At 35.3% G+C, this 144,179-nt stretch overlaps 2 protein-coding genes, 1 non-coding gene and 1 pseudogene across 4 annotated transcripts in view; 2 read left to right on the top strand and 2 right to left on the bottom strand.

Moving 5' to 3' along the window:
• LOC148942652 (bromodomain adjacent to zinc finger domain protein 2B-like) overlaps positions 1-7,995 on the bottom strand; it is a 180,474-nt gene extending 172,479 nt beyond the window's left edge. Inside the window, exon 1 of the mRNA XM_089102192.1 lies at positions 7,685-7,995. The gene's annotated coding sequence lies outside the window, so the exon portion shown is untranslated. The remainder of the gene's footprint in view (positions 1-7,684) is intronic.
• A 21,610-nt stretch (positions 7,996-29,605) lies between these two features.
• On the top strand, positions 29,606-123,934 carry LOC148942649 (protein Hook homolog 3-like). 2 transcript variants are annotated; one of them, XM_089102568.1, is made up of 14 exons: positions 29,606-29,710; positions 47,420-47,505; positions 51,982-52,054; positions 54,390-54,573; positions 74,739-75,004; positions 79,433-79,592; positions 86,238-86,515; positions 89,529-89,693; positions 94,027-94,181; positions 96,775-96,909; positions 114,307-114,488; positions 116,132-116,337; positions 119,118-119,317; positions 123,650-123,932. In XM_089102568.1, the coding sequence occupies exons 1-14, from the start codon at positions 29,681-29,683 to the stop codon at positions 123,672-123,674; spliced, it is 2,145 nt and encodes a 714-aa protein (XP_088958694.1). In that variant the 5' UTR covers positions 29,606-29,680; the 3' UTR covers positions 123,675-123,932. The 2 variants fall into 2 exon arrangements, with proteins under 2 accessions (XP_088958694.1, XP_088958693.1); XM_089102567.1 differs by lacking the exon at positions 29,606-29,710 and adding an exon at positions 34,843-34,901 and having other exon boundaries at positions 123,650-123,934.
• On the bottom strand, positions 58,098-58,440 carry LOC148942651 (DNA-directed RNA polymerase II subunit RPB9 pseudogene; annotated as a pseudogene).
• TRNAN-GUU (transfer RNA asparagine (anticodon GUU)) lies at positions 112,369-112,442 on the top strand. Its single transcript has one exon. It is a non-coding gene; the product is annotated as a tRNA-Asn (tRNA).
• Positions 123,935-144,179: the final 20,245 nt, after the last annotated feature.

Genomic DNA, 144,179 nt, shown 5'->3' with positions numbered 1-144,179 from the left:
GACTTGACCCTACTAGGACTTTGTGCGCCAAAGCAATTTTAAATCTATCAAAGAAACTGTATTTTAACCTAATATTTGGATAACCATAATAGATTTTCTATTTGTTTTTCCCACGGAAAAATACTTCCCATTAGTTATAAACCCACATTAATATTTTAGGACACAGGAAATAACTTAAAATGTCTACCCCTGGGCACTGGTGGGCTGTGTCGACACCGGAGTTTTTGTTATCAGAACTTTGGACTATTTTAACAAAATGTCAATCTCAAAATTTTTATCTGATGCATTGAGGGCGTGAGGGAGGGAAAGGGGCTAGATGCCCTTCAATCTCTTTTGACTCTTAAAAAGTGAACAAGAACTTTCTATTTCCAATCAAACGAGCCCTCTCTACAGTTTATACGAGCATCCTTCCATAAGAAATAATATGAAGGATTCGGAGAATCCTTAAATTACAACCCTTACCCTGAGGGCTTTGGGGGAGTTGTAATCCTCAAAGACCTAATTTCCAGAACTTACAACTACGTTTAATAAAATGGCTCTCTTAAAATTTTGAATGGATGTGTTTGGGGAAAAGGTGGGCGTAAGAAGGGGGTTAGTTGCCCTGAAATCACTTTCGACTATTACAAAGCGCAGTAGCCTTCGGAATTTCCAATCGAATGAGCCTTTTTTGAAGTTTCTATGACACCACTTTCTATAAAAACCTTATTAGCCCACAGGGCATAATTTAAAACACTTGATCTCAGGGTAGTGGGGGTGTGTCCTCCTCAAAAACATATTTTCTATGTGGAAATCAACTACGCTGAACAAAATGGCTATCTAAAAATTTTGACTGGATGTGTTTGGAGAAATGATGGGTGTGGGGGGGGCTAGGTGCCCACCAATCAGTTTTGACTATTAAAAAGGGCACTAGCCCTTTGAATTTCCAATTGAAGGTGCCTTTTTTTAAGTTTCTACGACAACTCTTTCTATAAAAACCCTATATGCCCGCAGGGCATAGCTTAAACTCTAGCCGAGGGTTGTGGGGGAGTGTCCTCCTCAAAAACATAGTTTCTATCTGGAAATCAGCTACACTGAACAAAATTCCTATCTCAAAACTTTGATGGGATGAGTTTGAGGAAATTATGGGCGTAGGGGGGGGGGGGGCTAGTTGCCCTCCAATCACTTTCGACTATTAAAAAGGTCACCTATCCCTTTTTTCGAATGAACCTTTTTTGAAGTTTCTACGACAACGCCTTCTATAAAAACCTTATATGCCCCCCGGGCATATCATAAAACCCTTGCCCTGAAGGCTCTGGGGGAGTGTCCTCCTCAAAAAAATATTTTCTATCTGGAAAGCAGCAACACTGAACAAAATGGCTATCTCACCAGTTTGACTGGATGTGTTTGGGGAAATGATGGGCGTAGGGGGGGGGGCTAGGTGGCCTCCAATCACTTTTGACGATTAAAAAGGGCACAATCCCTTAAATTTACAATCGAATGAGGCTGTTTTGAAAGTTCTACGACAATGCCTTTTATAAAAACCTTACATGCTCCCAGGGCATAACATAAAACCTTTGCCCTGGGGGTTTTGGGGGAGTGTCCTCCTCAAAATATATTTTCAATCTGGAAATCAACTATGCTGAAAACAATAGCTATCTCAAAATTTTGACTGGATGTGTTTGGGGGAATGATGGGCGTAGGGAGGGGGGGCTAGTTGCCAGCCAATCACTTTTGACTATTAAATAGGGCACTCTCCTTTTGAATTTCCAATCGAATGAACCTTTTTTGAAGTTTCTACAACAACGCCTTCTATAAAACCTTATATGCCCCCACGACATATATTAAAACCCCTTACCCTGAAGGTTGTGGGGGAGTGTCCTCCTCAAGAACATATTTTCTATCTGGAAATCAATTACGCTGAACAAAATGGCTATCTCAGAATTTTGATTAGATGTGTTTGGGGAAATGATGGGCGTGGGAGGGGTTAGTTGTACTCCAATCATTTTCGACTATTAAAAAGGGCAAGAGCCCTTTAATTTCCAATCGAATGAGCCTGTTTTGAAGTTTCTACGACAATGTCTTCTATAAAAAACCTTATATGCCCCCAGGGCATAACTTAAAACCCTTGCCCTGAGGGTTGTGGGGGAGTGTCCTCAAAAATATATTTTCTATCTGGAAATCAACTACGCTGAACAAAATGGCTATCTGAAAATTTTGATCGGAAGTGTTTGGGGAAATGATGGGCGGGGGGGGGGGAGGGTTCTAGTTACACTCGCAACACCTTCTGTAAAAACCTTATATGTCCCCAGGGCAAAACTTAAAACGAAGATAATTTCTTAAACCACATTGGCCTGACATCACATAAAGAAAGAAAAACGAGCAAAAATGGGGTTTTGGAACGAGCAGAAATGATGGGCGTGGGGGGGCGGGGGGTTACTTACTCTCCAATCACTTTTGACTATTAAAAAGGTTACTAGCTCTTTAATTTCCAATCGAATGAGTCTGTTTTGAATTTTATATAACAATTCTTTCTATAACAACATTACATGCCCCCATGGCATAACTTAAAACCCTTGCCCTGAGGGTTGTGGGGGGGTACCCTCCTCAAAAATGTATTTTCTATCTGGAAATCAACTACGCTGAACAAAATGGCTATCTCAAAATTTTGATTGGATGTGTTTGGGGGAATGATGGGCGTGGGGGGGGGCTAGTTGCCCTCCAATAATTTTCGACTATTAAAAAGGGCACTAGAACTCTCGATTTCCAATTGAATGAGCCCCCTTTGACGTTTCTACGACGACCCCTTCCATATGACTTGCCTCTGGGAAAAAAAATATATAATAAATAATAATAAAACCCTGGAGCTGTATGGCCTTTACTATAGACAACGCTACAGTGTTGTCTCTGATTTTTGTTGTTTATATTAATAATAATAATAATAAGTTTATTTTTGCCCTCTTTCGATACATTAAAAATGCACTAGAGGAGTACAAACAAAGAGAGAGAAAAAGAAAAGAAACACAAATATTTAACGAAAAACTCAAAAATATATACCCACTCGAATTTATGCCCACTCAAAAATATACACAGGTGCCAGGCCCGAACTCATCGGATTTTTACGGATTTCCCTATATTTTTCATAAGATTCACCTTTTTTTTGGGGGGGGGGGAGGGGAGGGTTTCTGATAAGAGCCCTTCCCAGACGATTTTATGTATACATGCCCATGAATGTTCTTTATTCTATTACTTTAGAGTATAGAATATTTCTATTATAGTATATTTCTATTCTATAGAGTGTAGAATATTTTCTATTACTTACAAACTAATACATAAATTTTGCTGAAAGATTTTTGTTGTTGTTGCAAAAAAAAAATTTTTGGAAGAACAGACTATGACCATCCAGACCAAGACTTAATTTTCCCACTCATGGTAAAAACCTAATGGTTTTCTTCTTCTTCTTCAAGCAGAGCCAGGGTTATGGCTAATTCGTGCTCACCTAACAATGTATTAATAGCTTAAACTTCTTAATTATATTTTGTTTTTGTTTTTTTTTTGGGGGGGGGAGCAACACACAGATAGATAGATAATGTATTTAAAAGCCAAAGGGCATGCACATGAATATTCAAACAATTAAGTAAAAATAACAAGCTTCAACTTAACTGTTAAAAAAAGGAAAAAAAATTCATACGAGCAACTAAATGATTCATCTCGTTATTTTTTAACTACACACTTTTCCTTAAATTCAAAACTTCCCCAAGGTAGCTGCAAACTGCCTCTATCACGGGTTCTGCCCTCGACTCAAGAATACCAGGGAGAGATATGTGGTTTTTCGTTTTCAAGGATGTATTTATTCATAAATAGATAATTTTTCATCAAATTATTCAATTCTAATTAAATTTAGAATTTCCAATTAAATTCTAATTTCTAATTAAATTCTAGAAATAGAATTTCTAAATTCTAGTTCAATTTAGAAATGACGGGCCAAATCATGCTCTCTTGTATATCTTGTATGTTCGAGAGTATATCTGACACTTTCGGATGAAAAAAGCAACAATGAGCAAAGTAAAACATGACGAAAGAGTTCGGTGTTTGTTACTTTGTTTTTTCTGTGATTCAGGAATTTCCCCTTGAAAATGCTCAATGTTTTTTTTTTGTTTTTTTTTTAAGGCAACGAAAAAGCAATGGTACCAATTCTCAGAAATGTAGGGGGGCACCTATTTTTCAATATCTACGGGAGGGGCAATTTTTTGGTTTATCAAAGAAAACACCAAGAAAGGGAATATGTCAATGACAATACAAAAACTATTTTTGAAATCTAGGGGGTTCAAAAAAACTATGGGGCAAATGCCCACCCCAACTGGCACCAGTGTCAAACAGCTATATTCACCTATTGACTAAAAATAGCCTATTTGTTAAAATACGACTAAGCTGAGAATAATTTTGAGCCTGTTTTTATGTTTTGTCAAATTGGATACTATGTTCAATCATTTTTTTGACTTCTCTAGCGTTGAAGTTGACATATTTTACTTTTTGTCCACAAGATGCTCAATAATTCACACGATGAATGTTAATTATTAATAAATATTAATAATTACACTATAAAGATTAATGAATCCAATAAATTTTCTAGAATTCATCGGTCGATCCGTGCGATACGGGGATAGAGCCATGATCAAAAATGGTAAATTCGAGTAATTTATTCATATTTGTATGTTTCGTAAAGACAATTTGCCTATATTTTCTCAAACCCATCATTTCTTACAAAAGTGAGCCTCCATAAGGAGGGAGACTATATGCAGAGGGTCGGAACCTATTTTAGGTTCCAAATAAAAGAAATTCCAGTATTAGCTACAATAGATCAGCAGTTGAAGATATGACAAAACAAAATTCTGATTCGTCGTCTAGTAACCTAATTAGAATTACAGCCGATGAAATTATATGCACTAAAAACTGTTTTGAGATAAAATTATCACTGACTCGAAGGTTATTGTCATATTCGAATTTTGGCTAGTTTCGAACCGCAGCCAAAAAAAGCTTGTTGAATCATGATATACAGTATAGTTCAAGAGCGGATCCAGGATTTTTGTTTGGGGGGGGGGGGGATTTACTAATTTTCGACTCGGTTTTCGACTAATTTTCGACTCGGTCAAAAATTTCGGGGGGGGGGTTCAAACCGAGTAGCCCCCCCCCTGGATACGGCCTTAGTATAGTTGTGTTTTTTCTTTCCCTTGTTTTTAGCTCATTATAGTCTTTTACCGTTCTGAACTAAGAAAAGACAACGTTGAAACTCTTTAACATTAATACGTGGTTGTATGACCCCGAAAAAAAACAACAGAAAGGCTATTCTTTGCTTTCCTCCTTAATTTATATTTTTGCATTTGCCCTTTATGATACAAAGATAGGGGACATGTTCCATAAAATGTCCCATGACCTTCTCTTGGATCCCCCCCCCCAAAAAAAAAATTCAAATTGCGTCCCTATCAGTGGGGGCAATATAAATCAAGGTAAGGTCATAGCCATCTTCTTGCTTTCATCAAAATGCTGACGTTTTTCAAGGTCAAGGAACAATTTCAGGTCATTACATGCAACTTATTTCCCTCTGCACTTTTTTTTAATTAACCGAGTGGTTTCAATTTTATCCTCAGGGGAGGGGGTAAACCCTAAAAGGGGGAAGAAACTGGGGAAGAGAGCAAAGAGATTAGGAAGGGTGATCATAACAAGAGTAGGCTAATCTGTAGGTTCTTTAATTTGTTGAGTTGCCAGAAAGCGAAAATTTTTATGTAATGTTTTGTCTTTCTGGAGAGGGCAATTAGAACCTAGACCCTCTCTAGTGAAACCTTCGTGTAATTTTTATGAGATTTTTTTCTAATTTCAAAGGTAGGTTAGATAAACTTCATTATGGAAGTTATTTCTATGAAACTATTGGCGTTTAAGACTAGGGGCTACATTGGCTTAGACTATATTTTGGCGCATTGAAGATATGCTATTCTACAAGTGCTTCAGAGCTCAAGTTTTAAAATGATTAATTAAATAAATAAAGATATCATATTTCATTGTGGTTTTTGCATACGCAGGAAATTATTTTAACGAGGGGGGGGGGTCAAACCATCTGGCGATACATAGTTAATTATGGGTGAAAACATAAAAAATGACATGTTTCAGGGGAAGCGAGCCCAAAGCCCCCTTTTGCAAATGTGATAGTATGTCAGTTATTGAAAATGCAATCCAAATAGAAATATTTCACATAGCCTAATACTAGCAATAATCAAATAGGTACAGTTATCAACATGACGAGACTTATTCTTTTGTTTTTCACGATATTGAGAGGGATTTAATAGCGAAGAGTTTGCAATTTAATAGCGTAGACCTAGGTACCATGGAATGGTGCCAAGTTTCCACTTTTGCGAGGTGGGTTGAGCCTCACCATAAAAAATCTGAATTTTTTCACAATTTTTGCGTGTTTGCATCCCAATCTAAATCCGTACCCAGGATTTTTTTTTCGGATGGGATTTTAATAAAAAAAAAATCGTGAGGGGGGGGGGGGGTTACACAAAAAAAACTAAAAAAACGCATCCAAAATTTTTTATATCCATTTTTGTTACGTTTTTACGAGTCAAATAAAAATTTCGAGGGGGGGTGTCAAAACCCCCTAAACCCTCTCTGGGTACGGCCTTACTAATGCATAAGCTAATGTGTGATGCCATATAACAACAGACATTAACAAAATTGCCCAGTTTAGCCTAAATACCCCTTATATCACCCCTAGTTGTTGAAAAATACTTCTATTTTGGTATTTATCAAAAATAATTTTTTGGTATTTTCATAGAAAAAAGGCAAAACCCTCCAGAATTTAGAAAAATACCCCCCCTCCCCCCCAAAAAAAATCATGAATTGGTGCCACTAAGACTATGCCTATGAGAAAAAGTGTCAAACTAAAAAAAAACATCCGAATTTAACTGAAAAGAGTAAAATCAAGAATAATAGAGAACTTTCCTCATAAATAGACTGTTTCAAATACTTTCAGGCGCGTACACTGGAATTTTTACCGGCAAGGAGGCAAATACACTACCCATATTTCCTTCGTATATTAAGGCTAAAAAATTAAAGATCATACAGCATATAAACAAGCATTAGCCTAGGAACAATAGGCTCATGTATAAGCTTAGGCTAGGTCATTTCAAAGAGTAGGCTAGACGACAATACGGACTTAAAAATTGGCTAGGTTATTAGACGGTTTGCTGCCAAATACATTAATTTTCGACAAGACTTATCATTCTTGATTTGTTTCTCATTAAAGTTTCATAAGCTAATGACATTTCGTCAAATAGCCAAGGTCCATAACTAATTCCAATGAAAACTGATTGACTTTTTCTATTTCTTTAGCCTAGACTAGTATTGGTCAGTAGGAAGATTTGACCCCCCCCCCCCACACACACACACACACAAAGCAATGTTTAAATTTTTACGCCTATTTCTCTGTGCAAAAAAATAATTCAAATAGGCTAATATATTCTTGCAAATAAGTCTACGACCCACTTAGCCTAGCCTAATTGCGAAAATAACGAGAAATAAAAATATTTTCTCTCTCTCGTTAGGCTAGCAGACTTTAATCCTTATGCTTCCCTTATTCAATAGGCCTACCCAATAAAATAAATATCAAAATCTAATCTATTTATCAAATACTTATACAAATAAAAAGCCTCACCTTATAAATATTTAATATCCTTTATTTGCAAATAAATCCATAAATACTCAAGGTAGCACTGCCCAAATTTCGGGTTGTAAAACCCAAAACAAGACACAACGTGACAGAACAAAGGAGCCTTCTCACCAAAAGTAATAATGCAAAATAATTAAAATCCAAAAATCGTCACTTAATCATTGAAAATCACCACAAATAATTATATCAATCAATTCCTTATTAAATAGGGAATTAAATAAGATATAATTCACTATATTTTAATCACTGAATGTAGGCTAAATAGTGAAAATAGTAGGCAGTTTAGGATGAGTGGAATCAGAGGACACCATCACCTGGCGTCTGTGTTGTCGTTTCCATGAGAAACCGTTTGAAAAGCTTCTGATGACGTCACGATTCTGAATAGCATTTATCCAAACTAGATTTGATCCTAATTTTTAGTATTAATTATCTAATTAATGTGTTTTTGTAATCATTTTGATCCTTGAAAAGTATAGAATCGAAATAAATAAGTGGTTTGGAGCGTTTACGAAGTTTTCGGGTTGAATAGGAGGGAGTTAGTTTTTTAGAAGGGAGTCCCTTTTCCCTATGAGAGTTGGATATTAGTATCAGGATGAATAACACGTGACATATTTGTATTCATTTCAATCGTCATCATGAGACGAAATTAAATAAATATGTCACAATGCTTAAAAATCACAAGTTAAAATAGGAAATTAAAAGCGAAATATCTGCAAATACTGTAAAGTTAAGTCCAAACTAGATTTTATCCTAAAGTTTACAGTGCTTTTCTAATTGAATATTTTCGTAAATATTTTGATCTTTAAAACACAAATAATCGAAATAACTTAGGCCTACGTGATTTGAAGTATTTATATGTTTTTTTCACTGAATTGGTGGAAGCTAGCAAGGCCGTACCCCGGTTTTTTTTTGGAGGGGGTTTTACTCAAAGATTTTTTAGGGTGGGGGGGGAGTACACAAAAAAACATCAAAAACGCATACAGAATATGTTTATATCCATTTTTGTTACGTTTCTACGAGTCAAAAAAACAATTCGGAAGGGGTTCAAACCCCCCTCCCCCCCCCCCTCTGGGTACGGCCTTGGAAGCTATAGTTTATAAGTGTTCTCACTTTGTCAATCAAAATAAATAAAAAAAATCCCACAAAATTGTTATAGATTAATCGTTTTTATTACAGTTATTTAAATTAATTAGTTTATCGTTAATTTTATTAAATTAAACAATTATTGTGATTGACATACAATTTAGTCAACACTCAAACAATCGGCCATTAAAACGTGAACAATAATTTGTAAATTATTCATTTTAATATTTCATTTCAAATTTTAATATTTAAAATTTCATATGCTAATTCATTTTAAAATTTCGGGACGGATCGAGAAGGGAGTTTAATTGGATCTGTAATTATACAGATCCAAAATCTGGCATATTAAGCCATGCTAGTCCCTATGCTATGGGCATCATTGAGTATAGACCTGCAGTTTTCCATCTTTTTGTTTGATTAATATATTTTTAATCACTCTAAACGGTCAAGTCTTTTATTTTTTAAAGGGATTTAAGCCGTGTTGTCCTTATATTAAATTAAATCTACGGCTCTTCATTAATATTTTCATTTTTAAAGACACTGTACTTGATTAGTTTCTTTAACGTCTCTTAACAACAGAAATTATTTTTCTTTGAAAACTTAATGTGCGATAATGTTATTATAAGAAGCCAATTAACTTCTTATCCCCATCTTTAGCAAAAGTAAGAAACCAAAGAATGTGGTTGCTGGCGGGGGGGGGGCAAAAGGAGAGACCTCAATACTCTTTATGCATACCATCCCACAGTACGCACATAAGGAGATCCAATCATACTGATACGCACATGCCACCAAGGGGGGAAGCTTGGGGCCTAGGTGAGAGGCAGCTAAGCTACCGTTTCAAGGAGTGGTCTGCTTTAGCTTGGTGGACAGAAATTGGAACTAGAAAAAATTTTGGCTAATTTTTTTGGGACTGGGAACTAGGAGCTTTCAGGGGGACAGGGGCAAGTTGCCCCAGGCACCGTGGCGGGGGGGAGCTTGAGTGGGGGAGCCACGGTTGGTGATTCTGAGGCTTTCTTATTTATGTTTGAGCCGATAAGGGGGCGTAATTAATTTTGCCCCGGGTGCGATCAACCCTAGCAGTGACCCTGCTGATAACCTAAAATTGGTAACTTCCGTTTAGTCTCGGAAACGTGTTAAAAAGGGGGTCAACCTCAAACAAATTGCTATACAAATGATTCTTTCACTAGCCGACTAAAAAATATGTACCGATTCCGAATCCAAAAAATCCATGGCTTGAGCTTTTGTAAAAATTGAGTTTTATTAGACAAGAAATGATGTTTGAGTAAATAGCAGAAAATGCGACCAGGTACGTCATTTTTACACTTGTTTTGGATGATGAACATGAAACTCAGTATTTGAAGTCAAGAGAATTGTTTGGGACAAAAGCTCTGAGGGCTGAGCGAGGCTGAGGAAGAGGTAGGGTCAGCATGGGTATGTTAAACTTGGTCCATGGCAAAAAAAAATTGCAGTCTCGTGCCGGTCCACGCATATCCAGTATGCCTAGAACCTCTAATTTTGTGAAAATTAGTAAGAATGAGGGGGAGGAGGGGAAACTGAAAGTTATATTTGGTCATACAAAATAAAAACAAACATTAACTTAAAGAAGTTCATTTGGAAGATGAAGATGGCTTTAAATGATTGTTTGCCTGTTATTCCAAGCAAATTAATGGTCCTGTGTCAATTCTAAATTCTGGGTCAGCTTTTCTAAGACCATAGGTGGGTTTGCCTTGTTTGCCTCTCATTCCAGGCAATCTAATAGTCCTATGTCAATTTTAAATTCTTAGTCAACCTACCTGAGACTCTAGTCAGGCGTACCTTTCCGAAAACTAACACACAAGTACTTGTCCAATAAGAGAGTCATACTTACTCCCACCATTTACCCGTGCCATTTAAACATTTTTGCCTCTCAATTACTCGGACTACCATTCTTGGCTTTTTTCTACAATTAGCCATGTCTTGATGCCTACAGCAAAATACTTGATTTTCAATTCAAAATGAACGGACGATTACTAGTTTCCAAATAATTGATCAATATGGTCAGATATAACGTAAAACAGACATCAATTAAATAAGGCAAACTAATAAAAAACAAACTAACGCAGAGATTTAGTGGGTCGTGGTATAGCTATTACCACGTATGGTAATACCCCGTATTACCACGCATTACCACGTATAGCTATTCGAAAATTTAGTCTTTTTGTTCGCTACCGTAGTCTTCAAGGTTTCCGACAACAACTGTTTGACAGTTGCAACCACAGTTTATAGAATTAGCAGTATGATCATACCCTATCTAACCCATTATAAAAACCCGGACCAAGGTGCGAGTGCTCCAGAGAATGTTTTTGCAGATATAAACATAAGCGGCATTAGCTCTTTTCACGGGTAGACAAGTCAGATTTCTCTTGGACACGAAACAAGTGGAAACCCGCTATTACGAATAATGCACTTTGTAACCATTTCTCATTGATTGACGGAAACAGACTAACCCGCTAATGTAGAAATAAGTGGGAGGAGCTTTTTGTTCGTACCGAGAATGAAGACCAGAAATGATCTGCGATAAACTTACTGGATAATTCTATAAACTGTGGTTGCAACAGCTTGTTCCTTTACAATTGTCAAAAGCTTAGTTAGATTTTAAGCCATGCTTTTTGCAAGAACATCGCAGCGTCGAACACTCGCTCTTGCAATGACGGTGAAACACTCAGAGAAAGAAAGGCGGCACCAATGATGTATCTCTGAAGACACAGGTCGTAATTCTCCTTGCCCCACTATTTAGCCAAACTGTAAAGGATTCAATCGACATTCAACAATTTTCCACGCTTGTACTTGGAAGTACGCTCGAAAAAAATAATGCGTGCAAACATTGATTAATGGTGGAAGCATTTTTGCCTCAACGTACTTCCCAATACTTCAAACTTTTACGAGGAATTTACAGCAACGGACCTGGTCAAGACTTACTTCATTTTCTGCAGTTTTAAACAAAATGCTTCGTGCGTGTGGGACAGTGAAAGGACTAGAAATTCTGTGTCTTCTCCTATTAAGACAGGGTTGGCGTTCTGCTGAGCCGACCGCAGTCATCACAACAAGCAGGTCGGCATTGGCTGGTGACTGGTATTATAAATCCCCCATCATTAATGGTAGCCAGGCACAAGGCTGATGATTGGCTGCTTGTTTTCTGATTTGCGAAGAAAGTCAAATTTTTTTACTAAACAAAACATCTACGGCTGAATGCTGATCGTTGAACAGCCTTTAGACCTTCTCCCATGTGTCATGTCTTTGATTAATGATCCAACTAAATACAAGTCAAACGCCATGAAAGCGTATACATATCTTAGCGGCAGATTGACAACGTATTTGCTGCAGAAATCTTAATGCGTACTGTATTTCTTCCAAGCCAAACGATATAGAAGTGCCTTGCCATCTAACATATCCTGAAGTTCATCTGAACTTTTAAGTACCCCATCTGTCTTTGGTTGCGGACCTTCAACTTTGTAACAGATCGCACTGGCAAGCAGTGGTTTGTCTGCCAATTGAAGTAGACCATTCAAGTCAAATATCGAAGGGGGAAGGGGTCAGAGTTTGTACTGGAAAAAACGTCTGGAGTCCTTTATCTGAACTCTTTACAACACTGATTTTGAATCATTAACTCAGGATCTTGTGTAGGAAGTTCTGCTTCTGAGTTCAAGTCAACATTGCACATATGTGCCGTAGTAAGGTGTTCAGGGTCCAATCAACAAGGAAGTGAGCCCTGATAGCGCGATAATAAGCTTTTTCACCAAAACTTACTAAACGGCATTCGGTGCGTATATCAGCTCCAAGATTTCCTGCAAACCAGACGCTTGCACCAGATGTCTAACGGCAGCAAAGCAGCTCATTCTATTATGAAATTGTCCCAAGAGTAAGACCATGCATTTTAAAGGACTTCCTATGGATTCAGCTTCTATGAAACTCAATTCTTTCTAGTAAGGAGGTTGATCGAATGTCAGAACCAGTACGGTGCCATCTTTCTTATGCTGGGCAATCACAAAATGAAAGACAGCATAAATACAGATCGGATAATTCCGGCTAAGATGAACCATCAGTATAAAGATCGTCGAAATCTTTCCAGGGTAAAAAAAGCCTTGATTGTTCCTGATATAGGATGGACGACTTACTGCTCGAATTTCTGTAGTTAAGAATAGGTACATCCCCTGCCTTCAGTATCTGTTTTGTTCTCACCGTTTTACGTCGTTTGAGCACTTTTAACGACTGAAGACGTGGCGTAACGGCAGCTAAGAGTACGATGACTTGGATCGAGCTGTGTCCATCGATCTTTCTTTACTTTGTAATCTGCATTGTCAGTAACGCGATGCACACAGAACTTGCATTGAAACCCCTTGTATTTCGATGTTTTCAAAGACCGAAGTATTTTCCTCAAATAAACTTTTCTCGTAGCAGGATGAACAGAAACCCGTAGCGCTGAGAGTATCAACTAGGTTGAGACTTCCCTGCTGATTTTGAACCTTCACAGTGAGTCCTACTTGAAGAAGAGGTTTAATAGCCCTAGGTCGAGTGGCTTGCAGGATGCTTTCGCCGATGGTGACTATTTCAGTTTTGTATACTTGCCCACAAACAAGTTCTACTGGAAGAACTTCAGAGTTTGTGGCAGGTAATTCAAATTTTCTTCCGAACGTTAACTATTCGTCATTATTCGCTTCAGAGATTAGTTAAAAAAAGTTTTCCACAAAATAAGTTTTTCAAAGAAAAGTAAAGAACTCCATTAAACCAAAAATTAGCAAAAATAAAATCGAATAATCTACCAAGCGTGAAACTACCACAAATCAGCATCGATAAATAAATGAAACCCAAAACGAACAGAAATTACAACAAAAACCGAGTCAAACTCAAAACGAGAAGAAATTAACATGAGTAGGGCTCAAAACCCCTACGCCTTCCCAAGGCCAAAACATAATTTGCACTCTAATTTTCGTTTTTTAAGACTTTATAGTTTATCCTGCTATTTGTATGCTGGAAAAAAATGTTGAGCAATCTTTAACAACATACACCCTTTTAAAAAGCTGGGCACAAATAGTAGTGTTTAATTTAGTTTCATAACTCCTCTAGCTGACCTGAAATAGAGAACTTGATACCATTCGCAAAAAAAAATCTGTTTAGTTTCTTTGATAGCTTGGGTACACTTACTCTATTTTAATTTGGTTAAATCTTAAGAGCAGAGTAGCCCCGAAAGTTTGAACATAATACCCTCAGTCGTTTTGGGGATACTGCTGAGATGCCTTATTGGGAATTAGCATTAACACAGTGTATTTTGATTTAATCTTAAGGCAACATTTAGTTTTTAAACATAATGGGAAAATGGGAGAGCGGGCGTGGGAGAGGGACTAGTTGCCCTCCAATCACTTTCAATAATTAAAAATGGCATTAGCCGTTTCTGTTTTCAATCGAATGAGCCTTGTTCGAAGTTCCTACGACAACTCCCTCGAAACGAAGTGCCCTGATCTAAAAAAAAAAATAATAATACATTGAACCCACATCGATCTTTACTATAAAAATGTCAAGCCTTCCAATCACTTTTAACTATTAAAAAAGGCACTAGCCCTTTCAATTTCCAATCGAATGGGCCCTTTTTGAGTTTCTACGACAGCGCTTTCTATAAACACCTTATATGCCCCCAGGGCATAAATTACAACCCTTGCCCTGAAAGCTGTGAGGGGGTGGTCATCCTCAAAGACCTAATTTCCAGAACTTTCAACTACGATAAACAATCGTCTCAAAATTTTGATTGGATGTGTTTGGGGAAAAGGTGGGCGTTAGAGGGGCATTAGTTGCTTTTCAATCACTTTCAACTATTAAAAATGGCACTAGCCCTTTCAATATCTAATCGAATAAGCCGTTTTGAAGTTTCTACGACAACTCTTTCAATAAAAACCTTATGCCCCCCAGGGCACAACTTACAACCCTTGCCCTGAGGGCTGGGGGATTGTCATCCTCAAAGACCTAATTTCTAGAACTTTCAACTACGTTGAAGAAAATTGCTATCTAAAAATTTTGATTGGATGTGTTTGGGGAAATGGTGGGCGTGAAAGGGGGTTTAGTTGCCCTCCAATCACTTCTGACTATTAAAAAGGGCACTAGCCATTTCAATTTTCAATCAAATGAGCGCTTTTTGAAGTTTCTACGACAATGCTTTGTATAAAAACCTTATATGCCCCAGGGCATAACTTACAACCCTTGCCCTTAGGGTTGTAAGGGGGTTGTCATCCTCAAAGATATAATTTCCAGGCCTTTCAACTACGTTGAACAAAATGGTTATCTCAAAATTTTGATTGGATGTGTTTGGACAAATGGTGGGCGTGAAAGGTGGGTTACTTGCCCTCCAATCACTTTCGACTATGGCACTAGCCGTTTCAATTTGCAATCGAATGATTCAATTTTGAATTTTCTACGATAACGCTTTCTATACAAAAAACCTTATATGCCCCCAGGGCATAACTTAAAACCCTTGCCCTGAGGACTGTGGGGGGAGTGTCATCCTCGAAAACATAATTTCCAGACTTTTTAACTACGTCGATCAAAATGGCTATGTCAAAATTTTTATTGAATCTGTTTGAATAAATGGTGGGTTTAAGATTGAGAGAGGTGATAGCTATCCTCCAACCAATTGTAACAGTTGAAAAGAGCACAAACTCTTCTAATCTCAAATCAAATGAGCCCTTTTTGGAGTTGGTTAAATATCGCTATCTATAAAAACCTTCTATATTACCGGGGCATAGCTTACAACCCATGCCCTGAGGGCTATGAGGGGTTATCCTCCTCAAAGACCTAATTTCTAAAACTCTTAACTGCGTTGAACAAAATGGCTATCTAAAAATTTTGATTGGATGTGTTTGAGGCAAAGATGGGCGTGAGAGGGGGGTTAGTTGCCCTCAAAACACTTTCGACTATTAAAAAGGGCACTAGCCCTTTGAATTTCCAATCAAATGAGCCCTTTTTCACGTTTTTACGACAAAGCATTCAATATAAACCTTATGTGCCTCCAGGGCATAACGTACAACCCTTACCCTGAGGGCTATGGGGGAGTGTCATCCTCAATGATATAATTTCCAGGCATTTCAACCACTTTGAACAAAATGGCAATCTCAAAATTTTGATTTGATGTGTTTGGATAAATGGTGGGGGTGGAAGGGGGGTTAGTTGCCCTCCAATCATTTTCGACTATCGAAAAGTCCACTAGCCATTTCAATTTCCAATTAAATGAGCCCTTTTTGAAGTTTCTACGACAACGCTTTCTATAATAACCTTATATTCTCCCAGGGCATAACTTACAACCCTCGCCCTGAGGGATGTGGGGGGGGGGGGGGGGGTTGTCATCCTCAAAGACCAAGTTTCCCGAATTTTCAACTACGTTGAACAAAATGGCTATCTCAAAATGTTGATTGGATTTGTTTGGGGAAACGGTGGGAGTGAGAGGGGGTTGCTGCCCAATCACTTTCGACTATTAAAAAGGGCACTAGCTCTTTGAATTCCAATCGAATGAGTCTTTTTTGAAGTTTCTACGACAACGCTTTCTATAAAAAATCTTATATGACCCCAGGGCATAACTTACAACCCTTGCCCTGAGGGCTGTGGGGGAATATCCTCCTCAAAAACATAATTTTTATTGTTTCTCGTTTTCTTGATCAGTCAGCCGACTTGAACTCCTCCTCTGGGACTCATTTTACATCGCTAAGAACCGCAACAGATGGTTAATACACGGCATTTGGGCAAGCACTTCGGCATGACTGTTGAAAACAATCCCCCACAAAATCTGTTACACTAGTTCGTTTTCAATTTTTAATTGATTCGTTTATGCTTCTCCCTTCTACTTCAGTTACAATCACTGTCTCGTCCACCTCAAATACTTCTTTGATACAGATAAAAAAATAATTATTCTAAACTAGAATTGTTCGCCCGGAAATGGAAAAACTTGACCTTCAATTGACGTGACATCTTATGCTACCTCAGGACAATCGCAGTTTTGGGTAAAATCGAATTCATATCTCAAATCTACCTCGATATCTGGCGAAACCTCTGCCAGTATCAGTTAGAGAGCAGAATTTTCATCGGAGATGTAAAAATCCTTCAGAACTCGGGGTCGATGATTATTTTTGAGATAGTCAGACTTTTATGTACCTCAAATTTGTGTTAGTGTGTACCTCACCTTTTCGAATCTCAATAAAAGCTGCTGTAATGTTCTGATGTATGTATGGATGTTAAACGAAACCTCTATTCCACTTCCTGAACTAGGAATTGTCTTTTCAAGTCGGCATTTATTACATTAAGAAATTCGCCCTCAACCTCAACCTAAAAAACTAAATTTTTGATAGAGCTAGAACGGTAGACTTTTATTTTACAGAATCAGGGCATTTTTTAGCCGAGTAACGAAAGAACCAATTGTAGAGCAATTTGTTTGAGGTCAAAAAACATTTTTACTTGACTAGTGATAGTTTGCACTGAAAAGTGACTAACAAATCGAAAGTCTCAAGGTTCTCTAGAAATTGGGTAGGTCGACACCTACAGTTAATCAGACTTTCCTCAATCACTGACCTTAACAGTCAAGGTATTAGACGGCTAAAAAGTTCAACACTTCAGTGAACCCCATATCTTTGGAACTTTGAAGCTATCTAGTGCCTGTATGGGGCTCGGACGTGATGGATGCCTTCGAAAGCAATCCTCCCTTACCTTTGGACCCAGGTAACTTGTCCCAACAGTCAAATCTGAATTTGAATATTTTTGTGTAGCTTTTGGAGAAAGGACGGGGGCTTCATTCTCATGTGCCCATTCTTATGCCCCAATGGCCCAGCGTTTCACCATATTAGGTTAGCGCTAATAAGAGAAAAACAAAGAAACACGTCTAACTTTCTTATTGAAACTTTGTGGTGGAAAGTGATGTTAGAGGGACCAAGTGTGGTGGGTGCCTCCAATCACACAGATGGGAAATCATTTAACGACCCTCGTTCAAACAAGGTCCTAATCGCATTTCTGTTAAAAAAAATCGGCGGGGCAGTGTTAAAGGGGTTTTAGCCCACTTTTGTTTTCTAATCATGGAAACTGGAAGCCCTTGTATGATCCCAATTTGAACAAAGTGTAAGATGCCTATCTTTCTGATAAGAAGTCAATAGTGACATATAGATAGATAGATAGAAATATCTTCAACCAAAACACAACAAAACAACTAATTAACACAATTACACATCCCCACAAAGGCTCCATGGCTCGTAAAAGAGGCGTATCACGAAACAAGACTTACAAGTATTAAACTATTAATATTTAAGTACATAAAATACAAAAACATCTACTCAAAATATAGAAAAAAAAAGGAAAAAAAGAAAAAAAAAGAAAGAATAAACAGAGAAGAAGAGACAGAGGGAAAGAAAGTTCATTCAAATATGATAAAAACCCCAACTGAAATTAGGTTTGAAAAAGTCCTGGGTACAGTCCTGGGGATTAAATATCAATTTCTACCTCCACCCTCCTCTCGTTTCTCCCTTAGAATTAATTCTGTATTTATCTGAAGGCTCAATGACAGTTGGAATGTTTTTGTATTAAAATGCACCCTATGAGGCATCTCCCTCCCTCCTTAACTACAAAACAATCATAGAACCCCACTGTAGAGGCTTAAAGTCCTTATATGCAAATGTTTGGAATTGTAAAACATCTGAGAATTTACCGAGGACAGTGAAATTTGTTTAGACCTTAAAAATATTTTTGCTAGTTTGGGAGGGAAGAAGATGCTTCAAAGGATGCCTTTTAATGCCAAAACATCCAAACTCTCGTTGAGCCTAAAGATAAACACAGAATTAGTTCTAAGAAAGAGACAGGGGGAGGGTGAAGGTAGAAATTGATTTACAATCCCCAGGGCCGTATTCAGAACTTTCTTTTGGGGGGCACTTTTTTCGGGGAGGGGACAAACAAACTTCCAAAAAAACGTATCAATAATGTGAAATTGATATTTCATCCCTCTTGATTTCAGTGAATATTTCTGGTCTACGCTGTTACTATGAAAGTAAAGAGTCGCATTAAGCCCCAAAATGATCAGAATTTATTCCGTATAATAGGGGGCTGCCCCTTCGTCATCTCTATCTCTGCCTCATGGCTGTGGAGACTTCGGAGGATGCTTACTCGATCAGAAATTTTCTTGTCCTTTTTTATAAGTCAAAAGTGATTGGAAACCAGCCAGCTAGGGGGAGGGGGTATTTTCCGGGAAAAGGGTATTTTCCACGGGAATTAATATTCTGGGGTGATTTTACGGCTGAGGGGATATTTTCCGGGGGTATTGTCCGGCAGGGGATAAAGGCCTAGACCTCCTAAAATGTATTAGAACCGAAAAAATTTCGACCAATTAGAACATATATACAATCCTTTGCTCCTGAACAGGAGTATGGGTTAAAACTGATATAACATACTTGCATTTACTAATAAAGGATTACAAGTTATATCTCTAAGGAAACAAGATGATATCTTTGCAAAAATTTGATTTTCTTACCGTGGGCCAATTTTCTAATGTTACTGCTAAGAAAGAAGCAAAGGGTAAGCTTAAATTTATTTAGGAATGACAAAACTGGTAAATATAGGAGCCACACGTGAGTTTGTTCATCTGGCTTTGTCCTAAACACACAAAAAAATAGCAAATTTTAATATATAAGGAATGGCTTTTAAAAGATGGCAGCAATTTACTTGCTGACATCCGAAACAAGTAATTTTAGATTTGTTAGAAGTCTGACTTCATTGTTCACTAAAACTTATGTTTTTGAAGATTGACTTCAATAAGGAAAGTGTATCAATTTATTTTCAAAATCTATTCATTGCTCATCCATAAGTTCCATTTAATTTCTATTCATTAAATATCTAGATGCAAATTTTTGCTCACTTTAAGTATCGAACCTCTTCTTTATTCCTCATGGAAATTTTTTTGCAAGTTCCATTTCCGTTTATTTAGTGATTAGTATATCATTTAAATTCATTAATAGCGATAGTTAATACAAACAACAAAATAATATTACTTATTGTAGAAATGCAGATATAGTAGGCGTGGAGGGAGAGGTCATGGTAGAAATAAATTCACTAGGAATTGTAACAGCAACCGTCGTAGGAGTAAACATGTAAAAAATTGTCGGTGTATGAACAGTTTTTCTGGAATTAGTCAGTGCTGGAGTAGATTAGTGGTGGCAGATATTGTCATAGTATGAATAGTGGTAGTAGATGTGGTTGGAAGTGGTGGTAATAATAGCTGGATTGGGAGTAGTCGTTTGTTATTAATAAGAAAGTAAAATTGTGAGTAAAAGCAGGCGTGCTTGACGCAGTTGTTTGCATTAGTAGTAAGTTTGTCGCAAAAACCTCATGGTGGGAGCAGTCGTGGTATAAGTTGCTGTTGTAACAGTATTGAAGCTGACTGATCAATGCAAGCTAAAAAGCTTTATTTGTAATCTGACTGCTTTATGCAAAGCTAAATATCCTAAAATTTTAAATGGTAACTTGGTTATTTAATTCAAAATTTAACATTTTTAGTTAGTGGTTTAGTGATTTGAAGCTGTTAATCGACAAAGACACAGTACGTCTACACATACAAAGTAAGGGGAAGGAGAAGGCATAAAACTTCCATGGTCTACATTGGGCCCTTCAATTATACAAACTAAAAAAAAACTTTTATGCTTCTGATTTTAAAAAGGTTTACCACGACCATCTCTGATCTAGAATGTATCTCTAAGACCAAACATCAGATCGCGGAAGAGACACCAAGTAGGAGAGCGGAGAAATTGGTGGAACCTAGCCAAACGAGATCTTGAACCTATTGGGGGGGGGACTCAGAAAGCTCAGACACAAATGAAACACCCAGTGGCTCCCACTTGCTGAGCAGCTGGCAGAAGACCGTACTATACGAGTCAAACAAGTCTCGAGGATCCTCGATGCCATGCAAGGTGTAAACGCCTGATTCCCGCCACAAGTACAAGTAAGTTAGTACCGTATCTAGCTCAAGGCCCTTCAGCTAGGAGGTGCAATGGGGGGATGGGAGTCAGCCATCCTGTGCTTTCGCACACCCTTCCTATTTCAGTATATACATCAAGAGAATCAGCTTATTTTACTGCTTCCAAAAATATAAGAATTATCAAGTTCAGTGTTACCCATCAACATCTAGGAGCCTGAGAAAATTTGTCTGATTTTCAAAAGCGGGGAAACACCCCATAAAAGTCAAGGAATTTTAATGAAAATCACACCATCCGATTAGCGTGTCAGAAAGCCCTCCTTTAGAAGTTTTGAGGTCCTATATACAAAAATACGTAATTCTGCATTTTTTTGGCAGAAGAAAGATCACGGATGCGTGTTTTTTTTTGTTTTTTTTTTCCAAGGGTGATCGTATCAAAATAATAATCCTTTAAGATCGATATATGTCGTTTTTGAACGAAAATAAAAAGTTTTAGTGCCCTTTTTAAGTGAACAAACAGATGTGAGGGAAACTATTCCCCCCTCCCACGCCCCTTTTTCCCCAAAATTATCCGATCAAAATTTTAAGATAGTTATTTTGTTCAGCATAGTTGGAAGATCTAATAACTATATCTTTGGGGGTAAAATGCCCCCCCCCACGATCCGTGGGGGGAGGCCTGTAACTTATGAATTTGCCCATTGCTTACATATAGTATTTTTTGTTGGGAAGTATACATACATTTCTTTTTTTGTGGGGGGGAGGGCATTTTGTTCATGGGCTGGGTCTCCATAGGAAAAATATTCCGTGGGGGTGATTTTCGGGGGGATGGGTGTGAAATTTCCGGGGGAAATTTCATACTGGGGGGGGGGATTTGGCAGAATTCCTGTATAAAATTAATTTCATTAGTCTTACTTTCTCTTTGCCAACTCAATTTTGCATGTGGACATGTACTAGGAGAGTTGTCCGGGGGCTATTTTCAGCCTGTTTGGATTTCCGGAGTGACCGAGACAACAATTAAAAACTAAAGTCTTTTTCGAATGAAAGTATACTAAGGAGAATTTGTCAGGCTGAATCGTCCGCAAGAACTTTTATGGGGGGGGGATTTTCAGCAAGGATGGAGCTTCCCGGATGGAATTTTAAGGAGGGGGGGGGGGTATTTTACGTAGGAGGAACCTCTAAGGAGGATTTCCCGTAAGGAGGGGGGAGGGTTCATTGAAGATGGGCCAGATTCACCAGCATTATTCGAAAACGACCGAAAATTAAATAAAAAAAAACAAGAAAATTAAATAAAAAAAACAAGTCTCCTTACTGAAAGTAAGGAGTATTAAAAATCAAAACATACAGAAATTATTCCGTATATGAAGAGGTTGCCTCCCTCCTCTACACCTTGCAGTTTACGCTAAAGTTTGACTGTTTGTCCAAATTTTTTAAGAGCGGCTCCTGAAACACAAGGAACATTCTTTAGAGCAGGGAGCTTTTTTCAAAGTGCTAAAAGCTTTAGCATAAAGAGCAAAGTATTGAGGAGGGGGACAACCTCTTTATATACGGAATAATTTCTGTTCGTTTTGAGTTTTAATGTTGCTCTTTACATTCAGTTAAAAAAAATTGTTTTTTTTATTTAATTGCAAGTAATGATGATTTTGGTTATCGAAGATTTTTCAAATGATTTTGAAATGACACTATAGGTTTTTTTTCTAATACACTTAACCTACTGCTTTTCTTTCCTTTCAAGGCTTAACTTAGCATACAAATCTTATATGTTTTTGGTCTACTCAGTCGGCAAGTTAAGGTTTTTTTGAGCTTGCAGATTTCCATGTGTTTAGAACTTCACATTCTTCTAGTAACTTTCGTCAAACTAGTATTTGACGGCCATATCACATTTGCCTTAAGTCGATCAAGATTTGCATCATACCATTATTAAACCTGTTGATTTCATTCGTAAAAATAATTTGTAAATACGACTTATTTCTTTCATGAAATAGCAGAAAGTGAATGCGGACGCACTGTTACAAAAAATGGAACTTTGAAGAACCTTATGGCCCACAAAAGAGAAAAAAAGCTTCAAACATGTGTGAGATTCCAATCTTGTACATGTGAACGATTACGACAGTAAGAGCTGCCGCGTTTTTGTGGTCATTTACTTGGACCATGGGACTTCTGTGGCTTTTTGAAAATTCTACTGAATTCAAAACGCCATCTATGAAGTTTCTAATGAAAGCTTCCGACATTTAATGGATCATAGCAAGGAGATTGTGGGAAACCTGACTTAGAAAGGCAATAGAAAGGAGATTGTGGAAAACCTGACTTAGAAAGGAGATAGAAAGGAGATTGTGGGAAACCTGACTTAGAAAGGCAATAGAAAGGAGATTGTGGAAAACCTGACTTAGAAAGGCAATAGAAAGGAGATAGAAAGGAGATTGTGGAAAACCTGACTTAGAAAGGCAATAGAAAGGAGATTGTGGAAAACCTGACTTAGAAAGGCAATAGAAAGGAGATAGAAAGGAGATTGTGGAAAACCTGGCTTAGAAAGGCAATGGAAAGGAGATAGAAAGGATATTGTGGAAAAACTGTTTTTAACAATCAAAATATCAAGAGGTGCTGGTCTTCTTTTAATTATACAAAAATAGTTGCCGTATAACTAATTTTCAAATCCTAATTTTTTTTTCAAGTTAAATTAACTACGGATGTTATCTATGGGCCTCAGGTCGAACAGGACATAAAAATCTTTTCATTCGGTTAGAGCATCAAAAGGTTACACACAATTCAAGATTCTGCATTCTGAGCTCAGTTTTTGATAAACATTCCATGAAGGAATCTCATGGAAGACGGATATAAATCTCTACATGACTCTTCTTGGTTTAAAATCCCTACATGAGCCAAAAGCTTCCACTGAATACAAACATGTTGTAAGAATTAATAATTTGGTTGTTTTAGTGTTTTTCTTTCAATTTTTATTTATCCTAGGGCTACGTCTGGAACCTTCAGGGGAGAAGGGAGGTTGAAACCTCTGCAGTATACTTCTCTGACATGTTGAATCCTATGATGTTATTTTCATTAAGCTTGCTTGACTTTATTAGGGCATTCCCCCCTCCCTTTTTTGAAAATCACGTTAATTTTTCTCAGGGTCATAGCTTTTAATGAGCAACATTAACCTTAATGAATTTTATATATTTGGAATCATTATGAAAAGCCAATTCTTTTAATACTTAATTCTCGTTGAAATTCCTTTTTTTTTTAGAGTTTCGGTGCTTATTGGGCTGATTCGCTCCTTACCACGTTACCAGTTCGTTACCACGAACTGTTTGATAGCTTCTTTTTTTTAAGGTCATACCCAGGGTTATCATAAAAACGAGGCAAAACATTACAGATGGGCTCGGATTCTTCATGTTTTTAAAGTTTTAAAACAATTTGGACAGGATCATTTGTGTTCCTCCTTAATTTTAATATCGCTGTATGCTTTCATTTGAAAAATCCTCGGTTTTTAATTTAGTTTCTTTTTTTAAATGTCATATCCAGGGTTGTCATAAACATAAGGGATAACATTGCAGATTTACTCAAATTCTTAATGCTTTTGGATTGTTAGTAACTTTTATGTTTTTTATCTATGTATTTTTTTCTTACTTTATTTAATTTATTCCGTCAGGGTGCATTTGTCGGTACATACAATAGAAGATAACTAATTTTTTTTTTTTTTTAACTGAAAAAATACTATCGTTAATAAACAATTCTTAGCTTGTAGCCATAGAGTAATATCCAACTATAATTACTGCAAATTCAAGTTTCAATTCAAGCAAATTCTTTGCTGTCTGTTTTTAGCAAAAGTTTTGAAAAGACCATGCTTTCCCATCTACTAGATTTTCTAGAGGCTAAAAGATTTTTTCATGATTTTCAGTTTGGCTTCCGAGCTAAACATTCTACAGAGCATGTGTGTGTGTAACTCTTTTAAATTTTCTCCACACCGCGCTTGACTCTGGTTTGATTCCTGCAGCTATATTCCTAGATGTCCGTAAGGATTTGACTCTTTAACTCATGAGATTCTGCTGTATAAGCTATCACACAATGGTGTAAGAGGACAGGCTCATGCTTGGTTTGATTCCTATTTGTCAGGTAAAACTATCTCTGTAGACTCCCTCTCCTGCTTTTCGTCTGAAGTTGAGTTTGGTGTTCCTCAAGGCTCTGTTCTTGGACCGTTTCTGTTTTATGTTAATGACCTTATAGTTGCGGCTAAGAATCAAAAACCTACAGTGTTCTGTCGCCTATGTCATCCTGAATCTTTCTATGCTAAAAAAATCCATCGTCTCAGGATGTGGACACTCTCGTTGCTTATTCTGATGACAGTACCATTGTTACTGTAGTAGGAAATGAGTCTAAGATGTTTACCAAATTAGTTGACCTTTTTGAGGGAGTCATTCTTTGGTCTGATGTAAATTGCCTTGCCATAAAGGTTCCTCATTAAAGTTTTTTGATTTTTTACCATGTTTCTATAACTTACCCCGAGTTAGTCGGTATCCGGCTTTCAAGGTGCTTTCTCAGTAGACCTCAGGAACGATATTTCTGATTTCTTGGTATTCTTCTGGATGAAAGCCTCTGATTCAAGTATCATATTAGACTAATTAATATGAAGATCTCAAGGAGTCTTGAAACTTTGAGGATGTTTAAACACATTTTTCCTTCATCAGTTTTAAAAATTCTGTTCCATTGCTTAGTTGAGTCCTACGTCTCTTATTGCCCTACAATATGGATCTCAACTTTCTCTTCTTTTTTGAAAGCACTTTCTAAGTTATATGATAAGGCAAGAAGGCTTATACAGGAAACAAATTGTTCTACATCCAACCCAACTAGCCCATTACTTGATTTGCAGTCTCTCTACATTCTTTCGTGCGCGTCTTTCACTTTTTATCAAATTTATGGTGGTGTTCCCACAGTCCTTCAAACTACTCCTTATTTCGTCACTGATAGGTCTTTGCATCATCTTCGCAATTCAAGGGATATTAATATTTTATTTACTCCATCGGCGAGGTCTGACTTTAATCCATTAACTGCTTGTCACATCGTTTACTCTAGCCTGGGTTGGAAACGTTTGTTGTGAGGGGTATTGGGTTTGTCTAAAAAAAATTTTTGGCTTGGTCTCAATTATATTTTTGAAATTTGGCTTAATTTATTGGATTGTCCTACATCTTTTGTTTTTTTTGGGGGGGGGGGGGGTAGGGGTGGGGACTTATAAAAACCGCTTTTTGTTTGGGTTTTTACTTCTTTTTTTTAGTATTTATGCTATTTCTGTTTTTCCCCTCTTTTTTAATTATTGTTTTTTTCTCTTCTTTGTTTTGTTTTGTGTGTGCATGTTGAGTCTTTGAAAGGTTGAAATGCATTATGTTGAAAATACTTTTTTTTCTTTTTTTTTAGTATTTATGCTATTTCTGTTTTCCCCCTTTTTTTTTCAGGCCATAGAACCTTACGGGGGCTTCTATATTGAAAGGTTTTTGTCGTAAATTTATTGGTTGAATAAATTGATTGATTGATTGATCATAGGGTAGTCCACGCGGAATAAATTGATTGCTTGGTAGTCCCCTGTTTAGTTTTTGATTTTTTTTCTCTCTCTTCTTTTTTTATGTGGATCATTGTATTTTTTTTTTCTTGTGTTGAGTCTCTTAAAGGTGTGAATGTATGATGCTGAAAATATTTTTGTTTTTTATGTATTGGCTTCATTTTTGTTTCTCCCCTGTTCTTTTTTTCCTGGCCACAGAGCCTTACGGGGGAGTTTATTTTGAAGTGTATTTTGTAAAGTTTATTGATTGAATAAATTGATTGATTGATTGACTGAAATACAAAAAGATTTACGACCATCAGAGTCAATGCGTTAGTGTTGACTTAGTAAAAAGCGATGAGTATCCCACGCATTGTCATTACTTAACCTGCTTACTTCACATAAAATGCATGGGCATAAAAATCTGAAAGAGTCCTTTGATCAAAAATTCCCAATTCTAGTGCCATTTTAAAGATTAAAACAAATTGGAGTGCAAGAAGGGGTTCTCATGATCTGTTTTAAACCAAGAACCCCCTTAACACCCCATTGCATTGGATCAAAACTTCTAGATAGCCATTTTATTCCAAGCGCTCTAAAGGTCCAAAATTATAACTTCGAGGGGGGGGGGTAAGAACCACACAACTCGAGGGGTAAGAACAAAAGATTATACTGCTTTTGCTACTACTACTGACAACTCATTGCAACACCAAGCCACCTGAGGCCAACAAAACTGCGTGTACTCCTCTTCCATCCCAATCTATTCAAAGTTTCACTCTATACCCACTCTCATGAATTTCCTATCTGCTTTAAGTGATTTCTCAAGACATCTTGCCTCCCCCCATTAGGGATGACCTGCTTATTATTTACTCCCAGATGGATGACCAAAAATCAAAATCTTTGGCAATCTGTCTTACTTCATCCATAGAACGTGGCCTAGCCATCAAGACTTTTTTTTTCATTATAGCCCTATAAAGTAGGATTGAACCAAACTTTTTGCACAACAAGAGGTTTGGTCACAGCTTCGGTCAAACGGGCATCAGGGTTGAGAACCATACTTGACAAATTCATTACTTTAGCTTCCAATATTCTAATCTTGGTTTGAAGACTCATTTGAAGACTTGGTTTGAAGATTCATACAAGGATTTCCAATATATACTATAAGAGTGCAAAAGGGTATCCCCCGGAAACGTGGCTAAAAAATAAGCTAAGTCCTAATTTAGTGCAAGAGGATGATTCTGTAAGATTACACATAATGAAAACAAATTAAGAATAATGAAAACTTACATAATGATAACTTACATATAATGAAAACAAATTAAGTCTTGAACCGCTTCAAAAACAAGTTGACTTCAAGTACCAGATTAACTCGGCACAACAATCAACATAGTGCTTAGTTTTTAGGTGAAAATATTGAAATTAAAGTCGAAGAATTTAATAGCATTGTTGAAAGCTGGATTTATTGCACACAAATTTTAGTTAAAGCTGCGAAATTTGGCAGTATTCCTACGGACTGAATAAGAAAACTACGGACTACGAAAAGATAAGAAAATCCTGATTCTTTGCCAGATGTAGCTAATTCACAGACTTTGATGCAAGGGCTATGGACGGACTCACGGCAAAAGTGAGGGGCACAAAAATTTAAGTAGGAGCTGCGAAATATGGCAGTATTCCTATGGACTGAATCGATGAAAAACTAAGATAAATCCTGATTCTTTGCCAGATGTAGCTAATTCACAGACTTTGATGCAAGGGTTATGGACTGACTCAGGGCAAAAGTGAGGTGCACAAAAATTTAAGTTAAAGCTGCAAAATATGGCAGTATTCAATGGACTGAATCGATGAAAAAATAAGATAAATCCTGATTTTTTGCCAGATGTAGCTAATTTGTAGACTTTCACGCAAGGGCTATGGACTGACTCAGGACAAAAATGAGTTGAGTCGAACAACTTGTGGCCTTGAGGAAAAGAACTTCAGAATTTTAAATGTTTGATAAAGACTAACTCGTTGCAAAAAAAGTCAAGTTCAACCTTATGATTTCTCAGCATTGGGTGATAAGACTTTTTTTTGAAAAATAGATATTACAAGCCCAAATGGGTCGAATTAGCACTTTAGAGTCAATCAAAACACACACACACACATAAAGCAAATATAAAAAGGCTAGTGCACAGACAAAAAAAAAAAAAAATCAAAATGCTAAAGAGGCTGTGAAAAATTTAACAGCAAATCCATATCGCTGGATTAAAGGGAACCAGTCTAATAAAAACGGACTAATTTGGTACAAAAACGTGCAAAAATTGTGCAAAACTAGAAACTCCAGTTTGGAGAATTTTTCAGCCTTGTTGTACAATGACTACGTGGAAAAATCAGATAAGTCCAAGTCTGCAAATATCTCAGCATTTTGAGGGACGTACTTAGTACATAAATAAATACGCTTTTAGTACAAAAAAAGTCAAATTCTGAATCGGCGTAACAACGATCCAAATAAAGAATCGGTTTAAGAAAGGGCTAAGTATTGGATTGAAATTCTGTGGTGGCTCTCTTGCGCCCGGGGCAAAATCTTGATTAGTGCTCCCTCTCCCTAGTCTCCCACAAAATTGTCCAACCAAAATATAACAAATTTTCATTTTCAATTTACTAATTAACTAATAATTTATTTTTTTAACTATTTTTTAAATTTACTATTTAAGTTATTTAATTATTATTAGTTATTGTTATTTAATTCATTGTTATCAGTTATCTTAATTTTATAACTGTGCCCTTTACTTTATTTTAATAAAAAGAAAATTAAAAAAAATATGAAATGACTATAACCCTTAGATTATTTATTTAAAATTTCGGCGCCCGGGACAATTGCCCCCTTTGTCACTCGCTTAAACCTTATTATATACTTAAGCGAATTTGTATCGCAATATGATATTTTACTTTACCTCTCAATAAAAAAAAAATACATAAAAATATTTCTACAAGTAACACACATTAAAATTACGCCGATTAAAGTACCCAATACATATTGTTTTTTATTTATGTTCCTTTCTTTGTTTTGCTTCCACATTCACTATTGTTTGCTTCCTAAACACTCGAGGGAAGGTTCATTGGATTCAAACTACATTCTTTAGGAAACCAACTAAACAAAAACCTGATTAAAATTCTTTCAGTGTCCTATGTCCCTTTGTTGTATCGCTTTACACAATATAGGCATAATTTTCACAAGAATATATTTCAAACTTTTTGCCTGAATTAGTAGTATGAAAGGAGATCGCGAGCTATCTTTCAAAGGAGTATCTTTCAAATTTGAAATTCAAGATGTCGGTGTTCCAAGTGATTGTAGAAGAAAGAATTTAAAAGATAGAGGCCTTCACCAGAAAAAATAGCATAACTGTGTTTAATAATCAAATAAATCTGACCAAATCCACGAATGGGAGATGAAGAAAGCTTGTTAAAATGGGTAAGATTTAAGTGCCTATGATTTAAGTACTCCCCAATAAAAGTGTTTTTGAAATCAGAAACATGGAAAGATAGCTACATATGCCTAAGATTCTATCTTCATATGCAGGCTAGCCAATTGGCTTGGCAAAATCATAGATATGATATAGAGTAAAGGTATAGTATAGAGCAGAAACTCTACATTAATGGATTAATACCTTGAACATTAGCCTATCATTAGGCCTACCCTCTACATTAGCCAGCTAGACTTAGCCTACCTCTTAGGTCAATATCTATGAAATCATATTATTGAGTTAGGAATAAAGTGAATACACCATTCAATGCCTTTTTGGTCAATATCTATGAAATCATATTTTTTAGTTAGGAATAAAGTGAATACACCATTTGATGCCTTTTTTTATGTTGATTACAAATATAATAGCCTAAGCATTTCTATCAGAAATGAATTTCAGCCCCCCCTATATAGGCTACCTAACCCAACCTAAACTAACCCGGAAATGGCCTATATAGGGGGGGGCTGAAACTCATTTCCGATAGAAATGCTTATTATATTTGTAATCAGCATAAAAAAAGGCATTGAATGGTGTATTCACTTTTGTCCTAACTCAATAATATGATTTCCTAGATATTGACCAAGGGGGGGGCTGAAATTCATTTCCAATAAAAATGCTTATTATATTAGTAATCAGCATAAAAAAAGGCATCAAATAGTGTATTCACTTTATTCCTAACTCAATAATATGATTTTGTAGATATTGACCCCCCTATATAGGCTATAGGCTACCTAACCCAACCTAACCTAACCCTGAATTGGCCTATATAGGAGGGGGGGGGCTGAAACTCATTTCCGATAGAAATGCTTATTATATTTGTAATCAGCATAAAAAAAGGCATCAAATAGTGTATTCACTTTTGTCCTAACTCAATAATACGATTTTGTAGATATTGACCACCTCTTATTTACATCAGAAATAAAATTTAACCACAGCCCCCCCCCCCCCATTGTGCAAATATATAATCTGAATTGGTGTATATAGGGGTGGGGTAAAATTCATTCCCAACAAAAATGATTATTATATTTGGAAAGAGCATAAAAAAGGCATTGAGTGGTATGTTTACTTTATTTGTAAGTCAGTAATATGAATAACAAAAAATTTACCAGTATTTGAAGTACCTACCTCCAGCCCCTCTTTCTCTAGAAGGTCCTCACCAATGATGACCTTTTAAGATCCGTATAGTATATAAGTGAAACCGTGCATAATAGATCTACTTCTTAAATGAAATCCAACAAAATTATTTTCAGGTTCACAATTTTGCTCGTTCCTATTTTGTAAGGTTTTAAAGATATACAAATACATTTCCTAAATTTTGAAAAAAAACATTGATATTGAATCCAAAGCTTTGAATCCAAGCTTGCTGATGAAGCCAAGACAAACCCAAAGAAGTTTTGGTGGTACATCTCTAGCCAAGACCACAATAGATGATGTATCAAAAAACTGATAACAGAGCAAGGTGAAGAAACTACAGACACTAACAAGCTTGCTGACTTACTGAACCTACAATTTGTCTCTGTTTTCACCACTGAACCAGATGGCCCTTTACCTTCCCCACCAAAATATGATGTAAAAGCACCATGGTATTGTCTATAGGTGTCCTTAAATGTCTACTGAAACTAGATGCTAACAAGTCGCCAGGGCCCAATAATATACATCCCAGACTATTAAAGAAACTGCAGAAATGATAGCAGAGCCCCTCACAAGAATCTTCCAGATGTCACTTATCTCTTGAGAGCTACCAGGAGACTGGAAAGTAGACAACATAACGCCGGTATTCAAAAAAGGTGAGTGTTCCAAATCTGAGAATTATCAACCTATTAGCCTAACTTCAGCTGTTGTTAAGATACTTGAACACATAGTCAATGATTCAATTCTCAAACATTTAACCACAAACAAGATCTTGTTGCCCAAGCAGCATGGATTCCAGTCAGGAAAATCAATTGAACTGAACCTATTGGAATCATATGAAGAAATTACAAATCTGATTGACCAAGGACCTTTAGTCAACCTACTGCTGCTAGACTTTGCCAGGGCTTTCAACAAGATACCACATATTTGATTGTGCTCCAAATTATCTGCCTCCAGCATCAATTCAGCTTTGATAGACTGGCTAGTGAAATCTTCACCAACCACAAGCAGAAAGTCAGTTTGGTTCAGATGGGTGGCCAGCCAATCTGCTCCCATGAGGCCATGGTAATGAGTGGGGTACCACAGGGAACTGTACTAGGTCCAACCCTTTTCTTGATGTACATCAAGGACTTTTTTAATCATGTAGATAATAGTATGCATTTGTTTGCTGATGATGCCAAACTGTTTGGCATTGCAAATCCACAGACCATCCAGCATGACATAAACAGGCTACAGGATTGGACTCAAGACTGGCTCCTTCAGTTCAATACAATCAAATGCTGTATTTTGCACCTTGGACCTAACAACCCAATGGCTACCTACTCAATTTACAATCCCATCACAAAAACAAGGGAGTATTTAGAGAATAGAGAAGAAGAAGGGAACCTTGGTGTCATCATTGATGACAAGTTGAAGTTCCACAGCCACGTTCAGCATGTTGTTTCCCGTGCAAATTCCAGCCTGGGCCTATTAAAACGGACCATCAGCAGCCAGGAAGCAACAATATTCATAAAATTATATAAAGCTCTTGTCAGACTCCATCTTGATTTTGGCATGTGCCTTGCAGGTCCTTCTTATTGGCAGGATGTAAGGCTCATTGAAAATGTTCAGAGGCAAGCAACAAAGTGCATAAAAAGCCTAAAATCAACTTCATATGAGGACTGTCTCAAGCAACTTAAGCTACCTACCCTTGTCTACAGACATATGCATAGCAATATGATGCTGACTTACAAACTTCGAGAAGAAAACTCTGCCATCTTTAGCAGCAGTCATAGCACCAGCCATCATTACACAGGAGGACATTTCAAGAAGCTACCAAAGTTAAGCTCCTGATCAAGAACCTGTCAAATGTACTTCTCAAGAAGAGTCATAAACCTTTGGAATCAATTGAAGGAATCAATTGTCAGCGCTCCCTCTATCCAGTCATTCAATTGCCACCTTGACACGGGTTGGAAGAAGAGGCAGTGGAGGTTCAATTGGGAGTCATCAACTCAAGAGCACTACAGGTCTGGAGGACCTTAAAGCTCTCAAATGGATTAAGGTGATTGCTCAAAATTCTACTCAAATAACAGGAATTGCATTTTCAGAACTAAAGCCAGATAAAAAAAACTGATAACTGAAAATTAAGGTAAAATGTTGTTTTGTAAAAATTTCAATAGGTAATAGGCCTGTCATGTAGGCAAATTTCACAACCCTCTAGAGAGAGAAGAAGTGGAGGTAGATACTTCAAAATACCTTCCTGGGACATACTTTAGCCTGTAGACACACCCCTGAAAGTTTCATTTTCCTAACCTAACCCCTCTCCAAGATAACCAAAAGTAGCTAAAGTAGAATTTTACCAAATTCTGGGCAAGCCACTTTTTCCTATATTTAAAAGGTGTTAGGTTAGGAAAAAAGAAAATTTCACTGATGAATCCAGGGCCAGAAACATACCCTGGGAAAGTATTACCAAACTACTAGGCTATGTTAACCCCCTTCTGATATCTAAGGCTTAGAAATTTGCCTGTGCCTACTTGACAGGTATATACCTATTAGATTTTGACTAAACTACATTATACCTTAATTTCCATTTGTTTTCTCTGGTGTTAGTTTTGAAAATGCAGTTCCTGTTATTTGAGTAGAATTTTAAGCCATATCAATAGTTTGTTTCTAAATTTAGGAGACATAGCCTATTTGTAGATCTCTAAAATCATAAATTGGGATTAATAAAAGTTGTGAAGCTGAAAATAATTTTTGTTAGTTTACTTTAGCTACTTTTGGCTATCTTGGAAAGGGGTTAGGTAAATGAAACTTTCAGGGATAGGTCTATGGGCTAAAGTATGTCCAGGGGAGGTATTTTGAAGTACCTCTCTCCTCTCCTTCTCTCTCTAGATGGTCTCAAAATCTGTCTACATGACAGGTACCTACCTCCACTCCTTCTCCCTCTAAAGGGCCCTGACCTTTGATGATTTTTAAAAATCTCTGTGTTATAAAATTGAAACCTTGCAAAATAGATCTTCTGCTTAAATGAAGTACAGCATATTTTTTTTTAGCTTCACAACTTTGCTCAATCGCAACTTGTAAGGTTTTAAAGATATGCAAATACATTTCCTAAATTTTGAAAAAAACATTGATATGGCTTAAGATTTTACTCAAATAACAGGAATTGCATTTTCAGAATTAAAGCCAGAGAAAAAGAAACTGGTAACTGACAATTAAGATAAAATGGTGTTTTGTCAAAATTTCAGCTGGCTCAAAATTTAATTTCCCCCATAAGTAATTATTGAATTATAAAAGAGCATAAAAAAAGGCATCAAGTGACATATTCACTTTTGTCCTAGCAAAATTTTGTTATAAACTGCAAATTTACACATAATTCAATAAACATTTCAGGGGTAAATTACATTGTGAGTCCTTACAGGGCTCAAAACAGTCCATAGTAACCAAAAATTTAAAAATATATGTCTAAAAAATTGGCTAGTAAGAAAAAATGCCATTTTTAGTTGATTCAGGAATGGTAACTATTATTTTCCTTATTCTTAATAGCAAAATGTTATTTTAAAAACAAATTTGCAGGAATTTTTGAAAAAAGAACTAGAAAGAGTGGCAGTTCTAAACCCCAGCAGGAGAGCAGCCACCCCACCCCCACAGTTCTTCCAACATCTGACATTAAATTCCTTCTAATTTATATTTTTACAATTGTTGCAGTTGTAATTTTTATATTACCTTGCCCCCTCTCCAGTTTATGAGACATAAAACCATTATTGCTTAGCTTATTTATAGAAAAACCTGCAGTTTGTATAAAATGAGAAACTACATTGCTGAGTTGAATCACATTTATAGATGACAGGCTCACCATTCTGTATAATTTCTCAAAATAGATGGCATTCTGTAAATAAATTGTTGTTGTGCAAAGGAATCTAAGAGAATTTTATATCAAATTTGGTTTTTAATACATAATAGTCTTTAGTGAGAGAAACAATGAGTAGCAAAGCAGTCTCTTCAATCGCAAAATTAGTTCAGTACTCAGTAAGTTAAATCACACTTTTATTATTAACATTTTGAAGAATCCAGCTTTATGTTTTAACATGAATTAATTTGTGCATGTTAAGCTTAGTCTATATTTAATTTGATTTTTTAAAAGGTGTGAGCAACTAGCCCAATGTTATATTTTGGAAATCTACTCAGCCTAGGATTTGACTATTATAATTTCTGCTCATATAAGCATAGGCTATCCTGTAATTATTAGGCTACTGTGTTATGTAAAAAATGGACAATGGTGGCTCTAGGCCTGGGCAGGGGGCACATGCCCCCTCCTGCCCAGAAGGGAAATAATAATTGCCACTCCAGAATCAAGAACAAATGGCAATTTTTTCTCACTAGATAGTTTTTTTTCAGATTTTTTTAAACTTATGGTCACTATGGACTGTTATACCTTTTAGGCCCCATTTAGGGTCCTAAATAGAAGTGCTCCCAGAAACAATTATTGAATTATGATAGAGCATGAGAAAAGGCATCAAGTGAGGTAATGAATCAGTTAATTTGAGCTAGTTTTGCAGATATATGTTGCATAAACTCAAAACAATAAATTTTTTTTAAGTTTCAACCTCTCCCTTTACCTTTACATTCATAGTTTTTTTTTTAAATTAATAATAACAAAATAGTAGTGCTATTTAATTTTTGCCCAACACTGCTCCTTAATATAGTGATTGCTACTTTGACCAGGGGTGCAACTTGGGTTTTGAGTTTTGAAAGGGATATAAAAAATGTGTTGACAAAATCATCCAGTGTGCCAATGAATGCAGACACATAAGCTAAATTAAATAAAAAACATAAGCTAAGTCCCCCCTTCCCCTGCCCCCCTTAACTGTGCCTCTGACATGACAATTGCATCCCAGTCCCTTCCCTTATGGGGGCCATGCATAGTCCCAAACAATACATACAACTTGGCTGATTTAACAGGGTTACTTTTCAACTTGGCATTATGTGCCAAATGTTGATGAGACTAAGCACAAAAAAAAATTCACCAAACAGCCAAGGTCTATATTTGGAAAGTTTTGAATGGGGAATCAAAACAGTAGGTAAATTTAGAGATGTTTATATTAATTATGAACATACCATTTAATTATATTATATTCAACTATTAAATTAAATTTAATTAAAATGAATATATCATTCAATGCACCTTGCAGCTTTCTTTCCAAATATACTAATTGCTATTTGGTTCCCCTTTCAACGTTTTTTTCAAATATAATCACAATGTCATTGCAACCAAGTCCCAGCCCAGGTATACTCCTAAGCTATAAACAAAAGGCAGCTAATTTTGTGGGTTTGGATTACTCTTATGCTTATTTTTTCATTAAATATTGGTTGATAATGCCAAATAAATGTCAATTTGACAACAACAAAAAAGCAGACTTTTGTATATAGTCTAAAGCTATATCTGATTCTGTTATGGGGGGGGGGGGTGTCTAATAATTGTGGTGGTACCAATTATCATATTTGGAAAGAGCATTAAGTAGGGAATCAAACAGTTTTTTTTTGTATGTATTTACCCATATAGACCTTTGTTGCTTGAAAGCAATACATAATTTGGTAAATTTTCTGTAAGGTATCTTTAATTTTTTTTCCATTCTGATTATTTTCAACTTTCTTTATTCTCATTTAGTTTTGTTACTTGAAAGCATTGTGTTATTTGTCTTATCTTTCATCAATTTTGCAGAACAAAAGCAACATAATAATAGACATTTTTTTTTTGACCCACTAACATTATTACAAAGTGGGCTAACAAAAGAGAAGAAAACACACACAAAAGAAACACTTACAAAACAATATTAGATATAAAAAATGAAAATGAAAATAATTGCAGAAGAGGATGAAAAGGACCTAACTGCAGGCAAGCCTGTTCTTTTTGCTTGGCATCCAACTTATCATACAATGTCAAGATATCAGTTTTAATTGAGTCATTAAAATATACATGTTTAAAAAATAATAATTTTCTGCTCAAATCTATGTTTATGGTTTAGCCATTTGGGCTTTAATAGACAGAAACAACTGATTTTATATGAAGAGTTCTATATTTACACTATCCATGAGTTCTATATTTACACTATATTTACACTTATATATGAAGAGTTCTATAGGTAGGCTACACTATCCATGCTAAAATGTGATTTTTGCCAATTTTCAAGATGGTGAACTGTAAAGCCTTAGCTAAAGGTTTTAAATCATGAATCCATTGGTAACCTTAAAATTAGCACTCCTTGGACTTTTGTCCCTTTTTGGGCAAAAATTGATGCTTTGTGGAACACAATACCAGAAAACACCACTTTTATGTAGAATGATCTATTTTGTTATTTAAAAAGGCCACTAGGGGTTGGAGTTTACATCCCTCTTCCAGTATTATATGATCACAGGTTCAATCACCATGGGAAAAAAAGTAAGAGAAACATTCAGAGATACCCATGCAAAAATGCGATTTTCCTTGTTGTTCAAGGTGGGGAACTCTAATTATCCATTGAAGAGCTTTTGATAATGATGATTTCAATGGTGTATTTTTTACTCTGTTTAACAGGTTTTTTTCTAGGGGTTTCTGGCTGTTTTTTGAAATTTAGAAATGTTTGTCTCAATTCTGTTAAATTTGAACAATATTTATTGTTTCTGAATCAAATGTGCTTTTATGGTTTTGCTTACTATGGGCTGTGGTTTACTCTTTAGTAGGTTGAAGCTGCGACCTTGGTAGTGCTTAGTTCTGAATGGGGATCTTGGCACAAGATTACCTAAAATAGAACTAACCATGCACAGCTATGCATGTTCCTCCTCCAACCCAATCTATTCAAAAGCTCAAAATATATTATCTATTCAAAATAGAACTAAGAGAACGTAAAACCTGATTACTCTGTTTTCCTTGTTTCTCTCCATTGCTTCTTTTTTTTAAATGTTTCCCCTTATTTTTGACAGTAACCTTTTCATCATTGGATGGGGATTTAATAAGCAAATTTTAATAAGAATTAAACTGTGAAGTGTAATAGGCTTAGAACCAATTATCTGCAATAACTGAACTGAAAGTTTATTGCATTGACCTACCTGAATTTGTTCATGCTTTTCTATATTTTTTACATGATAAAATTTTGAAGATTATAGAAAAAAACTTTGGTTCATCCACTTTAGAAATGCTGGCCAATAGAAAACTTACATTGTATTGATATAATATAATATAATAATATATATTGAAAACCCGTCGTATACAATAAATGTACAATGACAGAGTATACAAAAATATGAAAAGAGGAAACCAAATGATAATAATAACAACAAAAGCAACAACTTCTTATATAGTATACAAAATAGTACAAAAAGAGGAAACTGAAAGATAGCATACTAAAAGATTACAACATAAACAAAAACTTCTTCTAAAATAGAAACAAGGAAAAAAACTTTTGAAAGGAGAAAAAAAAGAAAAAAAAAAAAAAAAAAGGAAATAAATAAAATGGGAACCAAAAGGGAAAATTAAACAACCAAAATTGCCCACTCGTGCTTTGGAATTGCTGGTTTTGTTTTTTGCTAGATAATAAGGGTCTCAACAGCTAGATTTGGGTCTGCTAGGTTATAGCGCCAAATCAGAAAACTATTTTTTGTCCAAGGTTGCAATTTTAGTAGGTACTTTGCAAAACGGAAAAATACAGAGCTGATTTTATACTTTTCACGGTTTGCCAATAAATTCCAGAAAGGGGTCACATATAATATATGTGGCAGAGCGGTAGCGTTGTAAATACTTGCCAGTAGTGGACAGTTAGATCTCAGAGTGGATTTAACAATCAAAGCATAGGAGCTGGATATTCGCCGTTCAAGATGTGAGATCAGGAGAGAACAGGTATGCTGTAATGAGGAACCTATTGGAAGCCCCAGATATACTATTTTATCAACTGGTTTTACTGAGCAATCACCTAGTGTGATATTAGTAGGAGGGTCATTCTTCCAATTATAAAGCAAAACTTCAGACTTTTGGGAGTTAAATCTCAGACTGACTTTCTCGTAGTTGGACTGCAGACATGAGAATATTTCTGAAAGGCGGTTAAGCATCAGACTGAGATTCAGCGTGTCATTGGCATAGCATACTAGGGAGATGTCAATGGAACTGAGAATTCATGATGAAGGACAGCTGTCTTGAGGTTCAATAATGTAGTTATTGAAGAAATTGGGGGATAAAACTGCTCCCTGACGGGCACCTTTACGAACTGGTATCAAAGCTGACCATGGGGCTGGCGGAAGGCCTTTATTGGGAGGGAGCTTGAGTCGCAAGCGAAGGTGAGAATAAATATCACGGTAAGCCCGGATGATATTTGAGTTCACTCCTCTTTTAGCTGAGTTTAGCAACATACGTGCATGAATCAATGAATCAAACACTCTCTGCAGGTCTAAGCCCCCGATTGCTAGACTTTCTCCTGATTTGTGTGCATCCAGGAGTGCATATGCAACGACATGGAGTGCTTCCGCACAACCAATGCCGCGTTGGAAACCGAATTGTCTTGGTGGACTACAACACAGTTTTTCAAACTCATCTACGAATAAAAGTTCAAATAACTTGCAGAGAGTGGTAGCAACCGTGATTGGACGGAAAGAGGAGCATTGCATGGTAACTTTTCCTTTTTTAGGAACTGGCGTAAGATCTCAAATTGAGAAAGGGGTTGGGACAATACCCTGAATGAGGATAATCTGCATCAGGAGGGTTACATGACTAATGAGAGTGGGCCCACCACTTTTTAGATGGAGTGCAGTGATCCCATCAATTTCAAAAGATTGTTTAGGTTTTAAGAGAGAGATGGCCTTACATACAGCTCTCTCTGTTACAAGATAATCACTCTGAGGACAACTATCTAAGAAGTCGTCCAACTCAGCTTCGTATCTTTCGTTGAGGGCTGGGTCAGGAGGCGAAAATTTTGACCCATAATATGCGTACCATTCAGAATCAGTGATAGCAGATGCGGATAAAGACTCATCGCTTTTAGAGGACAGAAAACGCCAAAGGAGAGAAGGATTAATTTTGGCCCGTGTAGATTCCATATCAATCATCTTTTTTCTGTGAGCTTTTAGCTCCTTTGCGAATTTTCTTTTTGTGAGCAGGCGGATTGAATTGACTACCCCGAACGGGGTCGTCCACAAGAAACCCAAAGTTGAAGCCAAAATTTAGACTTAGAATGGGTATCCACTAACTATGGATTTTCAGACCAGCCAGGAAGGGTATGATGACGGGGTCTACTTAGTGGGACGGCAGCTTTTTCAGCACAGCGAAGGGTATGGCCAATTTCTGCGCAATAAAAGTTTCCTCCCTTGAAAGAGCAGTTAATCCAGAGAGAAGATGGAAAGAGACATGGATCTTACTAAGGACTCTGGTGGCTTCTTCTTGAAATAAAACAGGGTTAATTTTGCGCCAATCACGGCGAGACCTAGGAGGTGTTTTTGAAGTAATTTGCGTTTTTGTATCTGAGCTGTGGCAAGGAATCTCGGCTGAGAACTGTATTGGTAAGTGATCAGACAGCTGAAAATCAAGCACAACCTTGACAGGCAAAATCCTGAGATTTGCGGACGTAACAACGTGATCGAGATCTGATGTGGACATTGAGGTGTGTACATGTGTAAAATTTAAATCTTTGCACTTGAGGTCAAACTGGTCTCCAAAAATACTAAGCAACAACGTAGAACGTAAAGACCTAGATAAGAGCGGTTCATTCAAGTCGCAATTGAAGTCACCAACTAGTATGCATTCAAGGCTTAAGGATCTAATACGGTTACTACACTGGCCGAGTTTATCACTAGAATAAGTAAAAGCACGCTCCGAACGCTCATCATGGTAATTTGTAGGCAAATATACATTAATAAAAACACAGCCCTCAACACGAATCGCCAGAAAATTATCATTGACTTCAAATACACTAGATCTTAGAGTTGAACGAACAAAAGTGGCAATACCACCGGAGGGTCGCCCTTTTCCACTTAGCTGCTTCGCTGAAACTGAATAGACCACTACTGAACTATTAAAACTAAGAATACTTTTACTGCGGCTTTAATCTTATCTGAATAATTAAGACCTTATTTTAAGCCTGAATTTGTTCAATTCTTTCAAGCCAGGTTTGTCAGAAATGAAATGTCCACTTGCAGCCTGCATTTCTTTCCAAAAATTAAAACCAAATCCCTTGAAAAAGCAGGTCTTTAGTTATGTGCAGCAAATATGGCTGTTGACCTTGTTTATACATATTGATTGTTGATGTCTGCAAGATTCCTTTATTTGTCTTTGTATTCCCTTTATTAAAAGCTGTATTTTGCCACTATTATCTTTGTAGCTTTGTATCTTCAAGATATAATGGCTTGATGTATGTTTTTCTAAGGGATATATTATGGTTTTTGATGAACATTTGGCATACAGTCCAATTTAGGATTTTAAATTTAAATTTAGCTAATTTATTAGTTTAAATTAAATTCAATTTATTTATAACCTAGCAAAACAAAAAAGGGTGCAGATCTCCTAAATGACAGAGTACATAAGGGGAAAAAAGAGAAAAGAGAAGAGAACTTGTACACTAAACAAGAATAAGTGATTTTTACAATCATAATAATCATGGACATAATCACAAATCATATATCATAATCGCAAGATAATCAAGACATAAATCAAAATACATAAAAAAAATCATAAAAATCATGAAAATAAAGAGGACCAATCATGATTTAGTTTACTAGCAGAAGATTTAAAATCTTTCACTCTTTTATCAATAATTGTGGAAGGAAAAATGAGCTTAAATTTGTGGGACAAAAAAGAGTTACTAGTCCAAGGGGACACACGTGAATTTAGTAAATTTAAAATAAATCCTATGAGCAAGTTCTTTTTTTGAAGCAGAAAAAGTTTCCAAATAGGAGGCAGAGCAAGAAGATGAGGCACAGTTAGACTGTTATAAAGTTTAGAAATATGGAAATGACTATGGTGTGTAATGTTAGAGACAAGTGACGCAAAAGCTATCCTTGTCTTTTTCAAGATTTTGGATGGCAAGCTTAATAGTTTCCTTAATTGAATTTCCAATTGGCATTCCCAGGTAAATAAGGCTTTTAGAGAGGGAGATACAAGTTTCAGTAAGTTGGAGGGATTTATCAGAGTATCCTTTGAGGTTGAAACCAACAGCTACAGTTTTATCCACATTAAAACTTAAACCAATCTGCTGATATTCTGATTTTAACTTTGAGAAAGTGTTCTCACAACCAGAGAAAGTGCAAATCAGATTCAGGATATCATCAGCATACGTGAGTAAAGAGACATATAAACCCCCATAAATACAGGTGGACTCAATAGAACTTTGGGCTGGAATGACTGAATTATTAAAAAGCGTGGGGGAAGTGAGTCCTCCTTGTCTAACGCCCTTTAGCACATTAAAAAGCTCTGAACCGCCCTTCATTTTGGCAAGAAGATGTTTATAAATGTTTTGAAGACACTTTATAACTGAGAAGTCAACCCCTCTTTTTAGAGCTTCTACCAAAATCTGGGCAAAAATACACGAATCAAATGCTCTGGCTATGTCCAGTGCACATAGTACAATAAAATCCCCAGAACCTTCCACGTCAACAAGAACCTTAAAAAAGGGGAAAAAGAGCAAGCTCATGACTAAGTTCTTTCTAAAAACCGAACTGATGGGCAGGTACAGAACACTTTTGGGAAATATCTCTAAGAATAATAGATTCAAATATTTTAAAAGTAGTACTAGAAACGGTTTTAGGCCAATACGATCGACAATCATCGAGATCTTTTTTCCCTTTTTTGGTATAGGCATAATCTGGCCAATACAAAACTGTTGAGGCACAATACCAAAAGAAATAGACATTTGAAAAAGTAACAAAAGGTGCTGCAACAAAAGACTACTACAATGTTCAAAGTGTTTAGCAGATATTAAATCAACACCAGCAGAAGATTTTTTCTTAATTTTTTTAGAGTAAACTCAATATCAGACAGCATCACTATAAGAGCAGAGCGAATAGAATTAGCAAGCAAACAGTCAAGCTCTTTTTCATATTTACTTTCTGCAACAAGGTCAGGCAACAAAAACTCACTTTTATAATAATCAATCCAGCTTTTTTTCTGGAATACTACCGACAGAAGTCTGGTCACTACGTTTAAAACTTTTCCACAAAAGTGAAGGATCACTAGCTATCTTATCAACATTTTTTTGAATCAGCATTATTTTATGGTCTTTAATAGCTCTTGTGAACTTTCTTTTTGTCTTCAGACGCAATTCGTTTATTATACCAGAGGGTGGTTTATCGGATTCATTCCAGATTCAGAGCCACAATTTAGCTGAATTACAAGCTGCAACAAGCCTTTGATTTTCAGTGACTTCTGTCTTTTTGTGAACACCTCTAGATGGGACTTCTACTCTTCTTCGCATCGAAGCGCGTGGTTGATTTCTGCAAGATAACTCGTAAGCTGCATTTCAATCTCGTGCTCACTAAGATAAGACCTGCATTCTGAATTAAGTAGGTGAAAAGGAACTTTAATTTTGTTTGAGTAACGTGTCACACTCGGACATGAATAACTGACGATCAACGTGACTATTCTTGAACATAAAACCACTTTTCCTCTTGCGGGGTTTTGCTTTCGACATTGCACTCAATTTTCGGACAAACAGGTAAGTGGTCAGAGTAGTAGCCTTCACAAAGTACAGCAGCTTGTTTGATGGGAAAGGAAGAAACAACATGATCGAGGTTCGAAGTTGAAGAGCTGGGGCCAACATAGGTATAGGATTCATTTTTGTCAACTTATGAATACGAAGGAGGAATGGAGCTCCAAAGGAGCTGACTTCTGGAGAGTGCTTTATCAGTCAAATCAAAGTTAAAGTCACATATTAATATCGAGCGCGTCACTGCAGATTTTTTCTTGATCAGCTTGCACAGTTTCTTGCAATCCCCCATAAACTTCGCGTCGGATTTCTTGTTATGATTGTTTGTTGGTAGGTAAACATTCATTATGGACGTGTTCAGATGACACTGTAAGAATATGATCCCCTGCTTTGACCAATTTACAGGGTAAGTGAGTCAAAATTGCGAGGCCGCCGGAGGGGCATCTACACGCTCCTGTTATTTTTGCCGGAGAGAAAAACACTGTGCAATCCGACGAGATTTTGATCAATTTCCTTTTGTCTGCTGACAAAAAATGTTCTTGGAGGCAAATAATATCATATTCCTTGAGCAACTGGGCCAAAATAGGAATTTTATCAGAAACTTTTCTATTTATATTCCATAATTGAATCGAAGTTGAACGCAGCATTATTTCGAAATCTCTTTTAGCAGAGATTCAGCTACGGGACACTTGTAGCTATAGCAGGGATGATCAGTAGACTTACATAGTGCACATTTTTTCAGTCTAGAACAGGGATCATTTTTAGAGCTAGAGTGTCCTTTTTTTGCCACAAACTGAACAAATACAAGAGTTCTTGCAAGCAGCAGAAATATGCCCATATGCTTGACATTTGTAGCACCTTGGAGGAAGAAATAAAAACTGGAACCCGAATTTTCTCGAAACCAATTGCTTGCGGATTTGCTATAGCATTCATTAGATCAGTTTTTGACTCGAAGTGCAACTTGAACGAACAGGAGTGACCAATTTGCTTGGCAATAATGCATTTAGGAATTAGGGTTCGTATATCATCTTCTAGAAAATCAATCGGGATACCTCTAATGATCCCAAAGTAGGCAGTACTTTTAATCTTGGTCTGTTTAAATATAAACAGGACTACATAATTTTCAATTTTTCATTGAAAATCCATCAATAATCAATCCATGCCTCTGCATTGGGTGGGGGGAGGGGGTCTCCACATCACTTCTAAAATCTTCTCCTAGAAAATTAGTTTTCCAAAAATGCAGCATTCTTTTTAGTCGCCTTTTGGCAGGAAATGTTTATTGCAAAGAGCAACTTTGATGATATAAACTGAAATCTATGTAAACAGGATCTTGGTAGCACTAAATATATTCTAAAAATGAAAGTATCAGCATTTTATGTTGGCTCTGAATATGTAAAATTCATTAATTGAAATTCACCCATAAAACACATACAAATTACAACTAACAAATAATTATAGGAAAGGAGTCAAAAATATAATCTTGATATCATTAGATTCATCAGGCTACACCATAAGATTGATCATGAAAGTTACACCAAAAAATTTGTACAAGAGTCTAGGAAAAAAAAAACACACATACACACAAAGTTTCATGTTTTCCCTGTGAAGGATGGTCACAGATGTGTTTTCGTTCCTTTGTTGTTTTCCCCCTATGGGCTATTGTATGAAGTTAATAGCTTTAGAATATTGGGATAAGGATCATTTGAATGGAAATTTAATGCTTTAGTCCTCACTTTAAGTAGGTGATAAAGGACATTGCACCAAAGCAAAGTACCAGTTTGCACCCCTTTCTCTTAAATAACAGGATTTTTGGCTAAAATAGGACCAAAATGCTAAAAAAGTAAGGATTATGAGATAGAAAGTTGTCTTAGAACTATCAAAAAGGAAATTTTAGCACCTCTAAGTATAGCCAAAAGTAATTATGCTGGTTATCCAGATACCCCTATACTAATGGATACTAATGGCCAGATACTTTAACCAGATACTAATGGTTATACCGTACTACTTACTTACATAATACTATTAATGAAATGGTCAGTGGGTCTCATATGTGCGGAGGGGTATCTGAAGCCTCAAAAAGTCTTTTAGGCCCAGATGTTTGAACTTTCCAGGAGAGGTCCTTCATATAAGTATGGAGAGTGAGATTTAATCTATGATCTTCCTCAATTTGGATTAAGCATGCAGGGATTCTTACAAAGGTTGAAACCTCCCCTGTAATTGTAGAAATACGATAGTAATCTCTAGTAGAAAACAAACGGATCAAAGACTGAAGGATGAAAAAAGCGGTACAGAAAAACAGATCCCCCTCCTTTTTTTGACGCCGAGAATGGCTTAGTGGAGGTCTTTACCAAAAAATGTTTTTTGTTTTGCATAAAAAAAACTGAGCACCGTGTTGGGTTGGGTTTCATTGATAAATCCTTAGTAATTTCTATTTGATTAAAATTTGAATCATATATGACTTTATTTCGGCTAATTCTTGGCCTTAACTTGGCTCTACTTTTCTTTGAAAACTTTTTGGAAATCATTTTTATTATCAAGTTATGTTCGTTTTTTAATTGGCATAACTCTATTTTTGGTAAGTTGATAGAATTTTATTTTTTTCGGTTTTTTGACTGCTCAACTGTCCTAAATCGAGAATTTAGAAATAAAAAATAAAATAAAAATATAGATACAAGTCCAAAGGGTAATATAAAAAGACAGATGTTAACAACAAACACTAAAATGAAATGCTAAATATATAAACAGTTAAATGAAGTATAAGAAAGACATGGATAGTGGGATTATGGTTTTGGCAACAATCTTCATCATATTGGGTAAAATCCTATGCTATTAAGTAAAGCAAATGCACTCAAGTAAGCTCTTATTGCTGAAGCAAAAGTGGATATAATCCTCAGCATAAAGTAATTGGGGCTGAGGAAATATTAGGATTACTCTGAATTCAATATTAAAAACATTTTGGTTAAAGTAATGGGTATGATTAGACCTTTAAACAGACAGAAATTCTCCCATCTGTGAGATGGACAACTGGCACTTCAACTCCCTGCTTTAAGAATGAATAATCTAACACAAGAGCAATGTCATTTTTTCATTGCAATACTTTGAGTCTAAAAGGTCTTTTTTCACATCTGTGGTAAACAATACTGTTTTCAGCTCAAATATTTTAAAAGGTAATTGAAAAATCAAATAGTTGCAACTACTAACTGGTTATATTTGTTGCAGTCAGGCCAGGATTTACGCATGGACCCACTAGGCCCCGGCCTAGGGGCGTACAATGCCGGGGGGGGGGGGCATAAAAACTGAACGATTTTTTTCTTAACAAAAATTGGATTGATGTGGTTTATTGTCAAAGGCAGTTTGCTGCTGTTCTGCCTATTCACATAGAAGTGATTTTAAAACAATGCAGGAATTCCATGGCCGCTTATAGACTGTTAGATGTCTCCCAAGAAATGACAGCTGAGAGCTTGGTATCACCTCTCTCTTGCATTGCTTTTGACTCATCACTCACCAGTTGCCTTCTGTTCAGGCTTCCACTATCCCCCAATTTTCGGGGATTTCCCTTTAGATCAGTGTTTCTTCCCAAATAAAATTGCTTGGGCCTAGGAGTGCCAAATATTTAAATCCGTCCCGGGTTGCAGTGCAACAGTTGTACCCTAAAATTCTTCCAGGAAGCCCTAGTCAAACTTTAACATAAAGATCAGTGGTAGAGAGTGCAGCAGCTCCTCTCTCGTAATTTGTAATTTCTGTTCATTTTAATAAAAAAAAACACGTCTTTTCATTAATACCTTTATAATGTACTATTTTACATTGCTGGTCATCTTAATTTTTTTTGCACTTTTGAGATTTGAGTTGTGGATATATTTGTGTACTACAGACAGTTCTATTTTCTAGTTACAAACATTCAGTACAGGAAGAGCTCCAAAGAGCCTCTCTACATTATCAGATGGAGTGTTTCTCTCGACTATCCTAAATAAAATGTAAGTTACTTTATATATATATATATATATATATATATTATATAATCCTTGTTAGCTTCTTTTGACAAGAGATATGAATAAAGGTGTACATGTTTGACCCTTTGACGAGGGACCAGATAAATGCTTTATTTGGAGGGACAAGATCAAAGAAAAAAGATGGAGCATCAATAAAAAAGAGAAAAAACACTAAATACAAACAGTTAAAAACAGTTCTGGGTCAGTGTCAAGATCAAACTTCAATAATTGAACTAAGACGCACTTGTAAAAACACAACATATTTTTAGATTGACTACTGGGCCTTGTAGTGGAGCTTTGCTTCTAGGTGAAGAATACAAGTTCAGACTTTTCAGCATTAGGTTTAAGTCCAAGCCTTGCATACTCAGGTTGTAACAGTGGGAAAATCTTGCTAATATGGGTATTACATCTCAAGTTAAGATTGTTCACTGCACAACATACTTCCAACGATTAGTGGTGTATTTTGGGGGTGGGGCAGGGACTTATCCCCCTGAAGTCAAGAAAAGAACATTTTTGGTTAATCTCCAACAAAATGTCTTCTTTACAAATCTTTGTTTCCTATTGTACATCTTTCTAAGTTCCTCACTTTTCAGATCCAACTTTCATAATTAGCCACAAATTTTTAATCTATTAACTTCACACTTCACACTTGACTTCACTTCACACTTCACACTGACTTCACACTTTTAATCTATTAACTTCACACTTGAAGCTATTGCCTCTCATATTGCCAGTGTTTTCACTTTTTAAGCTTCATCTTGAAATCAAGTTTTTTTTTTGTTTTGGTAAGATTTTTCTCAGGATTTTAAAAAAACCAAGATTTTTCAGGGTTTTCAGACTTTTGCTGAATTTATTGTTGATTTCAGAAAGAAATTTGGATTCAGGGCCAAATTACCTAGTAGTCAAGTGTTTGTGCCTGATCTGCACTTCTTCTTGGGATATTTTGTGATGTTAGAGCTCCTAAACACCATTGAGATTTTAAGTTAAAAGCGTATTCTATCACATTTAAGCCGTCTTAAATTGTCAAAAGAGAATTGGTAGTAGGCTAAGGCTAATAAACAGCAATACATTGCCCATCCTAATTTTGCATTGAGCGAGAGATATCTGAGCATCGAACTTCAACCGAGCCTGCAAAATGAAAGAAAAACGTCCTTTTGTGTTTGTATTGGTGATGTAAGCGCGAAAAATACGAGCAGGGGTAAATTTTAGGAGAAGGAAATAGGTAAGAGATGCTAGCCAGCAGTAATTAAGACTCCCTTAGAGAAGTCCCAAAGATTTATTTTCAGTTATGTGGCAACCTTGGTAGTAACTATCTCTTAAACTAGAAGTAGAGTCTTTAGCATAATTTTTAGACTTTTGGAGTAGGCTTATTGGGTACATTAAACTGGTTGAAATTTTAGACTTTTGGAGTAGGTTATTGGGTACCTTGAACTGGTTGAAATTTTAGACTTTTGGAGTAGGTTATTGGGTACCCTACCTTAAACTGGTCGAAATCTTAAACTGGTACCTTAAACTGGTTGAAATTTTAGACTTTTGGAGTAGGTATCTACAGAATCAGACATGAAGAGAGTGAAGGTTGAAGAGGCTTGTATGTGTATAAACAAATCCAGATGCTATTAAGAGTACTCCTCATTTTTTAATTAACAGGAATTATATAATTATTTTAATATACATTACCAGAAAATAAATTCAACATGGTCTCCTCTGTAAGATTCCATGGCCAGAAAAGAACAGGAAAAAAAATATCAACAACAAATATGAACAAAATAAAAACCGAATCCAGTTGCCCATCTAAAAAGTAATTAAAATCACAAACTAGGCAGGGTTTCTTTTATCGGCTACTCCAGGCATAACCAAAAAAGAAATAAATATTAGCGTCTTGTAGTCTACCTGTCATGTAGGCAAATTTCAGGACCCTCTAGAGAGAGAAGGAGTGGAGATAGGTACTTCATCATACCTCCCCAGGTCATACTCTAGCATATAGAACTATCCTTGAAAGTTTCATTGTCCTTAATCAGGCTTTTTTTAAGATAGCCAAAAGTAGCTAAAGTGGAATTTTACCAAAGGATCTACATCTGGAGAGTCAAGAGGCATATGCCATATAATAATTTTTCTCCAAATTACTGGTGGGGGTGGGGCAACTGGCCTATAAAAATTATTGGGAGGAACCAAGGCCTGTAAAAGACAAATAAAGCCAAAATGGTACAACAAATAGCAAAATTACAGGGTATTTCCGTTGGAAAAAATCGAGCAATCATAAAATAGCCCCCCCCTAAACTTTGAAAAATAAGAATATATAGAAGATGCTAGGTTTAAGACAACTTTAGCTTAATGATCAAGTTTCTAGAAACGGAGGCCTTTCCTAGGCTAACTCTAATTAAAAGTTGGTCGGTCATTATTCGCCAAATTCTCTTTAGTTACGCCGCCCCTCCAACGTTTTTGGCATTCGGTAAAATTTTCGCCTTCGTTGAAAATTTCGGCAGAAATTTAGCAAAATTGCCCGAAATTTACCAAAATTCTTGATTTCTGCAGAAAATTCGGCATAAATCAGGTAGCGATTCGGTAAAATTTACGAAGATCGTGTAATTTGGGGTTTTCTTGCCCCACCCTGTAAAGCTGCGCATGAGCTGGTCACTCGTTTTGACACTCGAAAACACCCTCACCCTCATACATACACCCTCATACATGAGGGTGTATGAGGAATCTGTAAGTTTTGGAAGTGCTGAGATAATTTTCAGTTGATCAAATAAAAGATACATTATTATATTGCCCAGGAGGAGGATTGTCATGCAACCCCAGAAAAGTGAAGTAAGTACGTGAGAGGACATAAAGAGATTTCAAATTCTGCAAGGGTTAAAATGAAGAACGCTTAGTTTTCTAAATGATAGCCCATTCTTTACTCTAAAGTTTCGAAAGTGGCTTCAGTGACAATGAAAAATTACATCCAAATAACAGGAATAAATATTAAACATAAGTTGAACTAGGCTAAAAAAAAAAATGATTATAAGAACCGACCCTATAAATATGCGTTTTAGCTTTCTAAGGCAACCGAGACTCATGGAGACTTTCATTTTGTTCAAGTCAATATGTCATTTAAATGAAAGATTTTCATCTAGCAAGAGGAGATAGAGATATTCAATTCTAATGAAGCTTAAATCATTACAAAGTGCGAATTTTGTTTTTTCGATTAACAGAGCAGAATTTTTTTTCAAGTTCATGAAAGGGTAGTCGCTAAAAACACTTTAGCATACCTGTTAGGAAAACATTAAAAATCAACTCAAAGGAAATATCATTAGAACAGTTTGGTAGCTTTGGAAGTTCCCCATGGTGCTACCCGTTTTGATTGAAACTTTGCCGACACAAGGGACGTAAAGTTCCATCGTCTTTTCAATCAAATTTCCAGGTCTAACCACAGATTCTCAATAGCTCTCGATAGTGGCTAGTCCCCTGGGAGAATTCGCTAATGGGCCCTCTGTCTTTGAGACGGTCAGTCGAAGGTGAGGCTTGTAAACTGATTTTAAGGTATCAGTTCCCCTTAAGAACTGCTTGAATTCCTTTTCATAAAATTCTGCTCTGTTAATCGAAAAAACTAAATTTGCACAGTTTAATCCACAGTTTATATAATTAGCAGTATGATCTTTCCCTATCTCACCCATTATAAAAACCCGGACCGAGGTGCGAGTGCTCCATAGAACCTATAAACATAAGCGGCATTAGATCTTTTCACGGGTAGACAAAGAATAATCACCTACGGAAAAGTACTGACAAAACCACTTGGCCGGCTCAACCAATAAGTGGACAAATAAGTGGGAGGAGCTTTTTGTTCGCACCGAGAATGAAGAGCCAGAAATCATCTGCGGTAAACTTACTGGATAATTATATAAACTGTGGTTTAATCTATGGAAAGGCTGTAACTCAGAATGCAGCCATTGAGTAACCATCTAATGCAGCTGAAGTTATTCTGTTTTTAGGGTAGATTACCCCAATGGATTAGGTTTTATTACCCCAATGGATTAGCATATGCAAGTCGAAAATAAAGTCTTTCATCAATTTTGAAAACTATGCAACTTCTCAATTTGCCAATTTTAGAGGTTTTAGAATAACATTATATGTTATTCCTCTGAAGCCATTTTTTTTTACAATTGTCTAACATTGAATCCAATGAAAAAATTGTGTAAATCTGCCATTCGTTAGAACTCTGAAGCTTAAATGTTATTTTTGAAACTAATGATAAAAAATTGAGCCCATTTTTAGTAATTCGAACCAAAATCATTATTTTCATGAAAATAAAACATTTTCTGTATGATTTTTCTTTAATTAATTCAGTGCCAAAAGAAAGTTACGCCATAAACAGTTCCAAAAAGGTCATTTTTAACACGCCATTTTAAGGTTACGCTTATAACGTTTCCTTAATTCGTACACTTTGTCAGAAACCTGTCTGCTAACTTTGTAATTTTGCAGTGACCCATCCTGGTTTACAGAGTCATGGCTAGTCAAGATCAAGCAAGACACAGGGGCTAATTGGAGATTGAAGGTATTTTTTTTCCCTTTGAGCATTTTTTGTTGTTGTAAACCTTAATACCAAACCTTTTCCACTATATTTGTTGATTCTTTTCATTTGATTGTTTTTTTTTTATCTATCGCTAATTTATTTAATTTAAATGGTACTGACCTTCTATTATTTTTGTTGTCCTATATTTAATTTTATTTAGGGCTACAATGAGAGAAAGATTGAGATGGCTAGGACACGTTCTGCAGATGAAAGACGACAGATTGCGAAAGATCGTCCTTTTCAGCTAACCATCTAGGGTTAAACAAAAAGCAGGTCGTCCCCAAATTGGGCTGGAGGAGGTCATTAGGAATGATTTAAGGGAAGTTGGGATTACTTGGGTGGGTATAAAGAGGGAGGCTATAAATAGATTGGGATAAAAGAGGAGCGTGCGTAGCTGTGTTGGCCTCAGGCGGCTTGGTGCTGCAGTGAGTTTTTAGTAGTAGTAGTAGTAGCTTGTAGGGAGACTATATTTTGCTGATATTATGGGTTACTTTCCGAATTGAGTTGAGACTAACACTACAAAGACCCATTTCCTCAATAGGAGACTATTAAAGAAGGCTATAACGGTATACTTCCATAGTGGCTACACTTGCGGCTAAGCCATTTTATAATGTAGCTTAATAAACTGAATTTGGTATTTTTTTTGCAGAGTTGAAATACGATAAAAAGATTTAAATCAGGTGTACTCCAACAGGAGTACACCAACAACAAATGTTCGATGGGCTGCGGTTTACGGTTACGGTTTCATTTACGGTTACGGTTTACGGTTTACGGTTATAGGTAAACCTTAAATGTTCGTATAGGGCGCCAGGGTTGTACGGGCTACGGTTCAATATTTGTATGTATGTAAATAAATATTCAATAAATGTGTTTTCATATTTGAAATTTCTTTCGACCCTCTGACAATCTTAAAATGATGATTTTTGGGCTTTGAAAAATCCCAATGTGAGTAGGATTGCTGGTTTTCTAGCAATAACAAATTTTGGTGATGTAGTTATTGATTCGACAATTGTCAAGCAAAAGTACTGCATTATAAACTCCGATGAGAATATATTTTATTATAAAGTAAGAAATTTGAAATGTGGAGGAAAAACTAATCCCTAATAAAGGGGAGAGGGGGCAAATCTTCCATTGTCTAGGATTCCTCAGTGTCTTAAGACACAGAGTTACTTATCCTCAGTAACTCTGACGCAAGGTATATGACAGCAGAAGAATATGTAAGCGTTAATGAAAAACAGAAGTATGTTGACGTCTTTTTTGCAACTGGGCTCGGGAGCACTGTGAGAGGCATTCATGTTTTAAGTTTGTTTTTTGTTTCATTTTTCTTTTTAACTGAAATTCTTCTATAATCTATCTATTTTGCTATTTCTGATTCTTGCATTGGCTGTATCATTTTATGTTAGCTTGCTTGCGCCCAATTACAAACTATATATTTCAACGGAGGAAACCATTTTGGAGATGATCAAGGTGAACTCTTCCTTACGGCTAATAATTTTTTAAAACCTCTGCAGGTAAAGACAGAATTTTGCAGCTAATTAGAATCCCGACAATATCATCTCTGCAGGGAAAATCTGGTTGATTATATTTGGAGCCGTTCAAACGGGGGGGGGAATCGGTGTCAGCTGCCCCGGCTGCTGCCGCTGGGGGAGGGGGCACCGTGGCTGGGGATTGCCTACTTTGATCGGATTTTTTACTTTGATTTGTTTTTTTTTTGCTTATATTTGAGTCGGGAGAGGGGTGCTGTAAACAATTTTTCCTCTGGTGCCACCAACCCTAGTAACGGCTTAATTATACCCGCGTACGGGATGGAGGGAATTCTACACAGATTGACATATAGAGCACATACTTCCAAGAAATCAAAATAGGTGACCTTGATATTTTCTGTGTATCTTTGATTTTTTCTCCCCTATAGAAGATTCTAAAAATCCTCCCTGGATTTCTGTGAAGCCTTTTCTTTTTAAAAAGAAATCTCCCCCATTAGGTTTGTTTTTCAGAATCTAGAGACGATAATTTTATTGTTTATTTTTTTTTGTTAACACACAAAATACCAAAAAGTATTTCCAAATCTAAGGGGAGGGGGGGGGGGATTGGCCCCAACTGCCATTATCAATTTTTTTTCTGTTTCAGCCTCAGAAATATTAAGGAATTTCTAGGAGTCGCAAGATCTAGCGCCCAATGGCAACTAATTCAGAATAGAAAAAAAAAAAAAATTAAAATTGTGTTAAAATAAGCCCTCCCACCTCCCATCGCGTACCAGCCTTAAAAAAAGTCATCTATAATTTAAATTAGTTGCACTTCATTTTAAACTCAATTTCAGGTCAGCAACTTAAAAAAGGTTTACGACAGGGTCATTGATGCCTATCGGGAAAATTATGGTCAAAAAGTCCCCTCTCACCTGTTACCAGACGTAAACAAAATTGGAGAACATGAAGATGCAACAGAAATACAAAAACTTATCAAACTAGTTCTGGGTTGTGCTGTTATGTGCGAGAAGCAGACAGGTAAGAAACAACTTGCTCTTGGTGGGATGTGGTACCTTAAAGAATTTCCCTATCTCGTCCATTATAAACTTTTGTAGTTTAAAAACGAAGCAGAGTTGTCTTTTTAGAGCTCAGGAAAGTGTAGTTCTAATGCAATTTGACTGGTTTGTGAGATCCCTGAGGTGCTACCTGCTTTGTTTAAAAACTTTGTCGACATACGATATATCTTTTGTGCTGAAGGTGCATTGAATAGACAGCGCTTTGCTTAACAATTAGTAAAGTAATTAGTAATTTTTCTTTATTTTAAACTAGCCTCTCATTAGATTTTCTAGCTGTTGACACATTTAAGACCCCAATCAATGTTCCCCAAAATTTTGAGGAAATATCGTCTGAGTAATTTGGCGGCTTTGGGAGTTCCCTTTGGTGCTGGGAAAATTTGCTAATGGGCCATTGTCCTTGAGACGGTCAACCGACGTCACTGTAGATACATATAAACAGTAGATTTACTCCTTACCTCAGCCATTAGACCAAGCAGGCCGAGATGCAGCTGCTCCGGAGAACATATAAACAGGTATAAACATAAGCCACATTAAATTTTTTCGCGGGTAGGCACGCCTGTGGCAGAGAAAAATAATTTGTATGGCTGTAATAATGCAAAAGGTAAAGATAACATTGGTTTAAGAATGGAAACAAAAAAAAAGGAATTTATAAGAATATTTCTTTTTTTTTTATCTCAGTTGCTTTGGTGTCCCCACTGAAGTAACTCTATTAGCTGCTTTTCGCTACGTGGATTAGTTTGCGCCAATTGTATATTTTTTTTGTGGTGGTTTTATTTGTTTTTAGTTTTAGTTTGTTTTTCTTTATCTTGTTCTTCTTGTGCTTCTCTTGTGCTGAAGTCACCTTGTTTTATACAGACGAAATATCCGCGTTGTTTTACATTTGTCGTTTCTTTTCTCTCCACTGGCCGCAGTCTAGGCGCCAAGAAGTTATACATAGTTAACTCCACAGTTATAAAAAGTTGGTTGAACATTTCTAAAACTGTTATACTGGGAAGGGGGAAAATAGAAGAGGGGGCATTGTAAACCTCAGGAATAGGGTTTTCAACCATGGATATTATGATAGTACCCGTCCATTCCATTCCAGAAATGTCATCCAAAGTACACATTTCAGGCGCCATATGGCACTTTATGATGATGCTATCAAGTCACGTTTAAAAAGCGATTAGATATAAACACTAGCTCATAAATGAGCCCTTAAAAAGCTCTCTGTGATGTTCGAGTCCCCCCTCACTAGCGGTGAAGAAAAAAAGAATACACATCAATGCTACCCATATGAAAAAGTGTTTTTTCTTGTTATTTGAGGTGTGGAGCTGTATGTATCCTGAATAAGTTTTTCGATAATGGCAATCTCAATGTTGTACTTTTTGTTTCGATCCAACGCCATTTTCGAGGGGTTTCAGGCTCTTTTTTCAAAATTCTTGTAAATTTCTCCTCAAAATAACATTTTACTATTTAGATTAATTTAAAAAATAGTTACTATTCCTAAATCAGGTGTAAATGGCAATTTTTTATGCTAGATATATATATTTTTAAAGCGTATTTTTGAACTGCTAGTTACTGTGGGTCATGGTTGCTCTTTACTGAGTTGCTGCTATCGCTCCATTTTAACACTAAACCGAAAGAAATAAAATAAATCACGATTAAGACAAGAAATTAAAGGACCGAGAAAAAGAATAAATAAGACAAAACATCATTAAACTTTGTTTAAGTGTTGGGATATTTTATAAATCATGTTCTCAATGTGATTAGGAAAAGCCAACTGTACATCGATCAAAGAATAAATATTAATGATATTATCGATTGTTTGTCACGAGAGGGCATAAAAGATAAGGATTTGAAATAATTACCCGTCTACCTCTGCCGATTTTTTTCGTATTAAATAAAAAAACAACAACAGGTTTTTCAACTGAAAGTAAGGAGAAACTAAAAATTAAAACGAACAGAAATTATTTCATATATGAGAGGGACTGCCCCTTCCCCTTTACGTTAAAGCCTTAATGTTCTTTAAAAATACTTCTCATTCAAATTCAACAGCCCTTGTGTTTGTGCAGTCTTTCTTAAACGATTGTGACAAAATGCAAAACCTTAGCTTAAAGAGTGAGGGTTGAGGAAAGAGTAGCCCCCCTCGTATATGGAAAGATTTCTGTTCGTTTTAAGTTTTAATGTTGCTACTTACTTTTAGCTGAAAAAATTAGTTTTTCATTTAATTTTTGACTATTTTTCAAATTATACTAGGATGTTATTTCTATTTTTGCTGTAGTGCTGTTTTCTTGTAATACATACTTTGGTTGCTCGGCTCTGATACTTTTCTCGGTTTTTCTTCCAATTAGCTTGCTCTTTTGACACCATTATTATTATTATTATTATTATTATTATTATTATTATTATTATTATTATTATTTATTGAAAACAAGTATTCATACAAAAAAAAAAAAAAAATTCAAAAGGGTACTATACAAATATGATAATGTGACTAGTGTAGAAGAAGTTGGTCCCAAGCATGTTTTGGAATCTTTCGGTTGTGTTTTTCTATAAGTTTAGCAACAGCTATAGTAGGATCTGCTATATCAAGACTATTGATGAGCTTTGAACTGCCTGTCCAGATTGTATATCTCAGTAGGTATTTTGCAAAATTGAAGAAAGTGGAGTGAATTTTCAATTTAGCAGCGTGTGTCAGAATCTTTCAGAAGGTTGCAATATAGAGGATGTGGGGCAGAGCAACAGGTTTGTACAGCGTTGCTAGATAACGGCGATTGAAACGAAGCTCAGCAGAGACTGTGGAAGCTTATGAAGCTGATATGCGGCGTTTGATATGTTCTATTATGAGATGACAGGTATGAGAAATGAATTTCCAATGGGAATGCCAAGATAAACGATTTAGTAGACGGCTGGATCTTTGTTTGTTCAAGTACAATTTCATCAGGAAGCGGGCCTTTCCAGTTAAAGAGCACTACATCGGAATTTTCAGCGTTCATATCAAGACCAGCTTTTAAGTATTATGTTTCTGGAAAGTTTCAGAAATTTTTGTCCGAAGTTCGGCTGAGGTTAAAAACGTCTTCAGCATAAGCAGTGGCGGTTCTGGCCATTCTTCTGCCCAGGACCAAATCTTGATTAGTGCCTCCTCCCCCGCCCCCTGTCTCTAAAAAAAATTTCAGGCCAAATTTTGACAAATTTTAATTTATTAACAAAATTATTTCAATTTTTTAAGTAATTAATAATTTATATTTTAATTTATTATCTAAATTATTTATTTATTCTTATTTAATTACTTTTTATTTTTTCATTTATTTTACTAATTAATTAATAGTTATCAATTATTTTCATTTATTAAGAGCGCCCTTTACTTTATTTTAATAAATATAAAATTTCAAAAATTACAAAATGATATATATTAGGGATGACTATAAATATAAATATGACTATAAATATTAGAGATGTATAATACTTAAAGATACTTTCAGTATTAGTCCAAGGGTAGTTTGAGTTTTAATCAGTAAATCTATGGCAACAGTTGACATAAGTGCAAACATAGTATGCACCTCATTTTGTCTTCAGCTCTGCTTGAAATTGCTTGCAATACAACTGTTTCTCTGTGACCACACTTCAGACAGAAATGTACTGAAGAACGTTGCAATGTTGGATCGGCTATTACATCAGTTACAATTTGAGTAAGTGCATCAACTTCGTTCAAAATTTTGTTGACGTAAATACAGTTGTTGTCAGCTAACTGTCTGAAGTCACATTTACAGCAAGCATAGAGCAGAACTCTATTTTCGCGGTCTTCTCTTGGATAAAGCATATTATTGCATTTCTGGCAAAAGCGAATGCCAACAAAATTTTCGAATATCATTATGCTTATAAGTGTTTCACGAATTACAGATTTAAATTATTAAGGTATAATAATCGTTCAACATTTTATATGGATTTTCTAAACAACATTTTACTATTAAGATTAATCGAGATAATAGTTATCATTTCTAAATAAGCTATAATGGCAATTTTTTCTCACTAGCCAGTTTTTTAAAGCGTTTTTAATATTTGGTCACTGTGGGCCGTGATTAGCCATTAGTTACACTATAACGTCATTTATGGTTGTAACCTACGATTATGGCGTGATTCACCGCTTTGTATACAAAGATACAGTTTTCTGACAAAAAATGAATTAGTTTTGACAGTATTTTTTGTTATCATTTATAAGCGGAGAATTTCGGAGCACAATAGAAATTTCCTGTTTTCCCTAGAATTTAATTCCGGTGACGACATTATGCGAAAGGATTCCCAAACAAGAAGAAGAAAAAAAAGTTGTTGTTTTGTATTCTAATGCCCCGATGAACTTCAAAAAACAATTTGGATCAAACTGATTAATGTCTGTGGTTGACCAGGAGAATGATGCAAGTACATTCTAAGACCACACTGGCTATTCATGACGTATAAAAAACAAGAAAAAATGATTAAATAGCCAAGAAAACGAGAGTAATATCAGCCAGTGGACAGAAAAGAAGCGAAAAGGACAAAATATCGAGATATCGAACTATCGAGAATACTGCACGAAATAAATTAGCGCTTTTTATGATGATTCGTTGAAAACGGTTATGAAACATTAAACTTTGCAAAATCAAAATCAAAAAATTGCAATGTGACCCGTAATCGTTTTAAAACAATTTCCCTTCAATAGAACTACAAATAGCACGGAGGATTTCCCCGTGCCTAGAAGAACCGTTTTTTTTTATCTATACTACCGTCCCATACAGCTGCATCATTTCAATTGAGAGAGGTTACCTTGGATGAACTGATAGATACCGTGAGCAACTTGAAACAAAACTTGATTCTTTTTGTGCACCTTGTGAGAAACCAAGAGTATGACAATCCTTAAAACTGAGATTTGTTGTAAGTCCTTGAAATGCCAAATAACATTGCTAGCTCTAAAGGCGGATGAGACAAAGATACTCACAAACCGAAAGGAGCATTATGAAATTCTGTTAGCTACCCCTCAAACCCTAAGCGAGGACAATTTTCTTAGAAAGCGAAGCTAATTATGCCAAGGCAGAATCAAAGAAAAAAACTCAACCCCCTCCCTTTCTCCAAAAAAGGAAATCCTAGAAATGCGCATGAGAATTAAGCTACAGCAAATTATGCAAGCAAGGTCATTGATGGATCTAGTGAGAGGCCATACCCCCTCCCTCTGGCTCCAAACACGCCCGGGACAAAAAAAGTTTGATTAGCAACTGACAATAAACTTGGTAAGTAGTGATTAAATAATTTTAAATAATCTTAACACTATTCTGAAACATTCCAAGTTTTATACCAAACTTGCATGTAGGCTAACCCGAAACTGGAAAGATAATGAAAAAAATCGTGGGGGTTAACTTAATGAGTCATAAAAAAGTGCTTTCTGAAGAGAGGTTTTACGTAATTTGCAAGTTCGTGGCAGAATATTTAACACAATAATAACAACAAGCGTTACTTTATATTCTTCTTATAATACAAATTATTTGAAAAAAACTACGTTTTCTAAAGAGTTAAAGAGGCTGAGTCACAAGTTCGAACCTTAAAACGTACAGGGATTAGAAGGTACAGTTGGGGGGCTGCCGGTCCCCAAATCCCCCGCTTTCGCAGCCTTTAAATAAAAACAAAATTTAAACTGAAAGTAAGGAGCGACATTAAAACTTAAAACGAATAGAAATTATTCCGTATATGAAAGGGGCTGCGCCCTCTTCAACGCCTCGCTCTTTACGCTAAAGTTTTTATTGTTTAAAAAAAAGAGTTGTGAGAAAGTCAAACTTTAGCGTAAAGAGCGAGACGTTGAGGAGGGCACAGCCCCTTTCATTTTTTCATATACGAAAAAAACGTAGTTTTTTTCAAATAATTTCTGCACGTTTTTGTACAGTTTATTACTTATTATTGCTTGACTAACTGTTAGATGATTGTTCATTATTCTTTTCTTTCTCGACAGGGTGTTTTAAGGGTCGACCTTGTAACTCAGCCTCTTTAACTCTTTAGAAAACGTAATTTTTTTTCAAATAATTTAAAAAAGAAACTGAGTTTCTTTTTTAAACTTTAAATTCAGTATATAAAAAATTTCCTTTTAAGCAAATCCCCACAAAGCTTGATATTTGGCTTTTGGAAAACAGGGAAGGAGTGATCAGATTGAGCTGAAATTTTGAGGATAGGCTCCCAGGCCCCAGAAAAGCTTATCCTCTAAATTTCAGTCCGATCAGACTACGTTAAAGGGGGGGTGTGGTGGGACAAATTAACATGGGCTATTATAGGAAAACGAGGTTTTTCGTAAATGTAAATTCGGGGGATACTTTTTTCGGTCTAAAAATATCAATAGACCCTAACAGGTCAAATTCTGCTTCGAATGAGTCCTCATTCACCCGGATCAGTTGCCAACTCTGGCCTGTAGGCGTCTATAACAAAAAAAAAAGAGAACTGAACTTTAAGTGGCTGTATTTGGTTTTTGGAAAACAGGGAAGGAGTGATCGGATTGAGCTGGAATTTCGAGGATAAGCTCCCGGGCCCTAGGAAAGCTTAGCCTCTAAATTTCAACCCAATCGGACAACGTTAAAGGGATTGTGGTCCCCTGTGGTCGGAGGGTCGAAACTTCCGGCCCACTTTTACCCATGAAGATAAAGTCGGAGGGAGGTGAAATTTTGCACGTTTCTTAGTTTGAGCTTGGGCTACAAAATGCGATTACCGCTGTCTCTCTGCGACCGCTAGGACCGGAAATCGCTTAACATTGTGGTGGGTCGCCTCTTTATAGAGGCACAAGTGTGCCTCCTTGATACAATTCTTTTGATGTCCATCAATTTTCTGAAAACTCACTAAGAATTTCACAAAAAAAAACAGTTCTTAACAGACGTTTGGTATTTTCTTGGATAAGGATATTCAACCATTGATTAGATGAAAAAAAAAGGTTCTACATCAATGTTCGAAGGACATTTTTATTGCCCAAAAAAGAGCATAAAAGAGGAAAAATTCAAGGGAACATTTTCCTTACCAAGCATAAAACGTTTTGACGCTCCATGGCGCAATATTACTATCTAAAACCACAGATTCTTGTGAGGCCTAAAACTGTTAGGTTGCCCCTTCGTGGTATAACTTTTTGTGGAAAATTTCAAATAGTCCCGCCACTTTGTGGATCCCTCCCACTATTTATGAAATTTCAGTCATGTCTCTGTTGCAGTGTTGATTAGAAGTTAGCATTAGAAATTTTCGTATTTGCTAAAATTTAATCCAAACCCCGCTTTTAGAAATCCTGCATAGGCCACTCAGTTAAGTTACGCCTGTGAGAAGGGACAGTAGCGAACCACTTCGCTACTACATTCTTTTCTCACTACATTCTTTTCTGCTTTCGCAATTATGAATAATACAAATTTGCACCATTATTCAGTGACTGGCAATTATACACTGGATAGTTGATGGGATATTAAATGGGAGGAGCATTTTGTACGGGCCAAGACTAGTAGACAAATATTATTGATTTTGACCCTACTGACTAAATTTATCTACAGTAACCGACGCTGAGGCTCGCAAAATGATTTAAGGTATCGACTGGCCTTAAAGGTGAACACAGTCTGTAGTTTCGAAACAATGACCCCACTGCCAGACTTATCACAAAAAACAATCTTGGTTATTTTGTTTGTCAAAAAAACTTTCTTTATTATAAATATCGGTTCTAGTCGTTTACCCCCCCCCCCCCGCGGAAAACGCCCCCCCCTCGTGGAAAGTAATCCGCGGAAAATACCGCCACCACCGCTGAAACTACCCCGACCCCGTGGAAAATATCCCCCGGAAAATACATCCTCGCTGAAAGAAAATTATTCCGAAAAATTCACTCCCTACTGAAAATTCCCCAGACAACCCCCCCCCTTCCCTGTAGAAACTTCCTCGAAAATGTCCGTGTGCTCCCCAATAACAAATACTATTTGTAAGCAATGCACACATTACAGAACTTAAAAAGGCACTTAAACTTCTACAATGGGGTTCTCTGATTGTTTAGTATTTTGGGTGGGAGGTAGATACCTCAAATGTGCATTTTAATGCCAAAATATTCAGCTCTCATTGAGCCATCAGATAAATACAGAATATGTTCTAAGGAATAGACGAGGGGATGGTGGAGGTTAAAATTGATGTATGATCCCCAGGGTCATAACCAGAATTTTTGTTGGGGGGGGGGGTACGACAGGATTTTGTTGGGGGGAGGAGGTACAAAATGTGAAATTGACATCTAATCCCTTATGATTTCTGGGAATATCTTTGGTCTCCGTTGTTATTATGAAAGTAAAGAGTAATATTAGACTCCAAAATGAGCAGAACTTATTCTGTATAGGAGAGGGACTGCCCATTCCTCATCCACACCTCTACCACATGGTTGCAGAAACTTCGCAGGTTGCTCATTAGATCAGATATTGAGAGTTCAAGTCCCTTTTTTATAAGTCGAAAGGGATTGGAGACCAACCAGCCGCAGGGGGGGGTATTTTCTGCGGAGGAACATTTTCCCGGGTTGTATTTTCTAGGGGGTGGGGTATTTTCAATGGTGTAGGGGCCGGAGGGTGGGGGTGCAATCACTGGTCACGTTATATATCAAAGAGTCAGTAGAACTTATCCATGAAAATATATCGGATGACGATGGTAAGCCTGGAGAAAACATTACTGTTGACCTTTTTCAAGTATAAAAAGTTCTAGCTGACTGTTTTAACATTTATATAAACCATTATCCTACTTATTGTTTATACTCCATGTACTAATGCGGACGCCTTCTGACTTCCCTTATTGTATTCTGAACGCTACACTGTCGTACTCAGTGACGGTTTTGTTGCTATAGGTCATAACTATAGAACACTGACCTCTGCATTCTGCATCCTTCTGTATTCTGTACTCTATTAGAATTAGAACAAAAAACTGTTTAGATGGAATTTGGATTGAAAGCGATTCAGATTTACCATTACTAGTTGCATTTCTTGGTTATCATTTTCCAATTCTTCGAGGAGGGGGATTCTTCGGATTAATATCGGAGTGCCCCCCCCCCCTTCTGTATACATACGATACCGTTTTGACCAGGGCTGTAATAAGGAGGGGTAAAGAGTAAAGGAACGAGTGTATAAAAATCGAATAAGGATGTTAACCTGTAGAAATTGATTTCCCCTTAGTATTAGTCCCGGTGGACTGCCCCTGGTAAAATGTAGAAAGTGTTTTATTTTTAATTTATAGCAACTTGAGTTTTTTTTTGCGACCAGCCTCGCCTGCATAAAGTTATGCGGGCGCCTTCGATAACAATATAGGCAATACTAATGATTTTTAAGTAAAAAATAGAATATCTCTTTCCAAAGTGATCAGTGATGCTAGGGGAAGGCAGATTTGAGCGAAAACATCAATTCTTTACTTTAGAAACAACCATATATGATTCACCTGGAATTCAGTGATCTAAGAGGGAGTCTTCCTGAGAGCGAGGTGATTAAACCTTTGTTTTCGCTTTGATCACAATGCTATGGCAGAGACTAAGACCGATTTCCTTAACCCATACAATTTGATGGGTCAATTCTCCATGCATTAGTAAACCAGGAGTTGTTGCAACAGTTGTTGCAAAACAGGTTGTTTTACAACGATAAGGGAAAAGCAGAATTTTATTCTTTCTTGTGTGGAATTCTTAAGAAATTCTTGATTTAAATACACTGTTTATGATCTTGTTATCTTTTAACCTTATTGTTTAAACCTAGAACAGCCTTGGTATTTGTTTATGCCCTAGTTTTTTCCAATTTTAGTTTTAACATAAACTTTAGTATTTTAATTTAATATTTTTGTGCGTTACAAGAATTTTGTATCCCATCTCCTAATCTTGTGATTTCCCCATACTCACATACAATCTTCATTTGATTCACTTGTCTGGAGTAATTTGGAACGCCTTAAATATGCACCCCCCCCATAACAATGGAATGTCCCTAGTCTTGGTAATTATTATTATTATTTATTTATTACCCGTCAAAAAAAAGGTACTAAAGACGGAGTATCACTAAAAAAGATAAAACACGAACAAAAACTCAATTATACACTGCACTGTAGTGTATACACTGCACTGCAATTATCTGTTATAATATATAATTTTCACCTTGTAAATTTGTAGAAGTATTTTTAGACTATCCTATTAAAATTTGCTACAGCACACAACAGTTCAAATAGGGATAAAACCTTTTATTAGAGTGTGAAAGAACAATAAAAAAAAAATACTGAATATTTTTTTTTCTGATATACAGTGACCGTCATTAGTATATCTGCTGATAACGGTCACTGTATATGTGATTAAAATATCCATATTTTTGTATCTGTTTTCGCTGTCTAATGGCAGTGTGGTCTTTGAAAATACCTATGTACACAAACAAAAATCTCTTTTCAAAAAAAACTCTTTTCAAGTTTGTATTTTTTTTTGCACACAAGCAATTTGTAATGTGTCAGTTTTCTAGGAATTAATTCTATTAGAAAAGCGTTCGATAGGGCTGCTCAAATAACTACATAAGGCACGTAAAGATTTTTTTGGGAGGGGGGGGGGGGGATTCGGAAAAGGAAACAGGCGAAATAAATGAGTAGAGGAGTGTGTCCAGAAACTCAGTGGTGGGGGGCTAACACCCAAAAATTTGTAAAGAGAGGGGGCAGGAGATGCTAATATTTATACAAAGATGTCAGAAAAAAAGAAGGCAATTAGGGTTGCTATAATTACTCAAATACATATTTGTAGAATCGTAAATATGCAATTTTTCAACATGCATTCAGCCACAACCGAAAATTGACAATTAAAATTATTGAAGTATCTAGTTTTTCCTTAGTATTTAAGAAATTTGAAAGACGTGGTACTTCGCGATGGAGAGGGGCTGAACCTCCTGGATAACCCACTATATAAGTATATACTGATAAACATTCCTCACTATAAGTTCTATGATGAAGCTAATGTGTACAAGCGATTTTTTCGCTAGATTTTGCTGCAAGCACCTCATAGAATATGTATCGTATACAGTTAGACACGCAGCAAACTGTTCATGGTTTTATCTAGTTGCGAAGGGGGGGGGGTGGTAAGTCATTGAAAAAAAATTGAAAAAATTACCCTTGTTGTATGTAAACACAAGGGAGAGGGGGTCTGCCGTTCTTATACTGGTCTGAAGAATCTCTCTCCTCTAAGAATTGGAAACTAATAACCCAGAAGCACAGCTAATTATGATATATAACATCTATGATTAATGGCTTTTACACTACGATGTATGTCTAAATAAAATTTGTTAAAAAAAAAGATATAAAGAATAAAAAACAGATGCTAAGTGCAAATATTGATAATGTGACTGTACTTTGCTATCTAAATTGTGTATTCAGTTTGAGGCATGTAAAAAGTTACACGATACACTCTACTGACAAATATCATATAATTCATATTGCGTGCCAAAGTGCTTACACCTGCTCTATTTGGAAGAAAATAAGCATCATGTTATCTTTTTGCTAACGGAAGAAAAATGACACTCATTTGCGTCCGTGCCAGCAGATATGAATGATCCAATATCCGTTTTAATTTTTATTCTATGAAGTTGTCAATTTAAGTTCTTTTTTTTCTATTTAAATGCTTTTAATAACTCCAATTCCTTTGAGTATGTCTGTGTTAGTGTCATTTCTTATCTCTATTGAATAAATTTTTCACAAGAAAGTAAGGGTTAAAGCTAATGACGAATAGAAATTACCTTATGGATGAGGGGGTTGCCACCTCCCTCGGTCCTCGCTCATCATTCTAAGGTTTGACTTGTCCTTACCTGAGGACATTTTAGGATGCAAAAAAATAGATCGGCAATTGCGAGCAATTTATTTTTACATTTTTTGCCCAATAAAACATTTGAATTGGATTGGAAATTCTAATGGATAAAGAAAGTACAATTCAGTAAACCCTTTCATTCTAGAAACAATTAGCTAAAAAATTGAAATCTTTATCGCACTACTTTTGTGTTAGAGTATTCTTTCCTGAAGCACCGAGGCAAAAATTTAGGCTCTAGCGGAAATTGGATCCATACACAGCCGCTCCGCCAGGGACCTGACAATCTCTGTTTATTTGAAATGTTAACGTTGCTTTTATTCTCACCTTATAAGAGCTGTCTTTTAGTTCCGTGGCGTTTTGCAAAAAGGGCCTTAGTCCACTTTTTTCCGAAAATAAGTTAAACATAGGGTTCGACAGAACTCAAAGAGATCTGTCGATTGGTCTGTTCAAAATGGGCTTATCTTTAATTCTGAACGAGTTATAAATTATTCCAAAAGGACGTAAAAAATATCGTAAGTGCCTTATCTTCTAAGTAACGAACAATTCAGTAATTTGGACATTTGAATTCCGATAAAAAAATTAACTGGGAATGAATCTTTAAGGTTTTAAGTTTCTTAAATTCTGATTTTTGAGAGATTTTTTCATTGTGCGTTTTCATTTTCATTCTGCTCTCCTGTAAAATTAGGAAAAGTGGACTTCTACCTTTTTTGCAAAACGCCACGCAGTTTTTATTCCCATGTTCAGGCTTTTTTTTTAAATCCGAAGGAGATCCATCCATATCTGCTCTTTACATTAAACTTAAGCTTTCCTATAACACTACTTCGAGAATGAAAGGGCTCGTTTAGATTTATTTTCTATATAAATAAAATTTACCTTCTCATAAATTTTAGAGGAGCTGCAACCCTCAGACCGGTGCTCCCTAACCTTAAGCTTGTTTTGTCAGAGTATTTTGGTAAGTAGTTGAAACCCCATAAAATACCTGTATTGCGCGTTCAGTCCAAATATATTTCTTCAAATCCACCCCCTCTGTAAATAAATTCCCTTTAATAAACCAATGTTGTAATGGACCTATAATTAATTTTCTCTATACTGCTTTTTGGACATCAATCTTGGGGCAAACGACAAGCAGGTCGTCCCAAGGGGGGCGGGGGGAGCTCTATGGGAGGGGGTAAAGAGTGAATTTTTGAATAGAGTGGGATGAAGCTGAAGAGTGCGCCGATGCGTTGGCCTCAGGGGGCTTGGTGCTGCAGCGAGTTGCCTATAACAGTAGTTAACTAACTGCCTGTATCTCAGATTTTTTGCTTGATAGAATTCTTACCCTTTTTAGACCGAAATTGGTGATTGATTCGCATGAATGGGATTGGGGAAATTGGTGGTAAATTTGGGTTTTTTCTTATTATGCCGATACTATTGCCATTTTCGTCAATATCAAAATGGCTGTAGTAGAAGACTTCATTCTTGTAAACTGTTTGGATTGTTTCAAAAATAAAAGAAAAACATTCTACCCCCACAAAAAAACATACCCGCGCAAATATAGAATACATCTAATTTACGCCACGTGGGGTAATTTGGAGGTATGACCCTGAACCCTTTAATGAGTCATGCTAATATGCGGTAAATTGGTACTGAAATTGCAACTAAAACTTTCATAGAAACCATATTTTCATTGGAGAAAAAAGAATTTTAATCCTTCAAAACTCAGTTAAAAATAAAAATCATACGTCTTATTTTATAAACTATTGGCCTACGGAAAACGGAAGAGGACTTGCTATATGTTTTCCAGAGAAATTGCCTATGGATTGTTTTGGGTACCCAGCTGACTGACCGTATCTCAGGCAGTAAGCTGTATGAAAAATGTGGGTTAATCTTATTTTTTGGGGCTAAAATGCGAGAAAGGATGAGGTCACCAGGACCCGTTTTGAGGATGAAGGGTGATAGATTGCCAAAGATTGTCTTTGTTGGCCAACCGTCTAGGGCTAAAGGAAAATAAGATCGTCCCTGAATAAAGTAGGAGGAGGCCGTAAGGAAAGATTTAAGGGAATGGGGAAATGGGAACTTTTTGGGAGGAAGTAGAAGAGGGAGACTTTGGGTAGATTGGGATGGAGGAGAAGCGCGTGTAACTGTGTTGGTCCCAGGTGGTTTGGTTCTGCAGTGAATTGTTAGTAGTAGTAGTTGGCCTACGCATTAAAGACTTTAACAGTTGAGTACTAGACTGGGAGGATACAATATGTATTTTTTTTTATAACTTTTACTAATATATTTTCATAAACTTTTGAAATATCGTAATAATCAGCGTTTTTTGGTCTGAAAATTCAGATTAAGTGTCAGCCAAAGATTATCATTGAATTTGTCATTCACTCAAAATAATTTCAATTAAGAATATGAAAAGGAAAATTATTAAAACAAGCAATACATTTGTTTTATTAGGCCTCGACCACTCCCTAAAGTTCAAATTGTTCACGTTCAGTGTATAGCACCTTCACTTTACTGTAGTCAAAATTAAGGCAAGTGAATAAAGGAATAATATTGAAAAGTGCTTTGCAAGGTTTTCAAACGGATTCTTAAAAAAAATAACAAACTAATAATCCCACCATGGGTAATTTGAAGTTAAATTTTCAACCCCCCCCCCTACCATTTCTCACCTTTATACATAAAATGAATTTAAGTAAATGTAGCTCAGAATATCCCGGTATAACCAATTTGGACAATTTGTTTAACTATGTGAGATCTACAAAATGTTTTGATGTAGAAAAACAAGTAGAATTTTCAGTTCGAAATATTAACAAAAAGAATAGTAACCCTCATGTATAATATATATTCAAATTGTGTATATTACCTTTTTTCTTTTCTGCAAATGTGTAAAACAGTATTTTTACGTACTTAAAATTCATTCAATTAAGAAATTAAAGGGTAATCAACCCTTTCTTCTGAACTTTATCTCCGGTTTACCCCATCCTACCCTAATGGTTAAAATCGACTTCTTTTTTTTTACCAATCTGTCTTGGTTCTTCAAGAGGCACCAAAACTCCACGGTTTTATTCGAAAAGCTCTTCTCCCAGTTGTTTGTGACAACTGGTTTGATTTACCCCCCCCCCTCCCCCCAGTGAAAAAACAAAACAAACAACGGATAGAAACTGACGAAATTTTATGATTTATTTCCAGTTAATACGAAGATTTGCATTTTTGCAGTCAGGAGCTTGAAACCTTGGCTATAGATTTCTTAGACACGTTAAATTGGATGATGTAACTTGCTTCAAGATCATTCCATTTTTTAGAGTATTTTTTTCATTTTTCTAAAATTATGCGTGAGGAACAATTAAAGGGAAATTGGAACTTCTCGGGATGTTGAAAAGAAGGATGCTTTAAATAGATTGGGATGGAGAAAGAGCGGTCGTAGCTGTGCTCGCGTCATGCGGCTTGGTTCTGCAGTGAGTTGTTAGTAGTAGTACTGAATTTAAAAAAATGGGAATAAAGAGAAAACGGGTATGATATTGATATTTTTAAACAAAGCAGTGAAAAAAAGCAACAAACTTTAAATAATAAAAAAATCCGAATGTTTCGACTTTGCGTCTGGAACCCTTTATCAACGAAAAAAAAAAAACAAAATGAATTAAGCTAAATTAAACACTGTTTTGAATTTTTTTGTACGACACACTCATACGGCAGTGGATGCCGTACTGATGGTAAAAAAAACAAAGGTAAAGAATACGTCGCTGGACTCAACAGTCCCTACCAGCGGTGCTGGCTGATATCTGTTTCATGGCCCATCATCGAGGAAGTGCAATGTGGGGCTGGAGCCAGTCGTCTTGTGCCTTCGCACACCCTTCCTGTTTACTTTCCCCAGACTTCCCCAGGTACCCATTTAGAGCTGGATTAATTCTGGCTGAGCACCTAGCCGTAACGATGGCTTTAAGTTCTATGCTGTATATATCACTGTTTCGGCAGTCTTTGAGGTAGAGATGCTGGAACATTTTTTGTCCTGACTATGATTGGCTTTCTATTTTTATCACGAAAATGTCCCTCCGCAAATACTCCCCTTGGGTTAAAATCTGCTAGAGAGCCTAAAGAGAATTATACCATTTTTTTGGACCCCCCCCCCTCTTGTCTCTGTTCCTCTTTCCTTTCCCTCTCAATAATATATACTGAAGTATATATTAGTTATTGACTTGACTTGACTTTATTTAACAAAAACATATACATAAATTTTGTACAAAGGAGAAGAGAGGAATCTCGTAATGTCTCCTTTATCAAACAATAGGGGGAAAAAAATTACACTTCCCGCTAACATAGCTTCAGAAAGAAAAGAAAATTTGATAAGAACATAACAAAAGTTAAAATAAATTTAAAGAAGAAATGAGAAAAAAAATTAATCATATAATTCATATATATATATATATATTATGTAATCATATAATATATAACTCATTAATCCTAATTGTTGTAAAATACTGCTACTACTAACAACTCGCTGCAGCACCAAGCTGTTCCCAGCGTAAGCACAGTTACGCACACTCTTCCACCCAAATTTATTCCTCCTTCTTTAGCCTTCATCTTTACAACCCCCAAAGAAATTTCCATTTTCCTTAAATATTTTCTTACGACATACTCCCAGCCCATTCGAAGACAACCTGCTTTTCGTTCGGCACTAGATGGGTGGCCGACAAGGACGATCTTTGGCAATCTGTCATTCCTCATCTGCAGAACGTTTCCTAACCAGCTTCCATTAAAAATATTTTCTATTACTTGAACATGCCGTTTTGATTAAGAATTATTTTTTTTTCTTTTCCGATTATCGTTTCTCCGGTAGGGTGCTTTTTGGGAAAGAAACTTTCAAGCATTAGCATCTTCATACTGCCAGTCTAAAATGGAAGTATTAGTAATCAAACTGAGAAATGGGAATTAAAAAAAAAAATTGGGTAAAACCCCAACTGAGAAAATAAACGGACAATAGGTTTTAATTCACGCAATGAATGCTAGAGGCAGAGGTGTGAATGGCATTATATTGTAGCGATTGTTATTCAAAAAGTCTGTGAATAATTAAGTGAGATTTGTAATGTTTTTGATGAATAGCATTTTTGGGAAAATTTAAGTCTACAAAGTCGTTGCTAAACCATTTGTAATTCATGTTATTAATATCCCCGTTTCAGCTGAATGTTTCTTGGTTGAACACTATGATTTGTTAGTTGCTTGTTGAATCACTATTTCTTCTGATGAAAAGTCGAAGTGAAATTAAGATACTTGCTTGTGTGGCATGTTTTCGGTGGTAGGGCTGCCACTGAGAATTAAACAACTACCACATGCTCACTTGAAAGAAAAATACCAAAGTTTAGAAGAAAAACCCAAGATATTAAATATTGTATTAGTATTTATATACACTATATAGTATTTATATATTTTAGCAAAATGATATATAGGATATACTATCAAAAGTTTTTTTGTATATGCTTAATATACCTTTGACGTTAACGGTTAGTATATGTACTTTTCCCAAGATCCCCAGCTCAATACTGAAATCCCAAAATGTTAGAAAAATCATAACTAGTGACAGCCCTGGTTTTTAAACAGATCAAAGACAACAGTGTTGTCGGTATAATACGTAAATACCAAATATTTAATATATAGAGTTGGTTAGGTATTAAATATAATGTGTTCTGGACGGCCTGCTTTCCATAATTCTCAGCTGTAGTGTCCATAGTTTCGTTGCTAAAGTATTATATTCTCATCAGATTTTGGTATTTTTCTTTATGATTATCCTAACTTCACTTGTAGTTGGTATAATACGCAAGTACTTTTCTTCCAGATTTGTAATTGTGTTTTTTCAGAAACTGAGGTCAGACACTTATTCTTACTCTGATTTTGCCTATTATACTAATTAAACTAATTTTGCCTTTTTGTCGATACTAGCACTAGTTTTTACTTTTGTAAGTTAAACATAAACTTTTGATTATAGTTTATGAGAAAAAAAAAATCAAATCGGATTTGGTTTATGTATCTGTGGGCCCTAAGTTGATGACCCTGCGAATATATGCTCACTGATTTCCAAATAAGGGAGAAATACCCCCCAAAAGTTACGGGATCTTAATGAAAATCAGAACATGATATTCAGCATATCAGAAAACCCCAGTGTTTAAGTTTCAAGCTGTTATCTATAAAAATGGGGAATGTTATATTTTTTGCCAGCATAAAGATCACGGATGCGTGTTTACTTATTTGCTTTTTTTTTTTTTTTTTTTTTTTTTTTTTTTTTTTTTTTTGTCGGGGTCATCATCATATCAAACCAATGGATCTAGAAGATCGGAAGAGGGCTCAGTCAAACGGAAATTTAAAAGTTCTTATGCCTATTTAAGTTGACGAAAAAGATTGGAGGGCAGCTAGCCCCCCCCATTCCACTTTTTTTCCCTAAGACATCTGATCAAAATTTTGAGATAGTCATTTTGTTCAGCATAGTTAAAAGGTCCTATAACTTTCTTTGGGAATGATATAACCTCCTCAGCCCCTGGAGAAAGGGACGTAAATTATGAAATCTGCCCATTATATCCATTTGTTATTGGGAAATATACGGACTTTTTTTGGGGAGAATTTTCGGTGGGGAGGAAATTTTTTGTTTTTTTAGGGTGGGGGGGGGTCCAGGAAGTTCCCCCCCCCCCCGGAATTTTCCGGGGGGAATTTCAGCGTGGAGGGTAGTTTACGTGGGAGGAATTTTTCGCAGGGTAATTTTCCACCGAAAAATATTTTTTATATGAGGGGGCCTGCTCCCTCCTTAATTCCTCACTCTTTACGCTAAGTTTTGACTTTTTGTCCAAAAAACACAATGGCTGTTTAATTGGAATAAGAAGCGCCTTTTTAAGTACTAAAAAGCTGTAGCGTAAAGAGCGAGGGACGGAGGAGGAGACCATCAAAAGTCGTATAACTTGCTGACATTCGTAAAAATCTAGGAGTTAAATCTCAAACTTCAAGAACAAGACAGCAACATGTTTTGTCACATTGACAACTTTTGAACTTTTTTTTAACAGCATTATCTAAACACAAATTGTTTGTTTATGTAAAGAATCAAATTTCAATTTTTCAATATTTCCTATCCTAATATCAAAGCTCCGATCATCGATCACTTGAAGAATGCAGCAAAAGAAACTTCAGTTTTTAAAAGTGGTGTCCAGGGGAGCTAGATTTTAGATAATTAATTCTTGATGAGTTTTTTGTTTGCTATCTTGGTGAGTAGTTTTATTAGTAGAATGGAACTTTCAGGAATGAATTCAGAGCCTAAATTATGGCCTGGGAAGGCATTCTCAAACTCGCATCTCTGCTCCTTCCCATTTCTAAGGCTTTGAAAATTACACAGAAGACCGATTTGTATGCAAGGGCATACAGATCGTTTTTTTTTTTTGGGGGGGGGTTTACCCTCCCCCCCCCCCCAAAAAAGGGGAAAAATTGAAAGAACGCATCAAAAATCTGTTTATATGCATTTTTTACGTTTTTACGAGTCGAACAGGTTTTTTTTGGGGGGGGGGGGAAAGGCTCAAACCCTGTAACCCCCACCCCTCCTGGATACGGCGTTGCCTGTATGCCTGTCTTAATTTTGGAAAAATTATTTCTTTCCCTAATTTGGTCTGATTCTGCTTTTCTTTGACTCTAGGTTTAGATAACACAATTCCAATGAATTCAGTAGATTTTAACCCATATTATGATATATTTTTTATATTTTTTTTGCAGATTTAAGAAATATTTCCGAATTTTTTTAAACCTTATAGCTTAAATTAGAATATTGCTCAAAAATTTTTCATTGGGCCTTGTATATATACTAAGGATATGTTTCTGAATTTTTCACTGTTATAACACAATGTTTGTGCAAGTTCATCAAAGGTCAGTGCACACTGCAGGGGGGAAGGATTGGAGTTGACTAGTTTTTTAAAGATCTTCAGGGGCACGATATAGGCTTTGTAAATGTTCATGACTAAAGTACGAAAACCCGGCTTAAGTATTAAGGTGATGCTATACTTACCGTAGCATCACTCACTCATTCACAGCATCACTTACTCAGCTCACTATAGCATCAATAATCATGGCTAAAAAAAACTGGCAAATATCGCAGCATTTTGAAGATAAGTCCTTTTAGTGAGTATCCCGTGCGTGTGTGGTTCTTGCGGACAAACCTCTTTAGGACGCAGTAGTCAAATAGGCTGGGAAACATTGCTCTGAATGCTAATATTAAAATATATTAAATTACATAATAATAAATTATTATATATAATATATATTATTATATATTGTACATAAACATATTTAATATATATTGTATATAAAATATATGTTTAATAATTTTATAATAAATGTTTCTTTTTTAGAACATATTAATGCTATTCTTGAAATGGAAGCTGATCATCAGCATGCTATAATGTGCATGATACAAGAACTGAATTTGGGGTCTGACGGTGTAGCCTCAGGATCGGTGGACTCCCTTTCCCCAGTTACTACCAGTTTGGCCCTGAGTGAAACAGCTACTACGAGACTTCAAGATGAGATTAAGCTGAAACAAGCTATGCAAGCTCTTGACTTGGCAATTGAGCAGAGAAACATGCTTGAACAAAAATGTCAAAGAATGGACTTGCAGGTATGTAGCTTGAACCTGAAACTAAACTCTTTTTACTTTCAAACTATTGACCTTTTTATGTTTTCGTTGCCTTACCTTTTTTAGTCCGTCTTACCCTGCCTTGTTGAATTTCGCTTGCGAGTTCAGAGTTTTTTGTTGTCTTTTTTTGGCATGGACCAATTGAGCAGAGAAACACACTAGAACAAAAATGTCAAAGAAGCAGGTATTATAAAAAAACTAAACTCTTTTTACTTTCTAACTATTGACCTTTTTATGTTTTCGTTGCCTTACCTTTTTAAGTCCGCCTTACCCTGCCTTGTTGAGTTTCGCTTGCGAGTTCCGAGTTTTTTGTTGTCTTTTTTTGCCATGGACCAATTGAGCAGAGAAACATGCTTGAACAAAAATGTCAAAGAATGGACTTGCAAAAAAAACTAAACTCTTTTTACTTTCAAACTATTGACCTTTTTATGCTTTCGTTGCCTTACCTTTTTAAGTCTGCCTTACCCTGCCTTGTTGAATTTCGCTTGCGAGTTCCGAGTTTTTTGTTGTCTTTTTTTGCCATAGACCAATTGAGCAGAAAAACATGCTTGAATAAAAATGTCAAAGAATGGACTTGCAGGTATTATAAAAAAAACTAAACTCTTTTTACTTTCAAACTATTGAACTTTTTATGTTTTCGTTGCCTTACCTTTTTAAGTCCGCCTTACCCTGCCTTGTTGAATTTCGCTTGCGAGTTCCGAGTTTTTTGTTGTCTTTTTTTGCCATGGACCAATTGAGCAGAGAAACATCTTGAACAAAAATGTCAAAGAATGGACTTGCAGGTATTATAAAAAAACTAAACTCTTTTTACTTTCAAACTATTGACCTTTTTATGCTTTCGTTGCCTTACTTTTTTAAGTCAGCCTTACCCTGCCTTGTTGAATTTCGCTTGCGAGTTCCGAGTTTTTTGTTGTCTTTTTTTGACATAGACCAATTGAGCAGAAAAACATGATTGAATAAAAATGTCAAAGAATGGACTTGCAGGTATTATAAAAAAAACTAAACTCTTTTTACTTTCAAACTATTGACCTTTTTATGTTTTCGTTGTCTTACCTTTCTAAGACCGCCTTACCTGCCTTGTCGGTTCGGCAAGGTACTGCAATCAAGTTGGTGGAATGGCATTTTAAAGGCCGGAAATGTGGCGTCTGCTATTTTTAGATTTCATTTTTTTTATGCTGTCAGTATCATTAATGCTGATTTTTATGTCGAAAGATTTTTTTTAAGCTGCTTCTATAAGTTTTAAAAGGCAACATAAAATAATTTGGAATAGAAGAAACTACCAAGTAACTTGAGAACCAAATAAAAAGAATGAAAACAAACTAATAAAATGAAAAACGATTTTTATGTCAAAAGATCTGTTTTTCAACTCTATTTCTACGAGTTAGAAAAGGGATCATAACACAATCTAGAAGAAAAGAAACTACCAAGCATCTCGGGAATGAAATAAGAGGCTTTAAAACAAATCCAGTCAATTCAGATCCAGCTTGTTCAATTTTAGAATGTAGGTGAAAAAAAATACGTGAAAAAAGAAAAAAAATATATGCTGCCCTTTGAACTACCGCAGACGTTTTACGCAGTTTGAAGTTGACACGTTCAGGCACATACGTAGCTTTTTCCGGGGGAGGGGTAGGGCATGATAAAGAAACGATTTTTTATAATTTGAATAAGAAATATCCAGAAAATCGGAAAAGTTTTGTTCTGGCAAATACATAGTTTTTTTCCGGGGGAGGGGTAGGGTATGATAAAGAAACAATTTTTTATAATTTGAATAAGAAATATCCAGAAAATCGGAAAGTTTTGTTCTGGCACATACATAGTTTTTTCCGGGGGAGGGGTAGGGCATGATAAAGAAACAATTTTTTATAATTTGAATAAGAAATATCCAGAAAATCGGAAAAGTTTTGTTTTCTTAGGGGGGGGGGGCTCCGAGACTCTTTCCTCCAAGTGCTTTCCCTAACTGGAAGCCTATGATGCGATGAAAAATTCAATAGCAAATCATCCGGTAATGAACTTCCGAATATTATATGCTTGCTTAGCTTCAGATAAGCAGTTAATCAAATACAATTGCTTAAACTCGAGGATTTTATTTTCAATTTTCAATTAAGTTTTATGTGTTTTTATTTTCATAAAATAACGCGTGGTTTTATCTGAGTTGTTGAAAGATTTAACTTAGAGGGGAGAGTACCACTCGTGGATCATTTTGAATCAGTTCCCCCTTTATCAACCTTACTGGCGATCTTAAAGTTTTTAGAAAACAGTTTTGCACTATGATAAATGATGAGATGATGATGTTCCCCTCTCTCTAGAAAATTACCCCTCTAGATTTTGAAAAACACTGTTGCTCTGCCCCCCCCCCCTCCCCTAGAAGTTGATGACAAAGAAAATGACAGAAGATATATTGTTTTTTCGTTAAAGAAGGATCGATAATCAATGTTTTATGCGTAAAATTTGGCTCCATAAATTAATGAAAGTTGTGTAAAGAGAGGTAGTATTTAGGATTAACAAATAAGAATTAACCATCATAGTGGGTCTGACCTAGGATGTTGCTTTCGAAGCTGTGTAATTTCCTAGCTACCCAATCCAGCTATAGCGTAGTTTATGTATTTTTTATTCGATTGAATAGTTCTCTACTTATTGTAGCACTTTTATTTGAACAATTCATTAGTGTGTTGCATTTTATAAAATAATTATACTGAGCTTCACTAAGTGATTGCGGTGGGAGTATGACAAATTAGTTGTTTTTTGGGGAGGATGGCTGGCAGGGTTTTCGTGTCGAGGCTTCGTTTTTGGGTATATTTTGGGTGTTCGCTGAGGCCGAGTAAGTCAAGCTCCTTTCGTATTTTTTCCCTCTTTTTCTGTCCTTATTTCAGTAGAATTGTTTTTGTTAATGTTGTGTTTAATCTCTTAGGGACTATAGCCCCTGGGCATTGTTATAGGTGTGTATATTTCTTTGTGTCAATAAACACAATTAATATTATTTTATGTAAGAATTTCCATCTCGAATTATTTTCAAGGAAGACTACGAATTTGATCTTTGTGAGACATTACTTGCTGTCCTATTTAGGTCCCGGCTATTCTCTTGGGACATTTTGAGGACGCTCCTACTAGCTCGTGTGTAAGAGCTCGGTACTTTATTATATCTAGTACAGTGGGTTATAACTGGACTCTCAACGTTGGCCGTCCGTCCGACCGTCCGTCGATTTTGCGTCGTCCGTCCGATAACGATTTTGTCCGTCCGTCGTTTTCGTGGCCTGCCTTGTATACGCACACCAGCCATCTTCAGACAAGGACGCCAGAATTCACAAAAAATTTCACTTGGTCGCTCTTGTGTAAAATTTAATGTCTCGTCACGTCCGTCATGTTCGTGGCCTGGCCTGTACACAAAGGCAAGAGATAATTGAACTAACTTGTCGTGTAAAAATTTAACGTATAGTGTAAAGATTAACAACTCGCAACGTCCGCTGTGTTCTTAGCCTGCCCTGTATAGGAAGGCCAGAGATGATCTGACAAAGGCAGCTGGAATTTACAAAGAACCTTCTTTAAAGAACTAGCTCAAGAGAAGAGAAGCTGTTTCTTGTGCTAATTCCATGATTTTAAAAACTAGCTGCATAATATTAAAACATCTATTTAAACAATTGACTATATAAAAAAGCAATAAACCTTTAGAACTACAAGCTGAAGATTTGGTTAAAGTCAGTTTTGATTTGGTTCGAGCGTCTTAGGCTATCATAATATTATATGTCTGTTTATTTATTATAATTACAATAATAATTATGATTATTATGATTATCATTTTATTTACTATGATTATATTATCATATTTAAGCTGCCTTTAGTCCTCGCGGGCAGACTTTATGCTTGGAAAAATGTCAACGTTCCAGAAGAAAAAAACAAAAAAAAACAGCCTTAGAGCTTTTCTATCGATCATGAATAAGTAATGTATGAAAAAAAAGAGAATTTCATAAATACTTCATTTAAAGACCAATAGAAATACTATCTAAGAATTGACAAAAAAGTTCGTCAGGAACTTACCAAAAGGATGGGTCTTTTTGGGAATATGCTTTTGACTAAGTTTTAAGAGCTGACTTCTCGCAAAATGTCACATACAAGGTATGCTTGTGATGACCGCGACATCTGCTGGACTTGCCCATTTTGTTGAGTTGTAGAATTCCATCGAAAGGGTTAGGAAGTCAAATTCGTAACAAGAACAATGTTTTTTTCATATTTGTTTCCGGAATTCATATATTTTATTATGATATTTTTACTATTTATGTTTTTTTTAATAAGTAAATTTAGAATTCCTATTAGGCTAGTCCAGTTTCGGTAATAATTTTGAGTTAAAGCTAATGTCTTCCCCTACATTCGTTTCAAAATAGAAAGTCATTTTAATTTTTAAAATTCTGTTTGCAGATTCAACATTTACAAGAAGAAAGGTCTTCATTAAAAGTTAGAGTATCTGACCTCGAGGAAAAGGTAACTAACCAAGATGTTAACCTTGAGGACCAGCGTTGCAAAGAGTTCAAGAAGCAGCTAGATGCTATGCAAGAAGAAATTTTTAAGCTAGAAACCTGTAAGTGTTGAAACTTTTTTGGACATATGAAGCAAAGAAGAAAAATAATAAATGAAAATTCAAACCAAATAGGCGAGAGAAACGATGTTTAGTGTCAGGCAGTGGAAAAATATTATACGAAAATAGGCAAGTTAAAAAAATAAACGGTGAAGACATGCGATTTTATGAACAATAAAAAAATACGGGAAATATCATAAAAATCTAGAGAGTTATTTTTGGGGAGACGGGACGAAGCCAAATTAGTATCATAGCCTCAAATTAGTATCTTGCAAGATTTCGTTTCTGAACTAGCTGCAATAGCAAAGAAATGAGTAGTACCATTGGACTCCCCATCCAACGCTTTATCTTAAAAGAGGGTTGTTTTTTGGATGTACGTGAAATTAATTAGATATAGAAATATTTAGATATAGAAACCTTCGGAAGATTTTGACGCCATAATGGAACATTTATCGTTGGTGACTGTGTTAAAATATATGGAAAAAGAACAATCGTTTTTTAGGACCGATTCCGAAACCTTACCTAAAAATAAATCTTTCAATCACTGATGCTGAGAATAGAAAATGTTCTAAATTCTAAGTAGAAAGATCGAACCCAGGGCTATAAAAACGTTCTTGACATTTTTTTGGACGTCATACAGTAATTAGTATTAGTAGGAGATATTAATTAGTGTTTTTTCAAAGTTATGAGGCATGAAACATTTTTGTAATCGAATGTTTGTTTTAGTTCATCAAATAGGGGAAGGGCAGAGATAGATGCTTCAATTTTTGAAAGTTGACAGGGTTTTGCTTCTTATATTCTTTGGGGGTTCTTCTCCAGATTTGTTTAGTTTTTTAGGCAAATATCTATATACGGTAAAATCATATGTCTGAACAGGTAAATACCATTAAGAGTAACAGTTATAATTATCTGATGACATGCAACTTGGATTATTTGACTGCTAAAAAAAGACAAGGAAAAGCAGCTAAGTATTAGAATAGTGATCATTTATCTCAGGGGTATTCCGTAAAAAATCTTACAAAACAAGAAAGACTGTATCCAGGGAGTTAGGGTGTTTGACCTTCTCCCCCCGTGAATTTCTGTCCGTAGCTTTAAAACGTAACAAAAATATATATATAAAATTTGATGTTTTTTAGTTCTTTAAGGGCAAAGAATGGGCAAAGATATATATGCAGTACTGCACATTTGTTTCAGAAATCACAGCACCGCAAATGGATGACGCCTAAACCTTACTTTTTTTTAGGAGTTATGGGTTTTTATATTTCTTGACATTGGACGTGATCGTCTCTTACTAGGTTGCTAGCTACCGCTGCAACCCGGATCTCAAAATCTTACCTCAAAAACAATCCTTCAATCACTGATGCTGGGAACAAAAAAAAACTCTTTAAATTCTAAGCGGAAACATATCAGACAATCCAGGACTATAAGAACGTCCCTGACTTATAAATTATTTCTATGGAAAAGGAAATGTTGCCAATAAAAATATAAAAACAGCAAAAGAAATTATACTTAACATAATTGGATTTCAAGTGTTCCCCAAAGTGTAACAATGATATTGGATAACCGACTTTTAATGTTTGGCCTAATGCCAGCAACACGTTTGCTATTTAAAATTACTTATCATTGAGAGTAGACTTACCTTTTTATTATTCTTAGTTATTGTCAGACAGCCATAAAAAAGAAAACTATACAGTATATGCTTTCTTTTGTGGACCGAAAAAAATTTGGTCTTTCAACCATCTTAAGCATGAAATTTTAAGTCCCCTTAACACGAAATCCCCCCTTAAAAAGCTTCCCTGAAAGTTTCAACTCAATTCCAAAGCCGTGAGACAAAACAGGGCATTGCCTTCTTGCCAAACTACGCATAAAATTTGTCACCTTTTAATGAAAGCAATTGGGTGTTTGTGATCTCCACAATGAGATCGCTTTCTTTAGACTTTTGAAAAAAAAGAGTTCGCTCTCTCGTGAGCATCTGAAAAAAATGGCATGTGAATTACTCCAGAAGAAACATTACCCATGGTTCTAGGCGTTTAATTTATTTCTAAATTAAATTTATACCAAATTTATTTCTAAAGTAACGAAGAAACTAACGAAAAAACCGGTGTGTTCTCGAATTTTAAACAGCGTAAACTTGAGTGAGTGGCTCATAATACACAAGTGCCAAAATTCCTTCCCCCTACGGAAATAAAAAAAAATAAAACTCAAATAAAATTCTCAAATTTGGAAAGCCTTATTTTCCGGGGGTGGTGGTGGGCATTTTTCGCGGGGGGTATTTTCCGGGGGGGGGGGGGTAAACGCCGGACACCGTTACCCATGTGCATAGCACCACGTATTTGTTTTGAGATTAGCGACTGACGGAATATTACGAACACTTATCAATGTATAAAGTAAGATTCTCTTGATGAAAAATAAGCTGATGCCGAGATAATAGTATTGGAATTAGATTTATTTTGACATGTCGTGTGTGTTCATAATTAGATCTTTTGCGCAATTTGTAACTGTCATTTTTTCTTAAGACTTTGGGATTAATTTTTCCTTTTGTTAATTAGTGTTATTTTTTCAAATACCATTTCATGGGGTGAAAAATATCACCCCATATCTCTGGGTGTCCCAGAAAAATATTTCAATTTTTGTTCTATATTTTTTTTATAATATATATTTATATATTAGCAAAATTTCAATTGACTTTTACGATGTTGAACTCGGGAATCTGATTTATGTTAAGTTTTTGCCGTAAAACCTAACATTATTTTTTTTTATTTATTTTTTTTTATCTCTGTTTTACCATTGACAAAAAGGGTTTCAGAGGTGGTCCCTAAATATTTTATTTTTTGTATTGTTTCTGCTCTCAATAAAAATATTCGTTATTGTTTTCAAAACTTAAATATCTATTATAAAAAAATGGTGTTCCTGTACTCATTCCATTTTGAAATACTATATATAATTTTAAAATATAAAATACTAATAAAAAGCTAATGCAACACAATTTTCAGTCTTCAGCTAAAAATATTTCGCACTGAAAACCTACTAATTATTTATTTTTATCTAAATTAATTAAATTTAATTGCGTTTAACCACAATCCTAATTAAGTCTAGAGAATCATAATCGTAATTTCATTAGTTAATCAATTTGAATTACTATTTTTTTACAAACCTATTGTTTGAGTCATGGTATAAATCTGACAAATATAAAATGTCTTTTTAATTAAAATCGGTTATTTATATCTGGTTGTGAGAATTCAGGGCATTTTATTGATTTTTAAGTTGTGTATTTAAGCTGCCCAGAGACAAATCAGTTAACTTCTTTTTTTAGCTGTTTACGTCGAGATAACCAATTGAATCTTAATTATGTATATTGCACAGACAAAAATTATCCAAAAAGTAAGGACTAATACTCCAAATCACAGTATTTAGGCCATTGAAATCTAAACAATTTTTTTAGAAGCCACTATGTTTCAGCGCTCGGAGGCAGTGCCAGTTTCGCCCCCCCCCCCCTTACAAATTAATCAAACCTTTATTATGAAGAATAAAAGATCTAAAGCCGAACTGGCCAGCCATGAAAACAAAAAATATAAATACGACAAACGGGTCTATGGTCAGTAAATGAAAACGAAGAAAAAACAAAAACGAATATTTCGGCCGTATGTAACAAGGCGTCTTCACCGTAGAGAAAAAAAAACTCGAGCAGACAACAGCCACTTCCAATGATAAAGGTTTTACGCAGTGGACTCTTGAAGCCTTAGAAATAAAAAAAAATATTTTTGCAGGTTCATCAATTAAATAGAGATACTGGTAATATAAATATTGATCTTATATATGATACTATTTTAAAAAATGAACCCATATTTAAAAATAAAAATAAAGTATTGCAAAATGTCCAAGGGGTTAGTTCAAATAATAAACCTAAGCGAATAGCAGCATCAAAAGTTTTGCATAAAATTATGTCGGAATAACTTATTCCTTGTTCATATGTTATTTTAAAATGTTTAATCCAGTTACTTTTGTGAGGTGGTTTCACGAACCAATAATATGTTGTTTTTTTATTTCTAATGCTTCAAGAGCCCATTGCGTGAAACCTTTATCATTGGAAATGACTGTTGCCTCCTCGAGTTTATTTTTTTCTCTACGCTGAAGATGCCTAGTTACATATGGCCGAAATATTCGTTTTGTTTTTTCTTCGTTTTTGCTTACTGGCCATAGACCCGTTCGTTGTATTTATATTTTTTGTGTTTTCTTTCTCATGGAATGTATTATATAGGTGCCCTAACAGAGGGTGCGTCCTAGAAAAAGTACCCCCCCCCCCATAAAAAAAATCATAAAGCTGCCTATATCTTTTTTTTACTGTTCTAAAATGGTGTTTTTGGCTTTTGTATTATAAGGAATTTTACTTTTGATTCTACTGGGTAACATACTATATTACCTTTTGCCCTAGATGTTTTTTGTTCCTAGAGGACCTAGGTTTACGACAAGCTTGACTTGAATTAGATTCTAAACTACTCATTTTGGAATTCTAAATTTTTTTTTTTTTTTTTTTTTTTTTTTTTTCTATATCTCACATCCTCAAAAATCCTTTCTCATGTCTGTTCTTTCCCAGACTGTTCGAATATTAAGACAAACGCTCCCTTTGTCTTTTTCTAGATGGCGACAGATATGAACGAAAATAGTCAATTTCGGTCTTTATTTGCGAGAAGTCCCCAGCATAACATGAAATGTTGATGTATTGGTCCCAGTTGTACATACAAAGGGGACTGGGGGTGTGGGCATGTGTCCACAAACAAAAAAATCCACATTTTTACGCTCTTCTATGATTTGCTATGTTTTTGACTTAACTCACTCGTTTTCTGGGATCTTTTTTGTAGTATTATTTCTAGGAGGAGCTCCAAACGCCCCTCCCTCCCAAGCAGCTTTTTGGGCATGTGGCTGGGGATTTGTGTTAATCATACTGTAGAAATAAAATTGTCATAAACATAAGAAATTAGCATTTTGTCCGAGACTAATATTAGGCCTATATTATGTTCCAATGATTCTTATGAGTGATTTTATACCTATTATGTGGCTGAAGAAAAACGAATTATGCAACATAGTAGCTTTCTAAATTTTCATAGGCAGCGCTACAGCGCAATAGCGCTGCTTAAGTAATGAGCAAATCTTGTATCGAAGAATTTGTCGTAGAAACTTCGGTTGGTGCCCTAGAAAACCAGATTAAAGTGGCTAAGTTTTGATTATATTTGTGTTTTATTTTCTTGGGGTAGACAATCAAAGTGTTTTTTTTTGAACGAAAATAATATTGCAAACTGATTAAGGAAACTGAAGTTCATCTCTGAAAAAAAAAACCTATGGCGTCTTGTGCTACGCAACAATGTCATTAATTTAATTACAAAAAAAAATGCTTTAGTTCTGTTTATTTATTTATCCTTCTTTTTGTTTTTGCTTTACATTGAAGGTAAAAAGAACCACTTTTTGCCAAAAAGACTCAATGGATATATTTGTGTACATTTTTTTTTTAACTAGCCTATATTCTTTATGTGAACCTAGTCCTGGTTTTTTAATAATGAATTAAAGATAAATTAAAAATAAAAGAATCTTATGATTTTAATTCCAATCTAACCTTAATAAAATAGAATTGAGATTTTGAAAGTTTTTTTTTGTAGTTCTGTGGACAGTTTTAATAATTAAGCCCATTTAAAAGCATGGAATGTTTTCCTCATTTATCTGTCCCATTATTTTTGTTCGAAATTCTGAAGGGTTCTTGATTAAAAATCCTTTTTTTTGCGAAAATTTTAAATTGAAAACTTATGGTTGTTCAATACAAAGGAATATCTTAGTTAAAGTAGAATTTAATAAGTATTTAAGGATTTCAGATTTAATAAGCTCTAGCTTCTGCATTAGCCATTCCCGAAGATTCGTTATTAAAGCATTAGCTTCTGCATTAGCCATTTCCGAAGATTCGTTATTAAAGCATTCGTTTTTACTTAGTCAAACTTTTTAATTTGAAACAACTAAACTTGAAAACAACAAATTTTTGAATTTAAAGAGACCTAAATGGTCTCTAATCTAGACAAACATTGTAGACCTTGCATAAAGTACTGTTCCGTATAGAATGCGGTAGTTTTGAGCTTTGAAATACCACATTTTTGCAGCTTTTACATCTGGTAACAAGCCGAAAATACTCCAGCAAGCCAATGGCTCGCTCCATCTTAGTGCCAAAAACAGTTCTTTTTCAGACCCAGGTACTGGGCAATAGAGAAACTTTGAATTGTCTAAGAATTTTTGAATTTTCTAATTTTCTAATTCTCACGACTACGGCAAAACTAATATAACATCATAAAGGCCGTTTTTAGTTTTAAAATACGACGTTTTACAGCTCTTCAACTTGGTAACAAGCCGAAGATACTTGGCCCTCTCCATCTTAATGCCAAAAATAGTTTTGTTTTTCAGGCACTAGTCCATAGAGAACCTCCAAGTTTTCTAAGCGGTGGAAATCCCGTCGAATATGACAAAATGATATAATTTCCTGGGTTTTAAGTTTTCTCATGGTTACCGATAGGATTGCACGTAAATTAGCAAAAAAGAATTATTCTTATAAACAAAAATTCCAATATCGGATTGACGATCAACTCCAGGTAATCACTCTTGAATTTGTTACAGCTCGCGATGAATATCGATTGAGGACAGAATTGCTTGAACGTGAACTGAACGACCTTCGTGTTCGTCAAGATGAGCTACAAGGAGCAGCAAATCAAGCACGGAGTCTGAAGGATGAAGTTGACATCCTTCGTGAGGCAGCTGGAAGACTGGAAAAAGCAGAGGCTACTGTTGAAGGGCTGAGGAAGAAACTGGAAGAATGTAGCGAATTGAGGAGTCAAATGAAGGCCTTAGAGGATAAAAATACCGAATATTTGCACAGAAATATGGGTCTTGAAGAGGTAAGTCATGTTACAGTTTCCAAAACTTTTAAGGGCTTCGGGATTCAAATACCGAGGACGGTGAACATGAAAACATATTGTGTTAATTGGTTTAAATGTGCAAATTTGCACAACCATATATATCTTAAAAAATACGACAAATTGGGATTCTATATTCACAATAATAACCGCCATATACAATTATACAGATTTTGGTTGTAGCAACCGCCAAATAATGATAATAAAAAAAAATGTGTGAAAAATCCGCCAAGAATAAGCTAAAAACGCAACGGCACGAAACAGATTATTTTTGGGACTTTAACTTTAATCTCATAAATTCTCATTTTAGCAGTTGGTGCTGGAACACCAACTGTGAAAATTTACAAAACTGAGCAAAACTACAAGATATTCGTATGACTACTCTCTGTGCTAGAGTCTTGTTGGATATAAATATTTTTCTTAGCATAATTTTTCATCTTTCTATTCAATTTTAAAATAATATCATGATTATCTGCTTCTTCTTCAAGCTTAACATTAGTTTCAGTTACAAATTGGAATTTGAGGAAAAAGTCTATTGCATGAGAATAAGCTACTGTTTTGACTTTCTGACTATTTATATTTGCTGTATAAAGTGTCCCCTCTAGCACTATCTCTCTCCATACTAACTTCGCTTTATGGACTTTTTTTTATTTCTTTTGACTCAAGATCGTTCAGGGGCTATTCTTGAAGTGGTTTTAAATTGTTAAATATCGAAGCACCAAGATCCTCAAAATAAAATCATTTTTAGCCTTGGTCCCATTAATAGGTATAATTTATTGGCGTTTCCGACCTCTCTTGCGCCCGGGGCAAGATCTGGATCAGCACCCCTTCCCCTCTATCCTAAAAAATTTTTCATTTATTTAAATCTGAGTTTACTTACTTTAGAATCTCCAAAATTATGAATTATCTCTACATCCTGCAAAGTACGCACAGGTTTGAATACAAAAACAAACAAACAAAAAACATTAAAATTAATTAAGTTCGGTCTGCTTGCTTTTATTTTCAATGAAATGGTGATAAGATATGGGGAAACGAAAAATTCGGATTCAATTTGCTTATGCTTCTTGCCAATTGTGCCCTCTACTTTATTTTCATGAAATGAAATTTTAAAAATTACAAAATGATTATAACCGTAACATTATTATTTGAAATTTTACGCCCCTAAAATTTCTGCACCCGGAGCAAGTGCCTCCTCTGCCCCCCCTTAAGACCGTCTCTGGTATAATCAGGCCTAAAAGTCGCAATTTTCTAGGATTTTTTTTTTGCTTTTTTCAGAATTATGAAAGCAAACCAAAATAAAACGAAAGTTGCCCTTTAGTTGAGCTGTCTGTTGGTATATATTTCTAGCTGTTTTTTTGCTGATTTTTTGCTCTTTTTTATCTGGGCCGCCCCGCTACACCCAAAAAAAAACTGCATATGGAGGTGTCTTTTTCATTAAAAATTGAATGTTTCTACTTAACCGATTCAAAAATTAGATTTCATTTTCATTCATTTCATTTTTCAAATCAGGATTTTCATTTCAGATTTCAAATCAGGTTTCATTTTTCACGTCAGGTTTCATTTTCATTGTCCTTTATACTTTAATAATCAGAAGTAATTAAAATCGTAATGTCATTGCCCCATACTAAACACACTTCGTAAAACGCAAATCTACACATTTCGCAAAATGTATTTAATTTCTATCAAAGATGTATGTAAGAATTTTTGAGCTTTTTGATTACAAATCTGAGGCTAACATAGCCCTTATTTCTTAATGTTATCCACTTGCTCATATTGTGATAAAATAGAAGAATTTTGAGATTCACAATGAAAGCAAACTTGGAAAAATTTAAATTAATTATTAGACTGTACGTATAAACTTTGATTAGAAATGACGTTTTTTTGTCAGCTCAGTTGATTGGGATCATTCCACATCACCGCTTTTGAACGTTAAATTTTTCTCTTTATTAACGCTAAAATTTCAATCCTTTCCATAACGTCTTTCAAACATTGATGAATAACGGCCTAATGTAAAATATCGCCTCCTCAAAAAATACCGCCTACTTAAAAAATAAGGTCTTTACTTAATGTTCAGACTTCTCCTTCAAAACGGCTATAGAGTGATAGAGAAGTGATGTCGTGAGACTCACTCGATCCTTGGTTATTTAGGCATATAAGTTTGAAACTGGTGGCGTCACTCGTGAAATTTTAGATCCGTTTTTGCGATTCGTTCAAGCCTTGCAAAATGAGGATTGAGATTTCCGATTTAAATCAAACATTTTCAGTTTTTCTTCCTACTTGTTAATGATTCCCCCTCCCTTTGGATTTTTAATCTGTCTTGGGTATTTCATTAAAAACTGATTTTTTGTGTGTTTTCATTGGAAAAGATTAAATTCTACTTCCTCTAAATACCAAAAATTGCCCTGCCCCCCCCCCACAAAAAAAAATTTTGGTGGCTTGGTTTTGTAACATGCTCATAAAAGTGTGGATAACTCCAATTAAAACGACTGGTTAGATGATTGTGTCATGTATGTTAAATGTGTTAAAAGAATAATGTCTGTTTTTGGTTTGACTTCTTGTACAACCTTTGATTAGAAATGTCGGTCTTTATCTATTCTTCCTTTAGAATGGCGATGTCTGTTTAATTTCGATGTTTATAAGGAGCTCAACTTCCTGCTCAATTGAACAATAAATGCCCAGTCAATTCTGATGTTTTTTTTTATGTATATTGAATAATATTTGTACTATTGGAGGTGTCGTTGGCAAAGTTCCTTTTATTTTCTCTGTGATTTGCTTCCTCCACCTCTTCCAAGAACAAGCTTTGCTTTTTAGGGGAGGTAGTAAAAAGTTTTTAGAGGTTAAAGGCTGTAAGAGGTAAGTCACAAGGGATCTCTGTTTTCATCCTCTAGGACCTTCACGGAAGTTGATTAATGAACTTCTTAATGGCTTAGGTCATATTTAGCAGGATAGTCTAGAAAAGAAATAATTGTGTATTTATCTTCCCTGTTTCAATTAGGAGATTCGGAAAACCTCCACGTGGAAGAACCAACTTGAAGCTCATAGGAAGCAAGTATCTGAGCTGCAGTTGAAGCTTAATGAAGAAACAAAGCACGTTGATAAGCTTGAATATGAAGGGAGAAGGCTTCAGGAAAAGCTGGCTGCTTTATCTCTTGAAAAAGAAGTAAGTCCCCCCCCCTAAAGTCTAGAAACAGAATAAATACGTATTTATTTCCCTTGTTTTATTTGAAGATTTGGAAGACCTCCATATGGAAGAATAGGCTTGAACCCCCCCCCCCCTTAAATTTTGGTCCGACTCGTAAAAAGGTAAAAAAAAGGCGTACAACCAAAGTTGGATGGTTTTTTTTTCTTGTTGCAGTGCTGGACCCAGGCCGCTTGGTTCTGCAGTGAGTTGTTAGTAGTAGTATTATTAATACTATATTGACTATGTTATAATATTACAATATTAGTATACTATGAAATATGAAATATAATATAATGAAACATGAATATGAAATATAGATTTGGAAGAAAGATTGAAAAGATAGAAAGAAAGATTCGAAGACCTTTTTAATGTTAAACACGAAATGACGACGAGAATTTTAACGCCCCTCCATCCCATTTGTTACATATGTCAGGTTTCATTGATACAAACGAGCTTTGGGAAGTTAAATGTTATTCTGTCTGAAAAAGCTACTACACAAAAATCTGGGAAATAGAAAAGTTTTGAGTGTGTTTTAGAATTAAGGATAAAAATTGAATGAAATGTTTAGGTTAAAAATTGTCTATTTTAACTTTATCTTGTTGCTGCATCTTGTTAACTTTGTCACGTATTTCTTTTTCTTCTATACTCCGTCTCTTATAAATTTTTTTTTTTACGATTGTAAATCAATGATAGTAATAAAAATGGAATTATGGAAGTGTAACATGCATCAGAAATATTTCTAACTATTAGAGCGGCCGGTAACTTAATTTTGTTTAAAGGAAAGCCAATTTTTTTACTGAAAAATGTGGTTGAAATTTGTTGATCTTTGGGAGGCGGTGCTCCGAGATGGGATGGGGTGATACCCGTAGGATGTGACGAGAAAGATTTTTCAACTTTCGTTTGTGAAGATTATTTACTTTTTTTCTGAAAAAATAATAAATTAGTTTTTGTGTTATTAACTATTTTATTTTTTTTATGTTGAATGGAGGTTAGAAGATCGAACCACCCACAGGACTTTTATTTTTTATGTTGCTATTGAGTTTTTTATATAATTAGGTTGTGTTCAATTTTTTTGGTTATTTAGTAAATATCTAAATCTGAAATCTGGACTTTTACATTGTATCGTTTGATAATAATTTTACTAATAAAATACCAGTTTGGTTTTAATAAAACGGTAGCCTTCTGCTGGACCCCATCTTTCACTCGTTAGCACAGAGTACACTTATTAGACTTAATAAATTTATTTTAATTTTCGAATGATTGGTCAAAAGTATCATTTTTGTGTCTTTTTGCTTTTACACAAGTACTAAAACTATGAAGCTGCTTACCAATAAATATCACTGCTTTAGCTTTGAGAAATCAAGTTGTTTGCCGTAGCTTTCTTGTTAAATAAAGACAAATTTGTTTTTTAACGATATTATTGACTTTCCAAGACTTTAAACAAAAAAAAACCTATTAACAGATTAATTGTAATGTGTTTAAAAGTGAATTTATATAATCAATTAAAGAGAAAATAAAATGCACTATTCAAAAGCAGCATTAAGTATTTCATAGAATTGAATTGATTTCATTGCTTAAAAGTGCCTCATTTTATTTCTTTTCTCTTTCTGTTTTCAACTCTGAGGAAGCCTTGTTGTGATACAAACGAAACATTTGCTTGTGTACTTTTTCTTTTTCTTCCTACTGACGTTAGACACGTTGTCTTTAACATTTACATCTTTGATTTTGTCATGTTAGGCTAGCTGAGCTTTAGATCTTTTATTTGTCTACATTTTAAATTAATATTGAAACATTAGAGGTAAAAGTACTGTAGCGTTATTTAAAACAAAGTAGACATTAAAAATTAAGTTTCAGGCCAAAATCTCCAAATCTGAATGTTTTTTGGGCATTTTATTTTTAATCCATGAAAGCTCATCTCCCCTCTACCCTTCCTCCTGTCCCATTTATGCAAGGGTGAACAGGAACATTACTTTACTTTGCAACCCGTTGTAGGCTGGGACCCCCCCTTCCTCAACCATGGCTCAAGTAAAGTATGTCTAACAAATGTCAAACTATGAGTTTATCAAATACTGTCTGTACAATCCTATTCTGCAGTGATTGTATCAAAATATAACTTATTCTAACCCCCCAAACCTACCCCTTTCCTTACTTTTTCAATTGTTTCCTTCTGTTGACGATACTACAGTTTAGCGCTGCCATGAGGATTAGTTCATATTTACTTTTCCTCTCCTTTCCCCCCTTTTTTTGTTGCCCTTTCCTCGCCATCATCACTTGCTACCTGACTATTTTCCTTCGCATGCTGAAAAATAAATTTATGTATATAATTGCGTATATAATAGTTGGGGCTGGTAAGTCACATCTACAAACACACATTACCAAACACCTACACATATACACTATATTTGTATGGATCGAATAAAGAAATATTAAATTTACATGCAACAAATAGCTGAAAAAATAAGCTTATGCACAGGACATTAAGCTATATAATCATTCTTGTAAACTAATAGTCATTCTTCCCCCCCTCTATTTTTTATCTACCCAGGAATCTATTTTTGGACGATGGGTAGTATAGAAAAACGAAAAAAATTACTAATTATTTAGATATTAATAATTAGAAAAATTGAAGGAAATATATCTTAGAAAAGTAATAAGAAATTACAAGAAAGTAGTTAGAAAATGTATCTTAAGAAAATTAAAAAAGAATTATGTCTGTTCATAACTCGGTCGGCTAAAGAATTTGTCAGACAACACTGCCTTTCCATCTAAAATTAAATGAAATTAAAATATTGAAAAATGGTTTACATTTTGAATAAAACAGCGAACTTTGCAAAAAAGTAATAAAAGACTTAAAGGTCCGACTATTTCGGGTACAACAAAAAAAAAACTCGTAAATAAATTAATGCGTACATAAAAAGAAGATGTAAAAACATAACATAAAAAGAAGAAACATAACATAAAAAGAACATAAAAAGAAGAGGAAAAAACAAAAGAAGAGGAAAAAACAAAAAACGCTATACAAAAAATAAGATTAAAAACAAAAGAAACTCTCATTTCCGAAACTACAGCTGTTGTTTTCAAGCAATTCTAAAATGATAATCCACTCAACAAAATACAATGCAGGATGACTGCTATTTACTATTATGTTAGCTGCTATGTATACCTCTAAGTATTGTCTTATTTTGCTGGAGTCTCATATCAGAAAACATCTCAGACATGCATAGTAGTATATAGCAGTCGCTGGGCCTTGTATTTTGATGTGTGAATTATCATTTCGTATATGTTTAGTAACAGCAACTTTAGTCTATGGAATGTGAGTTTATTTTGATTTCTTTTCTGTGATTTCTATATAATTTTTCGCATCTTTTTATATGTGTGTTAATTTGTTAACGTTAGTTTTTTTTTCTTCCTTTTTCTGTGTTGATAAAGGCTTCCGGCTTTGCAGCTGAAATATTATGTCTTTTATTTTTATTTGTACAAAAAGTCTTGTTTCTTATTTGCAAAGTTGACTGTCTTAATGGAAGTTTTACCTGTTTCCCAATATTTTTATTTCACTTTAATTGTAGCCTTCAGCTGTAAAGATAATCGTGTGACTATATAGAATGGATTCTTGAAACGAGTATTTCTCAATATTCATTTGGTAGGTTTCCTTTTTGGGAAAAGGAAACCTAGCTCGTCTGAAAAGATCTTTAGTATATGACCCCTTAAATGTTGTTTTTGGGGATTAACCATAATACTAAACGTGTGTTCGTAATAATGAACGTACGAAGTTAAGAGTTAACCAAGTTTTTTGGCTAAAAAAAGGAATAAAAATGTGAAAAGCTGAAATAAATTTTAATTCAGTTCGATAATCTATAATCCAGCCAAACGACTATAAAAAATAATACGAAAGAAACAACAAACAAACTAAATAGCTTAAAAAAATAACTTAGAACAAGGAAAATGCAGAGAAGATAGCCTAGCCGGAATCACGATGCTTATACAGTTTTTCTCTGTTAGCAATCTAGCGCGTACCCAGGATTTTTTTCGTGTTTTTTAACGGGGGGGGGGGGGGAGGGCAAAAAACTTTAAAATTGTATCAACAATTGTTTATATGCATTTTGCATTTTGTTACGTTTTTACGAGTTGAACAACATTTTTCTTTTTTTTTGGGGGGGGGGGAGGGGGTTTAAACCCGGTAAACTTTTCCAACTGGATCTGCCTCTAGTTTCATATCAAATACGTAAACAATCGTTCTTTCTATAAAGATGGGAGTGGTGGTTGCTCAATCCCTTAGTGGTGATTTGTAATTATTTTCAAACTTTAATTCTAGAGGCTATTGAATGAGCGAGACAAACTTCGCGAGGTCAATGAAGAATTGGAATTGAAGCTGGCATCGGTAAAAACACCTACCTCTCAGCTAGATGTCTCTTCGACCTCAATGCCCTCACCATCTGAAGTGCTGCAAATTCTACCCCCTGACGTCAAGTAAGCTTATCAGCTTCATGTTTAAGATCCGGGTCTATTTCTAAACTTCAGTTTAATAATAAACAATTCAGCTAAATTAAATAAATTAATTAAATATACTTCAATCTCAATTCAACAAACACATAATGGTCATTTGTGCTAATTTGATGAATTAAAACACAGAGATGGACTATTGATCTGAAGAAATAATCAGTTTCTCATTGCGCAAATTCCCATTGGACTCAGCAATTCCCTAAATGATTAGACTTTATTTCCAAGGATACTGTAAAAGGAGACAGTAGATATACACGACATGTTTATTATTATTTGCGAAACTAGACAATAAGCCTGTCGGCAGAAAAAGCAAGCAAAACGTAATATAAACTCTTTAGGGCTGGAGAAAAATATTTCGCCCTCCTTCCCCCAAACACAAAATTCTAAGTCTTCCGTATAAGTGAAGCCCTGTGTAGTCCCTTGAGTACAGGTAAAGCCTTGAGTATAAGAAGGCCTACCTACCTACCCACATACATATGAGATATAGGAATTTCTTCCTAGAAATGTAGGGTGCACTCCTGTTTTTGCTCCTCTGAAAATGGTATCTACGTCCTTTAGTCTTTCACGCGACGAAAGGGTGATAACCTCAAATGTTTTTATATCTTAAACTAAAATTATTTTGTATATGAACCTTTATATCCATGGGTCGTATGATTTATTATATGACAAGCACAGAAAGGGAAAAAAGAAAGTAGCGTCCGCTCTTTAATTCTGTTAGACTGATTTGGCTTGATATAACATTTTACAGATATTAACTGATTGAGTTATAATTGATTTAATCGGAAAATCAAATGATGGTTTTAATGTTAACTAAATGTCAACTATCCTGTTTCTCCTGTTCCTTCATCCTGTTTACTGACTAACTTCTCTGTAACATTGAAAACAGATAAATATTCAAGTCACGGGGAGTTTCAAGTTAGTAATCCCATTTAACAGCCAGCAACTACGCCCGACTTGCTTGACTGATCCGCTTATCTAATTCTCTAAGTTTACTGCTTTTGCTAAAAAAAACTTTGAAAAGTAAAGACTGCTAAAATTTGTATTGGATGTTCTTCTTTTTTTGGAGGGTGGTCAATATGTTGTTTGTGCATTTTCGGGGTCAAGATGTTGCTTATGTGCACGACAGGTCGATTTTTTAAGGAAGAAGAGGGGTTTTGGGGCCTAAATAGTGTATTTTTAGGTCAATATTATTCCTGGGAATATTCCCCTCAATGCGAAATTGCTATTCAAAGTTGTACGTATGCACCTGTGGCTCTTTTAGATTCATTTTTATTTGTAAGATAAAAAAATCGTATTTTTACGCAATTTTTCTCCCCGGAGAATTCTTCATAGTGTAAAACTGCCATTTTAAATTGTACACCACTGTGACACTCTTAAATTTTGTTTTGTTTTTGAAGAGCACATATTATGGAATAACTGTGAGTAAGAAAATAGGGATCCTCAACATTAGCTTCCCCCTTTACTCTTCACAACGGATTTCTGGGTGTGATCCTGACTCCCATGTTTTTGATCACTATCATTATGTGGTTATTGTGACCAAAAAAAAAAAATAATGTGGCTGTTCGGACTAGGAATGTATAAATACCACGAGTAGTCACAAGCGCAGGAAATAAAATTTCTTTGAAAGGAAGGAAGTGGGGTTAACTTATCAAAAAAAAAAAAAAAAAAAAAAAAAAAAAAAAAAAAAAACAAACAGAAATGGCGATCCAATTAAAGACTATAGAAAATTTTGGAATAATAGTAAAAATCGTGAGACTTCAAGGAAAGAACAGTTTGCCAGTCAGTGCTTCTCAAGAAGGTAACTGACAGCAAGAAATTTAATTGAGAGACTGATAAACTAAAATAAATGTGCCCTTAATATGAGAAATAAAATTAGTTTCCATTTCAACTGTCTATTGGCGTTTACTTCTTCTCTCTTCTTCTTCTTCTTGTTTGAATTGTTATTGAGGCGCTTTGGCGAAATCTCGTCATTGCAACCAAGGTCAGGGACCTGTGAGCGAGTTGCTCCGTTAGGGTTTAAGTTTTGTCACTGTTTTCTATATGAAGGTCTTACAAACTTGTTAAATTTGTATTTTTGGGTGCTCCTCCCCCTTGTCATTGCGTGTTGAAAAGGTAACGCATATTTTTTATTTCTAGGGAGAAAATAGTCCGACTGGAACATGAAAATCTTCGTTTTTTTCATGTTTTTTTTCGTTTCTTTTTTTATCTTTTAGTACGCTGCCAGTAGATCAATTATCAAATCTGTCAAATATCAGAATTTAATTTGAAAAATAAACTTAGTTTTCATATTGAAAAAAATTATTCTGTATGCTCGTAACTTTCAGCTAAATAATTTGCGTGACCCCCCTGCCTTTGCATCAAAAACTATAGTGAAATTAAAGGGTTTCGAACAGTTCGTTTCTAGTAGTCCATTGGTCTATACGCAAGTCTTAAGTTTTTTTCTATGTAAATTTCTTATGAACATCTTATCAAAATTCTATTCTTGGAGCCCCCCCCCCCTCTCCCTCCAGTCATTGTGTGTTACAAAAATAGAAAGGCAACGTATATTTTTTCTTTCTAGGGAGAAAATTGTCCGACTGGAGCATGAAAATAAGCGCTTGCGTGAAAATCAGTTTGAAAGTTCGAAGATTGAAGAAATGCAGCTGACCATCGAAAGCCTTCGTGATCGGGAACAGGAGCTAAGCAGTGAAAATAGGTCCGTTAAAGTTGTCGATCCTCAATTCACCCAGCTTTCATCTTCATCTTCTCGCAAAGAGCATGAAATGTTTAGGTCTATGCCTTTTCTTCCTGATGAACTGAATGATTTTAGGTTAAAGCGCTCTCAAACTTGTGGACTTGTCTGGGATACTACTACTGACTTTGGGTATAGTCTACCCATGAAGTGTGGTAGGCGCTATTCTAAACCGAGTACAGACAGCGGGTGTCATTCCCCATATGGCACATCTAACGCTACTTCTGAATTTGATTCGCCCTCTCGCGATCAGGTTTATGAAACTGTTTCTGATAAGTCGTGGCACATTGATATAGCAAGTATTGATTGCCCGTGTCTTGAATCTGATGATGAGGAACTTATATTGTTAGATACTCTTTCCTCCCCTCCCAGGGCAAGAACTGAGTCGATATCCTCTTATGGTGAAAATGATCGATCTTTATCAATAATAGAGTTGTCAAACACACTTAAAAGCATGGATCCACCTATTCAGTGTGAATCAAAACGAAAAGAATTAGTGCATGTTAACTCATTTAATTCTTTCTTAAACAGAAATATCCCTGATATTAACAAAGTCCGAAGCTTGCCAAATCTAAAACTCCCCCACCCTCCCAACCTGAAACTACTTCCCGCTTATCAATGTTTGCAAGAAATACCATTTGCTGATGATAGCGAAGCCCACAATCCTATAGAAGTGGTTGTAATTACTAACAAAATGCAAAGAGATTTTTCAGATGACTCAATAGTTGATCAGCTCACATCAAATGATCACATATTTCAAAGATACGATTTTTCTGGTTCTGGTATAGAATTGAAACCCATACCTGAAAACAATCACTATGAAGAAATTCCTAAAAAAGCTTTTCAAATGGAAATTCACCAACTCTTGGATAATGATCACAAACTCGTTGATAATGATCGTGATACTGATTATAATATCCGTTTGATACAATCAGAAATAGATGAAAATAGCATTTATACAAGTTTGCCTTCGCGGCCACTTACCAGTCTTGGTAACCCCAAAAAATTGAAAAAGAAGAATAAAGTTAAACGTGCCTTATCTGCTACAACAAGTTTTTTCTTTTCTATTTGTGGTCCTTAAAAATTCGGTTTTATCTTCTTCTTCTTCTTTAAATACCAAGGACATCAAATTAAAATCTTATCACCAAATCCATCTTAGGTCTATCAACACTTTTTTTCTAAAATTTTCTTCTTATTTTTTAATATATGGTTGTGTAAGTTAGTTTAAAAGTTAGCTTTTATCTTCACTGTCCTTGCTACGTTATTTTTTTCATATTAAGCTCATGTAATCATTATTTGATTACAAGTCTGAGACGAGTCAGAGCAAAATTTGCTCAGACTCTCTTCTGTGATTCCTCACATATTTCCTGGGCTTTTAATTTTTGGTCTATAATTTTTTTTTTAATTAAAGAAAACGAAAAAAATCTCGTTTCTAAACTCTCCCACTATTTTGTGATTAAAGAGGATATATTTTAACTTTTCTAATTAAGTTACTTAACTTTTTCTAATGTTTCAACTTCTCATTGGTCTCCTTGAAGATTCCCCTCCCCCTTCCTATATTTTGAAAAAAAAATGTTTTTTGACGGTTTCACTGGAAATAAAATCCCCCCCCCCCAAACACACACAAGATTTTGAAAAATGTATTTTTGTCCTATCTTCCCCTCGTTCTAATTTCCGTTATTTGACGCCAGTGTGATAAAAAGTAGTAATTTTAATGCTAAAATTTTCAAATAATGCCCAGAGGATATTTCCTATTGCATGTCTCTGTCTTCCCTATTGCTTGACTATTCGAGGCTTGGAAGCTCTTTGAGTCACTTTATGCCTCAGCAATATAGATTACGTAGTCCTTACGCAATCAGCATGTCTGCTTCTTTGTACGAAGAGAGTGTGGTGTCGGGGGGGGGGGGGGAGGTATTAGTAGTTGCCTAGTTTATTTTTCCAATAACAAAATTATCATTGTTATAATTAGAAGCAAGATTACAGTTTAATGTATTTTATTTGTTGGGGAATTTTCATTGATTTACTGATTTTAATATTTATGCTTGTTATTGAATGACACAACAATGGCAATTTATTGTTTAATAAGTTGATAATTGTTACTGAGTATTTATAACAATAACTATTTATTGTTTGTAATGTTGATAAATAGTTTTTGATACTTTTTTCCTAATGCCCCCCCCCACCTGAATATTGAACAAGCCAAATTTGGGCCTTGTGCTAATGCTGAATTTTTTTTAGATGCTTTAACAAATCTCAATATTTTTTATCCTTTGATTTTGCTCAAACCAACCCAACAATTTTAATTCATGTTCCTGAGTCTAAGGGAAGTTCATCTATTTTATTAGATATTAAATTCAAGTCTACTAAAGATCTTATGGGTAAAGTTACATTCTCTAAATGTTTCATTTTTATCATTTCCTGTATTTTATCAAATATTGTAGCCTTGGCTGATTTATACTCTAATCGTGTGTCTATTTTATGATTTTTAGCAACTGTTGTTTGATACTGAACTTCAGTTTACATTTTCGCCAATTTTATAAAATTGGTGTATCAATTAACCATATCGTGTCAATTAGTGTTTAGCCCTTTTCAGATCAGATCAGCAGTGCAAACATTTAAGCTGAAATTATAAATTTAAATTGAATTTAAATTTAACTTGATTCGGTATGAAAAAGGTCATAAGTAATTTGAATGGTTTTATATTATGAATTTCTTCTTTCGTGGGCATTTCCCGTAACTGAAGCTTGTAATACTTAACTGTTTTCATGATCTATTATTAACTATTTTGAATGTTATATTTTGGCAAAATTTTAAATTGTGTTCTAATATATCTGATCTATAAAGGACAGTGATTGACTTGAATGGCAATATCTTTTGATCTTATAAATTGAATCTAAGATCTCTTCTGCTTTTATTCCACTTTTATCTAAATGTATGTCAATTGACATAAATAAATGTCAAATGAATGTCGAATCACTTATTTTATTCGACTTATTTCCAATATAATGCTGGATGTAATCTCAAAAAGTAGTTTTTACCAATATGGTAATATATTTTTACTTGTGTTGGATTCAGGCTCATGCATAGGGCGGGGGGATAAAGATGTACAAAAATTATAAAGATAGACGAATTCTATAGAACGCACAAGAAACTGTTGGAATAACTGAGATTTGTGGGTAGAGGGTGGGAAGCTGAAGACTTGGGCCCGGTGGGAGGCTGAAGACTTGGGCCCGAGGACCCCCAAACTATGTATGTGCCTGGTGAATTATGTGAACTAAGAAAACAGGGAGTGGGCTTGTGTTACGAGGTTGCACACCCTGTGTATTTTCCTGGTGGGAATTGTGTGAATTCTGTAGGGCTACTAAGAGCGAATAACGTTTAAAATTTTTTGTCAAGGTCCAGTATTGAACACGCCACACTCGTACGCTTTTATCTTTTGGGAGAAATGTTTGATAAAGTGGCGTATCTTTTTAAATGTTGTTTTATAATCGTTTGCTTATGAAAAGACAATTCTAGCTAGAGTTGTGCAGGGGGCTTGACAACACAAAATTTGTGTTTTTTTAGTGACAACACTAAAATTTTCTTTGTTTGCAAGTTTTTACTCTTTTAGACCAAAATTTAATTTAAACGTGTTTTTACAAGTCCTGTGTGAATTAGGTTTTAGTGATTGTTTTTAGTTATGTTTAAGATCTTAGGGGATTGCTCAGTTTGAGTAGTTGTGTGATTTGGTTTGTTTAGATTCCTGTAGACTGACTTAAATTCTGTATGATCTCTTAGAATTTGGAATACTAATAATCAGGTTAGAAATTTTTAGCTTCCTAATTTATGTGATTTATTTATTAATGCTTGCCTTATTAGTAGCTAACCTTACTAATATCCTAGGCCGTGTCCAGTGGAGAGCGGCTACTGGGTTTACCCCCCCCCCCCACCCCCATCGAAATTTTTGTTCGACTTTGTACGCATGCTTGTAAGCATGCGTATAAAGAAAATTTACGCGTTTTTATAAAGTCCCCCCCACCAAAAAATGCTGGATACGGTCTTACTGTATTTAAATGTACCATGAAAATAGTTTTCGAGTATTTGGTAAAAAAATTCCAGCTGCTGGCAATTAAATGAGTTTTAGTTAATCATCACAATATTGTCAATTAATTGATAATTAAGTAGTTTAAGGTAATTGAATGAGTTAAACCCATCCTGCACACGTGGTGGAGATTCCTGCTATGATTTGTCCGAAGAACCTTGGCCTCCCTGTAAGGACCTCTCTTATTCTCCCCTCGACATGCCTTATTCTTCCCTGTAAGGAAAACAGTAGGCTTAAAAGTACTAAAATGAACTTAGGTGGGAATATTTTTCTTTCTCTGGTCCTTTCGACGGGTCTCAAAACTCGATAAATTGAAACTTTCTGAATGTAATCAAGTAGGAATTATTTTCTATAGCGTTGATTTTAGGAAAAGGGATAAAGTAGATTGTTACCAAAAAGTCCAATAAGGGGGAGGGGTAAAAAGTCGGGTCCTAATCTCAAATTTATCGGCTAAACTTTTCTTAAATTTTAACTTCTGGTACTTTTTTATTCTTTTTATAGCTATCAAATGAACATGAAATTTGTAACTTATTGTGTTTTTAACCCTAAACTACTCTGATTGTATTCATATTCAACTGATTTTCACAAACGGATTTATTGTGATAACGGTTATTACAACCTTGGTGCTACGGCCTTGGTTCTTACAACCTCGTTGCTACTCAAATTTTATATTTATTATGTGCTTGGAATTATCTTTGTTTTGTCATCAGATCTTTTTTATTCTTTTATTGAATTTTATCTGATTTGAAACGTTTGTTAAAAGGTCTAAGGCCAAGTGTTCGCATTCTTATGGCTTGGTAAAAATCTTTTGGAAGCTGTATTTTTCTTTTTTTTCATTGGTCTAAAAAACAGAGCAAAAGCACTTTTTAAAAACTTATGAATCATCAAGGTAAAAATAATGACTTGTTTACACATATATATGTATATTATATAATATAATTATATATAAGTATAATCTGTTATGATCTATAATATTATAAATATAATAGATGATATAATAATATATAATTAAGTCAATTGATCTTTCCAAGAATAAGTGCTATCGACAAAATTTTGCAAAAAGAGACAAGAAGTCTGTATTTCTAAACTAGGTGTGCATTTTGTATTTTTTTTTCTTTTTTTTTCTTACTTTATAACTGTTGTTGCTTATAAAAACACTATTAATTAAATCTTTTTTTCTATTTCATGTGGTTTCCCAAATGTTTTTTCACTCTTTTTTTTTACCCTTTTTGCTCACTCCTATAGTAAAGGCAGTCGTTAAATTTCATATGTTACCTGAATAGATGCCAGAAAAAGATGAAGACAAAATTGCAAATAGGCAAACAGCCAGACGAATTTGACATTAATAGTTCTACTTTTATAATTTGATTTCGATTTTTTGAAAACCAAAAGTTCAATTTTTTTTATTTGTTTCCAATTTTTTTTTACTCCAAAAGTTCAGTTTTTGTAATTATTGCTTCCAAAAGTGAAAAGGGGATGTAATAGCATTTTCGAACCTCCAAATATCTCAATGAATAAATCAATCATCAGAAAACTAGTTGACTCAAACGATAGAGCATGCTGGGTCTTAGGATGCAGGCTAACCTCATTTGACAAAAAAGGTAACAACGAGCCTTTTGATTTCCTGTAGCCCATTTTTCACAGTTGGTTTGATTGAATAATTATTTAATTTTTAAATTAGGTCTAACTGCTGTTCTCTTATCCTCCATATTTTTTTTTTCAAAATTATGATCGTTCTTCTTTAAACACAGTGATGATTTACGATAACTGAGTCAGACCTATTCGCTTTTTTCACCAAAGGGTGTTTATAATTTTATTTGACTTTATGATCAAGTGATGAATGATCAATGATCAAGTGATTATGATCGATCAATTATGAGAGAAATTAGATTGGAAAGTAATAGTATAAATTTCTATGTTTGTGAACATAGAAATTTACCATCGCTGTTTGCCCAATTTAATAATAATTCATTCATTCAAGTAATTAAATTAAAAAAATAATTAATTTAGTATTGATGTCTATATCTGTGAACATACCGTCGCCGTCACACCCGACTTGATAGTAATTGACAAGTGAATTCGTTAAACTTGTTAAAGTAAAAAATTAATTAATTCAGTATTCATTTCTATATTTGTGTACATATCTCCACTGTACGTCCGACTTAATAGTAATTAATGGTTAGTTCATTTAATTATTTAAATTTAAGCAATAGTTAATTTAGTGTTAGTTTTCATATCTGTGGACATCTCGTCACTTTCACACCCGACTTAATAGCAATTAATGAGTTAATTCGATTAAACTAATTAAATTAAAATAATTAATTTAGTAACAACTTCTATATTTTTGAACATATCGTCGCTGTCAGGTCGAAATTGAAATTTTCGAATTTTGGGGATAATTACGAAAAACCATTTTCTAGGCTGCCCTCAAAGGGAGGGCTAGCAGGGCAATTTATATTCAATCACACTTTGGTCCTCCTCATATAAAAACAACTGGTTTAGAAAACGCTTTTTGATAATTATTATTCTGAACGTATCGTCGCTGTCACGTCCGACTTAATAGCCATTAACGAGTTAATTCATTAAAATAATTAATATAATATTAATTTCTATATTTGTGAACATATCCTCGATGTAGCGCCCGAGCTATTAGTGACTAATGAATTAATTAATTAAACTAATAAAATTTGAAAAAAATGACTTTCATGCCCAAAGATCGAATTGGAAATTTTCGAATTTTGGAATAATTGCGAAAAACCATTTGCTAGGCTGCCCTCAAAGGGAGGGCTAGCAGGGCAATATATATTCAATCACACTTTGGTCCTCCTCATATAAAAACTACTAGTTTAGAAAACGCTTTTTGAAAATCAGCTCAGAATAGTCAAAATATCATAATATCAGTTATAACTCTTAGTTGTGACTGTGACGATGTATTCTTCTGTTTGCTTATAATTTTAGCCTTTATTTTTTTATTATTATTTTTTTTCGTCTATTATTTCTTTCATTTTTTCGGATTTTTGTTGTTTAGAAAAATAACCCTTGTGTTGGAAGTTTAAAGAATTTTTTATATGACTACCTTTTTTCTTTTTGTACGAATAATTGATAACTGGTTCAAAGATGGTATTTTTGCTCATTTTGTCCTTGCAAAATTGGTTTTAGTACTTGAAACCTATTTCTCAAAATTTTATATTGGATTTAAGCTGTCTCATCATTCAGCTTAACATTGCAGTTCTAATGAGAGTAATTCATTTCATTTAAAATCGCTCATTTAATTGTTTGTAAATTTTTCAAATGGAAATATTTTTTGAAAAAATTAAGAATTCTAGTGGCTGGAAATTCATATGAATTACGCTAGATGACAGGGATTCGTTTTACCAGTACCGAAATTAATTTAATCTTTTCTTGTTTGTAATCTCCTCACTTTTTTATTTCAACTGAATTGTTGTTTAACATTTGGATGCAATAGATTTGGTTTTGGGTATTAAAACAATTAAGAAGTTTCTTCTCTGATGACAAAAATAGATTTTAAGTTCAACACATAATGGCTGTTTCATACTGCACCGCAGAACCTTTCACACTTACGTAACTCAAGACTATATGTAACGTTATATAATCTTTAGGAGCATGATTTTCCCATAACGTAGGCAGTGCCAAGTTGACCCGAGCTCTACCTAAAATTTTACATTATGTAAGTTTATGTTACGCTATGAAAAGTCAATACAGCAGCAACAAAATGAAACTTAATTTGCAATTAATCGATTTTTAAAATGAATTAATACATTTTTCGTAGATAGCCTTTCGCGTTTGATCAGAACTTGAATCTTCATTCCATGTTTTAATTTTTGTTAACTTTTATGTTAAGTTTATGTTAGGAGATTCCTTTACATGCAGCCTTTCAAACATAGACAAGTCCTTTCATACTAGGCTAATAATAAATTCATAAATTCATCATAATTAACAAAAATTAACAAACTATTCAAACATTAATAAAGTGGAATGGGGATTTTAACTCTGATCAACTCTGATGGTTTTTTAGGAAAAATTTGTTAATTTATTTTGAAAATTTATTAATTGCTTTTGATATATTTGACTTTCACATAACTCAACTTAAACATGCGTACCGTAAGTCTACCTGGTGCTGTCTAAATTACGAGCAAAATTTGCTTCGTAAGATTGCGTAAATTTGCCAAAAATTGCATAAACTGCAAAATTAGCTCTGTACGATTGCGACTAAAGCTATGTTAATGCGAGAAGTTCTACGGCGCAGTGTGAAAAAGCTTTTCCAAGCTTTTTTTGTTTCGTTTATTTAAAACGTTGTGCTAATGCTTTTTGACTATTTATCTGCTAGTTTTGTTTTTAAAAACTGACCTTTTGTTTTGATAAGTTGTTTTGATTAATTTTTGAATGCTTCATTCTGCATCTTTGACTAATTTGGGTAGTATATTGATCTGCAATGGGAGTAATTAACCTGGTAGTCTTTTTTGGCTTTTCCTGCTGGCAGCTGTTTGGTTGAAGGCATTCTTAGAAAGTGTGTGATATTATGGGTGCCCTAATCTATAGATATTAGTAGTCTTTAATGACCTTTTTAAAATTTGTATTCTCAATTGTCTTGTGTTTGTGTTTTTCTCAAAATTTTATAATTCAACGTTTTAGAAAATATATTTTAGATTTTGAACTTGCGTTTTAGCCTTCCATCAATCAGTGCCAGTCTCTTCTTATTTTCTCTCATTCTTTATTCAAGATAACTGTCAACAGAACTGATTTTTGTTTGGTTTTTAAGGAGAATCATCTTCTTGCCATATTGGCACACAGCCAAACTTAATCGTTTTTTTTTTTTTTTTTTTTTTTTTTTTTTTTTTTTTTTTTTTTTGGTGTTTCAACGACTTTAGATATCACAAAATAAACTTCTGGGTATGTTCCTGGTGGGTTTCGAGTGTTCATAAAAAATGCGTTTCAGGCCCACAATTAGTGAATTCCATGTGTTTGAATATATTTTATTTTTTTACGGGAGAGAATGGTGAGTCTTATTAGAGGGATACCCTCCTCCTCTTGGTATATTGGTCTACTGTGTGTCATTAGACTTTAAAAAGGGTTGGAAAAGGGGTGGCATTGTTTTTCTTGTGGCCCATGTCAAAACCTCTTCAAAGTTGTATTCTGGCCTTACTCCTCGAAAGGGTCCTTGAATGCATTAAAAGGGACGTCGAATACGTTAAACAGAGGGTAGTATGGGAAGACACGTATTTACAAAAAACCTTCTTTCAGAGAGTATTGAATGAATATTTTTTTTTTACATTGATTTTACATTCATTGAAAAAACTCACCCCAAGAGAAGCGTTTTACTTTTCATTAGTACATCTCCTTCATTCGAGCCTAGTCATTTTGTATCAGTTGATACCCTTAAGGTGATCCCATAAGGTAGGTCGACTGGGTCATGTGGTCCAGGGACATTATTTCTCATAGGGCAATTCAAAAGATTATATATATGACATTTCATTTGCCTCTGATAGATGACATTCTAAATTCAAATTCCCTATAATTATAGTTCAGTTTTTACCAAAGTGGAGGGGGGGGGTAAACAGACAAGATAGGGGAATTCGATGGGTTTAGTAATAATTAAAAAGTACTAGAGCCACAGACAGTACAACACTATTTAGCAGACTAGTGTTGCAAAATAAATTTTCACAATCACAGTTTTCACGACGATGCACAAATTTCCAAACTTCAATTTCACATTTTTTTTCATTTTTCATAGGGCATCACGATCGAAGAACAATCGATTTTCATTGATTAAGGTATGGATCTTAACTTGAGGTCTCTCAAATTTGACCTAGCCTCAATTTTTGAATGTCGATAGCAGAAGTAGCCTTTGGGGAGGGGGACTAGGGTATCCGCCTTAGGCCCCTGGATAATTTTGGTTGTCCCCATCAGTTCATCATACATATATGCTGGGCATCAGTGCCCCCAAGAATTTTCGGCTAAGTAGGAATATATTTCTCGCTCCCCTGGACCTGTCATTATTAATAATAGCAATAAACAAAAAAAGTGGGCAGCATTTCAGAACCATAATCCTTTGAGCGTTTTAGTATTGTACATATTGTCTAAACTCACGGATGTCAGCCGCGCTTGCGACTCTTGCCAAGGGTCTCGTGTATTGGCAAGGTTATCTCTGGTAGGCATTTTGCTACTTTTATTGATTCTAAAATAATTAAAGCTTGATTAGTATGCAAAAAATAAGTCTCATAAGTAACGCAAATATATATCGTGTCCTTTTGAAAAGAATCGATCTTATATTTCCGGCATAACATAAAGCAAAAGTGAAATAAGAATAAGAAAAATGCAACCAGTAGCTTTATTTAGGTTTTTATAATTAGTGTATTTGCTGGGTAACAACATAGTTGGTTGTTTCTCCCGGAGAAAATCTCAATTTTTCTCTCATATTCAAGTTCCTCTCATATCAGTTTGATCATTACGCTGGATTTACAGCCTTATATACTCTTTTACCAAAACATTGAATTTACGATTAACGCATCTAATGCCGCAAAATTGTTATTTTTATCTGGTTTTTACACGATCGAGCTAAGTATTAATTCATCCATTTATTTTTTATGTCCCATTATAGGGATTTTAGGTTCTTCAAATAGCTGTTTCTTGTACAATGTTGATTGTTACGTTTTGGTAATCTTAAATGTATTAAAAGCTCTCACATCTAGCTTAGGAGAAACCTAAATTAAAAGGTACATGCAGATTACTAAAAGAGGCATGTAAGTGGCTGGAACTGTCTTGAAGGGGTAAGAGGCCTCCTCCCCCTCTGAGGTCTACAGACTAGTTCTGTTAAACTGCTACTGCTACAGCCAGGCCACAACAGTTTATTTGTCAAACGTAGTTGACGTGGATGATTTTTAGGGAGTCACCCTGACTAATAATCGAAAAATTATCTGAACCTGCGGGAATACTTATGAAAATATCTAAAAAATTCCGGTAATACTTTGAAGCTCTTCTCTCCACCGAGGTGAGAGAACGTCCCTATATGTGGAAAAACAAAAAGTCGAAATAAGACAGACAAGCAGGTGAACGTTTTCCAACAGACGTCTTTAGGGCCAATCCTACCAATCGAAATTTCATTGTTCTAACTTTTTGTTGGCCTTGCCCATATCTTTATCTAGGCTTACAACCCTCTTTTGCTATTTCAACAGATTATTCTGTTAAACATCGTTCTCCCGATGTTTTTGTTTGTTCCCTCTTAGGTTTAATTTTTTTGGGGGGATTTTGAGCCAACTTTCCCAAATCAAGTGAAAGTTGAGCCAATTTCCCCAAATCAAGTGAAAATGACAGTGAAAACTGAAGAATGAGCCATGTAGTTCCATAAAGGTAAAGATATACTAAAGAAAACTGCCCCGTTTCCGTAGATATATATTTTGAAAAAAAATTTGCTTAGAACCTAAAAAAAATAAAAAATAATTGTATCTTCAAGAATCTACTTTTTGAATCAACTAATAGGTAAAAACAGAAATGCACTGCCTGATGAAAATCAAATGTATTGAAGCAAGAATCAGAGCTTGATTTCATTATTTTGATTAGAAGACGACTCTATTTATCTACTGATCTGTATGGGTTGCTAACTGACAATCATGAAAGAGCCTTAGGTGATCTTATGGCTGAACAGAATCAGACCCCAAAAGATAAGGTCCCCACCCCTCCTTAAAAAAAGAAAAACAAAAGAAGTTGGTGCCATGACTCATGTAGCCTGCGGGGCCTATCTGTAGCCTATCCTCTAGGCTATGCTAGTTTCTAAGACTAGTAATTTAAAGCTGAACATGTTATTTTTAGATTTTAAACCATAAAACTTTTCCAGATAGGGTATTTTCTCAAATTAATTAGACCTCCACGATTTAGGCCATTATGGAAGAAGGTCAGTGAATTCTTTTAAGTGAAGGGTTTAAGATGCCCTTCAAATGCATATCAAAACCTGAATTTGTCTGCCCCTCCCAATAATTTGAAGAAAAAATTGTCATATTAGCCCTTGCCTCTTGACTATCTGGATATGGCCCCTCTTGCTCCCCCCCCCCCAATAAAAATTCTGAAGATTCGCCTCTGCCCCTATGCAAAGCTCAAACCATTTTTATGAAACGATCTATGTAGTTTTATTTTAGTTCTTTATATTAATATTATATTAAGGTATGTGTGTGTTTTTTCGCCTTTGTATTGAGAATCATATTCATATTCCCTTAAACGAAATCTCAAGGGGTGTTAAGGAGAACCGAACTCTAATGAGAGTAAAGTTTTAGGCCTAAGCCTAAACATTTTAAGGGTTGTCCTTGAGACCAATTTCTGAGGATTTGCGTCTACTTTCTTCACCTACGATCTAGGGCCGTAATTTGCTAAGTAGTAGGGGGGAGAACCAGCCCCCAGTTGAAATTTAGGGTCTTCATAAATCTTGTTAAAACTAAGACAGGCCTACATAATTCAAGCACACACAGAAATCGATCAGTTTTCTTTTGTATATCTTAGCCTTTATGATACTATGTGGCTCATTTTTCACTTGACTTGGAGAAATTTGTTCCAACTTTGGACCCCCATCCCCAAGATTTTGATGAAATTGCGCCCCTGCTATGTGCAGGTAGTATTTGTGCCCCTACTTCAAAGAAAAGGTAGGGGCGCTTTCCTGGCAATAGCCATGCTATACTGCGCCAGTGAAATGATTAATTAAAAAATCTCATCCCCTTGGGGGAGGGGCTGAGCTCCCTTAGTTTTTCAGAATGATTTGGACCTAAAAAGTAGAAACTCATAGTATGTAGACCGTGGGGCGAGCAATCACTTTGCAATATAGCGTATTATGGTACTTGTCAAATGGTACTTGACAATAACCACTCGAGAATTTGTGACGCAAAAAACTAGTCGAGCAACTTCTTTAACCAGACAATTGCTATTGCTCGCCAGGCCAACAGGGGTTTCTCACTCCGTGAACAATATTTGTTTGGGGTTGAGGGGCAAGAAAAGGTACCTAGGTTAGGTTACGTATTTAATATAATGCGCTCTGGTTGGCCCCTCGGTACTTGTCTATTATATAAAACACACTCGAGAAGTGAAGTTTGTTGAATGCTAATGAAATAAAACAAAATCATGATGAAAATATAATATTTTAGAAACAAATTTGGGCTATATATTTGCATATTAGGGGGGGGGGGGTAGAGAATAGCATATATTAAATACGTAACCTAAACAAAATTATTTTAACCTAACCAAACCTATTTAACCTAATAAAAAAAATGTAATGAAAAAAGAATACTTTATTATCAAAACTGTGGAAACTACAACTTGGAAATGTGCTCTTAGAACGCAGGAATGTCCTCAAGAATCGCGTTAAAATGAACTCGGCCTTCTGCCTTCACCGCCGCCCGCCACATGTACTCTACTAAGTATGAATGTAAATGATGGCGGAATGTACCTCGGTGCTGTTTGTTCCTCCACTCTCACATTCTCTCTACTTTTGGGTAGAGATGCCGGTTTCTGGGTCGACAAAATTATTTTTGTGGTTCACTTTCAAATGAGAGAAATATGCTTGTTCTAGCTCAGCTGTGTTATATAGCCCTTCCAACAATCTGAAATGATTCTTGAACATCCATGGTGAGACACTATGTTCTATCACTAGTCAAAACAAACTAACCGGTGTCCTGAAGAACCGCGTTAATAATGAACTAAAATAAACTAGGTCAAGAATCGCGTTAATAATAAACTTTTCTTTTTCTTTGAGACGATCAGCCGACGCCGAAGCTCCCAATTTAATAATTCACAAATGACCTTCACAATTTTGCTAATGGAGTATTCTATTTTCATCATATTTTATTGTCACCAAACTTCACTTCTCGAGTGTGTTTTGTATAATAGACAAGTACCGGCCTCCCTTCCACAATTCTTTGTGGTAGATTTCATAATTTTTTTACTAAAGTATTGTATTTTCATCATACTTTGTTTTATTTCATTAGCATTCACCAAACTTCACTTCACGGTTGGTTATTGTATAATTGACAAGCAGTGGTGGATCCAGAGGCTCCCCCCCCTAGCGTAGTCTAAAGTAGTGTAATTTACTTAATTAACGCTAGTTTGCATTAATTAAACTTGCTCCTAACGTAATTTTATCGGGTCGACCTCTTTTGCCCCCCCCCCTAAAAAAAAAAATCCTGGATCCGCCCCTGTTGACAAGTACCCGTTTTATCATAAGACATTACTCATGGTTGGAATTCAAATAGCATCATCGGCCAAATTAAATATTCAAAACAGGATACATAATATTGAGTACATAACAGTGGCAGATTCAGGATTTTTTAGGATTTTTTGGCAGATTCAATTTACAAAAATATGGAGGAAAGAACAATGTTTGGTACTTGTTAAGAAAGCGAGAAGTGAAATTTCGTTGATGCTAATGAAATAAAACAAAATAGGATGAAAATATAATAGTTTAAAAACAAATTTTGACTATATATTTGCACATTAGGGGGGGGGGGCGTAAAGTATAGCATAGGCTATATTAAATACGTAACCTAACCTAACCTTTTAGTCCCTCTAAACCCCAAAAAACTAAAGTTTAAATATAGTTCCCGGAGTGAGAAACCCTTTGTTCAATCACTATACATTGGAGACTACCCGGTTATTACTTTATCTTCAATACAATTGTCGCGCACTTACCGCTTTCTTAACAAGTACCCAATGTTTTCTTTTTGATTTTTAAATGAAGATACAAAAATGTTATTCTCCAAAATATAAAGGAGGAAGGGAGATAAAATCTAAGGGAGTACTTGCCCTGGCCTCTGCCCTCAAGCTGGCACTCCTGCTCCTACCTGGATCCGTGCAATTGCAGAAATTTCTTCTTTGCGCTGATAAGCGGCGTAAATGTGAGTAGGGCAATTGTCCCTCTGGTGCTTGTATGATATAGCGCCGACCTAAGATACAATCATGAAAAAGGCTTTATGTCACCTCTGCCTTTCGCTCAGACTATCTGTCTTGGCTTTATCTCCAATTAGTGATGGCGTGATGGCAACTTGATTTTAATTCAAAAATTTACGGACTCGATCTCGGTCTTCAGCCTAGATGTGGTTAGGTTAGGTTATATCGTATTTTGTGATATTGAGCGTCGGAGAAACAGGTTCTATTTAGATGATGAATTTGAGGTCGGCGCTATATCATACAAGCACCATCCCTCTATATTTTGTAAACAAACAAGATCCTTTTTTTTTGCATAAATATAAAATAATAAAACCAACATTCTCGTTGGGGAGTGACGTTGGTGTTGAAGTATGGAATTTAGCAGTTTAATCAAATATAAAGAAAATAAATGTATCTTTCAAGCCTCCGTGGCGCAATTGGCTAGCGCGTTCGGCTGTTAACCGAAAGGTTGGTGGTTCGAGCCCACCCGGGGGCGTAATTTTTACTTAACCTAATTGAGTTCTCAACTTTTTATGTACATTTGTATGGAAAAGCAATTTCTTAGAGCCGGAATGTGCCCCATCCCCTAATAATGCTTCCATTGTCCTTGAATTTTTGGGAATTTTGCTGAGTAAGAATTGATTCCCTAAAATTAAAGTTTCAAAAATGAAAGATTTAAATGAGTATTCGTCGGGATCTTTTCGGTTGGTCGCCAAAGTTGTGCCAGTTATAAAGAATGAATTGAAGTTTATATACATATGCAACAAAAAAAATATCACTAATCTTATTTCGTTCATGAGGAACCGTAGTAACCGTAACTTAGTAATCATGAGTAACCGTAGACAATTGTTCTTTTTGTTTCTCTGTGTGTGTGTGGGGGGGGGGGGGCGAGGGAGGGTCAGGTAAAAAAAATCATTTTACACGAGAAAATGTGATTTTTTCACACTATTACTTAATTTTTTGCCATTTTTGTATACTTTTGGTCTTATAGACGGTTGAAGGTGTTTAAATGCCCAATATGACATCTCCTCTTCTCCTTCCATTCCCTCCTGCTCATGCTTAAATTTATAGAAAATACTCGTGATATATTATTTTTAAGTTGCTGTCTATATAAAATAAAGAAAAGGTTATTCTATATAAAACAAGACAAGTTTATTCCCTGTTGTTGGAATGTAAACAGGGAGGGTACTTAAAGTCCCATGTGTTTTACCATTTAACTTTCTCAATACCAGTTTTACAATTACCCTCATATAATCTTTTTTTGTTTTGAAGATTTTGGGCTTGCCCTAAAATACACCCTCCCTCTCTGAAATCAGTTCCTGTAAATATGACTTCTTTGCATCATATCTGGCACAGTAGAGAGAATCCAGTATCGACAAAGGCTATATTCTCCGTAAAAAAAAAGAAGTGAAACACATTAAAAACCACGCGCGATTCTGATGTACACATCACGGAATGCCTATGGAAAACCTGATTGAATGCCGAGTAGCAACTGAACTAGGCTGTGACGACACGGCTCAGAGCCTTGTGACGCGGTATCAAATTTGTTTTGTGTTTGGAAAAAGAAGACGCTATAGTTCTACAGTAATATCTGGTTAGCAGCAACTGTGTTTCGCTTATTACTGAGTCATGCATTTTGTGTTGTTTGCTCCCACGATTTTTCGCTTCTGTGCCTTTTTTAAGTTTTACGTCTGTCTTTGGTCTCTGGGTGTACACGAAGTGTTGAAATGTGTAACCCCTTCGATTGAAGAACAATTGAAAGGACATGTCGGCTGCGGTAAAAGCGATACCTGACTTTTTTGGCTCCAAGATTTATCGTCGACCTTCTGCTGAGCACAGCGCATGGTCTGGATGAATTCATATTCTGATATTTAGTTTTGCTCTCATTATGCTGAAAGTTTTGATTTTTACGAAATGAGTCATCGCATTTGCTTTTCTTACTTACAAAAATAGTTGAAAATTTTGTTTTCGATGCCAAAAATATTTCTATCTTTAAGAAAGATAGGTGAAACATGACTAAATTTTTGCTATGAAAGGGAAAGACATTTTTTTTCTTGGTGTTAAATTTACTATTAGTTTAAAATATTTTCCTTACTTAGAGGATTCAATAATTTTATTTTACGGCAGCTGTACCCAAGATTTTTTGGGGAAGGATTCTTTTACATTATGAAAAATAGATTCCTAGGCTTTATTGTGCTATTAAATAACCAAACAATTCGTATTTTGATTTGACGTAATTTTAAATATTAACGGGCCTCAAACGCAAGCCCCCTGCCGCAGAATACAGCCTTGTAGTTTACTTTCATATTCTTGTGATTTATTTTTAAAAAATCTCATGTTGATTGTTTATAATATTTTAGAGGGCGCAATCAGACAATTCTTCGTTTACAAAGTCAAGTGGAAGAACTGATTTCCCAACAGTCAACGACAGACCTTGGAAAGAGCGGTCAAGATCTGTTAGCCCGACTTAAAACAGCCGAAAAGCAATTGAGTGACAGGGAGGCACACTTAGAGGAGTTTAAAGCACGAGAAGCCGAATATGGTATGTGAAAAATGTGATTTAGAAAAGATCTCATGATTGCACTTAGGGGGATAATTTTTTTTTTTGAAAAGAGCTAGTGACAACGACCCTTGATTATGTAGATTACCAAGCATTCACTGATAGGTTTTAGTAGAAAAGGTAGCCATGTTTGTTCTTGATTATTCCATCAGCTAGAAGCTCCTAGGGATCGTTGGCTAGGACAAGATTTCCACAGTTCCCCAACAGTATACTCGGGGGGTAGTGGTGACAATTATCTCATAGTGCCCTTGAGAGTGGTAGGTTGAAATAGAGGCGGCCTACTGCTGCTAATTTCAGTACTGTGCAGCCTCTGCCGTCCTGGCTAGTGTTGTACCATGAGGCAGGATATTTTGTGCAACACACTGCCGAGACCAGACAGGCTGAGAGAATTATAACTGCCAAAATCTTGGTAGGTGGGGGGGGGGTGGTTATGGTCAATCACCGAGGACATTTGAAGAGCCGACCATACGCAAGAAAGGGTCCTTTGAGGTGCAATTCGAGGCGGAAAAAAAGTACAGTGGCTAGTACCTATTCTTGTGATTATTAGTGCCGTTTGCAGATGATGGCGAGATATGGTGAGATATGGGTAACTCTCCCCTCTTTTGTGGGACAAGTTTTGCCCGTTCAAGCCAGCCTGAAGCTGGCAGGTTGGGTTATCGGGATGGGGAAACAGTGGTGGATACCTCGACTGACAAGCAAGGCTGTTCTACAAAAGGAGAAAAAGTTTGGCAAGAACGAAAAACGGGACGGAGAAAATGGGCCTTTGTGTCCTAAGCTTCGATTTAATTTTATGAGTCCGCTCATAAAAACGCTAGCAATAAGAATATACCCTGGAAACGACACGCCTACCCAAGTAACCAAAGAGACGCACCCAAGTTTTTAAATTATCTAAAATATCTCGGTGCCTCAAAAATAGAGCCTTAAATTTCTTCTAGAATCTGCTTAAAAATAGTATTAATAAGTTTCTTAACTAGGTGGGTCGCAAGTAGAAAACATAGTTGATAAAAAAAATTCACTATTGATTCGAGACGCACATTTTCGAGCGTCATGGAAACTTGCCCTAATTATTATGTAATTAATCTAGAGGGCACGTAGACAGAAAGAAGGGGTACCCTAGTGAAGACAAAGACTATGGGAAAACAATCGCTACATTGGTTTATGTCGCCCAAAATAGGCTCGCCCAAAAATTTTGGACATGGCATGTCACTGGGGCAAATGAACCTAAGAGGAAAGAATTTATTTTGAAAAAAAGAACAATAACAAAAAAAAAAAAAAAATTCGTTCCTGAGAGGAAAGAATTAAGATTAAAAAAGTGAGATTCTATTGATGCTCGGACACCATTGACAGTTGTTATATAATTATGTAATTATGATTATTAAAATTATATAATTAGCCTTCATAAACGGCTTGATTAAATGTGTCTGAAATGGTATATCTTGCTCAGGTATCGTATGTTTTTCTTGTAGGTAGATCTAAAAAAAATACTTCAAATAAGCTACAATTTTTGGGCCTATGAAACGATGAAGAAAAATATTGTTTCGAATTTTTAATATCTCGTTTTGATATTCGATATTTAATATCAGCTTGTCCTGCGTCATATTTATAGTTTTTATTTCCTTTTAAAGAAAGAAGGCGGATTACCCTGGAAGATGCCTTGACGAGGAAAGATATAGAAATGCAAAATATGGAAGAAAGGTACAAAAAATATGTAGAAAAAGCCAAAGAAGTTGTGAAGAAATTGGATCCAAAGAACAATCCTAATGCTGGGCCAGAAATCGGTACACTTATGTCCCGACTTGCCGAGAAAGACCAACTTATTGCTAATTTGGAGGTATTTTTTTTTATTTATCGTTTTTTCGAATATGTCATCGATTTTTTTTAACTGATTTTCGATTTCATCGATTTTTGGATCGATCAAATCGGTATGCCTATGTTCTGACTCGCCGAGAAAGAAAAACTTATTGGTAACTTGGAGGTAAAATCTTTTTTTTTATCTGCTTCATCGATTTTTGAATTTATTTTATAAATCAATAAATCGGCACACTTATGTTCTGACTCACTAAGTCATCGGTTTCTTTGAATTGGTTTAATCGATTTTCGAATCCAAAATCGGAACGCATATGTCCTGAATTACCATCTTTTTAGTTTCGTTGAATTGGTTTAATCGATTTTTGAATTGATAAATGGGCACACTTATGTCCCTATTTTTCGGACTCATCGGTTTTTTTGAATCAGTTTCATCAATTTTTCGAATCGATTTTTCATTTTATTGATTTTCTGGAACGATATATCGGCTCATTTATGTCCGCACCCGACGACTCATCGGTGTTTTGATCGATTTAGTTGATTTCTCGAATTGATAAATCGGCACACGCATGTCCCGACTCGTCGACTCTTTGTTTTTTTTTCAAATTTGTTTGATCGATTTTTTGAATCGATTTTTCGATTTCATGGATTTGTCGAATCGATTAATCGGCATATGTATGTCTCTCCTTGCCAAGAAAGACCAACTTATTGCTAACTTGCAAGGTTATAATTTTTTTTCAGAATTGATTCTTTGATTTTGAAATAGCTCCTATCAATATAATTCAATATATGAGTGTCTACTAATATATGGCGTAGTGGTAAGATAAATTCAACAATTTGGTATAAATCAATGGATTTTGATTAGGCCACTAACAATGAATCGAAGTGATTTGACCACGTCACTGACAAAAACCTAGAGATTTTGGTGAAATTTCGGATCTTATCAATCCAAAGAGACATTGACGAATTTTGAAAGTATATATTGTCCGATGTTCATACTTTGGATGCACTTATAAGCGGCATCTACAAAAATTAAAAGATCTCTTGAAATAAAAAGCAAATTTCATAAAGTGTCTTTAACAAATGTTTTGTCCCAACGTTCATCACATTTTATCTTCTTTATTGTTTTTAGCTATATTTTATTATTACTTTTATATTTTATTATTTTTAAATTTATTTATTTTTTTTGTTTACCTTTGTTTTACGTCAGGTTGATATTATTACTATTTAGTTTTCTTCCCACCGTACAAAATCGTAAAAAATAATGGAGTTGCGGGAAATTGAGAAAAGGAAGGTAAAGAAACATACAACAAAAAGACTAACAATACAAAAAGAATAACATTGCCAAAATGATAGTAAAAAGAAAGAAAAAATAAAAATAAAACCGAAAATCATGACCATGCAGTGAGGCTGATAACACTATAATAAGATGCTAAATAAAATAATATATTTGGACAAGTTTTTTGATAGCTTCTCATTTGACTTAATAATATCATTTAACAGTATCATTTAATATTATAGATAATATCAGTAGGCTCATAATTAACAATAATTTTTCTGTTATGTTGATGTTATTGTTGTAAATAAAGTAAAAATGCATAGGAAGGGAAATAAGACGGGGCGGCATCTACATATTATCGGATAGCTGTTTGGAATTCCAAATTAAACAACACTGCATATTCAGTTTTGAGGAGCAGCTAAAGTTTGGCCATTATAGTTTCCGTGGTATATAATCGTGTTTAGTTATTAGTTTTTCAAGAATTTGTTGAAAGATCCATTTGCTTGGCACTAGTCCAAATCTCGGCGGTGGCTAAATATCAAGCAGTTCGTGGTAACGAACTGTAAGTAAGGAGCGACCCGGCTCAATGGTAACCGAAACTCCAAAACACGGAATTTTGATACCAATAGATACATCAAAAGAATCAGATCAGAAAATCAGATTCAAAAGAATCAGAAGTATTTTTTCACTTATAATTGTAAATATACAGTTATCTAAAAGAATAATGCAGATAATATAAGTAATAAACAATATAATTATATTATATAAATAATACAGAAAAACCTAGAAATCTCGTCAAAAATTTAGAAATCTAAACACTTTGTAATATTCCACGATCTTTTTGTTTGAAAAATCTTTAAGAAGTAAAAAGTCAAGACTGGTTTTTCTCATATTTATTTTCTTATTGTACATAATTTTTTTAGTTTATTAATTGTTTGTCTACTTTCCTCCCTGTTCGATTGCATTGGTAATTTTTCTTGAGCTTAAATATAGTGTTTCTTATCGTATGTATTTTATTCTTTGACACGTGTGTTTTATATGTTACCTAACCCGGCGTGTGTGTATGGAGTTAATCGGGGAGGGTCCCAAATTCTTGAAAAAAGTGAAACGGTGATATTTTAGGCATCACTTTTTAGAATAAAAAAAATGGTTCCTCCTAGGCTATTTGTGTTGCATAGGGCGTAGATAAAAGTTTCATGGGAATCTATTTAAAGGACGGGTTCCCTTCCCCGTCGGCCTTATGTTAGCTGCGATCGAACCCTAGGCCTATATTGCCTAGCAGAGGTCACTCCACTGCGCTACCACAGGTAAGTTTTTTTTTTAGAGAATTAAAAAAATTGCAAAATCATGAAATTTTGGGTCTGGGAGCTCAAATACTACCTTTTGACTTCGTAGGCTACGAAGATTTTAGGCTTCGTACTTCTAATTCGTGATAAATCGAAAAATCGAAGCTTTTAGGCTTCGATGTCATAAAAAAAAACTGGTACCAAAAATAAATATAGTTTATAGGCATCTTGTATTTTTAGAAAGAGCTTCAACGGTACAAGGATATACGAATGGTTGAAGATCAGCTAATGAGTACAGCTTATCATAATCTGGCAATGCAAATGCATACAACCCGATTCCCCATTGATCAGAGACACGCGTCAGCTTTAAATACGTCGATGTTGAACAAGCAAAGGCAACAGAACTCGACGCCGAAACGACCACCAAATCCACAGGGAGGGTAAGTTTGTCAGGGTAATAAAAGTGAATTCTCAGTACAATACTCTTGTAAAGCGTACTCGTCTTGCGCTAAGTGAAGCTTATGTAGGGATAAGTACCCCTTCGACTAATCGTATCTAAAACAATAAGCTTTACGAAAAATGTGGTTCAGTCCCACTTTCTAAGGCTATAATGAAAGAAGGTATAGATAGGTAGGCCACTTTTTGCGGGTGAAGGGTGAAAGTTTTCTAAAGACTGCGCTTTTTGGCCATCCATGACTGGAAGAAAAGCAGGTCAACCCCGAATGAGATTTAAAGAGGTCTTAATTAAGAATTTAAAGGGAATTGTAACTTCACGGGAGAAGGGTAAACAGTGAAGACTTGAATAGATTAGGATAGAGGAAGAAAATGTGCAGCTGTTTTGGCCTTAGGTGGTTTGGTGCTGCTGCATTGGGTTGGACTTGAATAGATTAGGATAGAGGAAGAAAATGTGCAGCTGTTTTGGCCTTTGGTGGTTTGGTGTTGCTGCATTGGGTTAGACTTGAATAGATTAGGATAGAGGAAGAAAATGTGCAGCTGTTTTGGCCTTAGGTGGTTTGGTGCTGCTGCAGTGGGTTTGGCTTGAATAGATTAGGATAGAGGAAGAAAATGTGCAGCTGTTTTGGCCTTAGGTGGTTTGGTGCTGCTGCATTGGGTTGTTAGTAGTAGCAGTTTCAGCAATATAAAGAAGGGTGACTAAATTGCTCCCACGTCAGTTTTAGTGAACGTTTGATTTAATGTAACCGTTTACTTTGGACGTTTTAATGGAGTTTAAAATTTGTTTTTTACGGACGGTGTTCTGGGGAACCTCTGTCAACTGGTCGTCAACTTATTGTGTCACATGCCAACTGATCGTTAAATTAAGCTATTTGATGAATTTTTCAACCTAGAAGTCTCTTCTTTAAGCCAACCAGCACAAGTGGGGTAATGATGGGTTAATCTCTTGATGTCAATTCTAGCAGATTTATTGAAAGCTGATGGTTTTATAGCACGATTTTGTAGATTTTCGTAGGGACAGACAAGGATGCTCAATCATGTTCCTGTTGCAATAAGGTAAACAATGATAAAATGAAGCTATCTAGGAGAAGTTTGTAACACATAGCTCCCAATTTTCCAGAACACTATAATGTCACTTTTTTCAACTTGCCAGACTTGGAGTGGCTGCGGCTGGTGAATATTTGATTCGTACCTGACGTAGATGTACGCAGATCCTACCCCTAGGCGGGAGGAGTGTGGGCCGTGGTTGTTTATCCAGGAGGGGGTTGACTCTCCGTTGGAAGAACGAATATTTCTACCGTTTTTTTAAAGGCAGAAATATTTTGGACCAGTCTCAGGGGTGGGTTTTTATGGTGCTCATCAAACAAATACTCTAGTGAACATATAGGCTAAAATTAGTGAGTTTCTGCTCGTGTTTTAAGTTTTCAATTCGCTCTTTACTTAGAATCAAGTTTTGTTTTTGATTGGCATAATTCGTGTATATGTTAATGGTGGTAATGCTCGTTAATAAGTTTTACTCACAATAATAGCAATGTTAGTGATTATTAGGGTCGTAGTAGTAGTAGCAGCAGTTGTGGTATAAGTAGCCACACTATGATAATATTTTAATGCATCAACATCAGCCTCAGATTAGTGAATAATCTCAGAAATTATAAAATACCAATGGTGTTGCACTGTCCATGAAACATGTACTCTGAGGTGTTTTGAACGCATTGAAATTTTTGGAAACTCATTTTGAAAACTTTTGGTCCTCCAGTTATATCCTTTTATCCTCATCCTCTTTCCTCATCATAATTTTATCCTAATCCTTTATCATCATCCTAATTTTATCCTCGTCATAATTTTATCCTTATCCTTTTATTCGCATCATAATTTTGTCCTTTCATCCTTTTATTCTCATCATAATTTTATCCTTTCATCCTTTTATCCTCGTCCTAATTTTATCCTCATCATAATTTTATCCTAATCCTTTATCATCATCCTAATTTTATCCTCGTCATAATTTTATCCTTATCCTTTTATTCGCATCATAATTTTGTCCTTTCATCCTTTTATTCTCATCATAATTTTATCCTTTCATCCTTTTTTCCTCATCCCAATTTTATCTTTTATCCTTATCATAATTTCATCCTTCTTTCCTCATTATAATTTTATCCTTCTATCCGTATCCTTTTGTACTTCAGATCTACATCATTGTTTAGACAACACTTTCTTCCCATTTATAAATAATGACAATATGGATATACGTAACAACGGGCACGATCTTTCTGTTTTTTTTCTTTTTAGTATATGTTGTTTTTCCTTCCAATTTACTTTGTTTTCTAGTGTGTTTATTTATTAATTCTTCTTCTTTATGATCAACAGGCTACAAAATCCGTATAAAACAATTTCATTTGGGAAATCAATTGCAATATTTGAGATATTTACTTTTTTAACTATTAATGATAAAATGATCGGAATTTTTAATGACTAATATTGGATTATCAGTGACTATGGATTTTTAATGACTATGGATTATCAGTGACTAATATGGATTATCAATGGATTTTTAATGACTAATATTGGATTATCAATGACTATGGATTTTTAATGACTATGGATTATCAGTGACTAATATGGATTATCAATGGATTTTTAATGACTAATATTGGATTATCAAGATCCATTGTCAAATAATTTTTGAATAACCTGAAGTCGAAAGAAGTAACACTATTTATACTTAAAAGTTGGGGATGCCTTTGAAGCAGAATGACCTTATGTTACCTTTGACACATATACTTGACGAGTTCTCATTTATAATGATTTCGATATTAGCCTCAGATTTGTAGTCAACAAACTCAGTTTCATAGTCACCGATTCGAAAAAGGCACAACGTGTCTATATTAGTAGGGGAAAGGTGTTGGGGAAGCACAGAACCAAAGGCCCTATTTAGGGCTAAAGGCTTAAGAACTGAATGTTCCGTTTGAATTAAATCATCCCCTGTCTTCTTTCTTATGCTAATACACTTTTTTTTATGTAAATTTAAAGTTAATGGATTTTAGATATTCGGAATCCGCGCAAAAAGTAGATTCTTTAATTGTAAAATTGTTTTCAGCATTCAGTTTTTTAGAGTCTTAGTTACTATTTGCGTAGGACACTCTTTACCTACCGCTTCATTGCCTTTGCACTTTCTTTGCTGTCTTACAAATCTAGATCTTTATTCATCATATGAACCTTTTAGAACCTATTTATGACCAGGTCCAATTTGTATACATTTTTATGCTGTTATACAAAGCATTGTATGTTCACAAGGAATTGCTTTTTGGACCTCGAGTGTATAGTTGATCCTCGAACTGGTGCTTCATAGTTAAACAGCCCTCAGGCTTAAAAATTTCTCAGACTCCTTTTCTAAGCATTCGAGTGGTCACTATATTCTCCTTTGAAGAAATGAATTGATTTTTAGAGGGCAATTTGACTTTTTAGAGGGCAATTGATTTTTAGAGGGCAATTAGAGGGCAATTTAGAGGGCAATGCTAAAACGAGCTCGAAACAGTCACGAGAACCGAATGTGTAAGCAGCTTAAGAAATTTCTAGCCCTTTTCCCATCATATGAATGGCGCATTGAAAAAACGAAAAAAAGCGATTAATTTTCTTTTTAGTATTATTTCTGCTATTTTTTTTTTGGATTTGGTCAATTTTGCTACTACGAGATTCACTAACAGTCACTAAATGATGGAGGTGCTGTTATAAGTGCTCTATGTTATTCTGAGAAATCACGACTCATATTTTAAGGCCTCTTGCAGGCCTTAAAATATGGCCTTAAAAACCACTCATTTCTCTTCATTTTCTCCTTAGTTTCAAAAACATTAAAAAATTAATGTTTCTAGATGTTTGTCATTGACGTTTCTAAAAGCCAATTAGACAAAGTCCCTTCAAAGTGCCCCTTAAAATCCCTTAATTTCTTTTTATTCAAGGAATTTCTTCTTATTCAATTAGACAAAGTCCCTTCAAAATGCCCCTTAAAGTCCCTTAATTTCTTCTTATTCAAGGAATTTCTTCTTATTCAATTAGACAAAGTCCCTTCAAAATGCCCCTTAAAGTCCCTTGGTTTCTTCTTATACAAGGTATTTCTTCTTATTCAATTCGACAAAGTCCCTTCAAAATGCCCCTTAAAGTCCCTTAATTTCTTCTTATTCAAGGAAATAAGCAAACGCCACAAGTATTCGGGATATTGTTCAATTATACATGGTAGGCCTAGTAACTTGGTGAAATTTAGCTCTGAAAACTGAATGAAGCTCAGATTGATTTTTATCTGTTCAAGTCACTAACTTCTTTTTTAGGGACTATTTTGAATATGGACCATAGAAGATTCAACTATCAGAGGAATAAGGTCTGAGGCACAGGGAAATATTGACTCATGGTTATACAATCATATTAATCTGCTTTTTATTCTTGTTTATTCGTCTTCGACATAAGTGATTGATGTAATTAGTAAATCGAAAGTGTTTAAAAGTGATCTCACTTTGGATATAAACATTTTATTCCATGATGGTGGAGATGGGTACTTTAAATATATTGTTTTGTAAATACTGACTTTTCGTGCAGAGTAGATTTACATTATTTAACTATAATTAATACATTCAAATTGCTAGAATTTGTTTCAAATTGTAGAACAACATTGGCATCTTGTGTAAGATGTCAAATTAAAATGCGGATGAAGGACAAGGCCGCATCCAGAGGGAGGGAGGTGGTTAGGAGGTTTAAGCCCCCCCCCCCGCAGAAATGTTTGCCCGACTCGTAAAATACGTAAAAAAAATGAATAAAAACACATTTTGATGCGTTTTTTAATTTTTTTTGTAACCCCCTCCCCTCTTTCCGAAAAAATCCTTGTGTAAACCCGCCTCCTTCCCCTATCCGAAAAAAAAAATCATGGATACGACCCTGATGAAGGTTGAAGATCCACCAGATCCATTGCTGGCGAATAGGGCGCCGAGTCGACATTTCAGTTGCAGGGTGTTTTTTATAGGGACAAATTGCCAGTTTGGTGGCCTTCCTTGCTGCAGCGGGGATCGATCCCTGCGCCCTGTGAATTAAAGTGTGGATTTGATTTATTATGCGGGATGTCGAGACAGCAGGAGGTTTTCACTGGCAATAATAAAGAGAAATGTAGGGTATGGTTATCATTTATTACGCGAGATGTCGAGACAGAGGAGGTTGTCACCGGCAATAATGAACGGGGAATGCAGTGTCGAAATTTTATCACATCAGTAATATAAGACTAGTGTAATAAAAATGCCAGTGCCTCAAGTGATGGTTGTCAGGGAAATATGAGCCCAGCCTATGTCCTGGTACAAAGACATGTGAGAAAGTGAATTTACAGTACTGAATTTTGAGCATATAATAATAATTTATTTATAACTCACTTTTATACAAAACAAGCAGAGTAAAGTACACTAAAAAGGAAGAAAAATCAAATACACAGAAACAAAGATAACTTAAACCTTAATCACTGACAAAAACGCACGGATAATATTATGGTTTGGGCCACAAAGGCATTTCTTGTCAAATTATTACTAAGCAATTCAAACGATTGGATAATGTCGGTAGTACCATACTTCTCAATAATACGTGTATTACGATATGAAGTGGGAAGGTACAATAAAAATTTGCAATATCTAAAATAAGCGATACGCATCTGGCGCAAATCATTCTTATTCAATAACAAATACATTCCACTTAAAAACAAGACAGAATGGTCACAATATGTGGAATACATTTTGGCTAAAGCTCGGCGTGAATATTTTCCATTGTTAGGTACAATTTTTGCATATCCGATCTTCAACTTTTCTTTTACATCTCTCAAAACTTGAAGTCGCAAATAGTGAGTGTAGAACAAATACTAATTCCTAACAACCGTAAACTCGCAACATTGCGAATTACTGAGGATCCACAGAACAAATTATGAGCAGATGACCTGGGGTTGAAAACTAAATATTCGCATTTGTCAAAATTCTAAAACAGACCAGCATCCCGAAACATCATAGAAATACGTTGCACCGATAATGCCAAAATAGACTTGGTTCGGCTTAAAACTAGCAGATCGTCCGCATACGCAATATAAAACACATCAGATAAATTATAAAAATACGAAGGCTTGATTCCTACAAAAACGCTTGAATGTAAGCATTAAATAGATAAGGTGACAGCACCCCACCCTGTCGTACTCCAGATTGAACTGGTATATTACCGCAGTACCCTCTACCAGATTTTAAACGAAGAAACGAATTACTATACCAAAATTTAAGTACATGTATGACAGAAGGGTTCACTCCAAACTCTGACAAAGAGTGCCACATTTGTGCATGGTAAATACTATCGAAGGCTTTAGATAAATCCAAAGCGCAAATATGGAATTCATAACCTTTAGATTGGGCATCATAAAGAGTTGAAGCTAAAACCTTATGTGCATATTGACACCCAATACGAGGTTGAAGTCTAAATTGATTAGAGTCTTTTACAGTTTGTTCAATGATATATGGGAGCAGAACATATTCAAAAACCTTACGAATATTGGAAGCAACAGGGGTAGGCCTGTATGAACTGCAATCAAAAGGGTCTCTACCACCTTTAAGAGTCGAAGAGACCGTTCTGTAAAGGAAGAAATCAGGTACCATTGGCAAAGATACCCAGAACTGAAAAAGTAACTGGAGCTGAGCGACTAGTGCCGGACGGTCAAAACGTACATGATGAGCGCTAATCCCATCAAGCTCTTTCAATTTAGTCTTAATTTCGAGCATAAAACTAACATTACTTTTAGTTGAGAAGGCAATAACAAGATGTAGCAAAATTGTTGGAGTAAAAGATTGCGAAATTAAGAACTGGAAACAATAGTGAACACTATACTCAACTTTACAAAAAATACTTTTATAATTCCCAAGCCATTACGAAACTGGGATATCATCACTAGTCCCTAATGAACCAAATTTAGACGTATTAATGACTTCTTTCCATTGTACTGCACTTTTAGGGAACTCAGCACCATTATATCGAACCAAACGAAGATACCGTTTAAACTCCGCTTTTGTCTTACTTTTTATATCAAACACTTGGCCTCGCAAGGGCCGCCCACACGCAATCCAGATGCGAAGCCAGAGTTTAGCACGATTTTTGACGGCTTTAAGACCCGGGTCTTCTTTCCAAATTGGACTTTGAGTTTTGAGTTTAACCCGGACAAGGGGAACAGCTACATTCTCAGCTTGTTTCATGCACTTAACTAAGTGAAGATAATAAACATTCAGTTGCACTCTGGCTTGTGGCGAAAAAACACTCGTGCACAGTAGATTAAAAGGGATCTTGACGCAGGACAACAGAGCTGTTAGGGTAGAAATATATAAAGGCCAATTGGCTGTGCTCCACTCTCGTTTCATCCACCATCTATTATTAGCAACACAAGGATGATTAGATGGATCAGCGGTTAATGTCGCAGTAAGGGAAAGGGGAAGGTGGTCAAAATTACGTTCGTCTTCGTCAACATTAACGACAGAACAGGGAACATCGGCAGAGCAAATACAATGATCAATATTGGTCACAGTACCACTATTATGAATATAACTGTAATTAAGAGCTTTGGGTACTATGCGGTCACCAATAGGCAACGAATCTATAACTAAGTTGGCTATGAACAGAGGAGCTAGAGGAGCTATGAACATCACAATTGAAGTCACCTATCATTAACCGACGATACCCATGCTTTTCAAAATCGCATAACAGTTTTAAGGGATGAGCCGGCATTACAAAACCTGGTAAGTGAAGCTAGATGTATCTAATTGTAAGGATGATATACATTTATAAATACAAAGTGACCAAGTCGTATTACCATAATATTATCAGAGGAATGAAATAAGATAGGTGACAAAGGAGTAGCTAATCGTTGATAACACACGCAAGGTCCCCGGAAGGTCGGCCTTTTGTTTTTCGGGCATTGGTGGTAAAGACAATATGGTGGCTACTTCTTCGTAGAGAGTTAACGGAGATGGCGGGAAGTAAATGTTCTTGCAAGAACAAAATGTCAAAATCATTCATTTTTTGATTTAATGAGCCATCTTTATCTTTCGTGCCATTGATATTAAAAGAGCAGATTGGGACGGACAATTCGACAATCATTTCCGAATCACACGTTTGCTCAGGACATCACGCAGAATACGACATTTTAGGCTATACGATGCATGATTACCCCCACAATTAGCGTATTTTGGATCAAAAACACAGGATGAATCTCAGGAAGATACACGGGAGCCGGCACAGTAACTTCATTCTGTTGGTTTATCGCATTTGGCTTTCATGTGGTTGGGAGATCGACAATTACCACAGCGATGGGGCGGGTGCAGGAACTCAGAGACCCAGAATGATTCATAACACACCTTCAGCCCGAGTCGTAGCTATTACTCTGGGCTACAGCATCATCAAAGGTAATTTTCACAGCCAGGGATTTTCCCAAACGTTCAGCGTCAATGACACCTTCACATTTCTTAAAAATTATCGCCTCATAATTAGCGGGCACCCCTTAACAATGCCATGAAATTTCTTTTCGTGAATCATGACGTCACACCTATTCAATACGGTTGGAACTGCATCGCTGGAAATCTTTGCTGCAGATTGACTAATCTGAACAAGCAGCTTATCGCCAGAAGGCCTTATGCTGTGAATAGCTTCATGGCCAGGGATTTTATTAATAGCATGAGCCCGAAGATAAGCTCATCGGTACTGAAGACATTTTAAGATGGTGACGTACAAAATTACGTGCATTTTAAGATGGTGACGTACAAAATTACGTGCATTTTAAGATGGTGACGCACAAAATGGTGACTTACACCATGAAACCAGTGGGTTTATGGACAGTAGGCAGAAAAGAAGAACAATCAAACAAAATGTCCTCAGCATTGACAAAGGGGAAGAAATTAAAGCATAAAAATTTGAAAAAAGGAAAGAATCTAAAGTCAAACGAGAATAAAAAGAAAAAAATCATGCCAATATATACTACTCTTCTCAACAACACAGAAGTATCTGGTTGGTCAGTTTGGGTTTAGATCTCTTATTAGCAAGTAAGTAACTCCATCTAGGTTTGTAGTCTTTTTTTTTCCATTGCAACCCTTCGAAAATCGTTGCAAAAAGGCACGTTTAGTCAATCATCTTTTTTTTTACTTAACCGCTGAAATCAGGAACTGGCTTCTGAATCAGACCTGAAGTTCAAATGTTTAGCATTCTGAGTTGAAATATATTTTTTTATAGCTTGCTTTCTTTCTCTTTCTTTTTTTTCGATTATATTAAATCTTATTATTTGATTTGTCTGCTGAATCTGCTAAATGACCGTCTGCTGGTGTAAAAGAGACATATGAAAAGCCTGAAAAAAAGTCTATAATTATTGAAAGCCCGTCGTCTATAATTATTGTTTTATTTTTGAAAACATATACAAAATAAAAAGACGGAACATGTTAGCTCTAATGAAGATAAATACCTAGTCAAGTGTCTAATATTTGCTATGGTTATTTGTATGGTATGTTGCCTTTTAATTTTTCTAGGATTTTAGCAACTAATTCCCATTACCCGGAAACTCATTGGTCAGATTTTTCGTAAGAAATTCGTCCAACATCGAGAGTGTGTTTTAGCGTTCGTCACAGTAAGCCAAAAATCTGGAACTCTCTTCCAGCTAAAATCTGGGAGAGCCAAAAATCTGGGAGAGCCAAAAATCTGGGAGGTCACAGTGGGACAAAAATCTGGAACTCTCTTGTAGCTAAAATCCAGGAGCGTTCTGATAAACGTTCGTTTCACAGGTTGCTGAAAAAACTATCTGAAAGTACAATCTGCAGGGCAATAGTTTCAGTTCTTTTTTTCTTATTTTTTGTTTTATATGTTAGTTTAAGGCAGCTTTAGTTTTAGTTTCGCTTAATTGGCAGCACTAGAGTATGCCACTAGGCATGTCCCTTGTTTTTCAAGATTATAGCGGATTCAAATCCGGTCTTCTTTTTGAGACACCCTATATAAGGCTCCTTTGGTACTGCATTAGAAAAAGGGTTTCAAAGAAAACAAAGAATAATGCTGTCATTTAATATTCTAGCCGCCTTTTAGTTGTTTTCAAATTATACTTTGTTATGGAGCAGTACTACGTCTTTTGTTTTTAAGAGGCATGAAATCGAAAATTCCATTTCTCTCTCCTAGATTTCTAGGAAATAATTCGGGAGCATCCGGAAATCCCAAATTCAAAATTTTTCAATTTCGATGGATCTGTCAGTAGACTAAGATAATTCGAGCTGATAAACGACTCATAGTTGGTGGAAAGGAAGAGTTTCTGGAACTTGTATATCTACCAGAAGCTGCCATCAGACCTCAACCAAACTTGCTAGGAATTAAAAGCTAGTTTCTCTTCTGCACCTTTGCAGATGTTCAGGTGCAATTCAATTTCTAGGGGGTGGGGGGTCTAGATTGTGGTCACCCGGACGTCTACCAAAATTAACTGTTAGGTATCGACCGGACTTGGTGGGAAAGAATATCTCATGGTTTAGTCATGCCAGTTCATTTGAACTCGACCTGGCCTCCATGAGGGACGGAAAGGGGGAAAAGGCCCCCCAAATTTTTGCCATCAGGACCATCTTATCGGATCTTAGCCAAAGTGAGCCTGGCTAAAATTTAGAATATGTGTGTTATTTATAGTTTCTGCGTCGGCGTATCCGAAATGACCCCTTGCTGAAGAGGCAAAGCACCTTTATTATTGTCATTAGAACGTCTAACAAAAAGTGTTATTGTAGTAGTGATGTATCAATTAAAGGTACAAGACAGGTAGGAAATTACTGTATCAATGAAAGGTACAAGACAGATAGGACATTACTGTGTTAATCTAAGGTAGCAGACAGATAGAAATCACCATTCCTTAAAAAGTCATATCTTTGATTGTTTTTTTTATGTTGTAATTAGAATCAGCATACCAATAAAATTCGTGCTATTCACGAAACAATGATTTTTGTATTAAATTTCATGTTTTCTGTTAAAAGTCATGGCTTTTTTCATGCATTGATGGTTCTTTTCCTGGTATGATTAAATGAAGTTACGAAATTCTGTCTGTTAAGCAATATGTTAGGAGTGGTTTTTCTTTATGTTTAGCCTTGAACACGGGTATAAGAACTCTGACAATGAGTTATTTTCTCAGTTCAAAATTGGCATTTGAAATACAACCATGCATTCTAAAAAAAGTTGGTTGTTACGAAATTCTATGGCAAAGTGTTAGGCGTGGTTTTTTTTATGTTTAACCTTGAACACGGGTATAAAAACTTTGACGATGAGTTATTTTCTCAGTTCAAAAAACAATCCTTAGAAATCCTTGGAAATCAAGTAGTGATGTGATTATGAGTATGAACCATCAAGGACCGTAAGCACCATTGATCCTAACCACCAAGGACCTCAACCTCAGAAGCCTCCCCATACCCCCAACCTCCAAGGGGCACCCTCCCCCAACTTTTGGTCCCCTTTCCCCCGTTTTTTTAATTGTATTTGTTTCAATTTTTTTAACATCTCTTAGAATAACATGAAACATACTTAAAACATAAGAAAATCACATTTAATATTTACCAAATTCAAAATGAGAATGATATAGAAATCTTACTCGTGACTTTTACTATTAGAGAAATATTGTTTTTAGTAGTACTTTTTCTATTGGACTAAATTTTTTTTACGTATCTTAAAATGAGAGTTATAGTTTTAGTTTAGTTTTAGTTAAGAGTTTTTTTTAGAGTCTTAGCTTAGAGTTTTAGTTAGAGTTCTAGTTTAGTTTAGTTTTAGTTAGGAGTTTTAGTTTAGAACTGTAGTTTAGTTTTAGTTAAAAGTTTTAGTTTAGAGTTATAGTTTAGTTTAGTTTTAGTTAAGAGTTTTAGCTTAGAGTTTTAGCCTAGAGTCTTAGCCTAGAGTTTTTAGTTACATTTATAGTTTAGTTTAGTAGAGCTTAGAGTTTGTAGTTCTTATCATAGAGTTTTAGTTAGAGTTTATAGTTTAGTTTAGTTTAATTAAGAGTTGTAGTTTAGTTTTAGTTAAGGGTTTTAGTTTAGAGTGTATAGTTATAGTTTTGTCTTAGCTTAGAGTTTCAGTTAGAGTTATAATTTAGTTTAGTTTTAGTAAAGAGTTTTAGTTGAGAGTTATAGTTTAGTTTTAGTTAAGAATTTTAGTTTAGAGTTTAGATTATTATCTTAGAGTCATAGCTTAGAGTTTTAGTTAGATTTAGAGTTTAGTTTAGTTTCAGTTAAGAGTTGTAGTTTAGAGTTGTAGTTTAGTTTTAGTTAAGAGTTTTAGTTTAGAGTTTTAGTTTAGAGTCTTAGCTTAGAGCTTTTGTTAGAGTTATAGTTTAGTTTTAGTTTAGTTTAGTTTTAGCTTAGAGTTTTAGCCTAGAGTCTTAGCTTAGAGTTTTTGCTTACACTTATAGTTTAGTTTAGTTTCAGTTAAGAGTTTTAGTTTACATTTATAGTTTAGTCTAGTTTTAGCTAAGAGTTTTAGCTTACAGTTTTAACCTAGAGCCTTAAATTAGAGTGTATAGTTACACTTATACTTTAATAATAATAATAATTTATTTTTAACCCGCTAAATTAACAAAAGCGGAGTATAGATATAAGAAAGAACAAAAAATGCATACAAAGCGACTAAATACACAGTAATACACAATAAAACACTAAATACGCAGTAAAAGCACAGCAAATACACAGTAAAAGCACGAAATTAAAGACGGAGGCGGACAAACCCATGATGAGCTGGGAGAGCCTTCACTGTCTGGGGGATATTTTCAGCAAGCCCAACAATCTTTTCAAATATATCTGTAAGCCCAAAAACTGAGACAGGGTTACAGTTCCATTACCACAGGGGAAAAAAAAGTATAAAATATGAAATTTTTTGTTATTTGATCCATACAAGTTACGGACGTTTTTTTTTTTTTTTATCTAAATTTTTTCCCAAGAAAATGTCCCCTTTCCTCTTCTCTAAAAAGTTCTTGTTATCGAATCTGATCAAGAGTACTCACAAGAGGCCTTGGGTCCCTCCTTAAATCTATAAATGAATCCTAAAGGCTCCTTGCTATTTTGTATATATTCTAAATTATTTGATTGTTCTATTACCTTTCTACCACCCCCCCAGCCCCTAAGGGCTCTTTTTAACAAATGTGAACCATCTAAAACACATTCTTAACATTTTCATCTGATATACATTACATTAACAACAAAAACAGAACACAACATAGAGAAATATTAACAGAGACAACATCATATTCAACATCCTAGACAACAACATAAACAAAAGACATATATAAACTAATAAACGAAAACAAAAGACATAGATAAAGACATAGGATGCCTTTATGGAGCAAATATGACCTTAAATGTGTAAAATATGACTTTCCTTCTTGTTGTCCATTATTTGAATCCAAATAATAATAATAATAATTTATTTTTAACCCGCTAAGGTAACAAAAGCGGAGTATAAATAAAAGAAAAGAAAAAATACATACAAATCGACTAAATACACAGCAAAGACACTAAATCAGTGAAGGAGGCGTACAAACCCATGATGAGCTGGGAGAGCCTTCACTGTCTGGGGGAGTTTGTCAGCAAGCTCAACTAGCTTTTCAGTTACATCTGGAAGCCCAAAAACTGAAACAAGGTTACGGTTCCGGTACCATGGAGGCAAATACAGTAGAAAACGCGAGAACCGAAAATAATAAGAACGTAATGACCGGGTATTTTTTCGCCCAAGAATGGGATAAACACCAGAAAGGAACAAAATTGAATGATCAGTAAAAACAGAATACAATTTAGCAAGGGTCTTCCTACTGTATTTCCCCCGATTGGCAACAATTTTGGAATAAGATACTTGGATCTTTTTCTTACAATTCGCCACGGCATGTTCTCGGAGAGATTTAAGATTTTTAGCAATGTTTATACCCAACCACCGAAAAGAAGAAACACATGGGACAGACAAAGAAGCGCAATCTAAAGGCGAGTTACAATTACTATTAAACGAAAGATATTCACATTTAGAGAAATTCAGTGATAGACCAATCTTACTAAGGTTTGTTGCAACTGTAGATACAGAAACAGAAAGACCTTTTCTAGTCCTACTAATTAGACGTATATCATCAGCATACGCTATGTAAGAAAGATTAATCGCCTGAAAAATACAAGTGGTTGGGATAGAAGATAAAACAGAAGAAATGCAAAGTTTAAAGATAGAAGGGGAAAGGACAGCACCTTGTCTGACACCACGCCGAACCGGAATTTTAGAATCGGAAATAACCCCTTCAGCTTTTATTCGTAGAAAAGAATTGTCATACCAATAACGAAGGAGAGAAACCAGAGAAAGATTAATGCCATGACTAAAAAGGAAAACAGAGCTTGTGAGTGGACGACGCTGTCAAAAGCCTTGGAAAGGTCCAAGGCGCAAAGATGGAGTTCATATCCCTTTTAGTCGCATCGATAAGAAGATTAATTAGAACCCGATGGGCTTGCTGGCACCCCACCCCAGACGAAAATCCAAGCTGATTTTCGCCAAAATGTGCACTCGATATGGACGGAAAAAGAACATATTCAAAAACTTTACTGAGATTGCATGACACAGTTATTGGCCGATACGACGAGCAACCGCTAGGAGGTTTTCCTCTTTTAAGAATTGATGTTACAGACCCACATAGGAAGCTATCCGGTACCGCAGACGCACACAAGCACATTTGAAAAAGCAACTGCAGGTGTTGAAAAAGAAGTGGGCAATCAACTTTTAAATGGTTGGCAGAAATGCCATCACAATCGAGGGAATTTGATTTCAACCTTTTTACTGCCTGCTGAACCACAGAGAGCTCAACAGACAAAATCTGAGTTTGGCTCAGCGATACGGGAAGTGCGGCAATGAGAAGTTTCGAAAAAACCGAATGGACATGATAATTCACTGAACTAAAAACTTTACTGTAATAACTATGCCATCCACCGGCACTAATCGGGCTTGTAGCAAAAGAATCATCAAGTTTTTCAGAATTAATTACCTTTTGCCAATCAGATTTACTTAACGGGAAATTCGATATTTTTGATTTAGTCGAGCGCAGGTATTTTTTATATTCTAATTTTGTCTTTTGCTTTATTTGATGAATAACCCCTTCAGACGGACGACCACAAGAAACCCAAATCCGCAACCAAAACTTTGCTTTATTTTTAATCGATTTCAATTCAGGATCCCACGACCACTCCGGTTTACGCGTGTTTCGCCTGACTCGCTCCCGTGGTACAGCGGTCAATTCAGCTGTTTTAAGGCAAGATACTAATTTTAGATAATAATCATTTAGAGTATTTTTATCATTTGAAGACTTACAACTAAGCTGTAGAAGGTGGAAAGGAACTTGAATTGTAGCAAGTAGCATAGCTAGCGTAGAAATATACAGCGATAAATTTATCTTATTCCAATTTCGACGGAAAACCCATCTTCGTCCTGCTTGTAAAGCATTACGATTAGTACAAATCGGTATTTGAAAAACAAACGAAATCGGTAGGTGATCTAAATCGCAATGATCTTCATGAACAGTTACAGTAGAAACGGGTAGGCCCGGAGAACAAACAACATGATCAATATTACTTTGACTACCGGAATGATGAAGATAAGAATATATACAAGTTTTTTCAACCAGCTTAAACTGCGGCAGCGAATCAAATATCAAATCCGAGCGAATATTCGATGACAGCAGGTCAGCGTTAAAGTCTCCAGCGATCAAAAAACGATAACCTTGATTTGAGACGGATTCCAAAAGTTTCTGTAATACACTGCAAGTCTTAGCGAATCTGTTAAGAGACTGAACCGATTTTCTGTCACAAGGCAAGTAAACATTTACGATCACTAAATCGTTAATCCGCACGGCCAAAATGTTAGGATCACTGTGAAAAAGCACAGGCGAGTAGCAAGCAACACTCTTTCGGTTCAGTATACAAGCAAGCCCACCCGACGGCCGTCCGAAAGTAGTTCGTGCCGCCGATACGAAAACGACGTGATTAGCACTTCTTTTTAGCAGGTTTGTATTAGCCGACGATAATAAGTGTTCTTGCAAACAGACAATGTCATAGTTACATGCAAGTTCGTCAATAACATGCTCTTTTCTTCTGGTACCATTTATGTTGTACGAGACAGCTGAAAGGGACTGCATCATTTTCGGGCACTACTCGAAACGCGAGACTTGAGCACTGGACATTTCAAACTAAAGGATGTATGATCACCGTTGCAGTTCGCACAGTTGGGGCTATTTTGGCAAGGCGTTTCCTTAGTGGCAGTATGATTACCGGCACAACGAGCACATTTATCAACAGGACTGGTGCAATCCTTCATCATGTGATCTGGGGATCGGCATTTGAAGCAGCAACGGGGTACACTGATGAAATCGTACACACGGAATATTTCGTAACCTATTTTCAGGCCGTTCTTGATGGCATTGCCTTTTGCGAATGTATCCGAAAACTCTAGCTTAATTGTTTGTGAAGAGCCGAAACGAGTGGCTTCAGTCACACCAGGGTACGAATTTAGTCCAGCAATGTCAAAATCCTCAGGGATACCTCTAGCAATCCCAAGGTGACGCTTAAGCACAGTTTTAGTGGTAGCACCCGATGCGGCTGCACTAATCGAATTGCAGAAATCCGAAATAACAGATTTCTCAATGTTGACATACAACTTGTCACCTCGTGGGCGGACACTGGAAACTGACTCGTGACCTGACAATTGGTCTAAGAATTCCTTTCGACTTTTGGGGTTGCAAACTGTTTGCGGAAGGTTTGAAACAATCACTGTAGCATGGCTACTCGATAGTGAAGAAGCAGCATCCCCAGGCTGGGGTAGCGGTGGAAAATTGGCTGAATAAGACTCGAACTGATTGGATATAGTTTTTAGATGCAAGTTCAGTTCATTGACTTTCGAGAGCAAAGCCGAGTAAGCCGAAGCCGGGATAACTGGCACTTCCGAAGGGCTTCGAATGACGAAAGTCGGAATTGTAAAACAATCTGAATCACCTTTTCTCAGCATTTCCAAGATATCACCAAGGTGACTAGATGGTGCCTTCGTTCCGTTTCGCTTCTGAAATAGCGCATCAGGATCCAGCTTCAATCCCAGCCATTTCTTTGCGATCACAATCACTTCGCAATCAAAAAACTCCGCTCCAAATCTTTTGATAGTCTCATCATCTATTCCCTCTTCCTTGTTTCGCTGAACGAAATTCAACACGGGCGAATAATGCAAATTCTCACTCTGTTCAAACATCATGACGCAACAAGCTCTATGCACAGCAGCATGGGATGTTGCGCGCACGACTGACGAATTCTGCTATTTACAGAATACAGAGCTATTTAAGCTAATAAGCGAGGGAAGCGTAGTTTCTTGCTACCTGATCCCCGCAGTTTAAGGGAGTAACACTCCCGGCAGGTACAACGGCCCTTGCGACAAGAAACTCCCCTCTTCTGCTCGCTTATTAGTAAAATTTAATAATATGAACGCACTGATGTTGAAATTGGCGGTATAGATGGCGTGCCAGTCTACTTGAGAAAAAAGATGGCGTTGGCGAAAATACCCAGAGGGAAAGACCTGTTCTAGGAATTGGACAAGATCTCTCAATTTAATTTAACTATAAATCTATCCATAGAGGGTAAAGATCAAAAGGAAAACAACCTCAAAGTAATGTGATAGCTTTATCTCATTAACAGCAAACAAGCAAACTCAGGCACATTAACTATGGAAATAACAGATGGCGTTTTTGAACCCCTCTGAGTTTAGTTTAGTTTAGTTTCACGTAAGAGTTTTATTTTAGATTTGTAGTTTAGTCTAGCTTTAACTAAGAGCTCTAGCTTAGAGTTTTAGCGTAGAGTTTTATATTAGATTTTTTAGGTACATTTAGAGTTTAGTTTAGTTGCAGTCAAGAGTTTTAGTTTATAGACATAACTTAATTTTATATAATATTTTTGTATTATAGTTTTACCACAGAGTCTTATATTATAGTATTTATTCAAACTTATAGCTTATTTTAATATAAGTGAAGAATTTTAGCTTAGAGTTGTTATATAGTTTAGTTTTAACTAAGAGCTTTAGCCTAGAGTTCTTGTAAAGAGATCTTAGCTAAACTTTCAGTTTAGTTTAATTTTAGTTAAGAGTTTTAGTTTAGTTTTATAGTTTAGTTTAGTTTTTTTTTAAATTTTCAAATTAGAGCTTTAGCCTAGAATCTTATCTTAGATTTTTTATTTACATTTATAGTTTAGTTTAGTTTCAGTTAAGAGGTTTTTATATTTCTTAACATTGGGCGTGACCGTCTCTTACTTGGTTGCTAGCTACCGCTGCAACCCAGATTAGCCACCAGTCTCTTCGGAGGCGTGGGTTCAAATCTTGCCACTGGTATACGATTATGATTTATGTACAAAAATCAAATATCTTTGAAAAGACTGCATTATGAAAAGACATCAAAAATGCAGTTTTTAGCGGAAAAATTTATTCCCTTTTAGAAATAATTTATTTTAATCACAAAAGATTTTTAACCAAATTAATTTCCTCTAAAATGAGCCATTGAACAACTCTCTACGATGTTCCAGTGCCAAGCTATCTGTGGAAAAGAAAAAGAAAGAAAAAATATGCCGTTTAGGCAGAATGTTGTAGTAGCTGCCACTTTTCTTGAATTTCAAGCCAATATATTTCCCTCGCTGTTTAAGCAAAGGGACAGAAAGTTGCGTATACAGGGGTTTCAGACAAGGCGGTTCTAATGGTGTATTTTTTGCTTTGATCTTACTCTTTTTTTAGGAGTTATGGGTTTTTATATTTCTTAACATTGGACGTGATCGTCTCTTACTAGGTTGCTAGCTACCGCTGCAACCCGGATTACTGTATTACAAACAGGAAAAAGCCTATGGCTTTTTCTTATTTAGAATAGTAAGAGACGACCTGCCTACAACCTACGATTATGACATCATTGATCAATCTTTAACATAAAATTATAATATTATTTTAGATATTATGGGCAGGAAGTTTGTTCTTTACTGTAACTGGAACCACCATATATCAGTTACTATTGGCGAGAGATCGTTATTTACTGTAATTTTTATATTTCTTAACATTGGGCGTGATCATCTTTTACTAGGTTGCTAGCTACCGCTGCAACTCGTATTCCTTGTTATTCAAGCCAAGGGCCGGTAAGTTTGCTATATAGAGGTTTTTGAACAAGGCGATTCTAATAATTTACTTCTTGTTTTGATCTTAATCTTTTTTCAGGAGTTATGGGTTACTTTAGTATTTACTATGGGGCTTGATCGTCTCTTACTAGGTTGATAGCTACCGCTGCAACCCGGATAATATTTATCATAAACATTTCAGTTAGTATAGGCTAAAGTTCTTTCTTTATTATAATTTAGTATAAAAAATCCTTTCTGTATTACAAACAGGAAAAAGCCTATGGATTTTTCCTAATTTGAATAGGAAGGGACGACTTGGCTATAACCTACGATTATGACATCATTGATCAATCTTAAACATTAATTATAATCTTATTTTATTTACTATGGGCTGGAAGTTTGTTCTTTACTGTAATTTCAAGCCAATATATTTCCCTTGCTGTTCAAGCCAAATGACAGAAAGTTTCCTAATTGACAAAAATCATTTATGATGAACTATATCGATCTTTTATGTAATTGCTGTTCAAGCCAAATGACAGAAAGTTTTCTATTCAGAGATTTCAGACATGGCGGTTCTAATGGTGTACTTTTTGTTTTGATCTGACTTTTTTTTTGGATTTATGGGTTTTATAATTTTTAACATTGGACGTGATCGTGTCTTTTTTCGTGTGTTTTTTTTAACGGGGAGAAATTTAATATGTTGAATTAAAAGCACTATCTTTTCAATTTAAAATTTAAAAAAGAAACTTGTTTATTTACATTCTAGCTAAAATAATGAAGATAATATGAATGAACTACAGTGTTCAGTTTCTTTGGACTTGAGTTCGTTTTTTAACTATAAATACAAACAGGAAAAAGCCTACGGCTTTTTCTTCTTTTAAATAGTAAGAGACGAAACTCAAACAATCAAGTAGCTAACTAAGTCCAATGTATGGAATGGTTTGTTATTTCAGTGATCGTCTTTTAATGTAAAAATATAAATACTGTAATCTTAACTATAGTGAAGTTGCGTATGCAAGTTAGTATAGGGAAGAGTTTGATCTTTATTATAACATCAAAAATGCAGTTTTTGGTGGAAAAATTTATTCTCTTTTAGAAATAATTTATTTTAGTTACAAAAGGTTTTTAACCCAATTAATTTCCTTTAAAATGAGCTATTGAACAACCCTCTACGATGTGCCAGTGCCAAGCTATCTCTGGATACAAAAGAAAAAAAAAGAAAAAAATATCCCGTTTAGGCAGAATGTTGTAGTAGCTGCCACTTTTCTTGATTTTTAAGCCAATATATTTCCCTTGCTGTTCAAGCTAAGGGACAGAAAGTTTACTATACAGGGGGTTTCGGACAAGGCGGTTCTAATGGTGTACTTTTGAATTTGATCTGACTCCTTTTTTAGGAACTATGGGTTTTTATATTTCTTAACATTGGACGTGATCGTCTCTTACTAGGTTGCTAGCTACCGCTGCAACCCGGAGGTTGCTAGCTACCGCTGCAACCCCGACATCTTATGTGTAACTTTTATTTTATAAGTCTTCGATAGTCTAATGGTAAGTATGCCCACTTGTTAACTGGGAGAAGGGGGTTCGACTCCCCGTCGGGGAGAAATTTAATATGTTGAATTAAAAGCACTATCTTTTCAATTTAAAATTTAAAAAAGAAACTTGTTTATTTACAATCTAGCTAAAATAATGAAGATAATATGAATGAACCACAGTGTTCAGTTTCTTTGGACTTGAGTTCGTTTTTTAACTATAAATACAAACAGGAAAAAGCCTACGGCTTTTTCTTCTTTTAAATAGTAAGAAACGAAACTCAAACAATCAAGTAGCTAACTAAGTCCAATGTATGGAATGGTTTGTTATTTCAGTGATCGTCTTTAAATGTAAAAATATAAATACTGTAATCTTAACTATAGTGAAGTTGCGTATGCAAGTTAGTATAGGGAAGAGTTTGATCTTTATTATAACATCAAAAATGCAGTTTTTGGTGGAAAAATTTATTCTCTATTTAGAAATAATTTATTTTAGTTACAAAAGGTTTTTAACCCAATTAATTTCCTTTAAAATGAGCTATTGAACAACCCTCTACGATGTTCCAGTGCCAAGCTATCTCTGGATAAACAAGAAAAAAAAAAGAAAAAAACATCCCGTTTAGGCAGAATGTTGTAGTAGCTGCCACTTTTCTTGATTTTTAAGCCAATATATTTCCCTTGCTGTTCAAGCTAAGGGACAGAAAGTTTACTATACAGGGGGTTCGGACAAGGCGGTTCTAATGGTGTACTTTTGAATTTGATCTGACTCCTTTTTTAGGAACTATGGGTTTTTATATTTCTTAACATTGGACGTGATCGTAGCTTACTAGGTTGCTAGCTACCGCTGCAACCCAGATACTGCTGCAACCCATATTCACATATATATATAGTTATGAGAGGCAGATTGGTCCAAGGCGCTGGTGTTAGCCACCAGTCTTTTCGGAGGCATGGGTTTAAATCTTACCGCTGGAATACGATTATGATTTATGTACAAAAATCAAATATCTTTGAAAGACTGCAGTATGAAAAGACACCAAAAATGGAGTTTTTAATTGAAAAATTAATTCTCTCTTAGAAATAATTTATATTAGTTACAAAAGATTTTTAACCCAATTAATTTCCTTTAAAATGAGCCATTGAACAACTTTCTACGATGTTCCAGTGCAAAGCTATTTCTGGAATACAAGAAAGAAAAAAAAAATATCCCGTTTAGGCAGAATGTTGTAGTAGCTGCCACTTTTCTTGATTTTCAAGCCAATATATTTCCCTTGCTGTTCAAGCCAAGGGACAGAAAGTTTCCTATACAGGGGTTTCGGACAAGGCGGTTCTAATGGTGTACTTTTTGTTTTGATCTGACTCCTTTTTTAGGAACTATGGGTTTTTATATTTCTTAACATTGGACGTGATCGTCTCTTACTAGGCTGCTAGCTACCGCTGCAACTCGGATAAAGATAAAAGAAAGAATAGATGCCGTTTAGGCAGAATGCTGTAGTAGCTGTCACTTTTCTTGATTTTCAAGCTAATATATTCCCCTTGCTGTTTACGCCAAGCGACAGAAAGTTTCATATATAGGAGTTTCGGACAAAGTGTTTCTAATGGTGCACTTTTTGTTATGATCTGACTCTTTTTTTAGGAGTTTTGAGTTCTTATATTTCTTAACATTGGACGTGATCGTCTCTTATTAGGTTTACCCCGAATAACCTGGATTACTATGGGCTAAAGTTCGTTCTTTAATATAATTAAAAAATTAAAATTATAGCTTGGACATCATAAATATTTTTGCAATTTGCATCTAAATAAAATTTTTGTATTTAAAATTTTCAGGAATTATTCTAGTTTCAGTTAACAAATAATTTTTTTTTTAAAGCCCCAAAAAATTACTGTATTTTAAATAATAATGGATAATTATATAAAAAAAACCTAATTGACAAAAATCATTTATGATGAACTATATCGATCTTTTATGTAATTGCTGTTCAAGCCAAATGACAGAAAGTTTCCTATTCAGAGATTTCAGACATGGCGGTTCTAATGGTGTACTTTTTGTTTTGATCTGACTTTTTTTGGATTTATGGGTTTTATAATTTTTAACATTGGACGTGATCGTGTCTTTATGTAATAAATTCCTAATGATCGTCTTTTAATATAAATCTAGTAAATTTATCAATTGCTATAGGATACAATTCGTTCTTTAATATCATTAAAATGCCACTGAACAACTCTCTACGATGTTCCAGTGCCAAGCTATTTGTGGAATTACTAACCTATATCATAATTAAGTGGCGTATAAAATTTTGTATAGGCAAGAGGTCGTTCTTTATTATAAACTTTTCAACACATTGTAAACAGTAACCTTTGATTACTGTAAGCATCATCTAAATAATGGTTCCTTGTAACACTTCTGTTACTATAGACTGAAGATCGTTCTTTAATGCAATTGCTAGCTAGCGCTACAACCCGGATTGTTTTTTTTATCTGATTCTAGTTTTAGGAGTTATTGGCTATTTCATTTTTTACTATGGGACGTGATCGTCTCTTACTAGTTGGCTAGCTACCTTTGCAGCCTGGATTGAAATTACAAACAGGAAAAAGCCAAAAGGCTTTTTCTTAGTTTGAGTAGTAAGAGACAAGTTTCAGAGAACAAAGCATGTCATTAAGTCAATTATTGCACCATACTCTAGAAAAGTTTACCGATGATAATACTGCCGCTAAAGCTAGAGCTACTACTTTTAATTAATATTTCAGTTACTATGAGCAAGCGTTCGTTCTTTATTATAATTAGGCAGAATGTTGTAGTAGCTGCCACTTTTCTTGATTTTCAAGCCAATATATTTCCCTTTCTGTTCAAGCCAAGGGACAGAAAGTTTACTATACAGGGGGTTTCGGACAAGGCGGTTCTAATGGTGTACTTTTGAATTTGATCTGACTCCTTTTTTAGGAACTATGGGTTTTTATATTTCTTAACATTGGACGTGATCGTCTCTTACTAGGTTGCTAGCTACCGCTGCAACCCGGACTAACTCAGTCCAATATATGCAATGGCGTGCTTTTCTAATGATCGTCCTTTAATATAAACTATGGACTAAAGTTCGTTCTTTAATGTAAAAATTCGATGATCGAGCCTTTATGTAACTCGGATTAAGAAATTATTATCATATCTTATGTGTAACTTTTATTTTATAAGTCTTCGATAGTCTAATGGTAAGTATGCCCACTTGTTAACTGGGAGAAGGGGGTTCGACTCCCCGTCGGGGAGAAATTTAATATGTTGAATTAAAAGCACTATCTTTTCAATTTAAAATTTAAAAAAGAAACTTGTTTATTTACATTCTAGCTAAAATAATGAAGATAATATGAATGAACCACAGGGTTCAGTTTCTTTGGACTTGAGTTCGTTTTTTAACTATAAATGCAAACAGGAAAAAGCCTACGGCTTTTTCTTCTTTTAAATAGTAAGAGACGAAGCTCAAACAATCAAGTAGCTAACTAAGTCCAATGTATTGAATGGTTTGTTATTTCAGTGATCGTCTTTTAATGTAAAAATATAAATACTGTAATCTTAACTATAGTGAAGTTGCGTATGCAAGTTAGTATAGGGAAGAGTTTGATCTTTATTATAACATCAAAAATGCAGTTTTTGGTGGAAAAATTTATTCTCTTTTAGAAATAATTTATTTTAGTTACAAAAGGTTTTTAACCCAATTAATTTCCTTTAAAATGAGCTATTGAACAACCCTCTACGATGTGCCAGTGCCAAGCTATCTCTGGATACAAAAGAAAAAAAAAAGAAAAAAATTTCCCGTTTAGGCAGAATGTTGTAGTAGCTGCCACTTTTCTCGATTTTCAAGCCAATATATTTCTCTTGCTGTTCAAGCTAAGGGACAGAAAGTTTACTATACAGGGGGTTTCGGACAAGGCGGTTCTAATGGTGTACTTTTTAATTTGATCTGACTCCTCTTTTAGGAACTATGGGTTTTTATATTTCTTAACATTGGACGTGATCGTCTCTTACTAGGTTGCTAGCTACCGCTGCAACCCGGAGGTTGCTAGCTACCGCTGCAACCCCGACATCTTATGTGTAACTTTTATTTTATAAGTCTTCGATAGTCTAATGGTAAGTATGCCCACTTGTTAACTCGGAGAAGGGG

Source organism: Artemia sp. Qi Xiang Cuo, chromosome 16 (genome assembly GCF_049724085.1).
Source record: "Artemia sp. Qi Xiang Cuo chromosome 16, ASM4972408v1, whole genome shotgun sequence".
NCBI classification, from domain to species: Eukaryota; Metazoa; Arthropoda; class Branchiopoda; order Anostraca; family Artemiidae; genus Artemia; species Artemia sp. Qi Xiang Cuo.
This window is presented reverse-complemented; position numbering and strand designations above follow the sequence as displayed.

Coding starts and splice junctions, on each gene's coding strand:
- LOC148942649 (XM_089102567.1), top strand. CDS start 34,854: ATGAGTAGCAAAGCAGTCTCTTCAATCGCAAAATTAGTTCAGTACTCA. Junction 86,516..89,528: donor GAAATATGGGTCTTGAAGAG/GTAAGTCATGTT, acceptor TGTTTCAATTAG/GAGATTCGGAAAACCTCCAC. Junction 116,338..119,117: donor AACTTATTGCTAATTTGGAG/GTATTTTTTTTT, acceptor TTGTATTTTTAG/AAAGAGCTTCAACGGTACAA.